The sequence below is a fragment of the Xiphophorus couchianus genome, chromosome 9 (genome assembly GCF_001444195.1).
Source record: "Xiphophorus couchianus chromosome 9, X_couchianus-1.0, whole genome shotgun sequence".
Lineage (NCBI taxonomy): Eukaryota > Metazoa > Chordata > Actinopteri > Cyprinodontiformes > Poeciliidae > Xiphophorus > Xiphophorus couchianus.
Window position 1 is genome coordinate 16,492,894 of NC_040236.1, and position 138,724 is coordinate 16,631,617.

Genomic DNA, 138,724 nt, shown 5'->3' on the forward strand with positions numbered 1-138,724 from the left:
TGCACATTACCTGCACATAAGTGGGAGCATCACAGTCAAGTTCTCTTGTAATGATTTACACCAGCAGATGCATCGGCAAAGATTGTGACTTATCGATTGGCTGGACTCATCACAAGAAAAAGAAAAATGATCATCAGGTGACTCAGAAATATAGAAATCCCTGTTATGACACTTTTACAATTCACCTTTTTACAGACAGGGGCAATGCATGAGTTGAGCCTTCATTTATTTCCCAAAAACAACAGTCATAGTTTGAAAGAACAGAGTACATAAATGTGTATCAGTGCATGGAAATCTAAGCATCTAAACCCTCAAAATGCTGTTGTTTGTAGTACTAAAACCAGCATGTGAATTATTCAACTGCATATTGGAGATTTTGTGTTTTCATGGGGAGGAAATCAAGGTGCAATCTCGTTCAAGACGGAAAATGTTCATTATGTTTTCATTTGATATCTTTGAGGCAACAAATTGTAATTAAGTAACTTCGGTGCATGTAAAACTCCCTCCTACGTTTGTATGTGTTAACTGCAGCCAGCTTACAGAGGTGGGGGTCTTTGAAGAGAAATTAACGCCTTATGCACCAACATCTCAATCTGCACAGCAAGAAGATGTGTCACCAGCAAGGTTGTCTTTACTGGCATCCGTGTGAGACTACATCACTGATCAAATTAGTCCGCTGAATATGATCTAATGACCCCATCACACGACACGGATAAGAGTGGCAAAATGTGCAGCAGCTTTATTCTTGAGTGCCTCTGTCATTTGGTTGTAAGAGGAAATGATGTCAGATTGCACTTTAACAGATAGATGCTGAACTTCTGCTTTACCAGAGCTATTTTTGGTGCAATGCTGGGAACATTGATTGGGTGAAAAAGATGATATAACGTGGTGCGTGCTCACGTACATGCGTGTATGTTTGTGTGTGTGCAGAGTTATTACACATATTGTGTTACCATGGTGTTGAAATGCGGTGGCCTAAATGGGTTTGTTGTGGTTAGCAGTTGCTGAAGAGAAAAAAAAAATAATCTACAGAGAACGTGCGAGCTTCATTTTGTCTTCTTGAGTTTAGTCGGAATAAGTTCAGATATGTTGTTTAGGCACACAAATTCAATTGAACTGTTGAATATTACAAGACTTGCGAAATAGTTATTATTTTAAGTATATCCTCTTTCAATTCTTGTTAACATTTTCAAGTCCTGCATTACATCAATTAAAACCTCATGGCACAATTGCTCAGGTTTGCCTTAGTTTCGTTTTGACTAAAAGGTAGCGGTGTCAGTATGACTAAAGTCTCATGTAATTTTTCTCTTTTATTTGTCGCTTCATCTGACAGATGGTTTGGTTCCATTTTCTCACCACTCCTAGTTAAAATGGTTAAAAGGGGAACATGATCTTCATTCATGCACACTGTCCTTTGAAAGTATCACATTTAAAGGTGAGGCAAAAAGAAATTATGAGGTGGTGGGAAAATATTTATATATATATATATATATATATATATATATATATATATATATTTACAAATAAAAATCTGAAAGGTGTGGCATCTATCTGGATTCAGCTAATACACCATAGAACCACCATTACTACAATTACAGCTGCAAGTCTAGCTGAAGCTCAGTCATGTACAAAGAGCATAGTGAACGTCAATTTTCAAATCTTGGTCAATCTACTGTTTTTATTTAAAAAATTATAACTCATTACCATCTGAATGCAAGAAAATAACAGAACTCAGTGCTTTAAACGGTGCATTCACACCAGCCCTGTTTCGTTCACTTTTCTCAGACTGTAGTACTTTTGAAAAGAAATGTGGTTTGCTTGGAGAGGTGTGAATGTGCAATCAACCTCTGGTCTGCCTAAAAACGTAGGTCTTGGTTTGGTTGGAGTAAACTCTGTTCGAATGCAGTATGTGAATACCAAGTGGATCGGAAACCGCTCCTAAAGCAGGACATGAACTGGGTAAAGACAACCAATACAACATAGTGTTTGAATCTATGTTGCCAATATTTATTTTCTATACTTTGACATCGACCCATGTCCATCCATCCATCCATTTTCTGTGCACCCTTGTCCCTAATGGGGTCGGGAGTGTTGCCGGTGTCTATCTCCAGCTACGTTCCGGGCGAGAGGCAGGGTACACCCTGGACAGGTCGCCAGTCTGTCGCAGGGCAACACAGAGACATACAGGACAAACAACCATTCACACACACACTTAGGGAGAATTTAGAGAAACCAATTGACCTGACAGTCATGTTTTTTGGAATGTGGGAGGAAGCCGGAGTACCCGGAGAGAACCCACGCATGCACAGGGAGAACCTACAAACTCCATGCAGAAAGATCCTGGCCGGGAATCGAACCCAGGACCTTCTTGCTGCAAGGCAACAGTGCTACCACTGTTGCCTTGCTACCAACTGCGCCACTGTGCAGCCCATCGACCCATGTCATTTCTTATAATTTCTATGTTTGTTTTTTTTTTTGTACTGTTGTATTATTTTAAACCTCTATCCCCTTTGAATTGTTTTAATCCTGGAAGTCAAAACAACAACAACAAAAAAAAGATACATGATTTGATATAAACTCTTGAATTGAAGCTCGTTGACCTGATCAAATCGTTTGTGGCCTCCAATGTATCCAAATCAAATCTGACCAGCTCTCATGCCTGCTGAATAAACGTTTTCCCACTACATCATGTGCCACTGCCATGTTGAACACAGTGTGTTTAAGGTATTCGTTTACTATGACTGTACTTTGAATGAACTTTTCTAACACATGAATAGGGTTTGATGTAAATTAGCTCTCAAACCTTTATTGTCTCTAAATGGCCTATCTGAAGGATTATCCTGCTGTTAGCTCCATCTTCCCATCAATGGATGAAGAGAGGCTTCCCCACAGTTTGATGCTCTCACTACCATTTTTTCACCATGGAGATGCTGAGTTCAGAGTATCCAACTACATGGTATCACTTAGCATGCAAACCAAGAGGTTCAGTTTTGGGCTTCACTACCCGGAGCATCTTCTTCCAGATATTTGCTGTGCCCCCCCTGCGTGGCTTGGGCCAAACTGAGAACAGGACTTGGTTCTGATTTTTCTGTCTGCAACAATCTTTGTCATGCACCTCTTCCATGAAAGCCATTTTTGCGTAAACGGAAAGCAAAACGTCTAATCTTTCACATTATAAAACCATCAAAACACACGAAACTATAATTATGAGTTGTTTTCTGGACTATTCATTTTGTGCTGTGACTAATACAGTTGAAACCTGTTTCATCACTTGCTGTTATTAGAAATAGAGTGAATATAAAAGTAAGAGTCCACCTCTACCAGTTACAGTAAATGTGACTGAATTAGTCAACAGTTTGCAACATTTAAACACATTTTGGGGTAACATTATTTTACGTTGTGTGCATTTATTAAGTATTTGCGAAATGTAGCAAGTTGTGTTGGAGCTCATTTGTGCCACCTCATCAAGCTGAATTAATTATACTATTTGAAAAGCAGAAGAAGGTTAAGTTAAATTGACTGTTTTGGAAGATGCTGCTTGATTAAGAGTTAAGTAGCTAGTTATATTTCCAAGCATGCCAATAGAAAGTTGAGTGGAAGGCAGAAAATAGGTGCACAGGCAGGAGAGAAAAATAACGCCCTGAAGAGGATTGTGAAACAAAATCCAAGAGTTTAGGGGAGAATCACAACTTCTGGACTGTAGATGCACTAAGTACGTTAATACCTCAAACACAAGGCTCTTGGGCTCTGTTAAGCCACTGCTTAAGCAGAGACAACTTTAGAAGTGTTAATAATGGTAGTCTAACCTACCAAAGACCAAAACATTAAAACAGCAAAGGCGCTCTCCACTAGGTATCCTTTCTCTTGGCTGAATGCTTAAGTCGTCAGCAGCTCAGAAAGCAGCAGGTTGTTGGCTCTTACCCTGACACTGCTGATAGCAACGTTGTTACTGGCCAGGCAAGCAGTCGGTCCTGCTGACTCAATTATAAACAAAGACTCAGAGCCAACTGGAGGACACGAGCCTACTTTAGGAACGTGCTTTGCAGCATAAATTTGTTTTAAAATGTGGTCATAAATTCAGGTATGCTAATGATGTAACTATTACATCATTAGCTGTAATAGTTTTGATTGTAAAATATAATTTATAAGCCACTAAGTCATGGGATGTCTTTAACAGACTTAAATTGGACCCGTTTATGTGCTGTAAAAAAGCAAACATGTCATCAAGTTGTTTTTTCCTACCTGTTTCTTAAAACTACAGTAGGTAACTTTTATAGAAACACAATCGATTTCTTAAAACTGTCACTTATGTTATGACAGTATAACATGAGAGAGATAATCTGTGACAAAATCGAGTTCTTCTGCATCCTCCCTCTGGTTCTTCTCAGAAATTCCACCACTCCCAGTCAAAACCACCCAACCAGAACTGTGGGGAAAGGCTTTCCACTGTCAATCATGCTCATGTTTACGCTGCTCAATGTGCTAGTGGCAGAGAAACAATTTATCATTACAGGAAAGCTGTTTTCCAGCATGCTAACTGGGCTGGGCATTCAGGGCAGGCTCTGTGCTGTAGCACAGAGAGAGATAATGGGAGGGTGTGAAAAGTGCATAAACGAGAGTGGTTGGCAGTGCTAAGAGCCTTCTCCTGGCTCTGACTGGTTCTTTCACCCTAAATGAAACACGTGGCAGCAGTTAAAGAACAGAATATCACTGAAACAGAAAATATTATGTGTAAAAGATTTAAGAAATACTGTAATAAATACAAAACATTTTACAGAAGTCTCACCTCTAATTAGATCTAATAATTTTTTTTTTTTGTCAATTGAATATTTTAGCATCTGCATTGTCTAGATGCTGTTTTACCAGCCCCACTGCTGCTCTCTGATGGCAATGACTCAGGGTAGATGCGCAAAAATCTGGCTCTGCACAGTATAGTAAATTATATCAACAGCTTCATTCTTAACGTTTATTTGTGTCACAGGGGGAAGTTTAAATGTTAAGCATGGACGTGATTGGGTGACGCACTTAATGTGATAGTTTCTTGATTAATTGACATTACTATCTATATTGTTTTTCCATTTGTAACAAATTTTCTTTCACAAAGTGATAAAGTCTGTTGTTTAAGAGCATTGAAAAAAAGTTTCACATTGTATCACTTTGCCTTTGTTGTAACTTATTTACTTTTGCCCATGTTTTATTAATAATTCACATTTATCAGTGAATCTGAAGCTCTGCATTGAAAATCTAATATTGTAGGGTTAGGAAATCATAAGAAGACTGTTTATTATTTGTAGGTACATCTGTAACACTCAAACACATATCTGCACCGCCATGGGAACTGATTATTTATTAAGCAAAGATATTTTTTGCGATGACTATGAACCACATTATAATCCTTATGTATTAAAGCGCATTTTACAATCATTATGATGTAAAAGTCGGTTTTTCCAAGAAACTGAGCTTTGTTTTTGTCAACTGTAAGTCGTGTTCATCAAAACTAACAGAATAAACCTTTGAAATGTGTCACGAAACTACTTTATGTATTAGCTGCACTTTATTAATAGAATAATTAAAATAAATTACACCAGGTGATATTTATTGAAATGAATGTGTTCATAAAGAAAATCAGCAGAATTTGGACAGTTAACAAACGACGAGTGCATGTATTTCAAAGTTTTATTAGTTTTACATCATTTATTTAAATCTTTACAGCACAAGATCATTAATGTTTGCATTTTAATACTTAAACATTCAAACACACTCTGGTAAAAGGGTTAAAAAAGAAGACTAAATGTGCCTACACAAGAAAACCAAAGTTGTCAGTCGTCACATTTTATTGTTTACAACCAAGAACACACCGCTGTCGTCAGTTTTGATCAACCGTTAGACAGCTAAGCTAACGCCACGTAGACAAGCTAACGCTGAAGCTATGTGGATAAATTTGGCCAGCTGATAGTTCCTTTAGATGGTTCACAGCTTATTTTATGCTGTGATGTGCAGTTATGTCTCAAACCACAACTATTTATAAAGACAGTTTTAAATCTAAAGCACGTACAGACTGCAAAGCTGAAGTAGTTAAAAATGCATGATGAGCATATCTTAACATTTACACACTTTCGGGAGGCATTATGTAGTGTGAATTGACTTTTTCGTGAATATTGTGAGTCAGGAGAACATATTGGATCACACACTGCTGGATATGTTGAATCAGACGCTGCTGTTCCACCAAGGCTGCTGTTCTGTTTGCTTTTAAATAATGTTGAGGTATCAGCTTAGAGAAATTGGGCCGTTTTTTTTTTTAGGAACACTTCAAATGACAGAAATTTTAAATAAACCAGGTGACAAGTAGGTGCAACAGAAGTGAAATACTCCCTTGGTTCTTGTCAGTCGGAGATGTATTGTCTTAGTGGAGAACCTTTGTCTTTCCTTGTGCTTGTTTTGTGACGTGGGACGGATCGGTACAGAACCCCTGGTACTTGCTGCTCCTCCTCTTCGTCAGAATTGGCTCTGGTGGGATAGGGCTTCGGGAGAGGAGCCCCAGGACAGGCAGAGTAGGGTGGCAGCAGATTTCGAGGAAGAACAAGAGGTGCTAGGACACCAGATCCACTTGTGCCAGATCCGTTTAAGTAAGAATAGCCCCTCATTGTGTGAAGGGCATATGCAGGAATTAAAAATGGGTAAGAAGACTGGTGGTTGGCCACAGAGGAAGAGTCTCTGGCGCTCCAGTAGGGATTCCCTTGCAGGGATTGGTTATAGGTGCTGGGTTGGATGCTGCTGTGGGAATGGTGCTGCAGTTGGTTGCTTTGGTGACCTGTGTATGCCGTGGACTGAGACAGGCCAAAATGTAGCTTGATGGCCATCAATTCAGCACTAAGCCTGGTGTTTTCTTCTTTCAGAGCCATGAAATGCGACTCTAGTGCATAGTCATTTAACTTCCTCTTCTCCCGTGACCGTTTGGCTGCCTCATTGTTCTTGCGACGCTTCTCCCAATAGAGGGCATCCTTCTTTTCCTCGGGTATGAATTCCCTCTTGCGACGAGGTCCTTTACGCACCAGATCACTTTCCACGTGGAAAACATTGCTGTCTTCACCTCTTTGGGAAGGAAAGGAAAGGGACTCCATGCTTAAATTAAAAGAAACACAAAGAAGCGACCTAAAATAAAAGAAAAAAAAGAAAACATTACTTGCAGAGATGCACAGATTTGTCTCAAAGAATCCTAGAGAACTACGTGCTAGAAATGTCAAAGTAAGCTGTCTAGTCAGTTTGTTCTCTGGGTAAGCCCCTACATCGGCCCTCCGCCCACAAACCGCACCCAATCTCCTGACAAAGTCTTTTCTGCAGAAAACAGTAACTTTACTTTTTAACTTATCAGACAAAATAGGAGCTGAAAACAATTTATCTAATCAATGACGGTCTTGTGTCAGAAAAAATACTTTTCAAAAGGTAGATATACTTAAAGAGTGATAAACACATAATATGGCAAATAAGGATATATACCTCAAATTTGAAATATTAATATGGCTGAATATGACAATGCTTTTGTGGTAAGTATCACATTTGTACTCACTGGCTTTTAATACAGTGAGAGATGAATTTGTCGAGTTTCTTTTATTTTAGTTTTTCTTTTATCTGTCTTATACTGTGTTTGTATTTTGTGTTAAGTTGGAGTTATTATTGCTCGTTGTTCTTAAATGTGCTATATCAATAAATTTAATTTTATATAGAAGGGAATATGGTATTACTTTCCCTGGCATTAATAACCGACAGGCATGTTTCAACACTGACCACCCGTGGCAGACAGAACTGTCTGACCAATATGATAACAATATTATCACGTTGTGATAATATTGCTGAAAGCTGTGATAATTCTCTACTCAGTGAAACACACATGTGTTCACACAATGGCACCAGGGCCAAATCATTCAGTATTTTGTTTATCATGCCACCTCCATGAGATTATCAACATTTAAGAAACTGTGCTTAGGAAGAATTTTACAAAAGAAATTCCTGATAAGTTTTGATAAGAACTTGATAAGAGATTATAAAATACCTTCAGTGCCCTCTTACATTTTAACTTTGTGCACTTTAGTGCAAATGCTCATGCAAGCGACCAGCTGCTTGAACAATAATCTATGTGCAGCAAAATTATTGAGTGTGAGAATGACCTCATTGCGTTTAGGTACTGAATTATCTACCTGAAGTTGGAGTTGTCAAAATATCTTAGATTTAGAACTACAGCACGATAAACTACAGATGCGATCATGTGAAAAAGTTCTTCAGCTTTGCTGAAATCAAGATTATAAATCAGATTCAAACTTCAGCATCTGCAGCAATATTTTCCCACAGCGTACACAACACAAATGTATATCTCTTACTGACTAGTCGCACAAATAAATACTAGAAAACAAAAAGATCAGTTCATTTGAATGCTGCAGTTAGTGGCGCGCCACCATGTTCATATTAAAAACCACCACTGTGACTCTTAATGTTATAACAGACATTGATAAAGAAAAAAATTATGATTTTTATAGACAAAACCTTAATAGTTCAAGAAAATAAATTCACAATAAAATTAGAAGTGTACTGCGGTTTATCTTCTAATTCAATTAATTCCACAGAATCTCAATCTATAAAAACCTTTAAAACTGTGCATGCTTATTCTTAAAGTAGAACAGAGCTGAAGTTTTTCAGCTCCTAACACCTACCACCACCACGGAGGTGCAGTCGCTGTACCTAAGCTCTGTCACTCAAAATCAACCTCTTCTGCTACCCTGACCCATTCTCACCTCCCACCTGTCTAGACCACTTGAAAAAATGTGACAGGAAACAGAAATTACTTCTTTCCTTACTTCTACTTTGCAAGTGTCAAAGGTTTATCGTAATTTGGGCTGCATCACTAGTGACCGACAGTAAAGTTGGAGTTATTCTAAAAAAGTAATTATGCATTTTAGGATTGTTGAAGCCAAGTCTTCAAACCTGAAACAAAACATTTGCGAGATGCAATGGTTGCATCACGTGGTGATATAATCATAAAAAGTTATATGGGATTAACATATTGTAAGATATGTTTATTACTCCACAGCATCAAGTGGTGAACAAAAGGGGCCTGACAACAGAGGTTTTAGGAGTCCTGTATGAAATCTTGGTTTGCTCAAATTTATGAATAATGGACACAAAGTAGGATTGCCAAACAAGATACATACAATCCAGTTTCAGACAAAGTTTTCAGTAGCCACAAAGCTTTTGAGGAATCCAGAAAACTGCATATGAAATAGTGTGATTGCTTATATTCATATGAACTGGGTTTGACCATAGGAGCAGACCCAGTTAAGATAATATCTAAGGTAAACCTGCACATTTTTTTGATTCTTACTTGATCTCTCTTTGTATTTCCATGGTCTTTCCCAAGGTTTTCTAGCCTGCTTTCTGCTTATCAATGGGATTTGAAAGGTTTCAGGTTGACCATAAGAAGAAAATATGACCAATTTCTGGCAAATTCTTGGTTATTAATATAAATTCAAGTATGGCGTTGAGGGAAACCTTGCGAGATGAGTAGACAAGTTAAAACCACAGCGTTCACACTCCTCTGCATGCGATCACTAACAAATTTCTCCATTCAACAGCATTACAGATGTACCTTTTAGCCTATGTGTTTTTCTCACACCTTTATACTTACAAAGTCATTTCAATCTAACATCATAGTCTCATTGTATGCTTGCAGCTAAATGTGACACCTCATGATGGAAGCTGTTACTCAGGATGTCACACATAAGTGCTTTCTTGGGAACAACGTATAGTAAAGTGCTACTTCAAATGGAAAGGTAGTGTTTATTTTCAAACTACGTCTTTATTAAAATTATCTTAGTTTTGTTTTCCTGGCAGTTTTGCTCACCTTCTTCTTGTGAATTTGCATGCAAGTGTAACACAGTGGCAGATGCATCAAAGCCAGAGTTTAAAAGAGGCCCAGTGAAGCACCCTGTGTGTGGTGGCGAGAAAACACATTGGGTTAAAAATATTCAAACCTATGCCCAGCAACACTGCATACCCTGCATATGTGAGATATACTGCACACCTGCATATGCACTACTGTGGGGCACTGACTGTTGTATATTTAAAAAGCAGCAACAGGAAAAGCGAGAACAATAATCACTCAGGGAGACACAGATGAAGAGAATATAAAAAAATGGGTTCCTGAGTGAAATCTCTCTTGAGGTCGAGCCTGCTCACCACCCCTGCTGCACCTGTTTCTTATTGACTAATTATAGCCAGCCTGCTTTTTAGTAAGGAACTTTCAAACTTCTTCTTTTGGTGTCTATCCGTTTTCACGCAATCTGCCATCTGTTGTTGTGTTGCTCTACGAGCTGCCAGTCATTGCTAAAATAACCTCTCATAGAAAAGCATTAGTCCTTCTGTTTGAAACGAGTCTTCACCTAATTACACCCTGTTTGTGTTTGTTTTAAACCGTCATCGGTAAAATTCAAGTGAATAAATTCTCACTTGTGGGAATTCATCCACGCAGCTCAACCTCAATCGTTTGTTCTCTTTGTTTATGACGATCGCCGACAACGGCTAATAACATTTATCCACAAATGTTGCATCTATGGATTATTTCCTTGGTTTGTAAAGTTTTCATATTTAAAATTTATTCAAGTCCCGAGTGGACAATAAATTTTTCAGCAAGTATGTGAATATTAAGACAAAGTTTAAAAAGTTAACAAGTAAAAAACAATCAACCATACCAAAAAGACATCAAATATAAATCAGTACATAATGGGAAGAGTGCAGCAATGTATATCATTGTCGACTGACAGTTGCTACAAAAACATCAATGATATATGAAACGGAAATCAACCAGCAGTCAGGTATGAGTCCTCTATCTACCTTGTCCTACATTAAATAGAAAAATTGCCGCAGGAACAAAGGAGTGCTTGTATATGTTGCTTTTCATGCAAAGAAGTCTGAGCCAGAGGCAGAAACTGGAAATCAGCATGTAAAGGGTGAGAGCTGTCAGCAAGACTGGCACTAGTTTTCCTGATGATCCATTAAACACTTCTGTAAATGTGCGCTGTTCAACTCCTAAGATATGTATTACTCTGCTAAGTGCATTTTTTGACCTAATACTAAGATCTCCAAATCAACAGAGGAGAGAAAATGTCGGCACAGATTCAATATATGATCTATAGAATAAGGTAAAAGGGGCCCGACACCGGAGCCTTGAGAAAACCTGTATGTAATCTTTGTTTTTCAGTTTCATTTTTCAGGCCTGTTTTTCAGTTTTCACAAAATATTCCAACAAACCAGTTCTTTTGTGTGTGTAAAAGCTTAATTCCACTTATTTTACATTCAGGGTTATCTTATACGTAGAACAAACAGCTTTCTATATAGTAACTTTTTTTTTTTTTCACAGCTCTTAAACGAATCAGAGTTTGTTGTTGTTATTAAAGGATGACTAATTCTTTTTAAAATCTATTTTACAAACTAATGATCTAATATGCTGACTGTAAATTCTTAATTTGTTTTCTGAGTCCTAAAACACTGCAGCTTTCTTGATATCAACCATGAAAAGTTTCAGACATGTGCCTGCACACTCAAAGTTCATAAACAGACACAAACAACCTTATAGAAACCCACATTCACTATCTCTATCTATTAAATGATGATGAAATGATGACTTAGTCGCTAAACGAAATTCTTCTCAAAAATCGCCAGACACGAAATTTGGAAAAATTAAACTGAATGACATACCTTACAAAGAGAAAGAATTAATTTAATAAAGTTTGATCTATTTTGTAGCAACACGTACAGCTTGTGCAAAGCAACCCAGATGAAGAGTATTGTGATTATGCCTATGGTGAAACCCAGGGAGAGTACCATCATGCCGTGGGATAAATATTCTGTAAAATTGGCAGGAAGGCTCGTTTATTTAAGTAGAAGCATCAAATACGGCAAACATAAAACGTTTGGCTTTAATTATGAAGATTCAAGTCACGTCAGTTTATTAACACTGGCTTAAAGTACAAGAAGAGTTTTGAAACTACTTTTAAAGGCATTTAGACACGAGGCCTTTCACTGATCCACGGGGAATGCGCTCCGTTTCATCGGACCACAAAAGCCAGCTTCCCCTGACGACGGCAAACGGGTAAAACGAACAACCTGTGGACCTGAGTAATCTACATAAAATAAATAGTTAATATATATCTCTTACTACAAACTGCTGTTTATCTTAGGAAGTCTAAGTTTGATTTGGTCCTGTAGTTTTTGGTAACATGTGGATCAGCAGTGTGGTTCTTCAGACGTGACCATCTTAAGTGCAGCAGGGACAATTCCAGAGACAAGCGAACAATTAACAATCTCTAATATCTCAGGTGCTAAGAAGTTAAATGTAACTTTTAAAAAACTTTTTTTTAACATTCAGACATAGCATTCAGTTTTAAAGTTGTGAAGAAACTTGAAACTGACTGTGCACAACTCTGATGGCGCAGCGCTCGCCCCCTCCCTGGTCTTTCTTTTTCCAGGCAGCTGTGGACGGCTATTTCCTGCTGGGTGGGTTTAGGCTCTCTTACAGTTACTGCTCTCCTAATCTTTATCTTCAGGAAGTATTTTATGACAGGGACTGTGGGTACAACGTAAGGGGAACACTGAATTTCAAAATATGTAGCATCCAAACAACTATGAAAAGATTTTGTATGAATGCAGCTGGGGTCAAACAATGGCGCGCACTGAATATGGAACTAAAACAATATCCAAACATCAACCAGTCTAAAAATAAATGCAAAGCTGTGTTACTCACATTGTGCAGGGAAGAAGGGAATTAACACAAATATGAGTTTTTTCCTTACTTTCTTTTGTGTTACTATTACCATTATTGGTAGCTTATTATCTTACTAAGACTATAATCATTATTTTTTTTCCTCTCTGCTTTTCTAAACTTTATTTATTGGTATATTTATTGACTCTAGCACGGTATATTAAACGAGCACATTACATGGTTTTAATTACTAATTTTTGATCAATATTGAGTCGATAGGTAATATATTTCATTAAATTGAGATAAGGGGTAGTATTAAATAAGTGTTTCTTTCCTCCTGGTTGTTTTCAAAAGGAAAAATAGTGGTAAACAAATTATGCTATTCTTGGTTATGTATGCACCTGTTTTCCCTGTCCTATTGATTCCTTGTTTTCTTGTTTTTAAAAACCTGATTGAAATAAACAAATGAAATTGATTTAATTTAACAAATTAGCACAAATACCTACTCCACGCATGCACACGCACACTCACACCCCTACACACACCCACACATGCCCACACCTGTCCATACTCAGGAATCCATGCAAATAATAAAAAAGGCTGAAGGTCATACGAACAGTTTCATATTTAACAAGTGCAACTTGTTTACTTCGATGCTAGATGCAAACCCTAAAACCAATCAAACAGTTACTATGCCATGTCTAGATATTCTTTATGTAGAGCAAAGCTACATGTAGTCAAGCAGATTTTTTATGAGGTATGCTCGATTATAGTGGCATGGCGTGAAAAGAAAGCTTGAGGTAATTTTTTGGTTGTTTCAGAAAAGGCGTAACTGCAAGTTGTGAAGCAGGTACAAAGTTCACTTTTGAATACATTCCATATTTTTATCAGTAAATAAACACAAAAGCTTGTTTTCACTTTGACATGTGTTTTTCATACACTGGAAAAAGCTAAATAAAATTCAAAAGCATTCTGAAACATTATAAAATAAAGAACACTTAAGGGGTTGAACACAAAATGTTTTATGTTTACCAATCAGGAAGACAGGGAGTAGGTTTAACATTGGCTAAATTCAGCTTTATTGTCACAAAATAGATAGGAAATTAAGACCACGCATGTGGATATCAGTAAAAGTACTTTATGAATCACTGACAAACTGTAGGAGTTGAGATTTCCCATATTGAAAACTTTTTTTTTTTTATCTATAATGCCATCACGTTGAGACGAGCCTTTCTGTAGGGTCTTACATAACGGATGTGCAACTCAAGCACAAAAATATATTAACACATGTGAATGTTGCAGCTTCCTGCTTATTGCAATGCTGTAAATGCCATCTTGTCTAAGCCACTGATTTTCACCTCTTTCTCTTCATTTTTACTGCATTCCAGAGTTGAACGTTTAGACTTCATAAGGAAGTGCATTTGAAAACGTCGAAAAATACTAATTTAATTTGGTGATCAGGAATCTGTATTTGTTTAATAAACAGTGTCACTTTTTTTTTTAAATTGACTGCTCTACATTCAGCAGCGAGTTAATTAATCAAGAAATAAATGCACTATCAACTACACTGATGCAGTAATTAATACGCTATCAACAGTCATTTGTTAACTCCTTAATGAATCATTTATTCACACGGTACTGTATAGTAAATTAAATTATTATGCATTGAGATTGTTTTATACTTTTTATCACCACATGAAACAATGTAAAGGAAATTTTGCAGTCTGCGATTATGTTTAGTTCAAATTCAAACGACTGTCACTGAATGCATCATAAAGATCCACTCTGTACCGTTAAAATTTCTTTTTTAATTATTAAATTCTTCTAAGCACTTTTCGAGAAAGTTCATAAAAAAACCCCCAAAAAACAGGTTAAATAATTCAGAACTAAAAAAACGTCTCTGTATTATTGTTTTATACAAACACGTTGCTTATGCGTAATCTTTTTTTAAAGCACAGAGACACTTCCTTTCTTGAAAGCCCTTGAATAATGAATAGTCACTTTTATGTAATACGTTATCATTAGAAAATCCATCTTATTTTGAAGATCCAATGTTATGAGTAACTTAACCCACTTAAAACCACTTTTGACTGAACACGAGAAAAGACATTTTCAATTCGCTGAGCTGACTTGGGTTTTCTCACCTTGTGTCAATGTAGTGAGATACAATCACCACAATTTAATGTTCACAAATACATAAAAACGTCTGATATTTAGTCACTAACACTTTAACCATTTCCTTCCCCAAATCTACGTCTTACATGAGCAGAACAGTGGCCTTACCTTCAGACTCCAAACTCCAGTGAACCCAAGCTGCTGGTGAACCCGTAGCAAAGTCGTGGTGTCGCTAAGCATAAAAGTGTAAGTTAGACCCCTAACTCTGCTGTGAGGCTGTATCAGGTGAAAATGCTCATGAGAACCTGAGGGGATATCGCAGCAACTTGCTTCTCACCTCTTTCTCTCTGCCTTTGTGTTGTTTTCCTGTATTTAAGTCTGACTGTCCACCTCTGTTGTCAATTGAAAGCGACTGATTCCCCCCTTGATCATAACCGTGTTGTGGTATCAGTGGCTTGCCAACACATGGGGTCTTCCCTCTGCAACACTGCTGCTGATTTTCAAATACATTTCATGTATTGTAAGATAAAACTGCATGAGTTCAATATTACGTTGCTCTTCAGATAAGCACATTGTCTCATCGCTCTGTGAACTGCAGCTGCGTTCATGTTAATTTAGTAGCTCTGTCGGACGACTTCACACTTCAGATTCTGACCTGACTCGTCTTTCTTTTAAAATAAAACCCTTTAGAGTTGTGTCAGATGCAGCATCAGAAGAGACAGTATGGGGAACAAACCACGGGACTGACTTACTGAAGCACAATGGGGAGGAGAACAAACTTAAGCGACGCTTTTTATAATAGTCTTAAATATCTTGTTAGCCTCAGATTCACAGAAAATACAGAAGTCGTAGGGAGTTATCAGCGAAGATGTCAAAGATGACAGTACGTGTTTGCAAGTTTGCTTCTGCTTTTGGCAGCACATTTTGCTTACTTTAGAGGCTCAGCTGTGACAAGAGGAAAACTCGCTGCTAAAGCTAGAGGTTTAACACTTTGAACATGCAGTGCTCATTCTCTCCTTATATCTATGTATAGATAGTATTGCAGGTTTCACATGAAATTCAACTTGCCAATAATGTGAACAACCATTTGACATGGAGAAGGTTCATTGTTTTGGTTGTTTCAGATTTAAGATTTAGGATGAAACGAAACGTGTAGACATGGAAGAACAACAATCTGTAAAATCTGTTCTCTTTTTCTCTTTCACGTAGACTGTGCACAGTGAAAATAATTAGGAAATAACTCAAACCAAAGAATAGCCATGATAGTGAATCTAAGTGAGGTATTAGAGTAGCTAAAAAAATAAATACTTTCATAAAACATATTCTTAAGTTTCAATTCTTTTGAAATTTATAGTTAGAGGATTGAAACTTTATGGCTTGTACATAGATGATATGTGAGAAAATTACATTTATCAGACAATATTTTTCTAATTTCAAATGGAACAAGCTGCTTCAAGAAGTTTAGGAATTTAACTCAGATTATTCAAAGTAGTTTGGTCTAGAAATGTAAAAACCATGGTACTGAAAACTCAAGTGGTTTAATCATTAGCTATGCAACACTTCCATAAAAGTAATATTATCACAGGACGACTAGTTTGTCACTATTTGTGTTGTAGCGCCCTCTGCTGGAACTTGCGTCGCTATTGGTTTTGGGCCTTCCTTTTCTTGTCATATTTAATTTAGAAACTAATGAAATGCTTTGATGTTGTGCAGTATTTTCAGAAAATTTATTATTTTTTTCCAAAAGAACAACAAAAAAGGATGTTAGCAAAACGTAATTTAAGGTCATTTTATTAAGTATGCTACAGTATAAGTATAACAAGTATGAAGTGTACTAGGAAAATCTACTAATTTAATAATTCTTCCCACTAAATTGAGACATTTTTAAGTGTATAAAAAATGTATACTTTAAGTTTACTGCTATGTTTTTTTTAATTTACCAAGTTAAACATTCAAGTACACTCGTCTTGTGTACTAGATTTATACTTGTGTTTCACAATGATTTGCATTCAGACACAATTAAAACAAAATGTGTTCTTATTGAAACATAAGCCCTTATGAAAGGGACCAGAACTCGATCAATTAAGTCAAGTCAAATGTTTCCCTGTTTCTGTGCATGTTTCAATTAAGATAACATTAAAATAATTAAATTATTACACATACTGTTTACTGTAAACCTTTAATCTCCAGCACATATGACCTTAAACATGTAAGTTTATAAGTGGATGCCTCAAAGCAAACCTAGCTTTGTGTTACATCATGGATCAAGACATTTTAAGTAATTTGTGGAAGAAATGATTAAAAAGTTGCAAATAGTGCAAATATAAACCTTAGTATTAAAGTACAAGGTAAGACTTAGACTTCTTTTCATGCTTTTAAGTAGCCAAGTATTCTTAAGTAAATAAAATATAATTTAAATATAACTTATAGTAAAATATAACTTCAAGTAGACAACCTCGTTTTTGGTATAAATTAAGCTTACTTGTATAAGTACACTTGAATAAACTACTTCTTGCCAATGCCATACGACAGTGATCCAAACACAAAATCCAAACTTAATCAAGAGGGAGGAGAGTTTGTTTCAAATTAGACTGATGTTCATATTAAAATTCAACATGATCATGTTAAAATTGGGAAGAAAAGACATTATTTCCTTTTTTTTTCTTTTCATTTTTGTTTTAATTTTGTTTTTGTTTTTTCCATTGTTGTCACTTTTTTTTCTCTCTCACTAGTTACTACAATATCTCAGTTTTTGATGGCTTAATTGCGTTTCCCTGCTTACATGAGGAAAGTTATTACTCAGGGGTGGAAGGTTTTATCGTTAAACTGCTGGGCTGAACGGTTGAGGGTTTGGTTTTCCAGTGAATCAAATCGTGCGGGGGAAACACGCTGTGGGGATGAAGGGGAACACCAACAAGCATCCAGTTTCGCTGGCGCAATATAGCGACGTTTGTTTTGTTTTCTCACCACAGGTAAAAGGGTAAATAAAATAAAATGAAATGTAAATAAATCAAATAACCCCTCTACAAGCAAATGAAGCGAGAATGTTTTTTTTTTTTGTTTTTTTTAATTCAACCAAAAAAGATCAGAATACCTCATATTTATTTTTTAATTAATGTTATAAATCGGTTGTGTGAAATTGATTAGCACCAGAACAGGAGCGCAACGGGTAACATAAATTGGTGAAACCTCAAAAAATCAGAGTTAATGTGTTTTATCTTAGAGAAACAGGCACACACTAAATCTTTAAATGTCCACCAAGTACAGTATCCCGTACAGGAATATGTGCACCGGAAACCGGAAAATATTCATGCCAGTTGTCTTTGTCACTTTTAAATCAGTTTTTTTGTCAAGTTCTAGCTGCAGGTGTCCACTCTTACTGCAGCATCCTGAGTGTTTCTCATTGCTCCGTGTTGAGTCGGCTCATGAATCCCTTCTGGAGGTGGTCCTCCACGCCGACGCTCTGGCCCTGTCTCCCGTGTATGTGAACGGGCCGGCCGGGGTAGACGCTGGGTCTCTGCAGGTATGAGGAGCGCCACATCGCCGGGTGATTGAGATGGGGTATTACCCAGTTCTGGTGCTGATATGGGACGGTGGGGGCATGGTGGAGTGGGTCGAAAGGGGGCAGAAGCGATGCAAAGAGTGGCTGGGGAGGAGCGTCGGTAGAAATGGAGATGTCGTTGCTGCTGGGGGAGACCTGTCGCTGGGCATCGACGTCCCTCTCTGCTGGCCTGCAGACCCCCGCAGCTCCTCCATGGGAGAGGACTCTGGCGCCTGGCAGAGGCAAGGGGCCTTGTGTGACAAAGTAATGATGACTTAGTGGGTTAAAAACGGGGCTAAAACAAGGAATCTTGCCCTCCAAGGAGTGCACTACTGTTTCTTGTTGCCTCAGACCAGAAACAGCAGCTGAGCTGCTGCCACCACTGCGCCAGAGTCCCGCCTGTAGAAAAGCAGGAGTGCGCGGAGATAAAGACAGAGTGGATGCCAGCACGGATGTAGAGGATGCTGCACAGGAAGGGACAGCTTTGCCTTGTTCCAAACTCAGGTTAGTGTGGTACTGCAGGTTGAGGACCTGAGCCCTCAGCTGGGCGTTCTCCTCACTCAGGGCCAGCAGCTGGCCCTCCATCAGCAGGTCATTGATCCTCCGCTTCTCCCGGGACCGCTTGGCCGCCTCGTTGTTCTTGCGCCTCTTATCCCAGTAGGTGGCATCTTTCTTATCGGCGGGGATCATCTCCCTCTTGCGGCGTCTGACGGGACTCAGGTGACTTCGACATGCTCGTAAACGCACCAGGCGTCGTGCCAGCAGCGAGGGCCGCGCCACGGGGACCAACCCCGGGTCCGAACCGGACTCCAGGAATCGGCTGCTCTCCACTGAGGAGGAGGAGGAGGAAGAAGAAGAAGAAGAAGAGGAGGAGGAGGATGGCTGACAGGAGTCAGCCGACTCAGGGCTCTTCGTGGTTGACATGGTGCTGATGGAGTTGAAGGAAAATAGTTATTCCCATGGATTGTAAACAACTGCACTTTCTAATAGAGGAATAAATGGTTCGTAGATTATAATAAGCATTTTCAAACATTTCTTCTAGAATTACAATTTAAACAAAAAAAAACGATTGAAAAACACAAACACACGTAATCATTTTTTAAAATTATCATCGTATATATATAGGTTAGGTTAGATTAAACTTTATTAATCCCATAGGGAATTGTGTTTGCATCTGGCTGTTCTATAAGACCCTCATAGTGTCCAGCTTGAGATATGTATTTTCAACTAGGACAGTGAACAATGCCAATGAATCTGATCATTTCCTTCGATTTATTTTTCAACAAAAGACAACAAATATATTTTTAAAAAAGACACCTAAAACAATATAATGGTCGTTTTTAAACATTCAGACAAAATCATTAAGAAACACACCTGAGTCTGAATATCTGACGATTTTCAGAGACACTGACCTGAACCAGAGGATGGCACCTGGAGGATGATTTGGACCGATCGAGTTTCAAAGAGTCTGCAATACTTTCGCACACGCACACACACAGAGAGCGTCATACACAGTATAGTCCACTTTGATAAGAAACGTAACTTTTTTAAAACAAGTTTATGGGTGCTGCGTGAAGGCTCCGGAGAGAGTTGCGCCTGTAACTCTTCAGACTCGAGCGCAGCTGCGAAACACTCCGCTACTGCTGCAGCCGCTGCTGCTGCTGCGCAATTCAGCCTCCCTGTGCGAGGCCAGCCAATCACGTCGTGTCACCACGCTGCCTGTGTGCGTACTTTGCTGTGGGAGCCGATCAGGGAGGTTTATGGCTGTGGCCACGATTAAAGCAACAAGTGATGCTGAAATGAGTCTGGACGGATCGTTGTCCTAGTTATTGTTCTTGTAAAGTTGTTGGCCACCGATGTTTTTTTTTTCTTTGTCTTTTTCTTCTTTTTTTTTGCCATTTACTCGGTGTGCGTTAAACATTTATGAAATAATGTGGTTAATGCAAGCTATAGTTCACTTGAAGGAAATCTTTAATGTTCTCATGCACTTTATAGTCATTCTTCATTGCTGGTAAACTGAAACTTAAGGTTTTTATTTTTTACATTTTATTTTAGATTGAATTCAGCGCCCAGCGCCCCTGCAAGGATAAGTATAGACGATGGATGGAGTTCAGAAAACAGAATGTAAAAAACAAAATCAAAATATTGTTGCTATGTTGCAATGACAGATGGACAAGTCCGTATAATTTCACTTTGAATTAAACTAAGACAAGCAGTAGCTTCTCTCATTGTGAAAACCTAAAACAATGTGCTGCATTTCTTGTTGTCGGTAACATCATCTGCAGCAGGGGTGCAGATGATGTAAACAAATAAAACAACAAGTAGCAAATAAAACTCATTTTCATTTTGGGCCAAATTCAAAAATGTGAATGTTCTTAAAGGACCGGTTGTGCCAGAATATATTGATAAAAGCAATTTGACTGTTAAATATCAATTAATAGCGGTTCCTCCAGGATTTTGTGATTGTTTTAGTTGGGTGTTTTTGCAATCAAACTCACAGATTTTGTGGTGCCAATTTAGAAATGTTTGTAAGGAATTTTTATGTTAAATGTGACTTTTTATTACTGGCCGTATCAATTCCAGACTATAGTCTTACTATCAAGTAAGACTGAGGCAGCAATCACTTAAACTCCATGTTTTTGACCAATTTTGAGGAAATTTGCAGTAAAGTTAGAAAAAATGTGGAGATTTGTTGATTTTATGTGAATTTTGCAGATTTGTGCAAAACTGAAAGAACTTATTGATGTAATTTGGAGTGTAGATGGGCCACATAAAAAGCTACAGTGGGCCAGATTTGGCCCCCGGACCTTGTGTTTGACACATGTGATCTACGGCATTTAAACATGCAGCCATTCTTAATACTGACCTTTGCAAAATTGTTGAGTTTGAACAGATTGACATCGTGGCACTATTCAACAACAACTCGTAAAGTTCTTTAGTAAATAGATCAACATAAAATAGAGCATACTTTATACAAGAAACAAAAGACATAGACTGTCTTTTTTACTATTTTTCCTCAAGGAGTTTTTATGAAACACTGACAAAGCCAGATACTGTTGTGAAGATTAAAACAGGGTTAGGTAATAAAACAAATCCCAAGCTTCAGATGGCTCATGGATCACTGTTTAATATGTTTAATGAAAAGTAATGCCAAGAATGACTTGCAGTTATAAAGGCAGTGAAAAGTTATTCTAACATCTGCCCTCATAGTGGGCCGAATGTAAGTGCATGCCACAATTTTTCGGTTTTTGTTTAGACATTTTTGAAAACCTTCCATCCATTTTTCTTAGACTTCACAGTTAGATATTGCTTTGTGTTTCTTAGCTCCAAATCTAATGTATTATAGACTGTGGGTGTCAAGTGGATGCTTTTCCATGCAACTTTCCATGGTTCCATGTCAATATGTGAAGCAGTTGTTAGTAAGCATCGTGTTTTCGGTAGTGTAGGAGTTTATCACTAAACTATATGCACACTGGCAGTGATAGTTAGCTTTGCAGCAGTATGTTCCGGTTCTGTACTGTCTGCATTGCCACAAGATGCCCACGAGATGATTCTCGACCCATTGGTTTCAAGGTATTTCATCTTCTGGTACAGGATCCATAACTTCATCACTTGCATCCCTCATAAGTTCTCATCATTTCTTGTGTAAAGTTACACTTTGCCAAAATAATAAGTTAAAGGACATGGCTGTTGTTTTTTTTCTCTTTTTTTTACGATTTAACGATTTTGACTGCTGTAAAAAATATTTAAACTGAGGCCGTCCATCACCTCTGGCATAAAAACACCCTTTCCCCTCCATGTGGCATAACTGCAGTAAACAATGCCACTGAAATTGAAAACCACAATGCATTGTCCCAGCTCCGTCTTGTGCAGTTTACACTGAATCTTGTGGTGTTAAGAGCGTGGGGGCTGTCCAGATCATGGGGGGAGGTGGTATAGGGTGTTGGAGATGGTTGGCTGGGGTGTTGTATCAGGTGTTTATAGAAAACTCCAGCAGATTTTTCAGTCTGACTCACTGTAACCACACAGGCCACATACAGCCTGGTTTCAACAGCTTGATTTCTTTTCTCTTTTGCTCAAAAAAGATATCCCTCAGATTTTTAAAGACACAGGCCCACAGCAGGCTTGATGAATTTTATATGTGATGAGTTTGTTCCCTCATAGAAGTGGAAAATTACAGAACAAGTGCTGAGAGTGTGTGACGACATTGCAGCAAGGCCAACACTGAGCGATGGAAATTTACCCCTGTTCTGTATGTAATGCTAGAGTGAACACAGAATAAAAAGTTATACTTTAACAATTATTCAGGAGTACTTTGCTGTGTTACTCAGTACTGAGCTGATCTATTTCAGGATGTTTAATTGACAATGTGAAAAAAAAGCTCAGAAATCTTTGTGGTGGTGGGTCTGCATGCAACACCCACATCCTGACTGCATGTTGCACTTGATTTCTTCATCTGGATTACTGATCACGAGCCATATATGTTTATATATATATATATATTTATAGACATACAGTGAATATATCACCAGTTATTTCCTACAGATTAATATACAATAGCTCGGTGTAAGCATAGAGACACTCGTACATCAAAAGTCTTTACACTAACTGAGGAATCTTTGGCAATATATATCCTGGTTTAATCAACGCTACTTATTTTTCATTGGTACGTTAAAGTTTGCAATTGCATGTAATGCTACTAATATGGTAAAATTACTCCATGATGGAGTAATTTGACGCAGTTAGAATTTCTAAGAGCCAATCAGTATCTAGAAAACTTGGAATAACGAAGAACTTCTCCAGCTCCTTTAAAGTCGACCTTTTGAGTCTATTGTGACTTTTTGCTGAAGCAGTCCAGCATTCTACTCAGATTCAAAATCTTGCTCATAGGTAGACCACATGTTTTTTTATTATTGACTTTCACCATTCCTTCCGTTTTGACTAATTTCCTGCCATTAAAACCATCCAAACCGTTTGTGGTTCCCCTTTGGTCCTGCTACACTGAAAAGATCAAACCTGTTGACGTGCTGTTGTGGGCCCCTCAAACGTCTGGGTAAACAAATGCCCAGAAACACAGAATGGGAACTTAAAGGCACTCTGCTTCACAACAGCATGAGAACCTGGTCCGCATTTGGCGAGACTTTTTCATGATTCTGTTGCTAAAGATCCCTCTCCAAACTAAACCTTTATTGGATTCACTGCTTCAGTATTTAAGCATTAATTCTAAAGAAAGAAATAAAAATCTAAAGTCTAAGACAAAGCCAAGTGTTCTCCGTCATAAAAACCAAATTCTCTGCATGCTGCTGACTTCACCATCCACTGGATGTCAACGGATGTTGAGTTAAAACATCAAGCTTACGTTAAGTAGAACAACTGCAACGGTAATTTGAAATATGAAAAATTAGAATACAATTAACCAATATTTGATCTTCAGATGTGGAAGAATTATAGTTGTTTTACTTTATAGTCTGGGTGTGTGTTGAGCCATACATTCCCTTAGTTCTCAGGGTTCTTGGGATTCTCTAAAATAATAGTTTCTAAGGAGACAATATTTACAACATATTTCTGAATACTATCACTGTGCCGTTACCAACTGACCCTGATCTGTGTTTGGACTGCTTTCATCCTGCTGAGAGCGTAAAAATATTGGCTTCATTCAGTTATTTGTCTTCAACCATTAGTGTAGATACCATTCCAGACATCCATTTCATGGCATTTTTTATTTAATTATACTCATGACTTTGATTTGACCGTTATGTGTGGCATAAGGTTAAAAACAAGAAATGATTTTTAGTTTTGTCATGTTATGCAGATTGAATTGAGTTTTTCTTTTGAGCAAGAATGGTGGGTTTAAGTCACTCACATCTCGATAGCTCGATCAAGCTTGTTTGTAGGATCGTCTGACCTTTCTCAGTGGTTTTTCTTTGGTAACTTGTCACAGTTAAGACATGTCTTATGTCATCAGTTAACCTAGATCTGTCTAGGCTGCTTGACACGTCAAGCAGCCAGTCCATTTATCTGTTCATTAATATTCATATATTGGCTCTCTTAACATGTTTTGAACAATTTTTTTGTTTGTTTACAAGGATTGTTCAATTTTATCCTACTTTTGCCTACCAATCACTAAACAGCGCCTTCTGTACGCTCCAGGAAAACAATTGTTCTTAAAATGTTTTAAAGGAAAAAAAACTAACAAATGAAAGAAAATCCTGGAAAATTAAAATAAAAAGTTGTTTTAGTTAGAAAAAGTAAAAACAACTTGCACATTTTCTAATTGTCCAAACACTTTTGAATTTAGTTTTTTTTATTTTAATTTTCCTTTTTTTAAACACAAACTAATTTGTGTGTTTTTTTTTGCTTGCATTGTTTCCTGCCATAAGTTTTGAACAGTCCAGTCAGACTCAGGATTTGGTATGAGCAGGTTCACCTAGGCTACAGTAGAAATGATTAGAACAAAAGATGCAGAAAAGAAATCTGGAATTGGTCCGTTTTTAGAATTTTATATATGAAGCAAGATATGTTAGTGCCAGCAGGTAGACAACCCTCTTCAGCGTGGATGTTACTAGAAGCAAAAGCCATCCTCAGGGGCTTTTGAGGAAGACTCAAAATCTTTTTTCCCAAAATGTCTCCATTGAAAACCTGCAAAGTAGATGTTTCTGACTTCCTTCTACCCATTCACGAATCCCAAGTGGAGAAGGCAACATCCCACACAGCTGTGAGTTTTCAATAAAGCTGGAAGTGGAAGGCTGTGGGAAAAAAATGTTTACGCTGTTCTTATTTCATCTGATGTTGTTGTTGTTATTTAAAACATTTTTTACAAAAATCATGATAGATCAAAGTTTTGGAAAGATTGATGATCGGAAAACATCCATTCTAAATCTATTGTTTTCAAAATATCTTAGTTAATCATATTCCTCTCATTTTCATATAGATTCCACACTTAGTCATAAACCTACAGCAGAGCCTCGAAACTGATTTCTTAATTCTAACCTGTTGATGTTCACCCACAAATTTCATTTAAAAAAACTCTACCCGCAGGTGACTCATCAGTGGCGGTTAGTCAGATCACCTTGTTCCTGTAAACTTTGATGTTATGTTACCCCCACTCCGCACACATAAAAACTCCCACCATACCTATGATCTACTTTGTGCAAACGGCTCTCTGCTTTCATTTGTTTCATCTTAACCTACATGACATACATGACTGCGTTAGCTATGTCAGTGCAGCTTTTGTCCCTGACCCCGTTGAAGAAGGTCATTCGAGTGATTGTTGAGGTTGACGTCTGCTGGAATGATTCTTTTTCCTTAACTTACAGCTGAGCTGCTAACCACTTTTTACAGGAAGCTCAGCCTCAGAGTAGGTGGAGGATGTTGCTTCTTTGCTCGCAACTGCAGTGAAAGTTTTGAATGGTGTGACATGACAAGCTAACAGTAGCAATATATGCAAACTCTGAGAAACTGAAGTATTATGTAGCTTCCCACAGGCACTTCTCACTCTCACCATATTGAAGAAATAGCAATTCTGAATGTGCACCCTGAAGATCTGAACTGTGCCGCTGTAGCAAGTGTGTAAATATTTTTATATTTCACCCCAAATCCATCCTCATTATCAATGTATATTTGCTTTTCTTGGTTTTTGCACAGTGGAACAGTTGGTAGCACTGTTGCCTTGCAGCAAGAAGGTCCAGGGTTCGATCCAGGGTCTTTCTGCTTGGAGTTTGCATGTTCTGCCTGTGCATGTGTGGGTTCTCTCTGGGTACTCCGGCTTCCTCCCACAGTCCAAAAACATGATTGTTAGGTTAATTGGTCTCTCTAAATTCTCCCTAAGTGTGAGTGTGTGCATGGTTGTGTGTCCTGTCTATTTCTGTGTTGCCCTGCGACAAACTGGCGACCTGTCCAGGGTGACCCCGCCTCTCGCCCGGAACGTAGCTGGAGATAGACACCAGCAACCCTCCCAATCAAACTAGGGACAAGGGTGTACAGAAAATGGATGGATGGATGGTTTTCAAATTGTATTTTATTTTGGTGGAGAAGCTTTTATTTTCTTGTTTCCTGTTTCCGCGTCATATCCTGTGTTGTGTTTGTGCTGCCCTCCTCAGTTTACTCCAAACAGCGCTGGGGAGAGGTAAGTGTAACTGTTTTATATTTAATTCCCACATTAGTGACATTTATTGAGTTTACCTTGCCAACATGGTTATTTTTGTTCTTTTGATTGGTTAAGGTGTGTGTGGGAGAGCCAGAGCCCAAGAGCTGCTGTGCTGAAAATATTCTTGTTTTAAACAGAATAAATCTGCCCTACTGCTGCAATAAACCCCAGGGTCCTCGTCTGCTGGTTCCTTTTGCTCATTACACACAACGCAGAGTGCATACAACAGATGAGTCAGATAAGGGCGGCTGCAGTGGTGCCGTGACCCGGATCCACACTGCTTCGGACAAGTTCGTCGTGGTTCGTGAAGAGCGGGTCAAGCTGGTCACCTCAGGTTGCTTGTTACATTAACACATCTATACAGACTGAATAGTATGACAGAGTTGAAACTGAAATAGCATTTTGCTCCAGCATCAAAAAAATAAATATTTTATATATTTGTTTTTATGTAAAGAGCTGTTAAAAAAAACTGAAAATGACTTATGTTAAAAATAAGGCAGAGGATAAATGTTTGTTGAGTGGTGTCAACTTCTCTGTGGGGAGAGGGAGAATGATTGAGGCTTTGCCTTTTACCCCAGTTCGAAACACTAATGATGCAGGCTCTCCAGCCTTTTGTTCTACAGCTGAGAATGTATCTTCTAGTATTGTGCATGATGGCCGTCATAGATGGCCATGGAGTGTCTGTCTATCCTGGAAAGGTTGAAATCATTACAAATATGACAAAGGCTGACCTAATGGAGGATGATGGATGCACGCCTTCAGTCAAGAGAATAAAGTCTTGGTATGGTATTTTATTACCAACATTTCACTCCGAGCTGTTCATCTGTGGCCAAGCCACTGTTTGCTCTAACTGCTGGATAGAAGAGGAAGGGTAAAACCAAAACAACAACAAATGCATGTTCTTACAGAAAACAGACCATCTGACTGGACAGAGGAATGCAAAACAGTCGTTTTGAGTCTTAAAGAAAAGCTGTTGAATTGTGTTGTTCTTGCACACCTAGATTTCTCACAGCCTCTGATTTTGTCTATTAATGCTTCACTGGACAGACATGGAGCTGTCTTGTCTCAAGTACCAGCAGGAGAAGAGAAGGCTTGCCCCATCGCATTTGCCAGCAAGACGCTGAGTAACTCTCAAAAGAAATACCTGACTCACAGGCTTGAATTTTTATACTTTGAAATGGAGTATATGTGAGGAGTTCAGTCATTGGTTAAGAGGTCAAACATTCACAGTGTGGACCAATAACAATCCACTCACCTACATCATGACAAAGCCAAAACTTGATGCTTGTGAGCAGCGTTGGGTTGTGAAGCTTCTCTTCCCTTCTCTTTTGATCTGAAACACATACCTGGGTCTAAGAACACAGTGGCTGACACACTCAGTAGGGAACTATTTGCAACAACTGTCAGTCATAGGATCATTACTGAGGGCTACTCTCATCTCCTTATTGAAGCTGATAGTATTAGCCAAGGTGGGGTCCAAGATGCTTTTCACCTAAAGGTCCAAAGCCAAAAAGTGAAGAAACCATCTTGTGTCGGTCTAGAACCCCATTGTAGTTTGCAACCTTACCAGTGTGACGCAGTCAAGGCTCTTCTGGAGATGCATGACCAGTAGGATTTGGTTACTGAGACTTGTGCAGTAGCACTAATTCAGTCTGTCCAAGATTTGGGCATACCAGGGCAAGATTTGCTCCCTATGTTCACTTTGGATGAATTGCAACATGCCCAAAAGCTTGACCCTGATGTTTCCAAAATCTTGCCATTCATTATCCGAGAGAGGCGTTCATCCAGACGTGAAAGAGCAGGACTCCGTATAGGAGCTATGGTGATCTTTAAACAGTGGGAGAGGCTCAAGATTTAAAATGGGATCCTCTATAGAGTCAGTCGAGATCCCCTCAGCAAACAGAAAAGACATCAGTTTGTTCTTCCTGATAACCTCAAGGACAGAGCCTTGCAAGGCATTCATGACATGGCTGGACATGAAGGGCAGCCACGGACACTTCACCTGGCAAGACAGATTTTTTTGGCCAAAGATGGATACTGATGTGAAGGAGTATATCAAGTGTTGCCAGAGGTGCATTCTTGTCAAAACACCAGAACCTTGTGCTCGAGCCCCTCTTAAAAGCATAAGAACCTTTGCCCCAATGGAGTTGGTGTGTTTAGACTTCTGGAGCACGGAAGATAACAAGCAAAACTCAGTGGACGTGCTTGCCCTGACTGACCATTTCACAAAGCTAGCCCATGCATTTCCATGCACCAATCAAACAGCAAAGCAGGTTGCTAAAAAGTTGTGGGACCGCGTATTTTGTGTGTATGGATTTCCTGAACGGATCCATTTGGATCAGGGAGCAAACTTTGAAAGTGAGCTTATTGCTGAATTGCTTCGACTGGCGGGAGTATCAAAGTCTCACACCACTGCGTACCATCCCATGGCACAGAATTGTGAATTGTATGGTATAAATGGCATCATATTGATCTGAGAAGGGCAGAGGCCTGATCAACCGTATGTTCCTTCGAAACCTGTTTTGTAGGTGGCTCTCAAGCTGAGTGCTATTCTTGGTTATGGCAACCCTGTGCTAAATTTTTGTCAAATTTGTCAGTTTTCATGTATTGGGATTGTAAAATTTAAACTGACTTGGATTTTGGTGAAATATAGGAGGGGTGGATGTAGCAAGTGTGTAAAAATGTTTATATTTCACCCCTAGTCCATTCTCATTGTCAATGTATATTTGTTTTTCTTGGTTTTCAAATTGCATTTTATTTTGGTGAAGCTTTTATTTTCTTGTTTCCTGTTTCCGCATCATATCGCGTGTGTTCGCGCTGTCCTCAGTTCGCGCCAAGCTGCGCTGGGGACAGGTAAGTGTACGGAGCTGTCTTCTGTTTATGTATTAAAATATTCAAAATGTCCTAAAAAGTATGTTTGCTAAACTCACAAGTTGTTATATATTGTCCTCTAACTGTTTTATGTTTAGTGCAGCACTGTATTGGGTATTTAATTCCCACGTTAGTAACATTTATTGAGTTTACCGTGCCAACATGGTTATTTTTGTTCTTTTGATTGGTTAAGGTGTGCGTGGGAAAGCCAGAGCCCAAGAACTGCTGTGCTGAAAATATTCTTGTTTTAAACAGGTATGTGAGTTGCTTCAAAATGTTATCTGGATGTTAGATTAAGGTATTTAATATATTTTCATATTATAATGGAAAATTCTTTTTGTTATTAATTTAATTTGAACTATAAAACTTGTAACTAATGGGCAGATTGTTTTTGTTTGGGTTTTATTTGAATTGTTTTGACATTTTACTTTATTATTTATGAATCTCTGAGAGAATTTTGGTTGGTTTTAACACATTCCTGTATGAGTTTGCGCTGGGGAGAGGTGTGTGTGGGAGAGCCAGAGCCCAAGAACTGCTGTGCTGAAAATATTCTTGTTTTAAACAGAATAAACCTGCCCTACTGCTGCAATACACCCCAGGGTCCTCGTCTGCTGGTTCCTTTTGCCCATTACACACAACACAGAGTGCATACAACAGATGAGTCAGATGAGGGCGGCTACACTACCTTGCATACAAACATCAGCTGTGTTTGTATTTGTCACAGATCTGAGCCATCTTGGTCCACTTTTGAGAATTCACTACTAAGAACAGCATTTACTGGTCAAATCATCTTCCCGTTTAGAAAAATGAGTAAGATTTCCTGTTTTTGTGATGTTTAGTAATATTTGGTCACCAGGCCATTTTCATACTCAGAAGGAAAACTGGAACAAACGAACATGTTGAAAAGCTGTCAAAATGTTTCCTAAAAAATGACCTACTATGATTAAACAATGACAAAATAAATGTACTTGCGGATGACACATTGGCTGACTTAATTTTAGAAGTAATTATGGTCTATTATGGTATATTAAGACAAGCAGCATCCTGGTTGCTTGTCTTAATATACAAGCAAGAGGAAAATGTAATCTTGAAGTCACATCATCTTTAACAGGCTATTTTCATTAGAAAAGGGAAGTTAAATTTTACATCTCCTCCTCTTGTTTCTCACTTTAAGCTACTGTGACAGCAGAACTGTGAATCATAACTAGATACAACTAAAACAGTTTGAATTGTGTCTGAACGTGTGAAATGACATCCTTACTAATTCGTCAGTTCTAAGAATTTGAAACGTGTTGATGTAAATAAGACGTGGCTTCTGCTTTTGCAAAACAAAGTTTCTGTTCACAGCATTGACTGGTTTCAATGACCTCAGACAGTGTTTCATACTCTTTAGCAGTTTAAAAGCTATAAGGTGTAAGTGGTTTTTAATTTAGCGCTTTACCTGGTAAGCCGTCTTACTGTACGATGGGTTCGTACTTAATACTCCAGACTATTCCTACTTTCAATTTAACAGAAGTATTGCCCACTCCAGCTGCATGACCACAGTTCAGCTTTATTAAGTTGTCAATATATGAAACCAAGACTTTTTCAGGTTCAGACCAAGACAAAAGGCTCTACCACTTGATACATTCAAACTACACATTTGATAATGATTACAGAAACTCTCCTTAGAGAGCAAAACAACCTGAAGAAACTCAGTGCAGTCAACTCATTAATTTGCAGACAAAAGAGCACCTATATAGAGAATGTACTAATCAAATATCTCTTGACTCATATGTAGAGGGCCTTCCAAAGTGCTGATCCCTCTTTAGCTTTTTCTCATGTTACAACCTCCAACTTTAACGTATTTATAGGTATATTTTGAGCAACAAAAACAAAGTAATTTATGATCGTAAAGTGGAAAAAAAAGAAAAATGGGTGGCCATTTGCCTTTTTATTAAGGAGTACCTTTCATCTGGCCACGCTACGGTACAGGCTTGATTAGTCTGTTGCTGCAGAGATGGTTGTCCTTCTGGAAACTTTTCCTCCCACCACAGAGGAACGCTGGAGCTCTGACACATAAAATCCAATCAAATTAATTTTCTACATTTGGACTTAATTTCAGCTATAGAAACATCTGACGGACGATCGGTGAAAATAGATCAATTTTGGACTTCATGGTAAAGGCTGCGAATACTTTCATAAATGTGATTTCTGGGTTGTCCACTTTGATTACATTTACAAAACACTCAAAAAGTGTTTTTTCATCTTCATAATGATGTATTTGGACGTAGAATTAATAATTAAATGCAATTTGGAAAATGGCTGTAGCATAAAATGTGGAAAGAGTGAATGTTCAGTAAAAGTGAATAAACAACATGAATACCAGATGATAAAATACTAGAGAAGTAATTTAACCATGTACTTCACAAATCTGGCTCTTAAGAAATGCTAAAGGAGTATAATTTGGGAGGACACAAACCTCAGGAAGAAGGTGAATTGATCAGTGGAAATAAATCTGACTTAAATGCAAGGTTGTAAGAGTGATGGAAAAGCAACATTGCAAATCACCCTGAAAATACCATCTGCTCTGTAAAGTGTTAGGGTGGCAGCGTACCTTGGGATTGCTTTTTCCTCATTAGGCACAAATGAAATGGTCAGAGATGATAGGAGTCTTGATTGAGCTCAAGGGAATGACATAACATTACAGGTTTCAAAAGAGCTTAGACTGAAATGAAGGTTCACCATCTAGCTGACTTACACCTGGGTATAGGGTGTCGATCTGAAGGCAGTACAAGGACCAGATTTCTTAATCTGCAAGATTTTATCAAGTTTTCCTTTTTGTTGTTCCTTCACCTAAAATACCTCCCTAAAAAACATGAGTTGGCACATTTTGTGGCAAACTTCTGACCCATGTGAAACTCTCAGGAGGCAACAATGAAAGCTTAACAAGTTGGACACAATGTTTCAGAGTGACTCTAAGTCCGAGGTGTTTAACTCTGGCTGGTGTTTCACTGTGAGAAAGACTGGTGAGCAGTACGGCTACCTTGGAGAGAATTGTCGGAATAGAAATTAATAATTGGACTTTACTGTTTAGAGGTTAAGGGAAGAAAGAGCCGAGTCCAGGAAGTGTCGATTGGTGTGGTGAGCTGAATCCTGGAGCCATGTCACCGAGGAAGGTTCTGGTGAAGGACCAGAGAGCAGCCAGGTAAGAGTTTGGAGGTTCCAGGAAAAAATAAGACCTGCCACTTGCTGCTGCTCCTGAAGCAAAGTTGTCCAGAGCGTTATTGCATGAATAGATCAGAAGAGAAGTCTCACATTCTGGGCAAAAGCAAGAAAAGATATCTTAGAGAGTACTTTGTTACTGTTCAGAAGTGGGACACTGCATTAAGTTGATACTTAAATGCTGGATTAACATTTTAAGCTGCTCAAATTGCCAAACCAGCGTTTAATTTTCAGCTGATTGGGTTTGATGGGTAGCAGGAGTGTGTGGGAGCACAATGCTCAAGGCCCAGACTCTGGGGAACTTGCAGGTCAGTGGGAAAAAAAACACCACAAAGGCACAACAAACCCAGATCCCTGATAAATTAAAGTTTGTTAATATTGTGACAAAAAGGACAAAAAATATTTTTAAAAAATCCACTGGTACAATTATATTTACAAAGCAGTTTATGTACCATAGGTGGTGCTCTTGACCTTTCTTAAGATTATAAAACAAGGAACATTTGAATTTGAATATCAAACTCCATACTCTGTACACAACCAGTTCTTTGGTAAATGGTAAATATAGCCAGAGTGGAAAGTATAGTCTGTGGTGGACCTTCTTCCAAATAGTGTGCAAAGAAATAATGGGTTCCTGGGAAGTGATCCACAGTAGAAACAGCGTTGTTAGGAGTATTGAGGTGAGAGGTTGTGGGGAAAGTTTAACTGGAAACTCACTATCATCTCAATTGTCTTGAGCGGGTTAAGCGCCAGCCGGTCCTAACCACACCAATGAACCAGCAGAAGCTTCTACTGCCTGTGTGGAGACTCGTCATCATTCTGAATCAGACTATTAGCAGTGGAATCATATGCAAATTTCAAGAGTTTCAGAGACAGTGTAGTCATTTGTTGTCATTTCATGGTGTGTTTCCAGAATGATTAATGCCTTACATCAGAAAATTTTAATTAGTCCATGCTTTTTAAAAAAAATAAAATAAAATTATAATAAACAGTAATGTTTCACTGTGCTCAAGAATCCAATTAGAGCAAAGGACATTGTCATTTTAAAGGAAGATCTAGCAAAATGATCTTTGACCCACGAACACTGCAGCTTTCTGCACACGAGTTTTGTTTTTGTCTTGGTTTTACATCATATAGTCGTGTCTTACTCATTATCTTTTCAGATCTTTGTCATAAGAAAGCTGTTTATCATGTTGTTGGGGACTTCTGGACATGAGGCTAAGTGGGGGTCTGTTCTTGTGCATGTGAATAGGGTTTTTTTTTCTGTCAGAGTACCTTAATGGTGACAAACAGCTCTTTAAAAAAATGTTCACGTCCTTAATATTTGTCAAATTCAAAATAAACACTGCCTTGAAGCCCTTCATAAATAAAAAGACAACAATAATATGTTTGAATCAAAATCTTTCATGAATATGTTAATAAATTGTCATTCACAGAGCAGTGTTGAGATAAGGCTGCCATGATACCAGACCTTTAACACTTTTATGAATTGCAGCTAAGGTCTTTTTTTTTTTTTCTCTCCACCCCATTTTTTTCCTTGCAAGTTTCCTTGAAAGTTCATACAATATATACAGTATATACTGTATATATATGCAATTTATATTAAGTCATTTTTAGCAGTCTATTTCTATTATATTATAATTTGATGTTAGTTATGAAACATTACATTTACATTTGGTTCATTATATTTTTGATTGGTAAAAAGTTATCTATCAAAGAAAACCCCTCTCACTTCATCAAGTCATTCAGTGGCTAAACACACATAGACAGTGGATAGTCTATTGTATGGTGTTAACTCTGCAGCTGTCTCTCATACTGAACATGCATGTGGTGGCAGTGGAGAAAAGAACACCCTTCTTTTTCCAGCATTTTTACCCCTTATTTACAAAAATAGCTCAAGCTCATACGTTGAAAAGTTACTGCTTGGTTCAGATCTGAAGTACTGCCATGAAAATCTGCCATTTATTGGGTCATTACAGCCCCTTAATACGTTTTGGTTTATACAATACTATTGCAGCTGTAGTTGTATGCTACAGCTGCAATAGTAGCAGTAGGTTAAAAATTTAACCTATTTCTAAATCTCAAGTCCTTTGAAGCCTCTATCGGGTTTTCTTCCAGAATCTACTTCGTATTTAGCTCTAACCATCTTTCCATCATGGCCAGTTTACCCTGTTGAAGAAAAGCAACTGCAAAGCTTGAAGCTGCCACCTCTATGTCTTTCCATTGGCATGTTGTGATTAGACTGATGCGCCATTTCGCTTTTCGATGTGAGTTGTTCAAACTTACGATATTGTTTTACAAGCTAGTCCTGCTTTAAACCTCTCCAAAATGCTGCACCTGATGGGTCTGGTGTGTTCCTTGATCTTCTTGATGCTGTTTGTTCACTGCCAATCCTCTGAGGATCTAATCTATTTATGCTGAGAATAAATTGCACAAAGTCAAACTCTGTTTGTCAGTTAGATGGGTGCGCTAGATTTTATGTAGTGCAAATAAATAAAATCTCCAAATTAATGAAAGCAATAATTTTATTTGTTAAAAATCTTGATGTTTTGAATTATTTTGCTTCACACACACCACTTAGCACTGATCTATTTAGATGAAGTACCAGCAAAATCCAATGAGGCTTATGGCTGTAAAGTGGCAAAATATAAAAAAATTCAAGGTTCACAAGGGCTTTAGTAAAGAAATGCATGCATTATAGATTAATGACTGATGTCCTGCTGTGTATTGCAATGAATAAGCTATTGTAACCTATGCAGACAGCAGGTATTACTTTAAATAGGCACATTTCTGGTAAGACTACAAGATTTCAGTTTACTGCAGCCCATGCCCTTGACATCCTGGAGAAAAAGAGTCCGCCTCCCAGTCCCACCTGCCACCACAGTTCTCACTATATAATTTGCACCTTGTCCATTGGTTGTGGGGTTCGACTGCCATGTTGGGCAACGGTTAAACTGTGGGGGGAAAATGTTTGGCCTATCGACTGTCATTTGTTTGCGTAGGCCTGAGAGCACCAGTACCACACCACTAGCACGTTACCCTAACCACTCTGCTGCACAACCCAACTGTAAAAATAGATAGGAAAAGATCGCCCTAGATATGCACGCACATTCACGTGCAGACACATATAAGACGTAAGATGAGCACACGTTCAGGTGTTGGTGTGTGGCCTTTGTGGGGGGCAACCTCACTCAGGGAAAAGAAATGAGACAAAGAGATATGAAACCACAAATAGTACATTTAACTGTCATTTAGTGAGCATCAATCCAGCAAACTTCTTTTTTGTTCAGCGTTGCGACTGTTTACATACTGACCCTCTTTGACCTCTCCTTCAATAGTGAAGCTGCAGTTATTGCTCACCTCCACCAGGTGGCATTAGATTCTTGAAGAAGTCAAAATGCTCATTTCCCCCACAGTATCTGACAGGCCTGCTTTATTTTATAAAATAAATTCAGCTTGCTAAATGTGAAATATTGCATATTTGAAAGCTACTACAACACAAAAAAATAGGTTAAAATGTTGTATTTTCCCAATTGTATAGTTTTTTGTAAAAGTATAAAGTGACAAAGGATCAAGAGAAGCCTTTCCCATTGAAACCACACTGTTTATGTCATGATCTGTGTTTTTCCTTGTTTATTTAGAGTTTTCTGTGTCGTTAAGTCTCTTCGTTGTCCTGTCCTCCCCTTGATTGTTCCCAGGTGTGTCTCGTCTCTGTGATTACCCTCCCGTGTATTTAACTCCACCTGTGTTCCTTGTTCGTCGTCGGGTCCTCGTCAATGTCTAGCCTTGTTGTCGTCAATGTTAGCTTCTGTGTCGTCAGTGTTTCCATGTGCCTGCTGCTCGTTGTTTGGATTAAGTTTTCTCATTAAATCTTCATATTCATCATACCTGGGTCCGCTGCATCTGCCTCACCACCCTTCACCACACCGCTTCCTGACAGTAGGACCCGACCAGACCGAACGGTGAGGCACGCTATTTTTACTTTTCATCATGGACCCAGTGGAGTTAAAGGAGCTGACGGAAACGATCAGCGAGTATGAGGAGGCTATGGCCAAGCCGTACGCTGCCGGCCGACGCCTCGGTTTCGCCATCCGCTTGGGACTGTTGCTGGACTACTGGGTTCCTCGTTTTCCGCACCCGGGGTTGGTGGAGTTGCAGAGGGAGGCAGAGTGGGAGCGTAAGGCGGCCCTAGCCGTCATGGCTGGCGAACCTCTGCCTCCCAAGCCGCACAGTTTCTCCGCCAGCCCAGATCCCGCTCCAGTTCCGGGACCAGCAACTCCAGCCAGCGTTCCAGCCGGCGCCCCCGAGGCCGTTTCAGCCGGCGCACTCCAGGCCGAATCAGCCGGCGTTCCGGTCGGCGCACCCCCGGCCGAATCAGCCGGCGCACCAGCCGGCGCACCCGAGGCCGAATCAGCCGGCGCACCAGCCGGCGCACCCGAGGCCGAATCAGCCGGCGCACCAGCCGGCGCACCCGAGGCCGAATAAGCCGGCGCACCAGCCGGCGCACCCGAGGCCGAATCAGCCGGCGCACCAGCCGGCGCACCCGAGGCCGAATCAGCCGGCGTTCCTGCCGGCGCACCCGAGGCCGAATCAGCCGGCGTTCCTGCCGGCGCACCCGAGGCCGAATCAGCCGGCGTTCCTGCCGGCGCACCCGAGGCCCAGACCCCCTGCGTTCCACCCGAGACCCAGACCCCCTGCGTTCCACCCGAGACCCCCTGCGTTCCACCCGAGACCCCCTGCGTTCCGACCGAGACTCCCAGCGTTCCGACCGAGACTCCCAGCGTTCCGACCGAGACTCCCAGCGTTCCGACCGAGACTCCCAGCGTTCCTACCGAGACTCCCTGCGTTCCGACTCAGACTCCCAGCGTTCCACCCGAGACCCTGACCTCCAGCGTTCCACCCGAGACCCTGACCTCCAGCGTTCCACCCGAGACCCTGACCTCCAGCGTTCCACCCGAGACCCTGACCTCCAGCGTTCCACCCGAGACTCTGACCTCCAGCGTTCCACCCGAGACTCTGACCTCCTGTGTTCCTCCAGAGACCCTGACCCTCTGCGTTCCCTCCGAGACCCTGACCCTCTGCGTTCCCTCCGAGACCCTGACCCCCGAGACCTTGACTCCCGAGACCCCGAGGACCAAGACCCCCTGCGTTCCTCACAAGACTCCCAGTGTTCCGACTCAGACCCCCGGCGTTCCCACCGAGACCCCCTGTGCTCCACCAGAGACCCTGCCTCGGGGGGCTCATCATCGCCACCTCCCGGGCCGCGGACAGCCGCTGGACCGCCTCCTGGGGTCCCGCCTCTGTGGTTCCCGCCTTCAGCGCCGCGGACGGCCGCCGGACCGCCTCCGTGGTTTCCGCCTCCAGCGCCGCGGACGGCCGCCGGACCGCCTCCGTGGTTCCCGCCTCCAGCGCCGCGGACGGCCGCCGGACCGCCTCCGTGGTTCCCGCCTCCAGCGCCGCGGACGACCGCCGGACCGCCTCCGTGGTTCCCGCCTCCAGCGCCGCGGACGGCCGCCGGACCGCCTCCGTGGTTCCCGCCTCCAGCGCCGCGGACGGCCGCCGGACCGCCTCCGTGGTTCCCGCCTCCAGCGCCGCGGACGACCGCCGGACCGCCTCCGTAGTTCCCGCTGCCACGGACGACCGCCGGACCGCCTCTGTGGTTCCCGCCTCCAGCGCCGCGGACGGCCGCCGGACCGCCTCTGTGGTTCCCGCCTCCAGCGCCGCGGACGGCCGCCGGACCGCCTCCGTGGTTCCCGCCTCCAGCGCCGCGGACGGCCGCCGGACCGCCTCCGTGGTTCCCGCCTCCAGCGCTGCGGACGGCCGCCGGACCGCCTCCGTGGTTCCCGCCTCCAGCGCTGCGGACGGCCGCCGGACCGCCTCCGTGGTTCCCGCCTCCAGCGCTGCGGACGGCCGCCGGACCGCCTCCGTGGTTCCCGCCTCCAGCGCTGCGGACGGCCGCCAGACCACCTCCGTGGTTCCCGCCGCCGCGGACGACCGCCGGACCACCTCCGTGGTTCCCGCCTCCTTTGCCTCCGCCCACCCTGTGGGTAGTTTTTTGTTGTTTTTGGACTCTTGGCCCTTCTTGTTTTTCCGCCCACGATGGTGGGTTGTTTTTTTTTTTTTTTTTTTTTTGTTGGTTTGGACTCTGGCCCGCCGTCCGGCACCCCTCCGCCCACCCTTGCTGGGTTTTTTGGTTGTTTTTTTTTTCTTGGGCGTCTGGTAGCCGCCCTTGAGGGGGGGGTACTGTCATGATCTGTGTTTTTCCTTGTTTATTTAGAGTTTTCTGTGTCGTTAAGTCTCTTCGTTGTCCTGTCCTCCCCTTGATTGTTCCCAGGTGTGTCTCGTCTCTGTGATTACCCTCCCGTGTATTTAACTCCACCTGTGTTCCTTGTTCGTCGTCGGGTCCTCGTCAATGTCTAGCCTTGTTGTCGTCAATGTTAGCTTCTGTGTCGTCAGTGTTTCCATGTGCCTGCTGCTCGTTGTTTGGATTAAGTTTTCTCATTAAATCTTCATATTCATCATACCTGGGTCCGCTGCATCTGCCTCACCACCCTTCACCACACCGCTTCCTGACAGTTTACAGTTTAGAAACTGGGCAATAAACTATGATTAACCAAGGTTTATGTTTAAATGTCATTTTTATAGTTTATACTAATTTTGATGAGAGCCTAGGAGAGAATAATACTAATAAAGTAAAACAAAGGTTGCTGTAAATCTATGAAAACAAATACTTACAATAAGGGTTTGCCTGATCACAAAGCCTTCAGCGTTCACACACTGTAAACCACTGTAAACCAATCCTCCCAGTGATTGTGCTGTACAAAAGCACCATTATCACAGTGCCGGAAAGACTCTCTAAGATTTTTTAGAGATTTAGGTCAGTTTGCTCACCGTGCCTTTTAAAAATGTGATTCCCTCAAACATGAAAGTCATTTCCAGTCAATTTTACTTATCTCTTTCAGTAGGTGATAACTGTAAAAGTTTAATTAAACTAAACAGCACTCTGAAAGGTTTATAGACATGATGCTCCTCCTCCTTTAGTCTTCCTTTCCTCAGGTGAATTGAAAGTACATTGTGTAATCCTGAAGTGTGCACCTGGAAGGACACAACAAAGGTGCGGTGAACATGATGCTGAGAGAAGTGAATAGAAAATGATTTGTATTATGCAAATGGAGATTCAGGATTCTTATGAAAACAATCGTGTTAATTTTTCTCCGTGGTTACTAGAGCGCAGTGAATCACAGTTCAGCCATGTCGTCATGCTGCCAGAGAGTAACAAGGAATTTAGCAAACAGTCCAGGTAAAGGCTTATAATTCTTTGACTCTTGTAGGTTTTTTGACATTATCTGTCTTGTGAAACAAAGTTACAAAATAACAGATGTAAAAATGGATTCTGGTAGTAATTCTACATTTTTCATGTAAATAATTCACAAACTGTGTGCTAACTAACTTCGCTCTAGTTTGCAGGTTATATTTTAATGCCTGAATCTGAGCTGCTCATGTCTCACACTTCTTTCAAAATTTTAAAGGTCAGTTTGACTGAGAAGGCTGCTGCATTCCTCTGACTTCCTGCACAAAGGAGGCAAGCACAGGTTAGTGTTTAGTTCTCCATAGTAACATTTTGTTTTTGTTTTTGCAGTAGTCATTTAGAGTGCTACAGTGACTGCTGGAAGGGGAATCAGTAGCATCAATCTTCTTCTTAATATGTTGTAGTATAAGTAATAATATTATTAAACACATGCAATGAGGCACAAAACTGCAAAAGCTTCTCAGATCATCCCATTAATCAGTTTTCTACTTAACCAGAACACAGTAAAGGTCAGACTCTGCAGAGCAGGATGTCCAAAGAAGATGTCGAATCTGGTATGTGTAGTTTGATATTGAATCCTCATTTTTTCATTTTACACTAACCTTTGATTGTTTCTTTTTTCTATTATATTTATTATAATATAATCAGAACAGAGTAAAGTGAAGCATTGTGCATTTGCCATGAAACGTCAGTGTGAGTTTATCCAGAGTACTTGAATTGTTTACTTATGAGGGATCATCTTTCCGCAGCATATATTTGCACATCAGCCGTTCCTTTATGAAAACAAAGTCTGCGTTCCTTTGAGACCTTTATTGCGCGTGTGTTTTAAAAGTTTCTTGAAACATATCTTCATGAAAATGATTATACAAAACTATTTGCATGCATTATCAATATATAATACATGCTTATAAACATCAAGCTTTAAGGGGCTGTTTGGAAAAAAGGTTTCTAAGTAGAAAAAAAACTCCATCCATCAGGCCTCACATGGGAGGTGAAGGCAAACAGCCGTCACTATCACAAACACAAACAGAGGAAATCTTTCCTGTGCTTCACCTGGGGACGATACTCGGTAAGTCTCAGCGTCCACAAAGCCACGAGAAATGTTGTCCCACGTCTTCTGAATCAAGTTCCTTGCTGTCTAACCCCATGTTGCTCTTCCTTGTTGTTGCCAGGACAATGTGGTGCGCAGCCACAAGTACTCCCTCCTGACTTTCCTCCCCCTGACGCTATTTGAGCAGTTCCAGCGAGCTGCTAATATCTACTTCCTCCTCATGGTGGTGTTGCAGGTCAGATGAAAACCTCTGCTGTCCCCTCTCTCTCCATTTTGAATCTAAATGAAGCATTCTGCTGTAAGCTGGGCTTCGGACTTGAATAGATGTTAATATATATATGTATTACAGAGTCCTTCACAAAAGTGCCTTAACGCCTTCAAGTTGTCCACGCTTTGTCATGTTACAATTACAAACCTTATAGTATTTTGATTTTACATTTTGTGAGATCACCATAAAATAGTTCATAACTGTGATGTAATACATGGATTTTAAATTGTTTAATGAAAAATAATCTTATAGTCTATGAATCAACTCTAGCTCTCCAAACAATAATTAGAGCAGTGTATTTTTTTTTTACTTTACATAATGTTTTCCATAATGTCTATAAGGTTCTGTTTTGGTGTCTTTGACACGCAGGTTTCACAGGTCTTTGGGTTCTTTTGAGATTCGGAAACCAAATATTGTTACACTTTCACTTAGAAGTAACTGATTTTTTCCTCCATAGAATCAAAGCAAAATACATTAAGGTTAGAGTTAGTAAAATCACAAATTATGGTAACGCTAAAGTGGAGTCAATGCTTTTGTAATTCTCTACATGCAGCATCTGTAATGTGTTTTGCCTAATAAGGAGGGTAAATATTTGCTTTTTACTATTTGTTTTGTGTGTTCTAATAGTTACAACAGCATTGTATGTATGTATGTAGTTTTTTTTTTTTTTTACTTTTTTAAATCTCTGCTCTACGGCTGTTTCCAGTGTGTCCCTGCCATCTCCTCCATACCTTGGTACATCACCATCATCCCACTCTTGGTTGTGCTCTCTGTGAGAGGATTCAAAGATTTAGCCGGTGACCTGGTGAGATGACCAATCTCATACAAGCTGATTGTTTCTGGTGAAATGAAAAAAAGAAACGAATGCTAGGGGCAGAGAAAAACACGTTACAGTATTCACGACCAGCCTCATGCATTTAGCCTCTTGATACTCAAGCTTGTGTGTCCTCCCTTTTCTCTCCTTCATTGTCCTCACTGACTCCTTGTCCTCTCCTCATTGACAAAAGCAGTCATCCTCATGGCATTAATTTTCTTTCCTATCATTAAAGCTTTTTCTTTTAAATGCACGAGTAATGTTTTGCATGGAGAATTCTCTAGTTAAGTGCATCACTGAGTTACGGTCGTTAACAGCTCTGGGTGAAATGCTTGCTTGACCCCTCTTTATTGACTAATCATTTAGTGGAGAGTGTAAATCTCCCAGCTGGTGTCACTGTAGAGCCTCGTAATGGCATCTCTCCTTTCTCCTTCCTCCTGTTCAGCCTTTCATGGCCGCCCACATTCCCTCTCACTTGCTCCTTGTCCGTCACTCTGAACTCCTGTACTTGCCACCAGTGTCCAGCTCGGCTCTAATGCTCTTTTCCAATCTTCCCACCTGCCGGTGTATGTGTCTCCACCACGGTGCAGGCAAGGCGACGCTGTGACTCGGAGATTAACTCCCGACCCTGTGACGTACTCTTCTCCCAGAGGTGAGGACAAAGGCAGTGGGTTATTCTCGCAGGAGTCAGTGCAGCATCGCGGTTGAAACAGTCCACTAATGAATCTCTAATGAAGTGTAAATGAGTGAATCCCTAAATGGTTCCTTCATGAATCAAAGAGGGGCAAAAACGCAAAGCAACTTCCGAGAAAATCAAAGGGCCGTGACAAACATGTTCTCCTGCAGTGAAGATTTTGCCTTCACTCCCGTTAGGCAAACAAACAAAATTCAAATTAATTTTAGGCCTTTAAGGATGAATCTGAACCCTTCATTTTTGACGAGAAATGATAATGAACAATAATTGTGACCAAAAGAGAAACCAGGAACCTGCTCCAGAATGAACTTTTTCAAGCACAACTGAAATACATTTTGTATAAATTAATTGTTCAAAGCAGAATATGTACATAGCATTCAAGACCTTGATGAGTGTGTGTAACCAGAATGTATCTTTGCTGCAGGCTGTGTCTGACACGGTCAGATTTTAAGCATTGTGTCTTCTTCTTTTGAGAGAATTTAAACAGTAAGATTAATTATGTGTCCAAGTGTGATCTAAAACTTTGGTTGAATGCAACATAAACAGAAACTTTATTTGTTGTTTATACATTTGCACCCCATAGGGTAATGCTACATGAATAAACAATCCAAAATAATAATAATAATAATAATAATAATAATAATAATAAATCCCTTTAAGAATTATAAACTTAATGTTCTTAGAATTAAAAGTAGAAAGTTTTGATGAGCTTAATAAATATTTATTTGGCTAATTCCTATTTTAATATGCAGCATAGTTTTGTAATTACACACAAAAAAATGTTTGTACATCCATCCACCACACATCCATCAAATTACACACATGTGCGCAAAAGACAAATGTATATAAAATTTAACTTTTAAAATATATAATCTAATGCATGTATACATAGTTAAATACAGAATGTATTTTATTTTATTTTTCTTACAGTTTTATGACAGCACAGTGGAAAGATCTGTGTGTTGGAGATGTGTTGAGGATCCGCAGAGACCAAATCATGCCTGTGAGTCAATGAATTAATAAAAAATAACTGAAATATAATACATCCTTTATTCAAAAAGCATTTCATTTGCTTTTGAAGATAGAATAACAAAAAGCAAGCAAGTGTGGTAATTTTATGCAACTGCATTTTAAGTTGTGTCCAGAGTTTTCTGCTACCAAACACTCCTATTTGCTTTAAAAAATATGTACATTTCTATCTTTCCTCCCAGGCTGATCTTCTTCTGCTTTCCAGTTCTGAGCCTCATAGCTTGTGTTATGTGGAGACTGCTGATATTGATGGGTAACAAAACGTAGAAAACCAATAAATCTGTTTGCTAAAGCTGCTGAGTGACTGTGAAAAATGTTCTGACTTTCAACTTTTCAAACCACAAACTAAAATGTTTACAGTTAAAGTATGTTTTTTTCGAGTAAACAAAATAACAGCTTTTTACGTGATACTCGGTACACATAAATCTAGACTACCCTGTCAAAAATGAAAAGTATAACATAAATGTTTGCAAGTGAGAAACAAGCGAGAGAATAGTAGATAGAACTTCCACATTTTGGGACTCCCACTAATGATGTTTGAAAGTGTTTAAATAAATACACTTTATTTAAACAGTGTATTTAAATAAAGTTTAAATTAGTCTAAATAAAATTAGATTTTATTGGAAAAGTATAATCTCGCTGAAAATTTGCTGCAGTTTTCGAAACGAGTTTTGGAGATTTATTTTACTCGCCTTACAAGCCTCTTCACTTTCAGTGATGCAAAAGTCCAGCTTCCCCTATTTTAGCTCAGAAGGTTGAAGCTTACAGATTTAACAAATAAATCCCCTACATTGTTTAAAAGATTGCATGATTTTATTTTTAAATAACTATCTTTTTCTTCTTTAAGTGAGACCAACCTTAAATACCGGCAGGCGCTGGGTGCAACACATAATGAGCTGACCTCTCACCCTTCAGAGGAGGCCCTTGGAGCCTTCAATGGTAAATAAATGTCCTCTCTTCTAACTAGCTGTTGTTCTCTTTTGAAAGAAGAGTGCAATTTAATCGGTGAACTTTTAATTCTATAGGTGTTGTGCTCTGCGAGGAACCCAACAATCGCCTGTACACTTTCAGAGGTCAGCTACAATGGCAAGGAGAGTGCTTCCTCCTGGAAAACGAACATATCCTCCTGAGGGGAACTGTCCTACGCAACACAGACTTTGCCTACGGCCTGACGATATACACCGGTAGAGTTCAGTATTAAGTCTAAAAGAACAGATACAGTGTTGGTAAAGGTGCGCATTCACTCACCTTGGAATGAATGTCATATTAAATGTGGGTCTTTAAAGACACACTTGAGCCTCTCCTTTCTTTTCAAGGTGAAGTGATGGTCACACAAACACCTTCGATGATTTTTAAAAGTGGAACAGGGTGCACCAATTTGACTTTGCTGCAATATGTAACTTTATCCAAAATATGTTTTTTTTCATATTTGTTAAAACCGTCATGATGTCGTGACAGTATGATATAAGACAGGTAATCTGTGAAAGGATCAAGCTCCCCAACTTCCTCCCAGAGCTATTATTGCCTTCTGAAGAAATGCACTGCCCTCCATCAAAAACAACCAATCAAAGCTGGGAGGGGGGGTTCAGTGCTGTCATTCAATTCTGCTTAAGGTGCTAATGACAGAGAAGCCACTTGGACTTTCCAGGAAAACAGTTTATCTGCCATTATCTGTAGCTGTGCTAACTAGCCTTAGCATTTGTGCCAGGCTATGTTGTATTGAACCAGTTGTAGTTTAGCAAAAAGCAAGGGAGAGGGGTTGAGCATGAGCCTGACTGACAGCGCTAAGACCCTCCTCCTGACTCTGATTGGTCATTTCTGACTGAGTAGCGTATTTCTGCAGTTAGTACTGGGAGCTCAAGGAGAAGGCAGATAAGCTACATTTTTTATTTATTTATTTATTTTTACAGATTATCTGCCTCATACTTTAACAAAAATGTAAAACACATTTTTTTAAATAAACCTTAAATGCTGCAGCTTTAAAGACTTAGATTTATTAATATAATAATTAATATTATAATATTAATATTTATGAAACAGACTTCAGCTGTTGTCAAACTGATCAGTTTCTTTCAGACTAACTTGTACTGTGGTTTTATACTTACTTCAGTGAATAATTGTATTACATAGAACAGAGTATGCTTCCAATTATGACACTAAATGCTTAACTCTTGCAGCTTTGTCTTTAAAATATGAAATTCTAAAGTCTGGGAGATTACACTCTCCCCCTGTCCTCTAAGTGACTATTGATCAGGTATTGCTTGGCCAGGCAGAGCTGTTGCATGACGCCAATCCATTGCAGTTAAAGGGATCAGTCACATTGCTTTAAAAGATGGCCATTATACCAGCAAGCAAAAACTGCCTATTGGTGTACCCTAAGTTTAGCCTGATCAGAAATCTAACATCGTGTTATATTAGTTACAAGTGTTCTGGCCTTGAACGGTCGTATCAGTTTTTCAAATGAAATCCAGTGTCTTTAAACACTTTAGTTGAGTCTGAGAGAACATCTCTGGAAAGCATAATGCTATACCTTATTGATCTGTGTGAGATAACCTCTCTCTTCACTCGACCTTCGCATTGGGGTCACACGTCCCCGGAGGACTAAAGGGATTCAGCATGTTGCTCAAGGGTACATCAGCAGAGTCTTGCTTTGCAAGGTCTTGAACTCTAACCCTGCGACTGCAGAGTGGTCTTCTGAATCGTGTTGTAAAGGTAGCAGATGACGGTTGCGGTTTTGTTTTGTTTGTTTTTTTCCACGCAAAGGCACAGACACAAAAATCCTGAGAAACTGCGGGAAACTGAGAGTAAAAAGAACTCAACTGGAGGAAGTTTTCAACAAAGTGGTAATTGGGGTGAGTTCATGAAGGACAGCGGGAAGACAAGCAAGAAGCAACTTGTGGAGTTCTTATAAATGTTGTTTGTCTTTGTTCTGGTTCATTAGATTGTCCTGTCGGTTCTGCTGGCTGCTGTGCTCCTTGCCATCGGTGCAGGCGTGTCTTCATATCAGGCCATGACCAAAACATCGTTCCTGTCTGCTCTGGTGATTGATGGCAAACCAGCTTACAATGGATTCCTCGTCTACTGGAGTTACATCATCCTTCTCAGCCCGGCCATGCCCATTGCGCTCTACATCACGTTAGTAACATTTGGATCACTGGAATATTTAGTAGAACGCCAGTTTTGCAAGCATCAATGTATAGAGAAGAATAATGATAAGATGTCAATACAGTTGAAATAAGAAAAGTGTAGTTTCTAATATATTTTCCTGGGTTAAACAAAGTCTACTAAGGAAGAGAATTGGGGCCATTGGAAAGAAAAATCTGACTCTACTTTCAGAATTGTGACTTTCATCTCTAAACTTTAATCTTTAAATTTGAATGTCCTGAGATCAAAAGTAAAAATTCTGAGAAGAGAGTCAGTCACCCAAATCCTAAAACATTGTAAAAAAGAAAAAATCTATAAAAACTGTCCATGGTTTGAAAGATTGTCTTCTCAATCTAAAAGATTTACTTCATAAATTGTTAAAGCTTTTCTACGTGTGCTTTGGTAACTTTCACTCTGGCCTCTGTGTTTTTCTTTCTGTAGTGAAGCTCTTCTAGATATTTCTCTCTTGGTGGCCATTATGGTTACAATGTGACAAACAGTGATCAGAAATGACTTGGAGATGTTTTGGATGGTTTCTTTGACTCTTTTTCTAACTACCTTTACTTGCATATCCTAAGGTACACATAACAATCCCAATCTACCTGCCAGTTTGTTTGTTTTCCTTAAGTAGACTGGTTGGCAAAGAAAAAAGCTTGAAGGCAGCTCATGGTTTGAACCATGACTATGATGAATTGATTAATAATCTCCTTAGTGGTACCAACAAATCAAATCTATTATTTCTTTTAGGTATTTTATTTGTCTTTTTTTATCTAGGCTTAAAGGTTTTATAAATAAATATTTGCTTCGAACCAAAACGCTTTTCCAGAGAGTTGTTTGACCAACAAATTTGCCCCTGTGACTTACATGTTTCTGTTTATTTTTTTATGATTTCTTTGGCTTTAGAAGTCTTTGTTTATTAGAAACTTTATAGGCAAAAGAACAGAGCGTAAGCCACACCTGGAACTATATCTTCCCTGAGCCACATGGCGCCAACATAAACACTTTCTAATGAGTTTATTTACTCTGTATGTGTGTCTTCAGGTTTGAGTTGATACACACAATTCACAGCAAGTTTATTGGCTGGGATTTGGAGATGTATTGGCAACAGACAGACAAACCTGCAGAAGCCAGGAATACCTCACTGAGTGAGGAGCTCGGCCAAGTAGGTTACCTGCTGAGTGACAAAACTGGCACGTTAACCCAGAATCGCCTGCTCCTCAGACAATGCTGCATCGCCGGAGAAGTCTACGGTAAATATGACGAGCTTTCTGGTATTGGTTCACAGGTTGCAGATTACTCTGTATTATGTGTCAATATCAATTTTTTTATTTTATGTTTCAGTTTAGGGCTCTCAGCATTGTGACATGTCTAGATCAAAAAGATGTTTCAAAAACGTTCCTGCTAGACTGGTTTATATTTTGAAATGTACAAAGACAGTCAGGTTTTGGGTTAGTAATCACCAAGTGAAATAAAAAAAAAATTAAAATTGAAGACAGTTTCAGATTTTGTGTAAGGAAGTTTTAAAATGAGCCGTTTTCCCAGAGACTTTAATGAGCAACTCTGGATAGATACAACATTTATGTAAACACACTTTCAATTTTCCTAAAGAGACAACGAGTGAGAGATGTAACATGTTTCAATGCAAAGCATCTCCTAACCATTTAACAGTGACTTTAACCATATATGTATGGCCAATTACTTGTTAGAGTCTTATAAGCTAGTATGTGTGTTTATCTATCAGTTCTTGGCTGAGACATTAATCTATTTTCTTTTTTATCTCTCTTTTTAACCAGCATTTTAAAAAGAATATTACTTAACAAGATTTTTAATGTGCTGTTTAATAGTCAAGTAAACAGAAAATGTTTTCCACTCCAACAGGTGACGCTTCAGTCAGTGCAGAGGATGTAAAGGTACAGTACACACTAAGATACAGTTTCAGTCTCCATTTGACTAAAACATTGGTTGGGCAGGAAAAATAAAAAGCAAGCTTTGCATTTGCCTCTACATGAGCTAGTAAAGAAAATTCAGGTTTCGTAAGTCCAATATTTAAACTGAGGATCAAGCAGAGGTGTCCAACTTCAATCCTTGAGGGCTGATGTCCCACAACTTTTAGATGTCTCCCTGGTCCAACACACCTAAATCGAATGGCTGAGTTTCAGCAAAGTACTGCTGAGTCCTTCTAACGATTAAGCTATTTGATTCAGGTGTGTTGAAGCAGAAACACAAGTGAATGTAGGAGGAGCAGTGGAGTTTGACTCTCCTGATCTATAGAGATTATCCAGAGAGGAGCTCTCAAAGGTCCCTCTCTCTGCAGTTTTTAGAGTTGTCCTGCTCTCTGATTAGAGCAAAATTGAAATGTTTAGACTGAAAGGATGTGGCTGAGCAACGTGGATTACACACCTGCAGTTACATCAGATTTGTCAGGAGGAATGAACCAAACATTCAGGAAAGTACTGGGAGACGCTTGTGAAAGGATACAAATAACAAAGATCTAAGTCATGCATTTTACAAGGCAATTTTACCAAATACTAAGAAAAAATATGTACAATTCTGACTTTAAACTAAGAGTTTAAAAAAAAATACAGAAATGATCTTTCTCATTATTCTGGAATTATCAAGTAGAAATGATCTTGTTGGTCTGAACTGAAAAGGTTTAATCTGATTCAGTGTCGATGACAAATATGTCCTTTTATACAGTGTAAATAAATAACTTCAAAGATTTAATCCACTTGATTACAAGGTATTCTGTAACATCTACACAGTTCTTTTACTTGCTCATTTTCCCAATTTTGTTTCTCAGCCCATGGATCTGAGCTGGAACCCGTTCTCCAGTGGTGGCCTGCGCATGTTCTCTCCCACACTAGTGGAGACGCTCAGAGGACAGCGGTGTCCAGTCACCACACAGTTCCTGTCTGCGCTGGCTCTGTGTCACACCGTCATGGCAGAGTGGAAGGAAGGTGAGCTTTCTTGCTTGTGCTGATTCATTTCTACATCTATCAATTCTCATTCTCAGGTAGACATAAAAACCATGCTGTTAGTCATCAGACTTGAAGCAACACCTGTCTTCCTGTGGGTTCTTTAGAAACTATGTGACTTTAGTGATTCATGACTTTTACTTCCTGTCACTTCTCAGTTACTTCCTAGATATCATGACACGTCTTGTGTAATGCAGAACTGATGGCTTGAAGCAAAACGTTTATGGGCTCATTTTGATTGGAGTTTGCGTGTTCTTCATTTGTATGTATGGATTTGCTTCCAGGTACTCCAGTGTCCAGTCCAAAAACAGGACTTTTTGGTGAATTGATCTGTTTAAATTGCCCTTAAGTTATGTGTACCTGGTGGCTTGTCATGTGTCTCTGTGCTGTCCTGTGACGGACTGTCCAGGGTGAACTCTGCCGTTCCCCTGAGACCCAGCAAGGATAAGCAGGTTTAGACGATGAATGGATAGATAGATGTATTGAGTCCTCACACTTTCAATAATGAATTTTAAAAGGTTTATGTGGTAAGTGGAAAAATTCCAATAATCTGTACTATGAAATCATTCCCAGATTTTTTTTTGCAGAGACCGATGCTTATAGATTTACTTTGTGTGTTGGCCATATTTTCCCAGGATCCCTGGTTTACCAGGCTGCATCACCAGATGAAGAAACTCTTGTTGGGGCTGCCAGGGAGCTTGGCTGGGTGTTTCTTTCCAGAACAAGAGATTTTGTTGTTGTTTCAGAGCTGGGTGCCACTCGCCAGTATCAGCTGCTGGCATTGTTGGACTTTACCAGCAAAAGGAGGCGGATGTCTGTCCTAGGTAGGAGCAGAATTTTTTTTTTTTTTGAGATTCTGAATCTAATAAAATACAAATTTTGCCTAAGTAAAAACATGCTTTATTTCTTTTTTTATTTTTATTTTCTGTAGTACGTGACCCACAGGGTGGGTTGAAACTTTACTGTAAAGGAGCAGATGTAGTAATACTGGAGAGACTTCAGAAGAACTGTCCACATAAGGAAAGCAATGAAATAGCATTAGAGGTGAAGCAGTTTAATTTTGTTATTAATTTGACCCGTTCTTGTCTTGAGTCAATCCTTGAAGTGAGCTACTTTCCATTTTATTGCACAAGAACCACAAACACTATTGGGTCTTATTAGGACTTCAAGAGACAAATAAAGCAGTTTATAGTTGTGAGGTTAAATGGCAATTAATATGAAATGAAATGAAAAATATGATGCAAGCTTCTCTGTATTTAAATCTATCGAAATGTCTCTGAGTCTGCTAAAGAAGAGCTTCCTCACAGCATGATGCTGTCACTACCATGTTTCACAGTGGAAAAGGCAACAAAGATCTGTTTCCACATTAACCAGCTGCTTTTTGCTTGGCCTGCAGCAGTTTATGAGACGACCTGTCCCTGTTTGCTGCTCATGAATCCATCATAACTAGTTGTGGTTAAACCTTTGACCTGAGCATAAGGAGAGCTCCCCTGAGCTAATATAACCTCCATACCATGTAGGAGCTGCACTTAACACAGGAAACCTCTTTTGCTGCATCACAGATACCATTTTGAAAGTAGGCCATTGAGTTCAATCATGGGCTTAGATCATCAGAGTACCTTCACCTACACGTTTGCCGTCTCCCATACACGACTTGTGGTGAACTGCAAATAAGACTTCTTATGGCTTTCTTTCAAACGCAGCTTTCTTTCTTCAATTCTCCCATGACATATCAGTTTTTCAAAGTTGCCTGATGTCTAAGCCCATTTAAAATTCTCCATGACTTTCTCCCTGCCTGTGAACTCCTAGTTCCTCACAACGCTGCTTGTTCACTAATGCTTTCTAACATCTGAGGCATTCACAGAAGAGCTAGATTTGTACTGAGATTAAACAATATGTATTAGCTTTCTTTTTAAAAAAAAAACTTAATCAGATTCCTTCTACTTCACTGTTATACGGGTCTCAATGTTCTATCACATACGTTTCCAGTAATAAAAAAAAAATATTAAAAAGTAATCAAGTTGATGGGTGAAGTGTTACATTATGTTGAATACTTCAACAGGTATAAACTCTTTGGTAAGGTTCTGTACAGAGTAAAGACTGACAAAATATTAGTATTTAGTGACGAGTCAGATTTTTTTCTGCCTGTATTTCTTTTTCGTCACGTCGGCTCTTGCCTGAAATGTTTCTTCACAACTGAAGTGCAGCCTGTTGTAAAACCTTATTAACTCATCTTCTGTCAGCTGTTTGCTGAGGCCTGTCTGAGGACGCTGTGTGTTGCGGTTCGATCTGTTCCTGAGGCATTGTGGGAGCAGTGGAGTAGGACTCTGGCCCTGTCTGCTGCCATGGCGACCTGTGAGCGTGACACCCTGCTGGAGAAGCTGTATGATGAGATGGAGAGAGATCTGCTGGTGCTGCTTTGTCTCTTTCCATTTGAAAGCATGTTATTGATCTAACTAGCAATGATAGCTTGACTTTTTATTATTATAAGCAATTTCTGCAATGTTTTTCAAGAAAGAAACTTTGTCTTGTAGCATTTAAACTATTATTTTGAAATCCACCGTAAATAATATCTAAAATTGCTTAAACATAACCAATGTTGTAGCTTCTGGGGGTGACGGCAATTGAGGACCGGCTCCAGGAGGGAGTTCCTGAGACAATCGCTCTTCTTCAAGAGGCTGGGATTAGAGTATGGGTGCTGACTGGAGACAAAAAAGGTATTGGGGAAAATTCATGAATGAAGAAAAAGAGAAATAATAGTTGATCATGCTTTTTTTTTTTCTGCTCTTCTACTGCTTGTGCCTTTAGAAACTGCAGTGAACATTGGGTACTCTTGCAAGCTACTCCACCCTGAAAGCAGATTACTGGAGTGGCAGGAACTCAGGTCTGCGTTCATACACGAAATATAAAATAAAAGCAAATAGCCCAGGAACACTCACACGCACATGTTCTTGATATCCCATTGATCATTGCTTGTTTTGCTCACGCAGGGAGATTCTCCAGTCTGCAGACCCACAGGTCAGCTTCTTCAAAGCCAAGCAGACAGAGCTGTGGGCTACACACAAGGAGATGGCAAGAGCAAAAACTTCTGTGGTCCTCACCGGACCTGAACTGGTAAACTGCAGCCTACACAGTAAATAAAAAACATATAATATTTTCATAGATCAGGTTTTTTTTCTGTGATTCTCTATTGAAAATGTGCATTGTTTTAGATATGTGGGGTTTAAAGGCATGCAGAATTCGATACACGTAGTTTACTTTGTACTTATTTCAAAGGGAATTTGGAAATGTTCAAAATCCAACACAAGTCTATAATTTTGCACTTGCCAGAACTTGTACTCATTTCACACACAACCAAAATGAACAACAATGTTAAGGTCTTCCTTGATCTAACCATTGTAATTAAAGAAAAACCATTGGATAAAAAATGTGATATCCGGAACACAATATCGAAAACTGTCAAGAAAAGTCAAGAAAAAAATACATCAAGCACATTGTGGAATCAGCTGGTGAGTGGGTCAAACTTGTGGTCAGGAGTGGTTATCCTGCAATCTGAAGGTTGCTGGTTTGATTCCAGCTTCTTCCTCTTGCATGCATCTTATAAAAAGAATCTAATATTTGCAAGTTGCCAAATATGTCGACACATAAAAATGTCCCTTTCTCACTATTTGTAGTTAAAACTTTAATGAAACACTAATCTAAAACACATTTGCAAGTTTGTGGTGAACTCAGAAAACCTTTTTATCCCCTGATTGCTGTTCTCCACCAGCCTGAGCAGCCCCACCTCTTTCCCACAGCAGCTCTGCTGGAATTTGATATTCAAAAAGCATTTTTATTGGCTGCAACATTGGTGACTTTTCCTGAATACAAAATGAGACATTGTCCAACCTTTGCTTTTACTACCGAACGTACCTATAAAAACCTTTTTTAGTGCTTTAGCCAAGTTTTTATGTCAAAGTCAGTTTCTAAGCTGCTTGATTGTGTCTGTCCCCAGGCAGAGTTTGAGGAGAGACCAGAGTGGGGGGCCTCCTTCATGAGCCTGGCGGAGCAGTGTCAGTCAGTGCTGTGCTGCAGAGTGACGCCTGCTCAGAAAGCTGAGATCGTGGAGTTGGTCAGGAAGCACACTGCCTCGATCACCATGTCCATTGGTGATGGAGCCAATGATGTTAACATGATCAAGAGTAAGTCTTTATCAGCAGTAGCAGATAGTTGTTAATGGGGGTAAAAACTGCACTCATTTTGCTGTGTTCATTTTACTATGTTTTCCACATCGTTCCATCAACACCAGCGGCTCACATTGGAGTGGGGCTGGCTGGCAGGGAGGGAGGTCAGGCCGTCCACAACGCAGACTTTGCCGTGTCCCAGTTTAGATTTTTGCAAAGACTGCTGCTGGTCCACGGTCGCTGGTCCTATCGCCGCATCTCCCTCTTCCTGTGCTACTTTCTGTTTAAGACCTGTGGTTTTGCTCTTGTGCACATTTGGTTTGGGATCCTTAATGGCTTCAGTGCTCAGGTTTGGAACACACTCACAAAGCCGTATGACATTATGCCTCATGATGGAGAGACCAACCATAATTTCCCCACAGTCTCTGTACGAGACATGGTTCATCGCTCTCTACACTGTCTTCTACACGGCAACGCCGGTGATGTGCATGGCTTTTTTTGAACAGGTCATTCAGATAATTTTTTTTCTAACCATACAATAGGATAAATATGAAAATAATTACAGCGAATGCTGTATATTTTTGTTTAATAGGACGTGAGTGCAGAGAGCAGCCTGAAATTGCCTGAACTATACAAGAGTGGACAGAAGAAGGAGCTCTCCAGCCCTAGAAAGCTGATCACATATCTCCTGTATGCTGTCTACATGTCACTTGTTCTCTTTTTCATCCCATGTGGAGTTTTCTACAACACGGACTATGATTACCAGACCATGGCGGTCACTGTCTCGATGGCTGCAACCTTCGCTGTTACAATTGAGGTCAGGATTGCTTTTTGTTAAAAGTAACGGGGACCTTCTTACACTTTGCTTTGTTGCAACCACATGTTATTTTATTTTAAATGCTATTCTTTCCGTGAAGTAAAGAATAAATTTTAAGCAGATAGAATAGCATCGAAAGATTTAATTTTAGAAAAGAAAAAAAAACTGAAAAGTGCAACAGCATAGCCAGTTTCCTTCAAATGTTACAATTGCTAAATAAAGTTCTACAGCATTCAGTTAAATCTTCTGTACCAGAATCACACACAAGTCAGGGAAGAGCTTCCTCTCCGCTTTGTCTTTTTTTTTTTTTTTTTTTTTTAGCAAAAAACTGTACTGATAACTTGCTGTTTGTTTATTGATGGAGCGCAGACAGATCCAACACTTGCACATTTTCTGGCAGATTTTGTCTGACAAAATATTTTATCCTGTTATTCATTGTTTGTGCATTCTCTAAATACTTATACAACTAAACCCCCTGTCTGTTAATGTCTGGAGTAATGTTTTTCCGAATTTGAATATCCCACAATAAAAATACAATTTAAAAAAATTGTTACATCTTTTTTTCACAGGAAGCGTCTTTTTACTCTTGCCCTACACATAAATCCAGACTCATTCTTCTTTGTTTCTTTCTTCTTGTCAGATTGTGATACTGACCAAATACTGGACAAAGTTCAACATTGCAGCTCTGTGCGTCTCGGTGGTTATGTTCTTCATCTGTAGCAGAATCACACACAGCACCCGCCTTTTTCAGAGCTCGCCCGCCGACTATTTCTTCCTTGGTATTTTTTATTTTCTTTCTTTTTTTCAGTTTTCAGATTATTCTCATTACTAATTCAGTGTTTAATTATGCCTGGTGCTACCCTTAAGGTGCATCCAGAGAACAATCACATACAATGCAAAGAATAAGCTAACAAACAAAAATGCTGTTTTTCTGTAATTATTTTGATGTTTGTGGATAAATTGGCTGATTTGTTGGTATTCCAGTGGCCAGTTTTGACTGCTGTGCTTGATTTCCCCCAGGTGTGTCTGAAAAGGCCTTCATTGATCCAATGGTCTGGCTCACAGCTTTGCTCACAGCTTGGGCTGCTGTTCTGCCCTCAGTTACGTCTCACGCCTTCAGTGTCATTCTCAGCGTGCACAACAAACACAAGGTGGGACATCTTTGGGCATTTGTGAGAATATACAGCGGACCTTTCAATAGAAGATCAACAGAAATGTATCATTTTGCAAATTCTGATTTTTATGTTCGGGCTTGTAGTTTGTTGTTCAATGTAATTTCTATATTAAAAGTAAAAAAATGTGTGAAAAAGTATAAAATAAAGACATTCATCAGAGAACACAAATATTGCTAGAAGATAATCATGTTAGAAATGGAAAAGTAGTTGTAAATCAATCTGTGGATAATTTGGCTCAGATTTTAAGAACAGATGGTTTGTACTGTGGCTAATTATTGTGGGAAATCATGAAGGAACAACATTTGGAGAGACTGGTTGTTGATTTATTGATAAAGCAACGGATGTCAGCAGACATTTTGTTCTGAGTTGATACAAAAAAACGTCAAAACTTCAGTAAGATACGTTTTCTTACCTGAGAAATTGTGCTCACAAACACCCACGGTCTCTTGATGCTCCTGCTGCTTACTCACTACTGTTCAAATGATCTTGTAAGCTGTGGCAAGAAGTGTGTATTCTTCCTTCACCTTCAGGCTCTTCCTTCCCTTGGCGTTATGTTTCCAACTTGACTTCAAGGAAAAAGTATTTCGAACAACAACACTACTGTCTTTGTGAACGAGGAGAAAATCTGCCTCCTTCACCTGTTTTATTTTTTTTTGAATCTCACACACTTTTCCTGATTTGGGGAAAGTAAAAGTTGCTAGTCTGCTTTTGAGGGTGTTGGTTTAAAAAAAAATCCAGGATTTGTTCTTCTATGTATACATGCAGATACACAACTCATCCCCTCCTCCAGTGGAGCTCAGGTCAAGGTTCGCAAGAGGGTCATCTCTCCGTCGGTCATCGTACGCCATCTCTCAGGGTGCCGGACCTGGACGCCTCATTAATTCAACGACTAGCATCCAGAGAGCAGAGGTGTTAAAGGAAGAGAAAGTATCTACAAGTAAAAAGCTATGAGATATTTGAGGTCAAAGTCTAAGCAATGCTTCTGCATGGTGGTGTGCCAAAGTGCTTTCAGTCATTCTATTTCTGAGTCAGAGTAGATCCAATGTGAGATAAGAAGTTGAATGCGGTGCCCCACAGAGGGCCTGGGAACTTTGTATCTGTTACAGAAGATCTGATGCAGGCTTTGCAGGTGAACAGATATGGAACGCTGAATAACGTTTCAGTCAGGTGATTTATAATTGATTAGTGGTCAGTCCAGTCTGCATTCACTCTACTGAAGCATGAATGATTCGTTGCAGAGCTGTGGATAATAAGTCTTTTAGTAGAGTGCTGGTCATTCCTGTGCCATTTTGTATCTTTAAAGTTTTTTTTTTTCATATTTCATATTTGACCTTTTCTGCAACAAAATGGAGCTGTCGATCGCCAGACCTCATTTACTGACCATGCATCAATTCGTACCTGCTGGGGTTGACAACTGATGGTTGAAAGTTGCTGGACTTCATTTATTCTGGTTTGATTAGAAGTTATAATCTGCCATAAGTTAGCAGAGTGAACTGACCTGGTCATGGATCAGAACCAAAATTAGATGGGAATAGAATCCAATACATCTTCAGTTAGTAATACAAGATTAAATAAAATCCTGTACTCTATTTTTATTACAGTTTATCTCTATCATTTATTTTATCTTTATAATTTATTTATTTATAATACTTAACTACAGCAAAAAAATTGATGGGCTATGATTAAAGAATATAGAGATAAAATGGCTTGTTTGCATGTACAAAATGGGAATGGATTAAATTGGGTGTATAGAAAAGAAATCAAAGTAGAAATTGGCAAAAAGGTGAAGTGACCGGGAGCCATTGCTGTAGCTCCTTGTTTGTTTGTGTTATAAAGATCAATTTAAAGTCAGATTAGCTAGCATGATGCCATTGTTTCTGCATGAGTAGTTAGTAATAGTTCCAAAGTTTATTGGAAAACATTAATATTAATTGTCTTTCATATACAACTAAATCTCTGTATTTTAAAAGGGAGTGTGGCATTTTGGTATAATTCATTTGGCCCTGTTTTACTAATAAAACTATTATAGAAAATATATTTACTTGTCTTTCAATCAATCCACGCACAAGAAATCAACAACCCCACTTTGTTTTACAATTGTTTTATTTGTTAATTTATTTCAAAACACGCAATTTACCCATATTATCCTTTTAAGATTTTTTATTTTTCTGTAACAGTTATTACTCAGGTTTTTTACCTTCTCAAGAGTCTCAGCTAGAGTGAAACTAAAAGTCCTCCACAGGCTCTCCGGCTTCTGCAGTGGGAGGAGGATGGGAGAGAGGCTTTCTGGTCAGACGTGAGTGGGTTGCTTCCCCGTCTTTCTACACGAGTGGATGTGATGTGTGTTTGTGTCTGTGTTAGACCAGGCTATGGGTGTCTTCATGTGTGCGTTTAAGTGCAAGATGTGGAATGTCCCACATGGCCGGGTAAATCACAAGACCCGTAGAGCAGCCCAGAAAGATGAGTATTGTCTTCCAGGTTTGGCAGCCAGATTGTCACACCTTTGATTTTATCTTTGGTTTCAGAAAATGAATGAAAAAGAAAACACTCTCAAAGGGGCAGGTTCACCCTCTGCAGCATGTGCCTGTGTCTGTTTGTATATCTGTAAATCTGTCCAAGTGCAGTACAAGCCACCGTCTCTCCAGACGACTTTGTAAACTCGAGTAGGAACAATGTTAAGTGTCTTTGCATTGATTGTGGCCCTTCCTTGGCACTGGGGCCAAAGACAGTCAAACATTGTGGGACAGTGGAGCCATGATGAGTGGAAGGGAGAGGGGGTGGGGAAGGAGGAGGGTCAACTTGCAAACATCAGCATGGGCACCATTTTGGCATCAGTGGCAGTTTGGGGCTTTTGTAGTGGAAATACGGGGTGCTGCAGTGCCGCTTCATCCCTGGCCGCTCAGGGCTAAAACTAGCTGAGTGACTGGTGCTGCTTCACCCTCGTTCAGCTCATGAGACGGGCGGGATGAACAGAGGTGAAGGGTCAAACTGTGAATGCTAAAATGTAGAGTAGGGGGTGGCCGGGGTTTGAGGGTTATACACTCTGACCCAGCAGCAACGATTAAGATTGGGGAGGGTCAGGTGTTTGCATAGTTCTCTGTGCAAAAGCCACCAACCGGAGCCATTTTTATTTCCTCGCGGCTGGCTACATCATCATTAGATCAGTGGGAGTCGGGCGGTGGGTGATGGGAAGCATGGTCTTTGCACCGCAGCTCTCTGTTTTTTGTACTCCTCCATAGAGGCAGGAGATGAGGCAGAGCAAAGAGCGAGAGAGGGTGAAAAAGTGAGAGTTCTGTCAAGAATGGTGTGAAAGATGACTATATCTGAGTGAGTCGGGGGGCCGGGACGAGAGGGGGCAGTCGTTTGGCAGTCGCACACTGCAGTTCGCCACGATCCAGAGAGCCTCTTCTCCCGTGATTTTTGCTCTTCTATCCTCCCCTTCCTCCTTCCCACTGGCCTGCCCTCTCTCTACCTTTTTTCTTGTTTTGAAACTGATTGTCTTCTACCATCACAAAGACACTTGGTTCTGATTGATTAACAGGTAACAGAAGAGGGAGAGCACAGTGTGACTGGGGGTGTCTCTACATCGGCCCCGCCAGGGCAACCCGTCGGGTCCAGTCGCGAGGCGTCGCCCCACGCGACATGCTGTTTGACAGCAAACGCGGGAAACACTCCAGGCCGGACGCCGGGTTGCCACGTGGTTCCGCTGTTGGTTGGTCAGTCAATCGGCAAGAAATGGTTTGAGAGTTTTGCATGACAAATATTGCAACCCATAGCAATGGAACGTAAAATAGAAAAAAACACTGTCTTCCACAAAGGTACAAATGAACACATATACACAGATTGAAGAAAAAGCATGTAGACAAACATACAGGCATATTAAAGGCCGCTCGGATCGGCGTGTGTCCCTCTGATTAACTCCAAGTAAACAGCCAGTCTTTGGAAAAGCAGGACACACATTCCGAGACCCGAGTGTGGACCACGAGCTGAGGAATGAAGATTGAATGCTATTGATTAGGGAGGAGACAAGTTTGACCTCCCCCAGCACACACTGCCCCCTACTGTCTGGATTTATATACATCAAAGAAACATTGGGGGGAAAGGGGGGGAAGGGTTGCAACAACACATGCACACAACCAGTGAATCCAACAGTGACGGAAACTCTAAAAACAACAACCCCTCCAACGCCTAAAACCCAAATATTTCCCCACCCTTTTTTTTTTTTCTGGCATTTATTTTGATAACCAAAATATCCCCCACCCCATCTCCGCCCACTCCAAAGTCTTCCTATCCTCTTCCTCTCCCCACAAAATCACAGGTCATTCCTGTTGGTTTCTATACAGTTATACAATATCCATGCACAAAAGAAAAGAAAAGAAAAAGTGCACCTTCTTCTCAACAGGAGGCGCTGGTCTTTAATTATCTAAGAACATCAGGAGCACTTGAACACACCCAGGAACCTTAAAAAGTAACGGTTTTATCTTTTTTTTCTTTTTTTTTTGTATTTATTTTTTCCTCAGAGAAAAGACAACTAAAAGGCAGAAGAAAGCTAACAATGAATGTAAGGTTATTCCTCCTTTGGTTTAGCATCAAATTTTTGGTTTATAATTCAGTTCAAATGTCTGTTTTATTTCTTTGAATGTAGCTGTCTGGGAGAGAACTTGATACTACAGTGACTTGCAAAAGTATTCACACCTCCTGAACTTCAACTTCAATGCATTTAATCTGGATTTTATTTGATAAAATGTACCAAACAACTGAGCACTGTCCTGAGCCGTATGCAACAAAATTTCGTTCTGTATACACCCTGTGCACGCAAAATGACAATAAAGTCAGTCTAAGTCTAAGAAGTGGAATTTGCAACACAACAATACTGACAAGTGTCATGTGCTAATGCATTCTGCCCCCTTTACTTGAAATAAATTAATTGCAACACAATTAGGTCTCCTAAATATAGAGTCCACCTGTTTTGCGTATGAAACCAGCCATTCTTTGAAGGCCTCAGGAATTTTCTAGAGAACATCAATCAACAAACAGGTAGATGAACCAGGTTTAGAGTACAAGAAATTTTCAATCCAAATTCTGAAAATGGAAAGAGTGTGGTACCACTGCAGACCTCCTAAGACGTGACCTTCTATCTTGGCTGAGTAGGAAGGCAAAAAGCATTTATAAAACAAGCTGGTAACTGAACATTCTGGCAAACACTCGGTATTGTACACAGGGCAGAAAACGAATTCTGTTTTCCTTCAACAGGAACAGGAAAGCTGGTCAAAGTTGAAGGGGAAAATGGATGAAGGAAGAAAAAACGGGTGTAAATCCTAAAGGACAGGACAGCAAAGGACTTGAGACTGCATGGTGCAGAACAACAAATTGAAATGCATAACAAAAGCTACAGTGGAATACTTTAGGTCAAACAATAATCATTTAGCCAAATTTGCCGAGATGTGATTGCTTTTCATTGACATTCTTATCCAAATTGACTGAACTTGAGCTATTTCGCAAAGAATCATGGGCAAAAATTATTCTTACTGGGGGCGTGCCGTGGTGGCGTAGCGGTTAGCGAGACCCGTATTTGGAGGCCTTGAGTCCTCGACGCAGCCGTCGCGGGTTCGACTCCCGGACCCGACGACATTTGCCGCATGTCTTCCCCCCTCTCCTTCCCCGTTTCCTGTCAGTCTACTGTCATATAAGGGACACTAGAGCCCACAAAAGACCCCTGGAGGGGTAAAAAAATAAAAAGTATTCACTCAGAGGTATTGAGTTCATATGTCACACGTTTCAGATTATTTGCTACAAAGACCCACTTCCACCAAATAAAAATCATTAAAGTTGTTTGTGTAACATCACAAAACATGAAAATGCTAAAGGTGCATGAATACACTTGCAAGCCACTGTAAGGCTCTCACTCTTCTCTCTATCCTGGCCTTCGCTTTTGTCTTTTCTTTTACTCAGCTAGTCCTCCACAGAAACATTCACAATGTCTTTTCCTTTTATGAAAACAGTAAGTACATGCCGTAGCAAAAAACAAACCGAGAGAACGTACGAGAAAAATAAGCAAACGGATAAAAGGAATTTTTTAACAGTATAAAGCTTCAAGTCACAAGTTCGAAAACTAACTATCATAAGTATCATAGTTTCATAATCATCGTTATCATTAGCATTATTATTTTCAGCTTTAAATTACATAAAGTTTACATGAAAGGTTTTTGAGGTATTTCAGAATTAATTGTCAAACACATGCCTACCGAGTCTTGGCACTAGCCAGGGGGAAGTGTTGTCTGGACGGACAAGGTGGAGGGAGGAAAGAGTTATGAGTCTTCCACACTTTTCCAGTGCAGCCTCTGTGCTTGCACGCAGTGGACTGTTGGTTGCTTGAAATAAATGCAGATGGTCCGAGTGCTTAAACCCAGCAGCCTTTTTTTAGGCCCCCTCTTTCTCTGTTACACAAAAATATCTCTGATGCGAGAGGGCTAAAAACGGCAGAGAGCGTAAGCAAGTCGGGCAGAAGATCGTGGACAAAATTATGAAAGACTGGCAAGCTGAGAGATGATTAACAACACAGCAACAAAGACTGAAAGATTGAGGAGTAACAAATAGGTTTGTTTCAAATAAATGGTGTAGAGAAAATGTTTTATAGACTTACTACGTGATAAAGTGCTTGTATTCTAGTGTATCAAGATGGAAAGTCAATATGAGAGAAAATGCTGACACAGCCCCCACTCTGTGTCCCTCTCTTTGCAAAACCCCCCGCCCCCCTCGCCTCTGTCCATCCAATTATGGGTGCATTGTCTGTGTGAGTGGATGTTTGTGAGAGAGCGTGCATGCATCTGCGTGACTGGATGTGTTTTATGTGCGCGAGTGTGTGTGACCAGTGCAGTCCCACCCGTGGTTGAAGGGAAAAGGCACTCAACTCTGTCTGCAAGGCGACCACCTCCTCCTAAGTGGCACGATGCAGTCTGACTGCACTGTTAGAAACAAATGTAATGTGTGTCTTTAATACTTGTCGGTGTGTGGCGTTTTTTTTTGTTTTTGTTTTGTCTTGTTTTTTGTGGGACAAAAACATCAGGAGGGGTTTTGGTTGATTAAAAATTGTTTTGGGCTGTGTCCCCCTAGGCAGTTTGCGACTGGTAGGCTGCAGTATCTTTGGTATTAGTGGCGGTTTCACAAACCACTCAGCTTAGTGAGGTAGCCACACTGGTTCTCACTACAAACAAATGTCATTTTGTCAGCCTCATAACTATAGAGCTGAGTCTATCTATCTATCTATGGTTACTGAATTGTACTAGTCGATTTTAGCTCATCTTCCTTTGGCGAAGTTGACTCGCTGCTTACAGCAGCATGGTGTTTAGTCAGTGCCCCCTCCATCAACTCCTCTATAGTGACCATTTGTTATCTAATCTGCACCGCTAATCTGACTACATTGTTGGAAATGCTACAGTTGCATCTTAAGACCACACAGATGACTATTAACCCGCCCCACCCGTCCCCCTCCAACAGAGCGAACCGAGTCAGCCAGGACGTTCGGAGGTCACGGTTTGTCCCCCCCTGTGTTCTTGAGGTTCATCTAGAGAGTAGCACAGTTCTGACATGAAATGCCAGAAGAGAGAAAGCGTCCATCTTTTCTTCTTCTCTGCAGCTTCCCCCTTTTCTTGCCTCTTCTTCCTGCAAATGTCTCCTTTAAGTCTGCAAAAAAAATAAATCCTTCAGCAGACCAAGTCCTTGTGTCCCCCTTTTTCTCCTTTTAAAAAGTCCTTCCTTTTTTGTTTTTTTTGTTTTTTGATTTATCAACAAGGTGCCTTACGTATGCACAACAGAGCACAATAGTAACAAGAAATAGAAACTTTGTGTCTATGGTACTAATTAAATACCCGCATCAATATAGAGAGGAAGAGAGAAAGGGCAAGGGCCAATGGGATTAGATTAGAGGGACAAAAAAGGAGGTAGAGAACCAAAGATTGAGTGAGAAATTTGTCCAGTTTTGTGTTGGTGACGTTTTTTGTTTTTTTTTCCTGCTTTATTGATTTGAGGTTTGGGTTTTGCCGTACAATCAGATTATTTTTTTCCCCATTTGTTTTTACTAGAAAAAGTTTATCTCAATTCAGTTAAAAGCTGATTGTTTGTTGCTATGGCACACACTGCCCTTCATCATCAGTGAGGTGCACTGTAGTGTGTTGACCTTAGTACCGTATTCTCACATTAAGGCAGTAAGCATTGGCACTGTTTTGTCATTGTGAGTGCGTTGGTTTGCTTTGGGTTAGCTACTGATTCATAACCATAAGGTTTACATTAAATTATCAGTTTCAGAGATCTTTTTTTTTCTTTTTTTTTTTGCAAACAGATAAAATGAATGCAAAATATAAAGCCTCCGAACTAAAAGAATCAAAATTTTAACCTCCAATGAGTCTGTCTCGCCTTTCGGTTTCCCCCTGATGCACTTCTCTCTCCTCCTTTTTCAGTAGTAGTTTTTTTTCTCATTTATTAGTTCCTGCCTACATACACTAATTCCCTGCCTTTGCTAAATCCCTGCATGTTTTTTTATTTTTCCAGTGTTTGGCTCAACCATCCCTCCCCCCTTCCTCCAGCTCCACCAGTGCTGGTTGGATGAGGAACAACAATAGGATAATGGTTAGCTATTGATCCACCTTCAAAGAGCTGCGAGGGCCTGAATGTGTTGTGCCGTGACTTCTCCTCAGCATCTAGTGGCTCTTCCTTTTCTTCCCTCTCCTCTGGTCTGTATTCTCCCACCTAGCCCCCCACCCCACAACCTTTTTTTTTTTTATTTTTCACTCTGCTGAGTACGGGTCTCTACTGTCAACAGCAGGGGGCACTGTTGTTCTGCCAGTGCAGACAGGACTAGGATGGAGTGGTGTGCTGTTGGTTTGCTGCCTGCTGCTCTGGAGGCCTTTGTGTGTCGTCTTCTGTGTGCTCCTCTGCTTTTTTTTTTTCTTCCTTTTTTTTTCTTTTAATATGCAGCTGTAATGTAGTTTGGCTGGATGCCCGAGCGTGTTGTTGTCATCGTTCGGTTCCCAGTTATTGATTCGCGCTCCCAGCAGAACAAAGAGCATGTCCAGACATCGTGCCGGCCTCTCATTTTGGTCAGGGAAACTCAGACTCTATACGCTCAGGCTCGGAGTAACAATGACATCTCTCCCTGCAGGCCCTTTGACATCTGTGCAAAAATATAACCTGGGCCTGGAAGAGGTGAGGATCTCCTGCTGAGCGTCTTGAGTTTCACCTTCAGGAGGCAGAAAGGGGAGGTGGGGGTCAAGGAGCCACTTTCTCCGTCTGCATCGATTCATTTTTCAATTCATTAGTTTGCTGTATGATCAGCCTGAGCTGCTCTCTGAAATGGCTGGCCATCAGGGAATACCTTTGGCTGAGGAATGAAGGAGACTACGGGGGGGGGGTATAAAAAGGGTGGAGGTGGAGGCAGAGAATTGGAAAGCCTTGTTGTTTATTTTGTTTTGTTTTTTTCCCACAGGCTGCACTGCTTTCTTTACGACGGCCTTCTCTCCGTCTCACCGCGTGTGAATGTGCAGGATGGGGCACTGATAATAAGGCTATGTGCTGTTGTCTCGTCAGATTTATTGCCGTTCGTTCGCCCTTGTTGCTTCCACAGAGAGGGCGTGAAAAAGGAGGCAGACACAAAGGAGGTGAGTTGAAGGAGGAGGCTGGCAAAATGTAGAAACCGTCCAAGAAAATGATCAAATCTTTGGTGTCTCTTTGCTTTGTCAGATGTAAAAATTTCTCAAAAGCAAAAGAAAAAAGAGAAAAAAAAAAGACTAAATCAATGATTGTCCTTGTGTGAGTAGAGCAGAGTGAACCTGACTTCACACCTCACCTCTTAAGATTCTGCTTCTTCCAGGTGAGAGCTTGAGATTTTGACTGACAAGAATGATGATTGCATGGCACGAAGGGTTTTTTTTTTTTTTTTTTTTTTCTTCTCCCAGGCAGTCCAGGGTCAGGTTGGGTCATCAGAGACAGGTTTCACAGCCACCTCCTTGTGACGCCTGCTGCTTCAACCTGGTTCCCCAACCCTCTTTGAAGGCCTCCTATTCCTCCTCCTTCTCCTCTCAGGCCTTGGAGAAGGTGGTGGAGGTCCCCGGCTGCCCGGGGCTGGCGCCGTGGTCGTCGTGCCAGCGGTCCACGCAGCGGCGGCGTGCGTTCATGAAGAAGTTGCTGACGGTGCTGAGCTCCAGGCCGAGCTGCTGGGAGATGGTGATCTGCATTTCCTTGGACGGGCGTTTGTTCTCCTTGAAGATGGCGATGAGCGTGCGACGCTGCAGGTCCGTGAAGACTAGACGCTGTTTCTTGGGCGCTGTGTTGCGGTCCTTGTGTTGCTCCTGTTCTTTGCGCTTGCAGGCTTGGTTTGGGTGGCAGCGGTGGGAGGGATGGCGATGAGAGCGGGAAAGCAGAGGAGGGAAAGAAAAGAAACAAACAGAAAAAAAACAAGGTAAATACACAGCAGTGATTGTTTTCACAACGACAAAACAAAAAGAGAATTGGTGGAGGTGAATAAAAGTAACCGCCTTGCAAATGTATTTATGTATTTAATTGAACTTTTTCCACATTTTGTCATATTTCCACCACAAACATCACAGTGCTTACTGATATTTCATGGGAATTACCAACACAAAGGCATGTGTGATTTTAAAGTGGAGGAAAAATTATATGTGGTTGTCTATTTTTTTTTTCTTTTGACAGTTAAATGAAAGGTGTGGTGAACATTTGTATCCAGCCAATTTTAGTCCAGTTGCATCTGTAATTTTGTTTTTACCACCAGAGCTTGCAACTAAATTTTACAGATAGAAATGTTTTCCTTTTGCTCTTTGCACAACAGCTCGACGTCAGTCAAACCGGATGGAGAGCGGGAGGGAATGTCATCTATTAGGAATTCTCTGTTCGATTCAGATCTCGACTTTGACTAGGTCATTCTCGCACATTAATATGTTTCATTAAAATCATTCTGTTGTAGCTGTGGCTGCATGTTCAGCGTCATTATTCTGCTGACAGACGAACCTCTGCCCTACACTCAAATCTTTTCGTTTTCCTTTTCCTATCAGCTCAGTTCCGCTCCTCTATCCCTCCTGAAAAGACGCATCCTCACAGCATGATGCTGCCACCACCATATTTCATGGTGAGAATTAGCTTTCCCACAGAGCTATTGTTTTGCAAGCTGGCCAAAAAGTTGCTTCCCCTATGTGGCGTGTGACAAACTTTGAATGGGACTTCTTCAGAGTTTCTTTTAACAATGATGTTATTTCTGCTTCTTTCTCACAGAGGCCATATTTATTTATGTCTTAACAGTCGTGCTGTCAGCAGAGTCTCAAATCTGCGCAGAAATTTCAGAGGCTTCTTGACTTCTTCTCTAATCCATTCTGGCATTTTATGAGGACAGCAATGCCCAAGTAAGTTTGCTTCATGCTACACCTCACATTCAGATAAGGGATAGAATAGCCTTCTGTGAGATGATTTAAGCTCGGAGGGTTGTTTTATAACATGCATGTGCTTTAATCTTCCTCACAACTCCATTCCTAACCCCGTCTACTGTTTTTGTTGATCTTTGTGGTGCTGTTTGTTCACTAATTTTCTCTTTCTAAAGAGTTATTCATACTGAGAACAAACCGGCTCTAGGTGACATTTGACCGCATCAAAGTAAAGGGGGAATAAATGCAAATGCATGATGAACTTTTCAGATTTTGATTTGTGAAACGGGCATGTTTTCCAGATGCTTTGCAAATATGTACAAGTTTGTGGTCGTGTGTCATATAACATTCCAAAACAAGTTGAAGTCTTTGGTTGCCAGGAGACACAACGAGAAAAGGTGCAAGTGGCATAAATACTATTGCAAGGGACTGTATTAACTACTACTTAGACACATAAAAACTAGCCTATGCACCAGCAGCGGTGCCACAGCTCTATCTCTATTGCCATATTAAAGTTGATTTAAAGCTAATCCATGCGTCCTGCCCAGTGGGAATATTCCTTCCATCCTGCGGAGTGCAGACAGGGAGCCAGCCTGCGGTGAGAGAAGGACTGGGTGGGGAGGGCAAGGCAGCGGGACTGGCTGTTGCCTACTAGCTGGAGACACTGCTGTTTGATTCAATATTAATGCAGTTTGAGTCGCAATGGGGGACTGAGTGACTGATGCACAAAAGTAAGCATTTTGTGTGTCGGGGGTGTGTGTGTGCGTGTGTGTGTAAATGAGAGATAGAGGAGACGGGGAAAGAATAGAGACAAGAAAATGAAAGATGAACGAGTGAGACAAAGTGTGTGTATTCGTGTGTGTGTGTGTAAGAACCAAAGAGGAGACTCGAGAAGGGGAAGGAGGGGCGTTCATGTGAAGGAGAAAGCAAGATATTGACCGACTTGCTGTAGGAATTGGAGGGGGGGGGGTTCTGTAGGGACTGAGGTCAGATCCCCCCCAGCAGGTCTACAGTCTGTTACTTCAAACAGAGCCCACTGGAGCCCACTCTATAGAGCTCTGAGAGGGTATTTATAAACCCTCCTAGCCCCCCCCCCCCCCCCCCCCCCCCCCCCCCCCCACCCCCACCCCATCTCCTCTCTTTCCCCAAACACAAACACTTGAGAGGTGCTTGCACTGGCTGCTATGAGCCCCCTTCCCGTACACAGACCAATTTTCAAAAGAAAAACTGTGCACTCCTACATTTGGGAGGGGGTCCAACGGGGTGAAGGGGATGTGTGTAGCGAACACAGAAATTAATAGTTAATAGAGTGCTGTATGTGGGTAAGTGTGTTGTAACTCGGTGTACTTGAAGGAGACGTGTGGAAAGCAGCAGACAGGTGGAAAGTAAAAGCTAGGAATGGTGTAGGAGGATGTGTGTGTGTGTGTGGATGGTTAAAGCTCCACCTCTGCAGCCACATGTTCCCCCGCTGACCAAGGATCGAATCCTCCCAGAACGGACTGCGCGTCCCACTCAACTTCCCCGCCGTCTCAATTAAAAGAGAGCAAATCGGAGAGAGTAAGATGGCGTCCCAGCGGGGCCTCCACCTGCCGCCGTCCGTATTGTCTCATACTTTCATACCTCCTTCAGTAAATGTCTCACTCTCTCACTGTGGGTACGTGCGTCTGGATGCATTTAGTGATGGATTTTTTTTTTTCTTCTTCTCTCCTATGCGCTTCTGCTGTGTGTGCGTGTGTGTGTGTGCGTGTGTGTGTGCGTGCGTGTGTGTGTGTGTGTGTGTGTGTTTTAAGGGTGGCTGTGATTATGCTGAAGTGGCTGGAGCCAACCAGTGGCTCTGTGTGTCTAATTACAGTGGAACAGAACCCATTGATCAGCCATTGCAGTCCAATCTGTTTACTACAGATGTCTAACCTGCACACTTTCACATCCATCATCTTCATATTTCAAATCAACGCCGGTGCTAATGTGCCGCACTCGGATTAGTCCAAAAGCATTGCTTGTGTCTATACATTCGACATATCATCACATATAGTGCTTTGATTTATTAAAGTTTCAAGAGCAAAAAGGAAAAAGAAAAAAAATTACAGGACAAGAAAATGGATTTACAATTGGAGCAATTTCACATTTCTTTGGATAAAAGTTGGATTTTATATTTTCTGATATATCATTTTTAGGGCTGCACAACATTATGGCATTCTTTATACTATGATGAATATATTGGTTGCGATTAATTAGAGTCTCTTCCTTTTTGCAGCATCTTGAAGCTATATTAGGTGTTGAAATCAAGAAATGTCAAAGTCATTGTGGCTGACTGCACATTTTATCAATGTGCAAAAAATGAATGCATCACTATTTGAAATATGACCTAACAAAACTTGTATTGAGGCAGTCCTTTGACATGGGAATATTGAGAACAGTGATGTGATTGCGATTAAGCATTTTGGGCTTTTCCAGTCTTGATGCAGGATTAGTTTTGTTTTTATTTTCTAACCAGCATGATTTTAACATGTTTGACTCATATTTTCTTTGACATTTAGATGCAAACACAGGCGAAATTCAATACCACCACTAATACCAGGAAACAAATACTACAGGGCAGCTTGTGTGATAGATTTTCTTTGGTCATCAATATGGCAATAATCTATAGCTGCACTGCCAAGAAGCATTTATTTATTCATACATATATACTGTATATATATATATATATATATATATATATATATATATATATATATATATGCTTTTTTTTATGAAGTCAAGATATTACTTTTACTAGGTTAAAAAGCGAAAACATTACACCTATTTTCCTGATCTATCTTTCCTGTGTCATTTTTGTTCTTGCAAAGAAAAAAAAACATTGATGGAGCAAACTCAAACCAGATCTGAGGATTTTTTTCTTTCTTGCACATTTTGGTGTAGGATCACACAGATCAGGGAGAAGTTGCAGCTTGACACCCATCAGAGAAAAGGCGGTCTGTCTGGATCAAACTTTGAATGGAAGGGGATTTGTCTCCCAGCTGGGCGGCGAGCCTGAACAAACGTCACAGCCCAGCTGGGTCTGTTTGAAGTCCAGAAAGGAACTGTCATGTGTGACATGTCTATTCATCCTACAGATCTCTACATCTCTGGCAACACTATTAAAATGGATAAGCTACTTTTATTGGAAAAACATGAAGTTTTATACATTCACTTCTCCGTTTCATTTGTTAATGCTTGCATCAAAAATGTGTGCTGTGTTACTGAGATTTCCAAAATTGACAATTAATTCTGCTCCTCTGACAGCTCTCTTTGTTTTGATACAGCCCAGTTGTGAATAAAATGCAATATGGTGCTTCCTTGAGACGTTTTTCACAGGGATTGTTTTCTGAAAAAGCTGCACTTTTATCAGTTTTGGCAGTTCTTAGTTACATTCAAAACATTACTCTAATGCAGTTATTAATGAATATCAGATGTTATTTTATTCTCACTATTCTTCTGTTTCACTTACTCCAAGTAATCAATTCAATTGTACTTTTACTCCTTTAGACTTCCTTGTCAATTTGATAAACATCCAAAATGTTTGTTTTTGTTTTGTTTTTTTCACTCAGCCCAGACAAGTGAGAAAAAATAAATTTGAGATTTTTAAAATACCTTTAAAATGAGACACAAACATTGTCCTGATATTCTGATTTATTGGTTTTGCAATGAACTTTCATTTATTGCCTGCTTGTGATGAGCCTATATACTGTTATTTTGTGTAGTCTGATTTTTTTTTTTCTTGAAAGACGATACCACTAAAACCTGGGGAAATTACCTAGATTCAACCAGGAGTTCATTGTATTCTCTTGTGGCCAAAAGAGGTATTACAAAAACAAAAACTGAACCTTTCAGAAATTATTTCCACACCTGCTTTTCAAGGCTGAAGAGGAGGAGATTTATTTATTAATATAGAGTCAAAAATAGAGTGGCTATTGCACATGTATTTTCTTGTCTTTTAGGGGCAGAATCAAAACAAAACTAAAATATGTAATCTGTTTATGACCTCTGAGATCTGGTGATTAAATGCGTTTTCACTCTTAGAACATAGAGGTTTTTTTCCCTATTTGCCTTTCAGGACTTCCGTAGCAGAAAGTAAAAGCCACATGCACCTGTGGTTACAAATAGGATTTCTTTCCAAATGCGTATATAGGCTTGCTTCAGGTTTAAGTGTCTATGGGAGACAATCAAATGACAGATCAGGAGCCTTTTTTTGCTAGATTGTTGCAGGATTTATTTTTCTTTAGCACCTTAAAAAAAGGAAGCCAGCATATGAACACGCTCACAATAAATGCACCTATTTTCTCCAGGAAGTCAGCGGGAGTAATGACTGTCTTTAAATGTCTCCTCCACACAATCAGCTGTAAACAGTCCCATCTCCTTCACCGGATAGTCACGTCCCTCATCCCTTCATCGACCGGCCCGCTTGGCGCCGGTTGGCTCGGCAGGGGGCGCTCTCGTCGTGGCCCGGCTGCACTGGGGGCGCCATATAGTGCGCTTTGCCTTTGCTACAGGCGCTGGATTTAGTAATCAATATCGATCGATCGGTGAGGAAGGGAGCCCTGATTACTGAACCAAGCTCGGCGTAGAAAAGATGGAGGGGAGGGAGTGTGGGGGGGCCAAGGGGGGTTGGGGGAAATCGATCATTGCAGCTTTTAGAGCTACAGTAGGCACCGAGCAGAGAGACCGACATAAACTCATGCACAAAGCAGCCCGGACAAGAGCAAAAATCCTGGTTTGGTGTTTTCTGAGGTGCACATCCTGCTGATCGGAGAGGGCTGTGATTTCTATAACTCGCTGTATAGATCTGTGAATGCAGCAGCTCAGTATGAATGGATAACACACGCTTAAGAAGCGGAGATTGATTAGCAGCTATTGTTTGTCCTGGCCGTTTTTTACCAGTTTTTTCCCCCCACATTTATCGTAGTTTGCATATATATATATATATATATATATATATATATATATATGGAGATTCTTCAGTGAATGATTTATCCCCCTTTTTTCTTTCACTGATGACATTAATATTCTTCGCCTCGCGACAAACCAAGCGAGGTTAAGAGAGAGGCCCTGGGTGTTCAATATCGATCGATATATTCGTGAATAATTTGTGTGTGAAATTCAGTTCCTCCAATTAATTATACCTCGGAGAGGGGGGCGGAGGTGGAGGAGGGGAGATTCGGAAAAGATATGAGGCGTAAAATAAATTAATATTTCGCGAAACACACGCTCAGATTTTTGGGGGGGCGGGAGGAAGCCGTGCGATGATCCGGCTTATTTGCTGCTTGAATCAGAAAGGAGGAGTAAATAATCATCACCTGTTCCGGCTGTGATGCTAAATATTCACAGCTGGCTGCAGATGTGAGTCCATCTGCAGCATTAATCATCTATTGATCATCGCTGCCCTTCCTGCTCATAATGAGAAAGTCAAACCGCCTAATATTGCGCCCATAGTGGTTTTCGTGAAACGAGCATAGCCTGCACACTTGCATGCAAAATTCGCCCTCATTTTTCCACCTCCGTCCTAAAAATCCTGTCCCAGAACCCCGAAGCGGCGGGGATCCACAAGGGTTTCTGATTGAATTAATTTACCAGCAACGTGTTTACTGGTTCCAGTTCAGCGCGTCCGTGCTCACACCACTGCATCTCTTATATTCTAGGACTGCAGCTTTGCTATTTAGCCCCCCTCCTTTTTCTTTTTTTTTTTTATTAACTTCCCCACTGTTTAACATGGACTGCTGCCCTGAAGATTCATGGCAGCGTTCAGTCTATATTTCCACACGGCCATCTTCTCTCCTCCTCCCACAGAAAGTTGTTGCGTTTGGCATTTGGTTGCAGGACAGTGCCAAGCCCTGTTTGTGTCTTTCACCAGTGGCCAGATCACTTCCAGCTCAATAGTCCTTAATGTAATGGGTGAGAATTAGTGTTAATATACTGATGAAGCGGGACAATTTGTTTGTTTGCCTTTCCCAGCGACTCAGCTGCGAGGCATTTCTTCCCAAGCACTTCAATAACACTTCAACCTGAACTCAGAGAAAAACTTAGCTTCACTTCCAAACCTTTCATTCCTGCAGTAGGCGCCTCTTTCTTTATAGATGAGCTGGGAAAAAAATACATATTAATAATAATACAAAATAGATCGTGCATTGTTTGAGCTGTGGGCAATACAGTGTTATTTAGCGCGTCAAAAAAAATCGTAGTGTGTTATTAGAAACGCGGGGGTGATTCAAGAAAGTGTTAGGAAAATTCAATAATGAGTTGAGACTGCTGCCTGTGATGATCATGCTCTTATGAGGCTCTAGATAATTAAATGCACTCAGCCATTTAAGCACCTGATGACTGAGAGGAGCTGACGGAAATTTTAACCTGCATAATATATATATAATAATATATATAATATATATATATATATATATATATATATATATATATATATATATGTATTGTTTTGGTCACTTTAATATCTGGCCACTTTAATATCTTTAATATCACTTTAATATTTTTTGGCCACTTTAATATCTGCGTGTGTTTGTACATGAGCCGATCCGTTGTTGGGATTACACTCTTAACTGTGATGATCATCATTGCTCTGAAGTCAAATTGCTTTGACCAGTTATGCGTGGTAATTCTAATATTCAAGGCGCTTTAATTTTCCAAAGCAGGAGTGAAAAACTTCTATTCCTTCTTTATTTAGATGAATTTCTATATCGTCAATAGTAGGCATTATTTATTTATTTATTATTTTATTTTGTGGATTTTCTTTTATTATTTTGTTTCCGATAATATTGATAATTTAGTCTCGTGTTCATATGATCTTCATTTTTACAAATGGGAATACGCTTAGAATTGAATTGCTTCTCAGTATCCTTAAAAATTGTAATTGCGGTGACTACAGCGTTTTTGTTTAGTTTTTTCCATATTTGTTTCATTAAAATACTGAGAGAAAACTAGACAAATGACGAGCCTTGTGTATTTTAACCATCAACAGCTTTACAGTCTCGCGGGATTATATGACAGGCTATGCAGAGGTCGTTAAGGTTGAAGTTTGCCCCCCTTTTTATAATTAGCTCCACGTTGGTCTTTTTTTTTTTTTGTGTGTGTCATTCGTATTATTATTATCATTATTTTTTATTAAATTTGTAGTAATTAAATTGCATTTTGCGCTATGCATTTTTGGACGTTACGTCTCCAAATTTCAGCGATTGTTCGAGGTGTCGCCTCCTCCTGCAGCCTCCTGTTTTGTCGCAGGAGAATCTTCCCGCTGATTCGCAGTCAAATGACGCCGCTCGCCTGTCCTCCGGGAATGCAGGAGCAGATTTTTTTTAATATGCAGGAATTTTTGAAATCCAATTCATTCCAACGCCTCCTGCCATGTGCAGATACAGTCAACAGAGATATATATGAGAGCCGAGAATTATTGGCTTGATTTGATTGTGTTAATATCCAGGCTGCTTCTGCAAAACAAAGCAAATGGAAATATGTGGACTTGCGAGTTGGCGTTGCGTTTTAATAAACTGCAGATGCTGTTTTAACTCTTTCTTTTTTTTTAAAGTTTAGAAAAAAAAAATTTTCTAATTAAAATAGACGACTAGATCTGTTCCATGTCTAATTTATGGGATAGAATATAGTTAATATTCAGCAGTTTATGATGATTCTTTTCTTAATTTTGCTGATAAAAATAGACATCTATTTCATAATAATAATAATAATAATAATAATAATAATAATAAAAGAAGTAAAAAAAACATTTTATAAAGAATTAATGACACAAAAAAGGTGTAATTATATTTGATTATTATTGCCTCAAAAACATATGCAGCATTAAAAACTACCAGGGTTTGGGTTATGCACACACACACACACACACACACACACACACACACACGTCTTTCTGTTTTCTCCCAAATTTTTCCCGAGAACAATTGTTAGCGATTTCTTTTTTTCACCAGACAAGAGCAGCCAAAATTATTAATCTCTGAATAACCCGCAGCCAGTTTGTTATTTGTAATAACATGTAACACACATGCTTTATGGGCTCACATCGATTCATTCATCAATTGATTTCGCAGCCGTTTTGCTCCTTTGTTGATCATTGTGGGGTTGCCCAACCGGAGTTTCGGGTTGCATCTGTGGGTACGATTAGCTGTGTGTGTGTGTGTGTGGGAGGGGGGGCAAGAGGGTGGATGGGTGGGTGTGTTTTGTGGTTTTGATGCGATCGAAGCTGCAGACAGACCTATACTGTCTCCATACAAACCATCTGTAGGCTTTAATATTTTTAGAGAAAATTTGTTGTTTTCAGGCTTTGAATTTAATTAAAACTTCATTTTTGCTTAATTTGATATTTCTCCACAGATATAATTGTCCTCCGTTCAACTGGTGCCTCTAAGGTCAGAGCGTTACCACTTTACAGTACAAAAAGATTTGCTTTCAATATTTTTGTTTAAGTCTGTGTAGAGGACAGAATATGCGTAGTTGTATTCTCATTTATGCTTTTTTTATCTAAATTATAATATGCAAGAGCGTTTGGAGAAAAACAAAAACACACACGCAATTATTCCAATTCAATGCAATTTTTGCACCCAACATGACATTAAGTTACTTTTTTGTTTTGTAGAAAACTTATCAACTGGATTCCTGCCTCTGTTCTCCGTGTAATTGCACGGACAATGTCCTTGCCTTGTGTTCTTTACCCTGCGCATTAAACAAGCCATTATCGGCCCTTTAATACGCGATCACCTGTCAGAGCTTCAGATAAGCTCCGGGTGTGCGGAATCAGTGCAGCTTCAGCGGCGCTACACGCTGATTTAACACATTTTTGGGGATGGCGTGGTGGTGGTGGTGGGGCTACTCTCCCGACTCGCCAGTTTAAATAAATAAAATAAATAAAAAAATTTAATAAAAGCCGTGGTTGAGAAGCTGAGTTCTCCCTCGGCGTGTGAGCAGGAACCTCTGACATTTCACTTTCATATCACAGTTGATTTCTGTCCGGGCAAACAAAGATGGAGTTTTGACTTTTGTCGAGAGTGTAATCCTTGACAGTGATGAGGACAGATATCCGTGCAGAAAAGCAAACGTTTTATTTAATTTCATTTTATTTATTTATTTATTTTGGAGAGAGAGGTGCCCCCCCCCCCCCCCCCCCCCCCCGGTGTTACATAATGACGGACTAAACTCAATCAGCGCATTGCTGATGTGGACTGATCAGCATTTTAATTGCACAACAGCCGCCTGCTGGTTGACACCGCTACTTGAACTGACTCTTATGTAAACTGCCACAGATTGTCAAGGGTCAAAAGCTCACAGTCTGATTAGTCCCCCCCCCCCCCCCCCCCACACACACACACACACTTCACCGTTACACAAACACAGAGCCACGCGGTGGAGGTTTTTGGTGTGGGGAAAGGCTCACACCTCAGGGTGGTATAGATCTGGAGGCACAGAAAACAAAACAAAAAAGAAGTTATTTGCTCAGTTCTGGAAGCATCTGAAATAAGTTCTCAGATAGTAATTCAAATGTCCAGTTGATAGGAATATATAGATTTAGGTTGCCTTCTGAATTAGATCTGTGCTAATCAGTTTCTTTTTGGTTCCAATCATGACAAATTTCAATCCTTTTTGTTTCAAATGATGAGGAAACAGTTTTAAATCCAACCGAAAATTAAATGAATACAATAATGTCCCCAATTCATATACCTAAGCATACCCAACCTTGTCTTATGTATAATAAACTAAAAAAAAAAAAAAAAAGGTGAATCAAATTACAAGCTGTTGCCATTTGTAGGCTGAAATGGTGGGAGTTTTATTGTGCATTTAAAAAAAAAACATGAAGGAAAAAACAAAAATTAATGTGGTTTGTATTTGACCTGCAAATCACTGATCAGAGTTGGTGAAGTGATTATTGGCTAATTCACAGTTCTTGTTTGATTAATTGCTTCATCACTAATCTGAATCATTGTTTCCCATTCAGCCCTCTAGTTTTATCTGGACTACATTAAAATAGACTCCAACACTGAAATGAGAATCTTCAAATCATAGATTAAGTTTGATCGATCGATCTTTATCTAGAAATTATTAATTTTTTATTTAAAATGTGGCTACAGTTGTAATGTAAAAAGACTGTCAGATGAATTAGTTTCATCAAGGAAGATTTTCATAATATATGGTGTCATTATAATTTAATGCAGCTAATTTAATCATTTCTCTTCCCTGTGAAGTCTCATTTCATGTTTATAGTAGCTGCAAATAATTCCCAAAATGTTCTTTGACTTTCAAATCAGTTTGCACTGATTTGAAAATCAGTGCAAACCCAAGAATAGACCTAATGAGTAAGTTGGGGGTATAAACTTACCTCCAAACACACCTATTGCTATTTCTTCAACATGTAATGTGAAGTGATTAATCCAAGGGGTCAAACAGAACACGTTTGTGTTACTGAATGATAAAACTAGAGGTGATAAATGCACAAAACAACACATTAGTGAGGCTGTAGAGTTTTATGATGTCTTTTGACTATGTCACCCAATCAAGATTCTCATATAGTTCCATACAATATCAACTGGCTGTACTTATAAGTTGTAAGAAGTTGTTTGCTTGTTTGGCAAAATGGGTTTAGTCGAGGATGTAGTCGGCGTTCACCCACCTGGTTGGATGTGGGGAGTCGCAGAGGGAAGGGCTGGTTCAGGCCGGCAGCCCTGCAAGAACCGCCACTGTTTGTACCACATTCTGAAATCTTTTGTTTTTTCTTTTGCGCAGCGTTTCCGCTTCAAAACACACACCTACAAGTTGAAGTAATTTGATTTATTCTTGATTGTCTCAGGTTTGGGAGGCTTTTGTGTATGTTTGTGCGCGCGCGGTGCCATTAACCCTTTATGCCGGGCCGCGTGCATTGCGTTGACTCTGCCAGCAATTTGATTTAAAGGTCATTCTCTCCTATCGATCCGCTTCGGCGAGGGGGCGACGGAGCAGCGTAGGGATTGATCATCTAAAATAGAAGAGACGGGATCCGAGACTGTACAGAGTCCAGACCTCTGCAGCATTTATAATTGCTAACCACGTATCCTCGTGTGAATTGGAACCACGCGCGCGTGTGTGTGTGTGTGTTCGCGCGCGCGCACTGAAGGGGAAATGGGCTGAGATATGGAAGACAATATCCAATATCTATGCTCCAGTCAGGCTTTTTCTGTTTTCTATTTAAATTCCATTATTTTATTTATTTATTATTTTTTAATAAGTGTGGTCAGAGCATGTGTGTGTGCGTGCGTGTGCAGGACGGATCGGTGTGTGTTGGATGTGCGATAAGTGAAAAGAAGTTAAACGAGTGTGAACCATAAGTCGCCTCGTGCTGCTAATCCCAGTCTATAGCAGAAATCCAGGGGCGCCGTTAGACCTCTCAGATTTGACAGTTTCTGGCCAGAGATGGTGCGCGAGCTGCGTGAGAGTTTTATTCGTGAAATCTGTTTTGAAAGGTGAGCTGTTAATGGGAGGAAAGGTGTTGCACGGTGGGGATGGAGGGAAGGGGAGGGGGGGGGGAGCTACGCGCATTATGGCCCAGCTCCAGAGATGGGAAGAAGAGGCAGAGGAATGGAAATCGATACAGATTCAGGGCCTTAACAATGTGGCGCATATATATATATATATATATATATATATATATATATATATATATACACGCACTCTACAACCCGATCACATACATACATACATACAGGAGGGAAGAAACGAAGAGGCGACAGGCAGCAGCACATGGTTGTGCTATAAAAACTGGGGATTTGCGCTGTTTTTTTGCAGGAGTGCGTTAACAAAACACATTTGCAGGACATCCGCTTCACATGGCTCTGTATATGGTTCATTTCAACACTGGGTTGTTGTTCATTTGTATTTAAAACATAGCGAATTATTTGAAATATGCCATCCGGGCTCTCCGTGGTGGGTTGCAGATTTAATGATGCTGGACATGAAGTGTCATTTCATCTGGAATGAGCCGGGGATTTAAACCAAAATAGCCCCGAGGTATAACCTGCACGAAAATGGCTGTTGCTCTCCCACCAGGGGATTGCAAAGGCGATGCTTGTTACATGTGTGTCTCGGTACTTACAGCACGTTGGTGTGCTTAACGAACAAGGAGGCTCTGAAACCACAGATGCACTGTTTACGCCCCTATGCCCCCCCCCCCCCCCCCCACCCCCCCACCCCCCCCTCATGCATCAATTATTAAAGTTCCCCCAATCGATCATTTCACAGACCGACATCAAGCCGTTTTCTTTATGAAGAAAATCTAGATTCGGATGATTCTGCATTAAAACACTTGCTAACTTCATGTTCGACTTAATGCACTTTTAAAAATAAATAAATAAATGACCAACAAGTATTTTCAGCCAGTTGCGTTTGGGATATTTTTGAAAGTGTTGCAAAATATAGACGACCTTGCAGGCGGGCTCTTAGAAGAGACTGGAGACGTGATTTAAATGGAAACCCCGGTGGGCTCAGTGCTGGACAGGAAAGCAGGATGCAGTGTGGTGTGATTGACGCGATTGAGGATTGTAATATTGATCGATGGGTGGAAGCTGTTGGATGAAATAATGGTGTTTATGGGGTCTACCAGAATACTATTAAGGAGATACTGGTAAAACTCCAGCGAAGCACCTTGAACTGTCCTCAGGAGAGGTGCAAAGATGATTTTAGAACCACGGACAGCACCTACATTGAACAACAGCGTTTGCAGAGAGGTCAAAATAGCGCCACGAGTCAACTTGAAAACTCCCCCCAGTGATTACTTAAATGATGAACTGATTAATCAAAATCTGGAAACTGATTCATACATAAAAATGAAAAAGAAAATACACTGATATTACCACGTATTTAACACTTTGGTGATTGCTGCAGCACACCATGATTTGCATTTCAGCACCACTGACAGCGCTGGCTGCATTTAACGCTCCTCAAGCTGCAGCTGTATACGGAGATCTAAAAGTGCCACAATTTAACAAAAAAGCAATCACCACATGTTCACTTAAACTTACAAACAAATTGGAAATAAATGCACAAATAAAACTTTCAAAAATGCTTTCAATGTAAAGTTGTTGGGTATTTGTTATTGTATCTTGTTGCAGCACTTCATAAGTTCATTTGATGTGCTGCCTTACCCATCAAAATCTGTGTGTGGCTAGCACTGCTTTGATGTAGAAAATGTATTGGCTAATCAGAAAATGATCCATAAATTTGTTAAACACTGGAAAAAAATTACACGTCTTTAAGATATAATTCAGAATTTGAATGTGCAACTGATAACTTATTGTTGTTCTTCAAAAACAAAAGGCAATAATGCATTTATTTAACTTCTTTATTGTACTTTGTCACTTTTGGATATCAGTTTCACACTAAGACACATGTTTGTTTTATTTGCAGAGCGTTTCATTGTAAAAGTTTCATTTGAAAGCTTGGAACAAAATGGAGGTGGAAATCATCTCAAATTATGACCACCTGCCTAAAACGAGAGCATAGTATCTGCTTGATTTATTGCAAAAATTGCAAGAAAGAGTTCAGGTGGAGGAGCTGAGTAAAGTATTAGTATTATGCCTGGATTAAGCCTGTGCAAACTGCTTGTAGTCCATTGAAGCATGAATAGAGGCCTCCCCACCCCTTATTTTCCTCCATGTTTTTCCTCTGTGTCCTGAGGGTCTTGACCTGCACACCCTAGCACGTGCTGCAGCCATTCAGATGGAAATTAACCTATGCTGCTCCTTTTTTTTTCCACCCAGCCCTTTCTATTATCCCCAGGAAGAGTCAACTCGACATGCCACAACATATACTCCCTTCAAATATTGAAATCTGCTGCCCATAAAGATGGATATGGCATTAGAGCATGCATGTTGTGTTTTATGTGTGTATCTGACACAGGATGGAGGTAAACAAATTGCCAAGATGTCCCAACAAGTGAACTACACTGAGACAACCTGATTAAAACAAAGAAAAAAAAGGTGTGCCTTTAAAAAAAAAAAAAGAAGAAGAAAAATAAAACAGCTGTCCCCTCTCCCACAACCTTTTCCAGCTCCCACCTCCCTCCTCCTCTCTCTGCTCCAGGGGAGAGACCAATGGGTGAGAGTGCTGAGGCGGGATAATTGATAGATGCACTGGCTATCTTTATCGATCAGGGCTGTATTGACCTGACCAAATACATTGAGATGGAGTGTGTAATTCAACACAGATGCAAAGACGAATTGTTTTCATCGTTAATGCGATCTTTAAACGCCTCCCAAACCTCACCTTTTCCTGTGTCTCTCTCTCTCCTACACGTACAGCTTTGCAAATAAGCTGTTTGTTTTTAAAACTGTTTATACTCCAATGCTCTGAGTATTATGGAAACAGTCACACCGTTGGTATCTTTTCTAAAACTGCGAGGCACGTCTCTCCCCTCACTGATTCAATGTGAAGGACGCGAGATAAGCCCCCCAAACAGTGCCCATATCTCTGTTCTGTTTTCCTTTCAGGAGTGGATTGTCATTTGAGTGTGTGTGCGCAGACACTGGCATTTTCACATTAGCTAAGCAGGGCAGCTGTATTGATTTGTGTGACTGTGATGAATTTGGAATAGTAATTTGAATTTATTGATTGATGTGGCTGAGCGAGTATGGCCCAGCCTCACTTTCAGCAACACAACCCCGCCTCCCCCTTCCAATCCCCACTAACTCCCACTCCCAGCCCACATGTGCTCTGAGGATAATTGTGATTTTAAATGCAGTAAGTAAAATGTAGCTCCTGACATTTGCATATGAGTCATTTGTCATTTCGCCCAACTGGGGTTTCCCTGAGCTCTGCTGTGGTGGCAGGGTGATGCACAATAGGGTGTACGCTTAAAACGAGCAGCAGATCAGGAGGGAAGTTTGAGGGGAGATAATTGATTACAAGCATGGCCAGCGGATCACATTAAGCTTAAAGAGAAGGCCACATGTATGGAGGGTCAGATGTGCCACAATTCAGCACAAAAATATTCCATAATAAATAACCCATTAAATAGTACATTTGTTGAAATTGGAAGCAAAGGCATATATGCCACATTTTGATATGTGCTAAATTACAATATACTTAAAAAAAAAAAACATCAGTATTAATTATTTCAAAGACTCCTTTTGTAGCAGATCATACACTTTTTCTGAACTGTTGGCCTTACCCATTCAGTCGATGGGCAAGATTAACATTTGTCTAATTAAAATGATTGACCAAAAGTAGATTTGTTGGGCAGGTTAACCAGTCAATTGTTTCAATCTGTTGACAAGCAGCAGAAATTATTTAATTTACTTCTTAGAAGACACAGGGACATCTCCTGAAAGTTCTGCAAGGGGCAGGTAGATGGAATTGGAGAGGGGGGGACACCAAAACCAAATGCCATAAAAGCTTTCAAAAATTTCAGGAGTATTTTTTAGGTATGTTGCTATTGGCAACTCATAAAATGTGGGCACAATAAAATAAAACACTTTAGCCTGTTTAGTATTTTTCCAAGTACAGTTTTTGTGTTTATGTCTTCAAGTACTTCAAAAACAAAGGAATGAATATGCTAGTGTATAATTTCTCACCTGCTACAAAAGAATTTAAAAGAGCACTGAAATTCCTAATTTCTTAAACATCTTGTTCAGGTATAATTTGAGTTTGAAGTCAGGCATTTACTTAATCTTGGGGGGGAGGAGAGGTAGCATACCCAATGGCACACCTGGGTATATTGCAGCATAGGTGTTGTGAAGCAAACAAATGCACATTTAAATATTCATTGAATTTATGCCACACCTAACAGGGTACTTATTTATTTAACTACATCGTGGCACATCTGGCCTCCCATATAGTTTGAGCAAACAAAAGCAGGTGAAAATATTGCTCTTACGCCTTTAAGAAGGCCTCAGTCCAACCACATTGAAATATGCAGTAGGTGTGCACTTGCACAGCTCTGTTGCTTCCGCTGAACCGGAGGTTTTATCCTGATGCCGCCAGTGGAAGATATAAAACCCCACAGCCCAATTAGCTTTAACAGCAGTGGCACTTAAAGAGACAATTGTGGAGTGTTTAAATCTTTATTTACCAGAACCCCCACTAAATACGCAAAGGAACAATTTACATGCCATTAAGCGCTTTTCAATGGGGCATTGACTGGAACTAAAATATGCCACTATATCCGCTTAATTGAACTGTTCGCTGAAATACGGCGGAGAAGCGCTGATTGACGTTTGGAGGCGCAGCTCGTCTAAACAGGGGTCTTTACACAAACATCGATGAGAAGGGGGGGACCTTTCACTCACATCTCCGTGGCTTTTTCGTTTTTCATTTATGTCCCGTTAATCAGGTGTTAACGGGGGGTTTAAAGCGAGGGCGGGGATGTGTGGGTTTCAAATCACAGTCTTAATGTGATAATCTTTGCGCAATAAAAATCGAAACGACTGATCAACGAGTGAAATCAAAACGGCGAGGCATTCGTTTGAGCTAGTAACGAGGCTACATTGCTTCACAAAAAAGAAACAGCGGAAATACATATATATATATATATATATATATATATTTGGCTGCAGAGTGACCACGCAGGCCTTTAAATCAAATTTGGAGAGTTGATGTCCCAAAAGTGCGCAGGGCCAAAGAAAGACGCATCTGTTTGTGTCTCTGCCTTTCAGATCCGAATCGATCCTTTATCAGTGCGCTACACTGAAAGGGGACGCCTGGACCTGAAATATTGATCTATAAGAGGTCATGCTCCCTCTGGCTCTGCCCAGGCCTCAGACTGCACCCTTGTTTGACGGCTGCTAAATTATTTGATCACGTTTATTTTAGTTTATTAAAGCTTTTTTAGCAGTCATAAATCTGTATCTCAAGTTAAAATTGACATTGTTTGACCCTTTTTTTCTGGGTGGAGGTTACTTATTTGAATATGTAGAAAGGAAAGAAGGAAAAAGTCACAGGCGAGTTGAATATGTCCCAGTCTGTATCCGTGCGTAAAAGTGCTGCATGTGCGCCAAACCAAGCTGGTCTGCAGACTGCGGTCGCACAAGATCCGATTCTTTTGTTTATCACCAAGCGTGTGTTTATACAGTCGTGGATTGTGGCATCAATCAAAATATAGATCCCCCCCCTCCCGCACCCCCACAACATTTAACACCCCAACTGTCATGATGAAGTTTTACTCGATACGATCGACTAATAACTTCAAGTAATGTCTGTTTGAGCAGCTATTGGCAGTCTCGCCACATTGACTACAGATTGATCCCTCCACATCACTCAGGTTGGGAGCTGTCTCCTCACTCACCTGCAAGCCTGAGCGCTGACATCCGCTGGAACTCGGGCTCCTGCAGCCACTTCCACATCCTCCTGAACGTCTCCCGGCCGGATTTGAGTTTACTCCACGGTTTAGGGTTCCGCAGCAGGTCGGACAGAGTTCCCTGGGACCGACACAAGATCCTCTGTGCGAAGATGGCCTGCGGAATGCTGTAGCGCTTGAGCTCCGCCGTTATCCGCTGCGCCACTTCCTTGGTGTTTATCTCCTCCACCTGTCCCGACCCGGCCCCCTGGCCTCCACCCACCACCGTCTGCCTGTCCCGGTCCGACAACATGGATCCGTTTGCCTGAGAGTGCGGATGGCTGTGATGATGGATGCCGTTCAAGGATGTCATGAGCCCGGCTCCGTGGCCCCCGAGACCTCGGGCCAGGTGATCCTCGCCCCGTGACAGCATTGCTGCGTGGGACTCGAACCCCCCCGATGAAAGCATCTTGTCATTAGACAGGTGAGCTCCAGGACCGTAGGCGCTCAGGGTCTGCTGCGAGCCGTGCAAGGACCCGAGACCGTTGGAGAGCGGGGACAGGGGCTGTCCCATACCGGACATGTCTTTGGGGTAGTGGCCGTAGAGGTTACTCATAGAGGCGAGACTGCGGTCGTCCCTCATCAGGGTAAAGCTGCCGCTGACGTTCCCAGCCGCGAGCCGCTGGTGCGCCGGGTGATGGTGAGCATGCGGGTGAGGGTGGTGAAATTTCTCTGATACGGTGGATATAGGGGGCAGGTGCTGCAGCGGCGTCAGCGTGGTGTAGGTGCTGCTCAGGCTCATCCCGGAGTCGCAGGACATGGTCATGGCCGGGTGCAGGGGTCCGGACAGAGCGTGGTCCGTGCGGTAGTCCCCGGCTCCCTCCAGTATGGAGGCCATGCTGGACACCATGGCTGACCGCCCGTGCGACACCAAGTTCCGATGCGACGCCGACGACTGGCGCGCGTGCGGGCCGTTCATTAAGTCGCCTGTCTGATGAGAGTGAGACACGCCGTGCAGATTTCCGATGTTCTCCATTGTAAGCTCCATCGCTGAAAGGATCTTTATTTCCACCTCCCCTCTCGCCGCTCTCTCCCTCTCCCCGCTGTCGCTCTGTCTCACACTCCTTTCCCAATAAATTTTCAACGATTTCAAAGCCACGCCATTGATTGCAGCTCCTTTCTCTGCGGTCAATCCAGCATGGTTTTAAAAGATCGCCACACACACACACACAAAAAGAAAACCCCGCGCCGCCAAAAAGCCTCGGCTCGGTGTGTGGAGTGTGTCTGCGCCTGCCCCGGATTACTCTTACTCTTCAGCACCTTCTACTATACCCAAAGCGCTGCTCTGCTCGGCTCGGCTGTGTGTATATCGACGCGCCCCTCTCGCTCCTGTTAAGTCGAAACCGAGTCTGTGCGCATGTGCGCGCCCCCGCGGGCCGTGCATCCTCGCTCTCGTCGCTCTCCGTCTGGGGGCGAATCTGACGTCACGGACCCCCCCCCCCCCCCCCCCCCCCCCCACCTCCCAAGTCTTCTCCCGCTCCCCCCAAGCCAGTATCATCCGTTTTGTTGCTCATGTTGCAAACTGAACCACGAATTCCCGAGAAAAGATTGCATTAGGCTTGTCAGATAAAAACACAAAAGTGCAATCTTTTGCAGAGTATGCAACATTTACACCCAGGTGGATAAGAAGGTCTCGCTCCTTGTTTTCTGTGATAAAAGGCGCCAGAAACTCATGTGATTGCTCTGTTGAAGGTTAAATATTAATTGATGATTCACAAAAAGCCACAAGTGTGATGATAAAATGGGCTCAAGCTGTTTGTTAATTCAACTTATCACCTTAGATTCTGATATTTGATCGTTTATCCCAGCGATCTCTTCCGCAAATGTAGCCTACATCTTTCCATTTAGCGCATGAGCATAACTTTTCCCTTCCAAGTTATTTTCTTTCCTCCGGCGAAAATTACTGCATAAAATCTACAGAGCTTTATTTCATCATAGCCTCTAGGCTTTGACTCCTTTTCTGCATCTCATGTGTGTTGGGACTGGCTGAGACCACCAAAATCAAACTGTGCTCGCAACAAACTTCTCACGCCCTTATTGCAAACTTCTTGCATGAAACCCGCCGCTCGCTCATGTCAATCCAGTTCAGCCATCCATCAGTGTCAGAGTGCGTATGGATCAGGAGCTGCGTCGATATAGGTTGGTGCGGTGCCTATTGCAGGAGCCCCGGGTATATGGGTGCAATACAGCATCTCGCACGTCCAAGATCGAGGGATTGGATTTGGTTGTGTGTTTCGTCTTGGAGTGGAAAGTAAGAGTGTAAACTTCATGGAGGTGGTCAAAGAGTTTAGAGAACTAGCTAGAGTTGTATTTATTTATTTGGTTTTTTTTTTTTTTCCATTCAATATTGCTTTTGCTTCCAGTTGATTTAAATTCAAGGCAGTAGTACCACCAACATTCCTATGATTTATTTTATTCTCATCAAATCCAACAAATCTGAAGTTTGCTTTAAAGACCTCAGAAAAGGATTAAAGGCTATAACCATATAAGATCCAAAGGATTATTTTGATTTTTTTTTTAAAACTCCAAAATGACCACAATTAAACCAAAAGCAAAATCATATGCAACCATCGGCTTTTTTTTGTACAATTTACTAAAGTTATTATTTTCTTATAGGCCAACCACTTATTAGTTAATTATTTATTTATTTGTTTATTTATTTATTCGTGTGTCATTTCTTAGCTGTCAAGGCGAACAGTAGAGTGGGTCTGGTTGCCTTAGAGTGTTGGAGCAGATTTGCTCTACACAAAAAAGGGAAGAGGAAATGACACAACCGCCACTGCAAAACTGACTGTGTGAAACCAAAGCCTCAAGAGAAAAGAATCAGGTTCAGGTAACAGGTCAAAATAAAGAGACAAAAAAAATGGGGGTGGGGTGACAGTATAATGCAGTCATGATGATGATGACGATAAACCCAACAGCAAACACTTGATACAAAAATATGCAATTAAATGTGCACTGTTTGTGTTTATGGAGTTGAACTATAAATATCAAATAAATCATTTACTGTGTCAGCTTGTGAACATATTAATTTACAAAAGACTAGAATCTGATGTTTATTGGCTATTACAATCCATGAGTCAGGAATTAATGCCGTGTATGCCAATAACGGATTTTGCCAGTCGCATGGTAACAGTAAAAACATCATATGAAAAGTCTGGATTTATACAAACTGATGTGATTGCGGCAGTATTGAACAATACGATGACCATCACATAATTTCTAGTACTGTGCAGCCCATTTCACATGTTACCAGTGAGTGGAACCACAAATGTGTGGTTAGGAGGTGTGGCGGAGGTCTGACCTGGGAAGGAACAGCCACACTATGGTTAGACAGACGTGAAGGCATAATATGTAGATATGTGTGTTTTTAATATGAATTTACAAAAGGAAGTAGTCGCAACAGTCATGCATTTTTGTCTATTTCTTCTTTGTTTATTTGTTCATGCATATAGTTCTCTTTGTCCATAGCACACACATTTTGAATGTTCATCATTCTCTCCGGTATGTTGCCACTCCACAATTGGCACCAGGTTGGACTGGGCTTTGAGCAGATTTTGATTTGTGGGCCCATTAATTTAAAACAACACTTACAAACTTCATTATATGGCTGTAAATTAGTCTTGGAAACAAGTTTATTCCTTACAATGAATGACTTAGTCTGTCAGGTGTGTGCCTGATGTGCCACTTTTGAATAGAGACTCATTAAAGTCAGGAAGAAGGTGCAACGTTCAAATAGTTGTGCAAACAAGAAATCACAGCTCATATTTATGCTTAACTTTATATTAATTTGCAGAGTAAGGCTGAACTATTAAACTTGGCACTGACAAAAGTAGAATAAATTATAAAAATGGCTGGATTAAATTCTGACTGTTAGATGACTCAAACTATGAAAACGTTTTTCTCTGTTAGTACATGTTATATTCTAAAAATAATTTTTAAAAAAGAGGTTCAAATTAGATTTAAAAGTATGTGATATTTGGTAAATATAGCTAAACTTTGACGGTTTGAGATGAAATGTTTTGTGAGATGTCGAGCAGCATCTTATTGGTGGCCGACGCATTGAGCCAAATCTGTCGTCAAATGTGAAACAAAATAAAACTTCTGAAACTATTTTATGGCCACTTGTACAGTCGACGTGACACCCCAACTTTATAAGTAGTCCCCTCCCGTGAGACCGCTTCTTTGAAATATTTTCTGGATGCGTCCCAGTTGCTCTGCAAACTCAAAACACGTTGGCAATTACACCGGTGTTATGTAAAATGAACCCATTAGGATTTCGACCTGAAGCTGGGTTAAAAAGAACTACCCAAACAATCCAGGAAGTGCATCACTTATCATCTGCAAATTATATAAAACAATCCTGATCAGTGTTTACCCGCTGTTAGGTCACGGCCATCCATAACCTCACTGATGAATTATGATGTCGCTGGCCTTGGCACGCAGCTCCTCTCCCACTGTGGATGACACTAAAACTGTTCGCAGTGTTCGCTGATTGCCAACCGGGGAAAAGGTGCCTCTCTGGTTGTGGCATCGGGAGAACAGCAGAGTCCGCCTGGGTTAATGTCCCCGTATTGATCCCGGCAACCACCGCTATCGAAAATGAATTACCGAAGCCCGAGCAGCAGCGAATCCGTCATCTGTGCTCAGCCAGCCGGCCACAGCACCGTATTGGTCGCGGTGGTGATGGATGTTAACTTTCACTGCCGCCTCTTTCCTCCTAATTCATCGGACTTACAATCCCCAAAACGACATGCTGGAAAGTTTCGGACTTTCGCCGAAAACACGGACACTTCCTGTGCCACCCACGCCACCTGTGCGTCTTTCTGTAATTTCTGTCTTATTTGAGGAATCATGTCTCACACACACACACACACACACACACACACACACACACACACACACACACACACACACGGGGACATTGTACGATCAGGGTCAAAAGGGCAAGGGGAACTGATCAGGATCCCGCGTCAATTTTAAATCAATCACTGTTGATTCCACCTGCGTTCTTGATCGAATCTTTTAAAACGAAAATTAAATTTAAATGCAACCTCCCCCCCCACCCCCTCCAGCCCCCATCAAACACACACACACACACACACACGTTTCCTTAAACTTTATATGCATAGGCCTAGAGCTCAGTTTTAATTTGTATTTTAATGCGCTGCTTTCAGAACCAAAAGAGCATATCCTATGGCAAATACAATATAAAATATTAACTTTGTCAATATCGCCGTTGTGAGTGGGGCGATGCTGCACAGAATGGTGATTAATTTCATATTAATAAATGCGAACGAGCACCATTTTGGCATCGACTTTGCAGTAATTGCGCAGCAGACTGTGTGCGCGCTTTAGCGGCCCTGTTTATAACTCCAGGTTCTGTCTCAAAAGTTAGAATAGATTTTTCTGGAAGTACATAGACGATTAACAACAAATTAATCCCTTCAAATAAGAAGATTCAAAACTCTTTTATTATTTTTTGTTTTCGCTTTTTCTCAAAGCAGTGTCGATCAGGTAATCAATGCGGCACCGATAGCTCTGCTCGAGGGTTTTCTGATGGCTCGATTGTGCCAAAAATATCTACTGCGCAGAAATTCCTCCATATATTTTAATTGTAATTCTTGCAGGAATTTTTAGAATAGGTTTAACTAGGAATGTGACAATTAATTATTTTTCAAATAGAAACAAGTGTCTTCCCAACTAAATCATAATAACAATTATAATATAAATAACAATCTACGGTACTATATATATATATGTGTGTGTGTGTGGCATGCTGCGTGAGTGCAGCATTTTGTCTAATGCAAGTTGTGCACTTATTTTTTCATCCATTGTTTATATCATTCGTTCTCTCTGATTGTCCTAGTAATTCAGAAACTATTTGTCCAAAAAACCCGAAAAGACAGTTAGTGGAGTCAAAATGTGGTTGGAAAGTCGTCGAGATGAATTCTCTGTGTTTGGGCCAAAATTGGCCCAAAAAGGGACATTTTCAAAGCTAAGTAGATGAAAGAAATGTGAAACGGGTCTTTGATGTCCGATGATTGTAGATTTAGTCCCTGAATCAATTTTTTTTTTCTTTAAAACTTTTTTCTTAAAGTTCAATAATTTAATATCTCCACACTGTATCTGAGTGAGTGTGTCCTCCGTTGGACGAGCTCCCCCCGCTAAGCTTGTCTATTTTCCCAGGAATCACTCGATAGAGACAGACTAATCTTTTCATGACTTCTTGAATGACTCCGCGGCTGATGCATCACGCCTAATGTATTCTAAAGTATATTTACTTGAATCTGGCTATTGGCAAAAGTTAAGTAGCAGTGTTTAGTAATGTCGCATTGATCAGGCCTCTGAGCAAGTCAGCGGGACGGGGGAAGCTGCTGCTCTCATCCCCAATCCACACACACTACAGCGTGGCCCTTCTGGAGATAAAACTCGCATCATCTGCCTTGTTTGCCCGTGGCTTTGCTCTAAGTAAGCGGGGGCTGGAGAGTTTTGTATGACTTAATGTGTAACATCTCGCCATAAAGTCGAGCTCCAGTTTATTCTACACATGTAGGAACTATTTATGCAGCTACACTCGCTGTTTTTTTTTTTTTTTTATTGTAAAACATTCCTTACCACATGCAGACTATAAACAACTATATATTTCTTTCAATATTCGCTTAGACCTTTAACTTGCCTAAGATTTTCTCCAAACTTTCAATAGCCCACGGGCCAAATCAATGTCACCCCGCATTTTGAATGTACCGTGTTTGTCCTGTTAAATCTTTAAACGGCAGCCTACTGTTAAACAGTTTGTTTCGCAGCCAGGCCTCTGCGGCCACATATAAAAGAGCTTACATGTTGAATGGAGGGAATGGAAGAGAAAGGAGGGGGGGAAAGAGAGGAATCAGTTGCACATTGAATCGCTGTGTTTGTAAAGCGTTTGGCTGCAGTTTGTTAAGGAATTAGTGTGTTGCCATAGATTACTATTTAGGTGCATTTGCATTTGAAAGCGCCCCAGCAATATAGAGGACCGTGGTGATCAATAGCCCTGGTGCCGTATCGATCCATCCGCAGTCTGATCGATCGGCAGGAAGAATTGGACGCGCATTTCCACCCCTCTGCTCTCTGGGTTTCGGTCAAAAATGAAAAGGAACTTGTTCGGAAATAGACGCCCATGCACTATAAAAATGGATTGATAAATGTTAGTCATTTAAATTAGTTAAATTATAATTAAGAACACAGTTTGTAAGAGTACTGTTAAATAATTGTTCAAAGCTGACCTCATTATCTATTTTATTTTGATAACCAATCCTACATAAACATTTTTGATTAGTATTTAATAGTGTTGGTGCAGCCACAGTTATGTTGTCAAATATATTTAAATGGACTGTATCATGAAATAGCCTATACATACTAACAAAGTACAAAGGGCTACGTTTCTCGAAAAACCCCTTATGATTGAATTACACAATTCATTTTGCAAGTTTGAAAACTTTTAACCAATCAAAATGTATTTAACACAACTTTTCAAATATAAATGCAATATATTAGCCACTAAAGTGTTGCCTAGTAAACAATCAAAATACACTGTCCTAATTGGCTATTGTCCAGCAGGCAAATGAGCAGCTGAACTATTTACACTGATTCAAGATAAGTTAGCAAATTAAGATGTTAGAGGACCACAATGCTTGTTTGTCTGATCAGAGTCCATATATTAATAAGAAATCTTTGAAAACAGTTGAAAGGCAATACACCTGCTAATAAAAAAATACTTACAAAGGCATGACAACTAAAATGTTTGTGTCAAAATAGCTTATCAACAAGATATTGAGCTATCTTATAGCAGCAAAATACCCCAAAATGGTTGCTGATATCACCAAGAACTCAATTGAGTTGATGATGACATGTACTTAGCTTTATTTATAGCAATAGCTTTACTTTATTGGTCTGTTAGAATAATAATTGTATCTCTGCAGTGTGTTATACTGAAGAAGCTTAAATTCTTTAGAAATATTGTGTTTTTTCTAAAGTTGACAAGCTGTTTCAACTCAAATGGGCTGACAATGATGTGACTCTTGCTTTCTTACCGTATCAAGTAATGGTTGCTGTATTTTTAGTTGACTCAACGTACATTCATGTGAAAACGAAAGTACACATTCCAGGTTCTACATTTTTATTTCCTAAATTTGATCCTAAGTAGACACCAATACGTCATGTCATCATTTACAAAACAAAGACAGTTTAAATGGAAAGTTTGTGGAAAAACTAGTTTTCCACTAGTTTGTGGAAAACTAAATAAAATTCCATTGAAAAAGCAAAAGTATGGGTGAACTATGTTTTCAACATAATTTCAAATATTCTCATCAGACGTCGGAATCACTTTTTGTTGTAGTAGCTGTAATCTGATTAGATTGATTAGTTATCTGTTCATTGATGAATATGATAGTGATTATAATTTTGGGTGTTATATCTTGCTTAGATAATTAAAACAGGCATCAAAGTATTTGTACCTGAGGACCCCGAGATTTGATCCTCAGGGGCCGCAAGGCTTCTGATGCTTTGGTTATGAATTCATATGTCATTCAGTTAAGAGCTGTCACAAGAGTTGAGGAAGTTTCTGGGAGCATGAGTTTAAGTTCGCAGTTAGACTTAGATAGTTTAGCAACACTGATGCTATAGTTAAACATGCATGCAAGATTATTTCCTCAGGCGTGTAGGAGTTGTTGCCAAAGAATGACACATCTGAGGTATACGGTTGTCAGGGAAACGGTTTACATGCCACCTTAGTAGAGCAGATTTAGTTTTAAATTGGCACTATTTCACTAATGTTTTCTGCGGTAGTTACAAAGAGAAATCTTGCTTTTATTTCTTTGACTATTTAAAGGAGATTGCTAATTTTAAGTCAAACTTGCTAGCAAGTTAATTTTCTTAATCCTTTGGAAGTCATTGCCAGTGAGTGGAACACCTTAGCTGTGGTTTTCAAGGGAAAAGACTAATGTTAAAATAAGGATAAATTGTGTTTCCTTTTAACATGGCAGAACAAACTCGATGAGTGCAATGATCTTGATAATTAGGCAAAATATAGCTCTGAACATTTTAAAGATGGGTAGGAATTTATCTATGTTATCAAACTTCTTTTCACTGCTCAAAGCTGTTATTTGACTCAGTAAAACTTCTCAGGATCATGAGAATTGTCAATAGTAAGATTCTGACAAGATCCTCATATTAGCTCCAATGTCAGACATGTACAGGTTGCCCTCCTCTGGCTCCCTGTGCAACACAGAACACAAGTTAAAGTCCTGATTTGGACTTTTAATCTTCTGCCTGGTGACACACCATTATCTCTGATCTTTTCTGCCTGTATGTGCACCACCAGAACTCTGAGGTCGACTCTGTCCCTAAGTCAATGCTAAAAACTAAGGCCGCCAGAACATTTGCGTTTATGTTGCCATGGAAATCTTTGTCCTTTCTTGTATTTGTTTTGTGTTCCAGAAACAGCTGAGGAGCGATTTCTTCACGTTGGCATTTTGAAAACGGGTAAGCATTGTATCTTATCTGATTTTGCCTGAGTGTATTTCAAATTTCCTTTGCTTTAATTTCATGTCATTTTTAGCTGACATATTTTACTGTTTCACTGAAATGCTGTTGTGATTTTTATCTTGAAAGGTTTTGTTAAAATTCAATTGCTGTGTGACTTAAGCTTGAAAATGTTCTACTCAGAAATATTGATTATAATCCATACAGTTAAACCGATACAAATTTGAACAGTAATTCTATTAATTCAATTTTAACAATTGTTTTTTATCAGTGTACACACAGCAGGCCTCTGTGCATGGATTGGCACTGGGAAGAAATAGGACAACAGGTGCAACCTAGGAAGGCCTCTCTCTCACAGCCACAAAGACTAATCAATAATCCTTATAAGTGATGAAATACTTTTGTATATTTTTTAATTATAATAAATTTAAACTAAAACAAATATTCACGTGAATTTTTAAATTAAAAGCATACAATATGAATGTGTTTCCAGATAAAATAAAATAAAATTGGACTAGGATAGTTAGAGCTTTTATTTTGTAAATTCCGTAAGCAATTCCCCTGAGAATTATCCTTCAAAAACCTATCCGGGTTCAATTATCCGTCATTTGACCAAATTGGAAAAAGACAAATGCGCTCAAACAATCGCCGCCCGTCCGTCCCTGTCTTGTAATTTATCGGATAGGAAAACGCAACTGGAAACAATAACGCCGTGAAAAATGCCTACATATATTTTGTCATAAAGGTCGCGGAGGCCCTGCGGATTTATTTTGAATGTGACAAGCTGTTAGCGTCCGAACCATCACTCAGGTGCGCCTCATGTGATGTCACTGCGATCAATACAGCTACTAATCACAAACACGATCAATACGCCATCGATCTGATCGGAGATGGATTACACAAAATGTTATATGCCCGGATTAACTTCTTTGTCTTTTGGGGGCACTTTCGGTTGCTTTTTTATTTTCCTTTTTTTATTTATTTATTTTTTTTTATTTTACTGTGAGGCCATGAAGAAGCGCTGCTGAAGCGGTCGGTGCCTGGTTTAATGCATTAGGATAAGATCAAGCCTATTAAAGTGTTGCTATGCAGCGGAATTCTAACATTTTTTCTGCAGACACGTCTTTTGAAGAGCAAATATATAAATGTATGAACAAAATAAGCAAGTGCCCAAATTGTATTGTTTTGAAATTACAACCATTACAAACACAATTAAATATCTCTAAACTCTTTTACTTATCCATATATTTAATAAGTCTACAAATAGAAAAAAAATAGTCTGTGATTAAGTGTGTTTATAGGTGTGTAAAAGTAGGTGTTATCTTTATGCTTCTGGTGGTTTCATGTCATTTTAAATTTCAGCAGCTTCAATATTTCTTCTGTTAATCAATACATCTGTTCAATTAATCAGATAATAAACTGTCTTCAGACGAATGGATGAAACTTTCCTGACTTATTTCTGGACAGATTCAGAATAGAAAGGCAGAACTTCGCTGTCACTATTTTAAAAAAGCAGCTAAGTACCGGTCGGCACAGCAGACATGTGGTATTGACAGGGTATAAAAGCAACAAAGAGGAATAAAATAGAACAAAATTAGATAAAGAAAAATATATGTAATTTAGTTGTCTATATTGTTCCTGGATTGCATTTTGGATATTTTTTTATTTACATTTCTTTTACAAAGAAATTCAGTCTGTATTAGATTGACGGCATGTAGTCAAGCTTTAAAGGTTATAGAACTGGTTTCAGTAGCTCGGTAAGTGGTGTGCAATAACAGTATATTTTCAAAAAGAGCTATAGTGCAGGCAAAATAACTCCCATATTCCAAACATGCGTACAAGTCAAGATAGTGTGCTGTTTTTTTTGTTTTTTTTATCTATACCTCACATGTAAATGGTTATTTTTACACCGTCTAGGTCTGTCTGTGCAAAGCCTGTGAGGCCTGAAATGCACACATTTATTGTATTTCACAGGCTGCTGATTAAAATGAGCATAGATTATGAAATGATTATGTGTGTGTATTATCTCCCGAGCTAGTTAAGAGCATCGCTCATTGTTCTCCTTCCACTGCCTGCCTGCTTTTTAAACCACACAGCTTTTTTCTTGGCTCTTAAGTACTCCTAACGCTGGATTTATTAGGCTTAAAGGGTTGCAGACACATCTTCCTCAAAGGGGATCAGACATTAAGCATAGATCAAAAGGATAAGGTCTTAAAAACAGAACAATACCTTTTTGCACAACATTTTTGCTGCTATTCCCTCATGCATGTTAATGCGGGGATTGTGCATCAGACCGCTTTAAGTTTCAAATTAATTTCAGGCACTCATGCACTGCAAGAATTCTCTTGCAACAGACCTAAGGGGGTTATTGAACTCGCCATTTTGTTGCTCACAAAACACGACGAAGAAGTTATCTTAAGAATTCCAGGTAACAGTTTCAAATATGATGATTGCAAACAAAAACATGCTGGAAGTGTTTTCTTTCTTCTTTTTTTTTGGAGACAGTAAAGCGGAGGCGTAGAGCTACATTTTAAAATGCACGCTCACTCTGCTGTGCTTTTGTGGTTTTCACAGACAGGGCTCACTGTATGAAACAGTGACACAGCTTGAGGGAAGATGATGGGCTGCTTGGCTGCATCAGTAACATTCAGATGCGCACACACAAACAAAAAACACACAAGTGATGACCTACTACTATACTAGTCATCCTGGCTCAGGCATCAAACACTTTTTCCTCCCCTATTTTGCTACAGCTGCAGCACTTTCTTTGCGAGCTAGAATTTTTCCTTCTAGTATCATTTTACCGTCTTGTGATTTGTTCCTTACATTCATCAGAGGACTTGACAAGCCTCTCTGTTGCAAACTATAAGTGTCAGTGCATCACAACTGTGGAACTACGACTGACTCCTGCTCCTCACCCCCCCCAATCTGAGTCCACCTACCCATGCGTGCCCCCGACACTCCCCCAATGCCTCTCTTCAACCAACCCCTCCCCTGGTGAAACTCCCACCCTCCACACCCCATAGAGCACCCGTTGCTAAGCGACAGAGGGAGAGAGATGGATTGAGGAGACATAGTCAATCAATTCTACAGAGAGAGGGTGAGAAAGAAATGGAGGAGGATGGGGGGGTAAAGAAAGAGGGAGAAACAGAAGAGAAAGAGAGGAGAGGAGGACAGAATGCAGAGTGATTGTAGTCGTATTAAGGCTCCAGTTGAGGCTAAAGATGCTCCTTCCAAACATCTATCTTTGTTAACTGTATCGTGCCTCTGAAAATAAATCCATCTCTGCAGCTGTCCACCCTTCCATCTTTGTCCAAGTGCTTTCCTTTAATACTTTTATCACCACAAATTACAGTCTGCACAAGCAGCCTGTGTTTAATATTCCCTCACTCAAAAGAGAGTTAATTGTATATTGCAAACGCTCTTTCTCCCCGGGCTTCCTCTCTTTCTCCATTAGTCACTGCTGCACACACTCTCACACATGCACACACACCCCTACACACAAACATGCAGATGCCCAGCAATACCACATGCCCCTCCATGTCTATGTGTGTGTGTGAAGCTGGGTGTTGAGCGCATCGACTGAGTATCGATCCCACCACTCACCTCCCTGCAGTCAGCTCTTGTCCTACATAGCATGCCCTGTCTGATTTCTCCCTTAATGGCTTTTATCCAGCTCCAATCTTTATTTAAACTGAAAAGTAGGAATTAGCACCCACTTCTATCCTGGTCTCTCTTACCCTTTTCTTTTCAGTATCGTCCCGGAGTTTGAATCGGTGAGTATCGGTCCATTGACCCCTTCTTTCCCCCAGCTACAAATGCCTTCCCCACAAGGAAATGTGCTGGACAGCATTTTATTTCCATTTCTCCTGGGTTCCCACTGTTCCTTATATACCTCATATATAGATACAGTGCAGCATGCAGTGCAGTAACTTATGTTTTCTTCTCGTATTGATAAACCCACCCTATGCTTTGTTGTTTCACTGTGAGTTTGGTCTTTAAACTAAAAATGTCACCATGGAAATTACAAAAGATGACCGCTGCGGCCTTAAGTCGGATGTTTTCGAGTTACTTTTTATTGAAAAGTAACTTCAATAACTTCATAGTATAAAACATGTTTTCATGTCACCATAATAGTATTCTTCTTTTCCAAATAATTTTAAGTTTATGCAATGGATTTACAAAAGGAAACGTCTGAGCTGCGACAGCTTTTGTAGGACTTACACAAGACAAAAAATCCAACTAAACTTTGAAAAAATGAATTAAAAACAACAACAATAAAAGATAAACATACAGGTAAAATCGGTGCATTAGAACAAGACGCAAAAAATAATTAAAGAAAAGTGTTAACCGACATATGCCGCATAAATTGATATAATTCGTAGCTCTTAACCTGTTGTGATATTGCAGGTGGTCTGCTCCTCTTGAAAGTACACAGAAAAGAAGATAGCCCCAGCGATTCACAAATTACGAGCACAGTAGCAGTTTGCAGCTGATAATGAAGTAGTCTACAACTGCAGTAATGCGGGTATTTCTCCGGATTGTTGTTGTGAATAAAGAACGGATTTACTGGTCCTGACGCCTCACCTCTGGTCACGAGATATAGATCATGCCTGAAAGCATGCATGATATCTCTGGATCAATTCTCTCTTTCAGGCATCAAAACATTTACACACATTCATACACTGAACCGCAAGTAGGTTTGCAACTTGGAGTTAAGGTCATGCCTAAGGAAGAAAACTGAACAAACAATGTTCTCATCGCCAGAAAACAAACTCTTCTCACAAAGTTAAGCCAGCAGAGCAGAAGTAGCTAATTGTGTTCGTCAACAATTTCTCTTACTTTGTTTGCAAGCAGCTTGAATGAGAAGAAGAGAAGTATTGTAGTAGGTGCATAAGTTGGTTTGCACATCTACCTCCATGCTTAAACTCTGATTTGAAGTTGTTTTCTTGACATGCTATATTTGCCAAAGCATGTCCTCTATTCTGGTACTAAATCTTTCAGTTTTAGACTCGTCTGTCCAAAATGCATTACTCCAAAAGTTTTGATCTTTGTCTATGGTCTCTCCAAAGCTTTCTTCTCTCTGCAGTCTTTTCCTGATTGTACCATCAGACACTTTGATAACAGGAGTTATTAATCCTGTGATGACATTTTAAGGTTTTTGGAGACTTCTTTTAACAACTTGCAGTCTGCTTTTATGAACTTAAACTTGAACAGCCAGACCTGGGCGTGTTGGCAGGGGTTTTCAATATCCTTAAAAGTGTGGACATTTGTTTTCCACACATAGATGATTTCAGATATGTTTCAAACTTATTTCAGTCCGCATAAAATGCTACAGTCTTCTTTCTGAAGGCTTCAGACAGCTCTTAAGGTTTTACCATGTCACTCACTCTCCCTTCATCCATCAGAACAACACCAAACTAATTGTCTGAGGATTAAACAGGGTAAATCTGTCAAAATTCTGAGTGACGACTTTATCTGCATCTGCACCCAATCTGTGTGTGATTTTAGCAATATTACAAGTGAATAAGTGTTGTGTTGTTCTAATTTGTTCCTCTCTGGAAGCTAAATTTTTTTTAATAACAAAAAATCTCTAAGGTCCTTTGCTCAGTTTTTATTGTTTAATTGTATTACCGGAATTTTTCAATAATGTCAAAATTCATATTGACTTTCTATATAGTCACATACTGTATGTTAGAGAAACACCCAAGCTTTTATAGGGTGTTATAAGTTTTCTACATGTTGGTAAAACAAACTCAATTACAAAGAAAAATAGAACAAGAACAACTTGCCTGTGGTAAAAAGCAAAGCGCTCTCACAGCTGTGAACTGAAGCCTCTCAGCTTTCAGCCACTGAAAACGCTCCACAGCTCTCTACCGATTAACTTGTTTTCTTTAGCATAAAAAATGTATCCTCAGTAAACCTCAGTGTATAATCAAGCTAACCATAACTTCATTTTTTTTATGTCAGCTATTTATATTACGTGAGTTTTACTTTAATGCAGCAGTTTGCCTCTTTTGCCAAGCACAGGCAGACCCAGGGAGGAGCAGGCCCTACCGAGGTTAAACTGCAGAGTATAAACCTCTGCTCCAGAAGGATTTAGGAGTGAGGGAGAAGTCACTCTTCAGTTGTTCCCCAAACCAAGTTTTAGGGGAAAATCTGGTAAACTTCTGCACACATGCAGCTCCTACTTTACGCACACATTTGTTTCTGTATCCGTTGTCATCAGTCATGAGTGGGTTTATCAGCTGAGTGGAGTTAGTTAAAAGGCTTGCATCCTCACATCATGCACTGTCATGGCAACGGGGCAGACATCCTGGCCCTGGAATGAGCTGTGTTTATTCTGCACACACAACTTTTCATATTGATGGACTTTCCTTATTGTGATCAGCCAGCCACAGCCCGGGGAGGAACCCTATGCGTGCCGTCACCCCCTTTTCGATTTGATTTGATTTGTTGCTTATAGAGCAAAGTGACGGGAGACACTCTTATCTTGGCTGAGCAGAAACAAGCCATACCAAATAAGACACATCGGGCTATCTGTGCTGGCACACACAATAGGGATTAATTGATCTTCTAATACCACAGATAAATCAATCCCTTCCTTCCCCCCAGTGAGCTCTCCGGCCAATTGGACTCCCCGCCTTTTGATCCACGCGCCACATTCAGCCAATGGCAGGAGCCCAGAGCTTGACTGACAGCGATACCGGAGAGAGCCCGAAAAGAAGGTAAGGGAGAAGGAGTCCATCAGAAAGACATTGGCAACAGGAGTGAGAGTGTGGGTAAGCAATCCGCAGAGAGCACGAACATGCACAGAGGTGGAGCAAAGCAGAAAGCAGGTAGAGCATCGCTGTGATTGCTGAGCGATTTAAAGAGAAAGAGCTTATTCTCAGGTGTGCCAAACCAACAAAACCGTCACTTAACTGGAAACAAAAGCAAATATTAAACTGAGAGGATTTTTTTCTTGATGTTAGCAATCACATATCCTCATAAAACAAAAATCCTCTCTGTAGCTGTTCTCCTGCAGGCTACTTCAAGCTCTATCACTGGCCGAGACATCAGCCATTTTCTCCCATCTTATCTCTACCTTCGTTTGATCCATCTCCATTAGACCCCTCCCCGCCCTCCACCTCCCTTGCACAGCCCAGCACCACCATCGTTCTCAGCCCTCTCGCTTCTTTTTGTTTCTCTCCCACCCTATCTTTGTCTTACCAGAACCTTGGCATTTCTGTCATTCCCACAAACACCGTTTTCCTCATGCAGCTCATATAATAACGGGCTAAAAATATGCCTTCTGTGTGTTTTTTTTTCCCTTTCCAGTATTGATTTTGCCCATAGCATTGTCTATGGAGAGCAAGAGAGGAGAGAGACAGAAGGCGGGGGAGAGAAATGAAGTAGAAACAACTGGGAAAAGAATTGCTTTCTACGTATGTGGTAATGCTCTCACCTTTCCTATTTTACTTTAAGTGGGAAGCTATCCCCTTCTTTACCTCAGTGCAGTACCTTTCAATTAATAGGTAACTGCGGTCAGTGTGGTCCTCTCTAACACATCTTTACCTCTCAGCATCTCAGAGCAGCAAGACGTTTACACACTGTAGGCATTTAATAATAACCTGCTGAAATTAGAGAAACCCTACCATTGCAAATATGCTCCAGATCAGCTTTTCAAGGAAAATGGTTGGCTCTTTTGGCACTGGTGTGTAATGGGAATGGAGAGAGTTGATCAATAGGCTATTGATCGCAGCCGGCCAGAGTCTGGGGAATTGAGAGTGAGAATAGAGGAGAGTCAGGGTGGGGGGTTGGCTCCAGGTTGAATTTTTAAAAACGCTCTATTTCAGAGATGACAAATAGTCTATTTGAAAAAGGAGAGACAAAGACAGAGGGAGGGAGGAATCGTCGTGAAGACTTAGAGAACGGGTCTCTGCTTGCGGTTTCTCTCCAAGCGGAGAACAGAGACCTCCCCGTTTCCCAGAAGTTACAGTATTTTGGGCGAGAGATGCTGAACTACAAAAGACAAAGGGAGCAGGGACTTCTCAGGCTACAGCAGCAGCTTGTACTCTGGCTGGAAGAAAAGAGGAGGAGGAGGAGGGAGGAACGAGGTTGTTAAAAAATCCTTATGGTCTCTTGTAGGAAAAAAAAGAGGTTTAAAACAAGGCTGAAGAGGAATAGAATAATTCATTTTGTGAACAGCAAATTTAGTTTGCATAAATCTATATTTTGGGAGCAGGATTGTTTTATCTTGTGTTTACAGCAAATGAATGTTCATGATGAAACCTTCCAAGTTGAGCTATTTCCACAGAATAAAACGTTCATGCTCTTTTCTGTAATTACGGAGCCAACAGCATGAAAGAAGACATTTGGGTTGTACCGCCGTTGAAGCAAAATACATAAACAAAAGCGCAAGCTATGCAACCTCGATGCATTTCCCCACACCTTCTACCAGACAACAACCTGCATAAAGACTTTGGTGCATCCTGTTTCATTTTTGGAGGTTGATTGTGTACTAAACTTGATAAAGGGCCGAACATTAAAACAGCACAATAATAAATGTTGTCTCTTTGAACCATATTGGTTTCATGTAACCGAATGAAGTTGAAAGACAGTAGTAATCACAGAGATTGGGTATGCTTTAAAAGTCTGACAACAAACCAAAAGTTATTCATTGATTCCTGCAGAACTTTAGTGGCCCCGCAAAACAATTTCTATTTCTTCTTGTGATGGAGACCAGGGACTCCATCCCTATTGAGTATTGATATTTATTTACAGAACAAGAACTTTTAGTTTCATTTCTTTATTTCAGTTTGTTTGTATTGGGTTAATTGGGTTTTACTTTTCTGGTGTGTCTCCTTAGAAGGGTGGAGCATACCATGTGAATTAAGAAGGGTAATGCTCTGAAAGTTATATTAAGTTTGATTTAATTTCTTGATTTACTTTAGGATTAGTTTGTTTCTAACTTGCATGCATGTAAATATTTATTTGTACCATTTATTTTGTGTTGGGTTTGCAAATTATTTATGCTTGTTTGCCACCCCTTCACCTGGTGTGGGTGGAAGTGGCCCAGGGATGAAGCCGGCTGCTGTGCTTCGCAGTCAGAAATGGGTGTCGGTGTACTGGTGACCTGCAGCACCAAAAAAGCTATTTCCACCATATCTTGTTGCCTTGCCTCTCCTCCTTTCAACACAGTGCCGCCATCGGAAAGTGACACTTCTATTGGTACCTTTGGAAATTGATAATTACACAAAACTGGGAAGTAGAAGAAAAAAAGTTCCACATTTTTATACCAATAAATCTGAGAAGTTTTTTGTGTAATTGTGATATTTCTTTAGTTAGTCTTTTACTAAAACTCCATATAACCAGTTGTTTTAGAAGTAATCTGACTTGAGGAGCAACCCCACCTGTGTTATTTAAATTTTGATATGCTCTCTTAAGGCTACAGAGGTTTGTTAGAGAACATTAGTGGACACCATGAAGTTCAAGGAACATAGCAGACAGGTCAGGGAAGTAGAGTTAGGGTGTAAAACAACGCTCCATATCAAACGTTTAACTTTTTACAGAGAAGCTTATAGTCCATTATTTAAACATGTAAAGGGTATGACACAAATGTAAACCCACCAGAACATAGCCAGGCAAAATCACCAATCAGAAGAAAACCTACGGTAACTCTGGTGGAGATGTAGTGATCCAGAGTTCAGGTAGAAGAAATTGTGCAAAATCTGACTTTTGTAAAAAGCTGACAACAGAAATTTATTGTTGATAGAAAACCGTAGGATGTCTCATTGGTAGATTTCCACAAACTATGTAGGAAACACAGCAAACATGATGAAAACAAGCCCTGAGTTTTTTGGTCTTCAGGCGTAACATGCTTGGTAGAAAAATACCACTGCACATTATTTTAAACACACCATGTCCACAACGAAATATGGTGATGGCACTATCATGCCGTGGGGTTGCTTTTATTCCACCAGGGCAAGTAAGGTCGTCAGATCTGATAGAAAGACAAATGACACAAAACTTAGTCCAATCATGGAAGTAAGTTGTTTTGAGAGTACAAATGTAGGGACACTGACTCAGGGGGACTAAATAAAAAAAATCTGATTCAGAAAAAAATTAAGGCACATATAATTCTGCTTTCTCTTTACAACTGTACTTTGTGTCAATCTATAATATGAAATCCTAGGAAAACATTTGTGTTTATAATTTCAATTGCTATGAATTGTCTTGCAGGCACTGTATAAGTCTGTGTGACACACATACAGTATATAGAGGTCGGTTAACATGCATCAATTTTAAATGCTGCTCAACTCTGCAGGCTAAACTCCAAGCAGTTAGAGCACCAGTCTGTAAACACCCCAGAGAGGAACCTATATCTCAGTAAAAATTCAGTTGTAAATAATGTATTGAATGCAAACTTCAGGTCCACAGGGAGATATGGATAGGCTCATTACTCTTTTAGTTCTCTGGCCTTTTACGTAGTCCACCCAGCTCTCAACAATCGACTCCAGATGCACCCTCTATCTGTTTTGATTTAAAGCTGCTTTTACCTGAGGATATTGTTATGGATATAGGTATTGTTTTTTTGTATTTCCTACACATCGCCGTGAGGTTTGAAGGCCGTTAAACTTGTGCATCCACCCACATGCTCTTGGGCCCGACGCACGTGCACATGGGAGTGTGTGCTCCGTCTGTGTGCTGGTAGTGAAGGTGAATATGTGTCCGCCTGGATCTGTGTGTCCTGTCCGGGGTGCATTGATCTCGAAGCAGGATGTCAAACATTTTAGCGCCGATCCCGTCCTTGTTATTGCCTCACACAGCTGGGTTGTTAATGCATTAAAAATCGTTTGTCCCCAGCTTTCCAAACTCATCTCACCCTACTGCCCTAAGCAACACAAGAATACCCCTCAGTTGTCGCATATGCAACGCTGCTGCCCCCCTCCCTCCCTCCACCGGTTGTCCACATCCCTCCATCTTCTGTCTCAATCAATCTTTATGACACCCGGTTGCATCTCGCTAATGTTTCCGGACTTGACCGTATCCCCGTTCAAAAATTCTTAATTAAGCCCATTCTGTATGTTTACTGTTGAGCAAATTGCAATCTGACAGGGATAATAAAACATTGGCGAGAGAAGGGGGCAAGAGTAGCATGTGCTACGACCCTTACCTCTTTCACCTGCCCCTATCTCCAGCCCTGCTTATCTCCCTCCATCCCCACCTCCTCATATCTCCTCTATTTTCTACTTCACAGGTTTTCAGGAGGAAAGGGAGGGGACGACAGAGAGATACAGTCTTTTGGCACCAGCTGCTGAGAGTCTTCTTTCCACCGCTGTCAGAGTGGCTGTTTATTTTAAAATGCTCCCGTGCTGCTACGTTGATACGTCTTGGCAACCCCGCTCAACCTACTCGCTTCTCAACTCTGATAATTAAGATTCATGAACCTGCCTCCATGTCAACTCTTACAGATGTGAGTCATATATCTGCGTTCACATCAGCATCTTTCTTCATTTAGATATTGACTCGTATAGTGCTCTCACATTCTGCGATCTATAGCCCTGTGCAGAGTGTATTATATCTCTATTTCTGCACGGTTTTGTCTGGTCACTTGAGAGCAGCCGTTTGCTCCATGCTTCAGAGTGATGGGGACGAGGGGAGCATCAACAAGGATTGCGTTAGCCGCATGGCTTAACAGCAACTGCTAAAGAGCTCCAAAAACTATGACGGAGGCTTTAATTACTTTAACTATACCAGCAGGGATGCCAGTAAATCAGAGACGCACTGATTTGTACAAACAGAAAAAAGCTATTCAAACCAATCTGGCTATTTTGAATCATGACTGAGACTTGACTGTGATTAACCACATTGTTTAATCAGTTTCATTAGTCAAATTCAAGTCTTAAAATAATAATGATATTAATTAACAAGATCACCTAAATAGACCCTGCCTGACAACATGAAGTAGGCTAAATGCAATCAAAAAGCAGCACCTCGTGTCCAAATGTGTAGAAAATCAACAACAAGTGAGAAACAAACATCTACCAGCCTGGACAGCCATTTCTAAGTCTTAGGAACTCCATTGAATTACAGAGTGAGCTTTTGTCCACAAACGGAGAAATCATACACTATTCTCTATTCATCCACTATTAAGCTACTTGGACATTTTCGGCTGCAAAGATTAAAATTAAAGCCCTCTTCCTGTTATGCTCATACAGATGATAGATGTGCTTTTCCGGTTCCTCACTCATTATGTTGTAATTTACAGCATCATTTTGAAAATCTTAACTTTTTAGACTTGACAACAAAGATTTTAAATGTAGATTTAAAGCATTTTCCTAATGAAAATAAAAATGTTCTGATTTAGAGTGAGGAGGAGAGAAACCCCCAAACCTTATTTAGTGCTGAATATAGTGAGACTGGGCAATATGGGCAATAGTGATTAATGGGTATTGACTACGTTATTACAAACGCAAAATAAAAGTGCTTTTTTTATTTTAATCTCTTTCTTTTATTTTTGTTTAGCATAAATGCCTATTTGTATTTCTAATAGGATAAATATTACACTTTATCAATTTCTAAATTGAAATATGGCAGTAGCCTACAACAATGTGTTTGCAAGCCAAAATTAAATATTTAAAGATTAAAAGACAAAGCTTCAAATTTTAAAAAATAATATACTGATGCAGTTATATACCTGGCATGTATTTATTTAAACAATCGTACATTAAAGGGTTAAAGCTTGACTTTGAGATAACTCTTAGATTTCAAACGACTTGGAGTTAAGACTTGACTTGGAAAAAATTACCTTGCGAGCACCTCTGTCAGAAAATGGCTACAAGATAACAGACACACAACTAAACTCATTTATATCTACAATCAGAGGAACAATTAAACAGTTTTCAGCAACTGGAATACGACAATAACCAATTTTTATCTCATCTTTACATACAGCAAAGATCAACAAAATCTCCCAGGCTTATTGTTAAAGAACCAAAACCTGCCATCCCATCGTCTCCATAGCGACGATTTGTTTTAGGGGTTTTGCTCACATCTTACCAGGGGCCCCATTTATTACATAGGGTGCTGTTTATATAAATTACGTTTATGCTGACTGACATAATCAGGTTTGGGAGCCCCATGTGTTGCAATTCAGGTGACTAAATCAGTAAAGACATTGATCTTTGTTACAAAGAGATACCAAAACAAATCTAACAACTTTATGCATCTGTAGTAAAAAGCAGTGGTGGGCCGTCAGGGCCTGCAAGGCCTTCTCTGCTGGCCTAAAAATATCTGAATCACAGACTGATGTTAATTATATTTTGTCCATGAATATGTATTAAATAAATCCAAATGGTCTGTCTGCTTCCTTTCATTGCTAGTCCCCTGGCTGCGCTGCTTCCAGACGTGTATTTTCATATTTAAGCATTTAACCAATCACATTTCAGCCACTATTTGTTGCCAGGGTCAAAGAAATCTGCCTGGAGGCCTTCACAATCAGTTCCGCGGGCCCTGTAGCATAAAATAAATGTCGATCAAACTGTTGCTTCAACCAATCAGATTTTGAGTTGGCGACACCAAGGCCCTCTAGCAGGCGTAACGTCAGCGTATTCACACGCTCTGATTGGATAGTCAAAGAGTGTACTAGCCACAGCTAGCAAACTGCATCTGTAGCAAGCAGCACAAGCAAAGATATTGTTGTGTTGATTTAATAGCTGGTTTGTCAATCCGCAATGGGTGAAGGAGGAGAAGAAATGGATTTGGTTGGAGATTTACTGTCAAAGCCATTTTCAAGACGGACTTTTCAAGAAAAGCTGGACATTGTTAAGCAAGGTCGGGCAACTCCGAAGCTAGCAAGCCTGTCACAACCGGGAAAAGGATTTGTCCGCCACTTTCAGTCTACTAACTAAAACTTATGCCAGAAATACGACAGTTCAGGCTCGACTTCCAGCATTAGCTTCGATGGCGATAGAAAAGGACTTCTTCATGGAACTGAAACGCACGGATAATCTGCACAACAGAGTAATTGAATTCTTCTTGAGGAAAGAAAGGAGGATGGATTTTGTGTACAAATAATCAGGATTTTTGGTGAGTAAAATGTTGCTATATTCCTAAATAATATTGCAATTTTATCAGGTTATTTTTGATGGGTTTTTTTTATGTGTGTCGCAGCTGTAGAAGTTTTATAGCCATAAAATAGTTATTGAGGGTTGGATTGATTCAGACGGAGCACTACTGAAGGCCAAGGTGTGAAATGCACGGCCCGCCACTGGTAAAAAGAGTCCAGACGATGAGATGCTCTGTTTGTCTTCCAGCACCGCCAACAAATGACACCATCTGAAGAAATATGGAAGGAAAATAGGAAAATAATTGTAATATATGAACCAATTGGAAAAGCTTTATATTTCCAGATAACCCCTGCCAGCATTGTCAGCTTGAAACGCTCAAGACTATTGTGCAGTAAAGTAGTAAGTATGCTTCTCATAGAAGAACATGAACAAAAAAACGTCTGCATATTCTCCAATAAATATTTAATATATTGTTTTCTTGTTTTTATTTAAAATATACTGAATTCACTGCACACTAGTTAATTTACATTTTATATAATATTTCTGAAAATTGTGTTGAAGTAGTGAACTCAAAAACACTAGAGACATCACTGTTTTATCAGAACATTATTTAACTGCATTGAAATCCACTGTAGGTCTCACATGCAGTCTCAGACATAAAACAGCTCAAATAAACCTGGAAGAGCTCTCGCTCAGCTGCAAACCACAGACTGGAGGTTTTTAAAAGGGCATTGCGTGGAGTACAACAACACGTTGTGGAAACTGGGTCAGTTGTATCCAAAGCACAACATCAGGCAGACCAAAAGCGACCACACGCTCAGAAGATCAATACATCAAGCTTTGTTTACTGAGAGACAGAGATGCAGCTTCATCACAGATACAGAAATTCCCTGAAAAAAGAATGCAATCAGAGATTCCATGGCTGAAGGAAGGTTGTGAATCAGCTACATAGCATCTCTGAGACATTCACAAGGAGAAGCAACGGTGTCAAAAATGTGAGGCCGTAGACATGTTGACAACATGTCTCCTTTTCAGAAAAGGAGGACAGTGATTGGAGTGTGATTCAAAGCCTGAGTCTGAGATATTTTCTTGTCCTTTTAATCAGACTAAATATACAATCTTGTTATTATGACAATAAAAATAAACTTAAACACAAACAGAAGCTAAATAAGAACTGCTTGAAGTTCAAAACACCAGAATGGCTGAGCTAACATCTTATTTTAATCCTACTTATGCATACTCTGGTAACTCAACATACGTGAAGAAAAAAGAAGGTAGGAATGAATAAATTGTGATTCTGAAAGAATGTTTCTGATTTTGAACAATAATGCCTTTTGTTTGATAGACTAATATGAAGTAAAACATGGGTTTGATGAAGAAGATGATACTTTTTAATGGATTTTTTAAAATAAAATCTAGAAAATGTGGAGTACATTAATATTCAAACCCTTTTAATCTGTTATCCCTAAATGAAATCCAGTATAATTAAATTTAAAAAAAGAATGTACATGTGTGTGATTTATTATTTGAATATTTGGATGTTCAGGAAAAGCTTCAGAGGTTTATGTAACTGAACATTAATGACAAAAAATATACTGGAAAGCCAGTCAGAACATTTTAACAGGAACAGGAACCAAGAGGTCCACTGCAACTCTGGAGGAGATGCAGAGATCCACAGCTCTGGTGGAAGAATTTACTGACTGGTCAACCATTAGATGCATTCCACAAACTGGGGAGATTTTCTTTACCAGGGACTAGAAAGCAGATCAGAGTTGATGGAAAGATGAATGGAGCTAAACGCAGGGAAGGAAACCAGAAACCCTGGTGTAAACAACTGGAGACTGGGATAGCCTCACTTTCCAACAGAAAAGCAATCCTTACCAGAGGAGACTGATCTACAATATCAGTCTTGGATCACAGCAAATACATGTAAAAGAATAGACAGACCAGGTCCAATTGAGAAACTGTGGTAAGACGTCAAAATTGATGTTAATAGATCCGTATATCACATTTTGGAGTTTGTCAAAAAGACGCAGCCAAAGGGGCAATATGACTGGTGCTGGAAACAAATGCGTCACATTCTTCTGAATTTCAAAAACCGTGTAGCATTGTCATTTCGCTTAAGAATTACACACTTGTCTTAGTCTAACATAAAATCTCATTAACATGACTGTATGTTTTTAAAATGGAAGAATGTAAACAAAAATTTAAGGGATGTGGATATATATGTAATTCTTTTGTGAATAGTAACCTGAATTGGTTGTATTTGTCACTTTATTTTGAATTAATTTTCCTGGTAAAATTCTAAGTAATAGTCCTATAAACCTTTCTTTACACTTATAATAAAAACAACTGAAAAGTCCAGTTTTTCTTTACTTAATGTACTGCAGGGACATCTATGCTTGGTTCATGGGTAAATACTTTTAAAAAAACTCCGATGGAGCACCTGACTGACAGGTGCAAAGCCCTGTGGGATGGTGCTGTTGTGTCTTACACTTGGCTGAACATATACAGCACATCAGAGGTGCAACAAATCCATTGCTGACTGCCAGAACCTTTCAGAGGGCTCCTGTGCCTGTGAACAACACATCTTCAGGTTTTTCCACACCTCAAACCTGATGCGTCTGACACACCGACACGCACGGATGAAATGTAGCCTCGCAAACCAGCGTATGTGACTTGTGGCAAAGAGAGTGGCAAAGTGTGTCTCTGAAATTAGTCCAGGTGTGTGTGTGTGTGTGTGTGTATGGTTCGGTGTGGAGCAATTGTGTCTCTATAGCGTCTTTAGAGCGGTTAATCAGAGTAGGGGTTGAGGAGAGTGCCACAGTGAAGAGTCCTTGAGCCCTCTCTCCTGTGTTGACACCTCTTAACCTCAGTCTATCATCTCTCACATTCACACACTCCACTTCTATTGACACTCGCTTCCCTGCAGCTCTCCAAAGACCCGGGGAGAATCCACTACAGTGATTGTCTGTGCAAAGGGAGAGCCTGGGAGCTTGCAGAGACCAGGGGGATTATATAATGCGCAGACATACAGAACAATAAGCGATCGGATTTAGGAGTTGTTTGGCTTCTATAATCGGCATTTCTCAGTGGACAAGCAAGGAAATCTTTCAGAGAGCATGATAGCTTCAACCTGCTTGTATTAGTTTCTAAATGGATTTCTCCTTCTGTGTTTCCGTCTCAGCAGGACGCTCGTGGAATCTGTGTCCACTACTGTCACTGGCCAATGTAAGTGGGGTCAGGAGCTGGAGGTCAACTGTGAAGAGGTCAAAGGTGGCCAAGCAGTGGGTCTTGTTAAAATACCTTTTAGCTTCCTTCAGGGATATTATGTAATGGGTCTGGGAATAGGTGGGGCTGCATGTTGGCTTTATAGTGGTGGAAGTTGGGTGATATATGCCTTCTGCTTCAAGCTGGACACATATTCACTGCCCTTCTTTTAAAAAAAAGAAAAAATTTCAATACAGCGGAAGCACTGACAGGTCAGCAGAGGTCAAGCATAAAAATCTGTGTTTATGTATGTTTTGTTTTGAATGGTCCATCTTTGAGGAAGAACCCCTAATGGCTGTCTAGCAGCATTTAGCAGAGATAAACTGATCAGGATTTTTATTGACTAATCTGGAACATTCTGGTATTTTTTAATCACCAACTTATTTTTGTTTTGTAATTAAACAGTTGTCAGCAACAGAGATTGACCAGAAGAGAAAAATGTGCTGCAGTTTCTTGTTGAAAGTATAGAATGTAAAGGAAAATGAGTGTCATAAAGAACCAGAGGCAGTGCAGAGATTTTAATAATGACGATGAAAGCAGGAATAGAACAGAAAATGGCGTTGGTGTGAGAGTGGCAGAAAAATCCAGCATGGAATAGTGAAAAACCAGGATCTTAAAAACTGAAACAGGGGTGGTAAATGACAAAAGAACCAGCTGAGCTAATCACAAGACTCAAAAGGATCAACACACTAAAAGAAAAGCTTGAGACTAACATAAGAAAACAAACTAAAATGATTATATGAAGGAACAATAACAATAGACTAAATAACCAAACAAAGAAATGAACTGATGTGGAAAAACCTTAATGACTATCATAAACAACTGAATATGGCAGTATTATTTCTAACAATAATAAACCCAGATGTAATTAGATATGAAGACAAAAGAAAATCAAAACACAAACACCCGTGGATCATGACAATGAACGGATTACAAGATTAACCCCTTTTATGCCTCAAAAGCATACAGCAAGTATTGATCACTCCAAAAAATTTTCCTTTTAAAAATATTCCTATTGGTGCTTAAGACTTACAATTCTCACCTCATGTTTGCAACAGCTCAATAAATCCACACACACAAAGACAAATTAAGCCCATAAATTAAGTCATGGAATATCAAAGAAAATAAGTACTGAACACATGAATAAAAGAAGCTGGACAAAGGCATAGATTATTATTCCTTGTGTCCTTCCTCTTTATTGCTAGTTACTTCATTTCTGAATTATATTGTTTTGATTTGTTTGTATATGTGGATTACTTGGCATGTTACCAATAACTGGTGCTAAACTTTGTGTCAATATTTCTCAGTATGTTTGCAAAGTTGACCTGATTTTTACTAAGCTTAAAAGAGGGAAGTGCATTAAGAATTCTGTTTGTTGGTACGTTTACAGACCAAAAAAAGTGGAAGTTCTCAGTTTAGATGCACTTAAAGAACAGGAGAAAAAGACAAAGAATTAAAAGGCATTGGGGGCATTACTACTAATTTAAGGATTTACTTTGTGCCACAAATTAAAAACTTTTACGTTTTTACAGAGTTTTTTTCTACGTATGAGGGTTATGTCAAAAGCTCACACCTAAGAGGTCGGCAAAAAACTAGGTTGTGCTGATCAATATATTCAAGACATTTGAATTTCAATACAACAAGAACGCCTTCTTCAATCTTAATTTTTAATAAGGTGATAATAAGTGTATTAATTTTCATAACTCCTGTTCAATATCATCAGAATATGAGCGATGGTGGCCCATTTTTGCAGGCCGAATATGCATCTCTCTCCTCTGTGTTTCCATTGATCAGTTCTTTGCTGTTTCTCGACCTCCCTCTCTCTCGCTTTGTCCTCCAGTCTCTGCCTCCTTACTCACCCTCGCCACCTTGCAGTGTAAAATTCATCCTTATTCTCTGCTTTAGCAGCCTAACCGTGCGCACTACCTTTTATCAGTCCAGAACTGTTAAATTAATAAATTGATATTGACGAGCTATCAGCCGCGGGGATAAATTATTTGGGAGCGGGAGGCTTGGGTCACATGACTTTTAGTACCTACGATTCTGTAATTATTCCCCTCGAGAAGATCTGTAGAGTGGTGCAACGCCGCAGAAATAAACCAACACAGACGCTCACACATGCATGCATGCACACCGTCATATAAAGACCTGTAAATATCTTTACATCTGGGGGTCGGTGGGTTGCAAGGGCCATGGGAATACTGAAGATTATTACTGTTATCATAACCACCATGATACAGGGTGCTAGCCTGCTGCTAATTGGATTTTAGCATAATGGTTTAGACAAAACTGAGGTGAGAAACCAAAAGCTCACACACAATGTGCGGCTGAATGCAAATTGTACAATATTGAGCCTTATGTTGCCAGGAGCACAAAGCAGCCTACCTGCAGATGTGCAGAGTAAACCAGCAGGATGAAACTCCTGCAGCTGATAGTCCTGCTTTCTGTAACAAATGCAAACGAGATTTTGCAAATACAGGAGGCGAGCCCTGCAGAGGAGAGCGGCAGCAAGCGCGTCAGAAGGCCAATCACGGAAGTGCTCTTGCTGCCCTCCGGCCATCGCTGACCTCTTGACCCTGGCCGTGGCCTAAATGTCAGAGGTTACCAATCAGGGTCACTGGGGATCACCCAAGGACCCTGGCCGTGGATGCATCGCCATGGCAACACTGAGCCGGCCATAAAAGGTGAGTTGGGGGGTGTTATGCGTTCTATATGCTAAAATCATGCGAAAACACACACGTGTGAAGTTCAGTACGTTTTTTTTGTTTGTTTGTTTGTTTTTCTGGTCAACAGAGAGTCAAGCTGCCCTCAAACAGCTTCATGAAAGCCGGCAGAGAGCTGGGAGGGTTCCAGTAAAGCCTGGCACGAACAGTGAGAAAACTAACTTGTTCTCTTTTCGAGCTGGGAGCGGGCAGTTTGGGTTGATAAAACTCAAAGGTTTTAATAACAGTAATTGTTCTATTGCTACTCAGTCCCATTTTTTCAAACAGATGTGTTTTATGACTTTCAATCCAGCAAAATGTGATTGTTTGCTTTGTCCTAATGTTGAACTGATGAATGAAGAGCTTTAATCAGACAGGCATCAAAGAGGCGCATGGTAACTCTGGAGGACCAGCAGAAATCCACGGCTCAGGTGGGAGGATCCGAGGTTTACGGTCACCATGTGACAAAATATAAAGAGTCACGGAGTGAAAACACAGTGTTACATGTTTGTCAAACTGGTTTTTATGCCTTTTGAGCAGATCTTCCCAACACATGTTAAACTATAACGGACTGATTTCGTGTGTAAATGTTTTTAAGGTGGAAATTGTAAGAAAAAAATAGCCTAAGGGGGTTATAGATCCCTGGACCTGTGTTATCTGATATTCACATGTCTGCTTTATGGATCCATTTCAAGTTAAGATCCAATGTGAGTGCGGATCTCACTGGAATAAAGATCTATTTGTGATTTTTTTTTCTTTTTTTTATGAATGAAAACCGGGATAAATATATACATTGACAGAAAATGTGTAACCTAAGATAAGTGCGAGATTAATTATTCGCAGCTACACACTGCCATTAGCTGTTAGTGAACTGAAATTGTGATCGAGGGGTCCAGTAAATAAATACTACTGCTATTAAAATGATGCAATCGTACTGAAAAGCCGCTGCCAAGAAACATTTGCTTGCACCTTGCGTCATCTAGTGGCGGGTCGCACCTCTTCCTCCTCCTCCTCCTCTTTCTCCTCCGCCTCCTGCTCCTCGGGTGTTACAGCTCGGCTCTTTGGCGCTGTGGAAGACGGGGGATGAAGAAGGAAGAAAAAAAAAAAAACCCAGCTAGTCTGCTTTTGTCTCCGGGGAGCTGCGGGTCGATGCCTCGTCCCACCATATGTCTGATCGCAGCTGCCAATCAACAGGTCAACGCGACCCCGGGGAGGCACGCACTGGTGGGGAGGAAAGGAGGGGGTGAGATCAAACAGTGGACCTCAGGGATGACAGATGCAGATGAAAAAAAGAAAAGGCAATAAAACATTGCTTCAAAGATGGCAACGGTGCACTGGGAGGCAAATTATTGTTAACAGTAATCTGCAGAACAGCGCCTCGCATTCTGATCGATTCACTATTATGGGGCCTTTGAAGCCGAGGTAACGCCGGGCTTTTGTTCGTAGTGGGACACAAGCAGAAAATGGGCTCTGGTTTGGGTTCAGCCGCAGCGCTTCTTTAAGCCTTAAATGCTGCTTACTTCTATGCAATCATGTTTTTCTAATAGTGCAGCAATTTGGGCTCCGCCAGGCTTCGGAGGCTTTTCAGAGTTATTCAGCTGCAGGAACAAACTTCTGAGGCTAATCATGAAGTGAATGGAGGTTTGCAAATGCTGTTCCACGTATTCCTGATTGTTATTAATAAGTAAGTGGCTTGGTTTGTTTTTAAAATTAGCTAGCATCCGAACAAAAACATTTTTGTTCTAAATTAGTGGCATAATGTCACATTCTTATACATTTTACCTAAACTATTCCATGAGGCTCTAACTGTTGTTTAAGTGTTTCTCTTCTCTAACAAGGTTTTTCTTTATGTCCATCCATATTTCCATCATCACTGACCAGCTTCCCTGCCCCTACTGAAGACAGGCATCCCACAGCATGAGGCTGCCATCACCATGTTTCACCAAGTGGATGTCATGTGCAGGTGCAATGTTACTTTACATAGTGTTTCCATGTAGGTCAAAAGGTTTGATTTTGGTCTGACACTGGGTGACAAAAATAACTTCTTACAAATATGTGGTGTGTAATTTTTTGTTTTCCTATACCAAACAGCACCTCTAGTGTTTTTTCCTGGCCCCTCTTCTATATTAGCTAATTTTGTGGCATGCACAGCTACTAGTTCTGTGAATTGATTCTCCCGCCTGAGCTGTAGATCTCTGCTGCTCCTCCCTGCAGTCTAAAGTTATGCATTTTTGGTTAATTATCCACTCTGAATTGTTTGAATTTGAATGTGTTTGCTTTGTTCTGTCCTGTACATGTTCATAGCCTCATGGAGATGCCGTACAAAAAGAGCTTTGGACGCTATTAGCCACTAAAACTATTTAAATTTTCATCAGACATGTCAGTGTGGAAATATATCGATCAGTAAAAGTGACTAAATTAGCGAATCCTACTTTAACTTGGGTAAATACTAAACAATAAGATTAGGATTTAGATATTACAGTTAGTAAATGTTTTTTTTATCTGTTACATTTGAATAATCCAGAAGTGTTGATTCATTTATATACAATTGAAATATATGCAAGCTGTTATTGGTTAGGTTTCAACAAATAGTTTTATCTGTCAGTCAGTCTGCAAGGATTAAATAAATTCATGGATGAATATTATGTTCTTTCTTTGAAATAATTTAAACGCCTTGAATTTCTAATTACAAGCACACCCCTGATTTCAAGCTGAAAATCACCTTTACTGAAGTGAAGCTAACCTTTCAAGCAGCTCCCCTCAATCTATCACCACGTATAGATTTATCCTGAATGATCTGTTGTATGTTGGTCAAATCACCGAGTTACACATGAGTTAAGGGGAATCAGCTTTGGAATGCTGCTGTAAACAGAGTGTATTAAAACACGGCCTTAATGTTTCCTCGCCGTCTCAGCAGGGCTGATCTTCTTAGCTCACTCTCTGCTAATCAGCAAGAAAAAAAAATAAAATCTTTGGGCTTTAATCTACGGCCCCCAGCACGCCACCACCCATCTCATTAGATTAACAAAATAACATGCACATATGCATGCACACACAGAGACACACAGCTCAATCTGACCTCAATCGGATTCGGAGTAATAATGTGGTTAATTATAATTTAGTGTGACTATCAACTGTGCAAACACTTTTTGCAGGAGAAAACAGTTTAAAATTTTTATGAATATCTCACACAATGCTTCACTTAGCAGTATGTTTGCCTATGCAGAAAACAGCAGTGTGTGTTGAACATTATATGCGTGTGGGGGTGTGTGTGTAAGTGTGTGTGTGCATAGCAAACATATGCAACCAAATTAAAGCCGCAAAGCTGGTGAATTGAAGAGGATTTCATGCAGACTTGTTCATGGGAATTAAGCAAATTAGTTCTCCAATTAGCTGCTGACATTGAATAGGAAGATTTGGAGAACAAAAATTAATTAGATGGATTTGTCATTTTCTAATGAACATCGCCAGAAACTAAGTGTGGTGAGTAACACCTGCTCTCCCAGCTCCTGATCCCTCTGACATATTGTTTGTCTGTTCAGAATCTAATTTAATGTCAAATACTGCTGTATTCAAATATTCAATATTTTGCAAATAGGAAGCCCAAGTGAGCAGAGAACAAACAAACTTTAGAAAAGTCAATGTATGATCTAATCCTCCTAGGCTGAAGAACTGTGGATGTAAATGCCAACCTTTGCAAGTCAGAAAGGAATTTCACTATTGACGTGAGCAGAGCAGGTAAAAATGAACTTGATACTTATTTCCGTGGCAGTATTTTGGCATAATCTCAGAATTCAGCTGAAATCTGGATTTTTAAAAGACAGGTCAATAATAAGCACTGCTTATTTTGGTGAATATTTGCTTTTAGTGTGGCTTCTTCTTTAAAGTCAAAAATTTTGTCTATCTATGGAAGTTACTTATTCTTATCATTTAAAGCAGTTTTTTAATTTCCATTTTATCACTGTCAGAAAAAGGCATCCCTGTAACACTTAAGATAAACCAAATTATCCAGATTAATTTTCATCTACGTTTTAACATCTTACAGAATAATTTCTCATTTCAAGTAAAAATTTGATATATGCCACCTTCTATTTCTTATTTTTTTATAATCTAGGAAAGTTCTTTCCCAGTTTTTATACATCCCATTATAAAATGTATATGCCATAATGACATTTTCTTTGTTGTTTCTTTTTTTTGCCTCCTATTAAACGAAAAAATGAGATATAAGATATGCTGTCCTTGGATTTTTCTCCAGTAAATGCTTCTTCCCTCTTCCTGCTTCCTTCCCTTTTCTCTGCTTCCTACATCCAAGACCACCCATTGTCCCCCTACCCTCCTTATTTTAGAGCTCCGGCTATGGATTACACAGTGTGATAAGCTTCCTAGTTCTTGAAACTATTTGGGATTGCTGGGATTATCTGGCCTCATTTCCTCAGGAGTCGTCTTTGGAAAGCCCGATTTTAGTCTCTTAGGGCTCAGGATGTTACATCCCGACAGCTTTGACTAACTAGCATGTAGCAACGGGTGGTGTTCTATTAGGAGGCTCACTTTTAGCAAAATCTACACACACACACACACACACACCCTCACACACACTCAGTGTGGTCCATATGTCTTTTTGGAAACTATGTTCATGATGTACATCATTGGCTTGTTTATGCTAGCTTTGCCTATCACATAAAAAAGCTGGATTCCAAATAAAACCGTAAATAAAAACACACACAATGGGAAATTTGACATCATTTAATGAAGTTATAGCACAACTTTCTAATACTAGAATACAAGTAAGTGAAATGCAGAAAATATAGAAAATTTTTCATTTAACTACTCATATTTTTAAAATTAAGGATATAATGTAAACCAGAATCATCTAATGACATAAACAACATAAAATCAAATTCTAGAGTTTTCCCTTTTACCACATAGTAAGAACACAACATCAAAAACTGCAAATACAGAAGGAGTCAAACCCTTTCAGGGTACAGACGGATTGAGACCCAGGTGGAGACCCACTTGCGGGTGCATGCTGGACCATGGCCAGTAGAGCCTGGGAGCCAAACAGGACAGAGGAAGTGTCGGGACCTGAGGGCAGCACCAACAGGTCGTTCTGTGAGGGAGGGTAAGAGTGGCGGCAGGGTAGTAGGGGGACGTTAGGGAGGAAAGACGAATCTGAGCTGCCACCCTGCGCACCCTTCTCCGTGCCCTCCGGCAATGGTAGTCGCCTTTTGAAAAATCTTGGTAGTTTGCAGGGTGAATCGCCCAGAAGTGGCCTTTGCCATTGTCGCTTCGACCTGCTTTGATGAAGCAATCATTGAGGGACAAGTTGTGGCGCACGCTGTTTCTCCAGTTTTTATCCTGTTGGAATATGTAGAGTGGAAAAAAATGTGATTAGAACAAAATTTGCTTGAAAGCAAGCAAGAGTAAAGCAATGGCTGTTCGCAACAGGAAAATAACTAACGAGGCCGTTAAGTACCAGTGATCCACTTTAGTCCTGCTGCTGGCAAGCAGGCGCCATTGTGTGTCGAGAGCCTGTATGATCGCAGTAACACACAACACCCCAAGTTACCTTTTTAGCACGTTGACTAGCGATCAACTTTAATCCATTGGATTGCATCCAAGCTGCTGTCGCACCTGGTGAAGGCAGTGACAGTTTGCGACCTAGCAACAGGATTACTTTATTTGCGAATTTGCCAACAAGAAGCTCATCTACTGTCCCTGTGAGCACCTAATTGCTTAACCACACAGACAGATTATCTGAGCCAACTAGGTCGCTTTGCTTAAGAAAATGGTTCTTAGACCATGTTTTAGTGACTGAACTGAACAAGCAGTAATTTGAAAAATATTCATTCTTGTTTTTTTTATTTGGGACTCACTTGAAATGCATTTGTCTCAACATATCAAAGAGAGACATTTTCAGAGTACTCAGTTTACTTCACGTTAACACCCAAGTTTGACTTCTTGCCTTCACAACTACACTACCTTATTGGAGTTTTATAAACACACAGTTTTTTCTTTAACATAAGCATAACAACAGATCAACATGAATGTACCTTACTCTTGAAGTAAGGATAGTGGTCCATGATCCACTGGTAGATGTCACACAACAGCAATTTCTTTTCCTCAGACGCCAGAATTGCCTTTGAAATGAGCGCAATGTACGACTGGTTTGGTTTGTCTGAAGATTTGTCAGAACTACAGCTTGTGGTAGTCATTTCCTCCTTTCCCTCCTCATGTTGTTCTTTGTTCCACTCCTCTTCGCTGGTTTTACTTTTTCCAGTGTCTAGGTCTGGATCCTGTGGGAGCGTCCCCTGTACATTGCGACGAATCTCCACCTCTTTTCGTTCAGGATTCTGGTCATTTAGCATATTGTTCTCCGTCTGCTCCGTCGCGCTACTTGCCGTCACTTCTCCTTTCGAACCTTTGACTCCGCTATTGAACAGAAGGTAGTCAATAGTGAAGCTCAGTCCAAGCCTGTCTCTGCTTCCGTTGTGGCTGTTCCTGCTCTCCATCGTCAGTTCCAAGTTGGGTTCTTCTAAACTCATCGTAAATGTTTTAATGGTTTCACGCTAAACGTACAGTAGATTTTTAAGACATGAATGAAAAATGAGTCTTTAAAAAGATCTTCTCATAGTTGTTATTTGAGATTCAAAGCCACTTTTAAAAAAGAACCCCTCATAAAGCGATTGCCTCTGTGCCAACTGATTCTTTCTCCAAAGTCTTACGGTTGACAAGATCACGGATAAAGATGAGCCTTTCAACTGTTGTGAACCTCGATGCGTTAATACCTGACACAATCGCCACCCGTGGAAATGACGTCAGCAGCTTTGTTAGCCGAAGAAAACTATTAACGTTTGTGTTTCACACAATAAACTGCAGCTAAAAACTTCTCTACAGCTTTAAATTTTCCAAAGTCAAAAAAGAGTTCTCCCATTTGTGAAGTGAAGTTGTGTCTCTGTTTATATAACTGTGACTTTATCCCTCACAGAAAGGGGCAAAGAAGGCACAGGGGAGGTCCAGGTAGGGGGTCTCAAATGAGGAGGATTATTATTATTAATCTAAGCAAATCTTTGTAATTACGAGAGATTAAACACTCAAGATTTAGCTGGACATGGAATGCAAAAAAATGGCTACCAAAAGCTTTTAGCTTGTTTTTAACAAGATGTTGTCCAAAGAATTGTTTCAACAACCACAGGGCAACAGTTAATAGGCAAAGCTCAGTGCTTTTGAGTTTAGGCATTTCATTTTACTTGAGAGAGCACATAGTGTTGCAATATATGAGAGAGTGGTATAAGATGATGGACTATTTTCTGTTATTGATGTGAACTATGTTCTAATTTTTAGCAGAAAGAATTTTAATAAACAGAACATTTTGTTTATATTATATTTTTAATTTGAACATAATTATGACGACTATACTGTTAAATATAATTAAAACTACAGTTCTCTGGAAAATTAATTATTCTATATATTTTTGTATAATACTTCACGATCACGATATCTTACTAGATTTTAAGCTTTGAGAAAAGCACTTTTTCATTACTGTCTTCCATTAATAATTTTTGTTTTTCAGCTTTTTCAACTCCAATTAACCTTTAAAATATGTTTATTGCTATCCATTGCTATCCAAGAAATGAATGCACAAAGAATTCCACCTTGATTGTTTAGTGATAAATACTTAATAAAAGTGAGAAACTTGTGCATGTTTGTCAGGATGCTGCAACCTCTTCACATGGATTACTTGTTTGTTTTAACCTTTGCAGTTCTAATTGACTTATTTTATTAATATCATCTTTAAAATCCATTATTAGGGCCAAAAAATTGTTATAATGTTGAGTTGTAAATTACAGTTCTCAGTTAAAAACTTATTTCAGACTATTTAAACCCCAAGAAAAGTGGAGATCATGCATTTGTTTTACAAATTAATTAACATTTGTTGTTGTTTCATATTTGATATTCTAATTTTACTGATTCTACAATAGACAGATTTATTTAAACATATCTTTGCATAAACAGATAGTATTGATCAAATTAAGTGTAGATGTCTGCTTTGTTCTATGTGACCAACAAACAAGATAATTCAAATCGGACTCACTTTAAATCATGGACCATGTTGCCCTCTTCTGTTTATAAAATGGAACAAGATGTACAATATGAATCACTGATTTAAATACTTCTGTACTATCACAAGCCAGATAAATTTGTTTTGATGTGAATGTTCCACCAATTGGACAAATATAGATGTAGTGAGACGTTAACACACATTGACTGTTTTAACGTCAATAATTTGTGGCTTTTCAGTGTTTACTTGGAACTATTCTTTTTGCAGGGTTGAATTATCTTTAAAAAAGAGAATTTGATTTGTAAAAACAAGAATTAGATGCACAGTTTGTTTTATTTTGTTGCTATTTTGAGTCATAGGCATGCACACAGGCTCAAATAAATATACCCCAACATTGCTCATATTCTATTACACATCATCTATACTGTTATTGTTGCAAATAGTAAGCTTCTGGCATAAATCTGGCTGTACTCTTTCTGAGAGAATTAGAATGGGTCATTATAATTGGTTGGTTTTCTTGCATAAAACTTTTTTTGACCCTATGATATTGACCTTGTATGTATTAGAGAAAAATGAAAGCCTCCAGCTCAGTTGAATCATTGACAGATCTAAGTTAATGTGAAATTAATGTCTATATTTAGCAGGGTGGCCTGGTGTTTTCTTTTATAAGCATAGCATTTTGAATTGGTTGAATGTAATTCAGCACTACAATAATTTACAAGGCCGTTTACAGGACAGTCTGCTCAGGTTCACATCAAATTATAACAAATTCAGTATAAGTTATTACATCCAGTATATTTTACTCCAGCGAAGGTTAGAAAGTGGCAGTCAAATGAGAAAAAAAAAATTAATGCTACATTCTCAGTCTTCTGAAAGTTTTTGCTTTTCTAAACCTCTGATAAGAACTGCAAACTGTCTACTGTTGCCACATGCAAGCACAGAAGTAGGAAGTACTGTAAGTCAATATGTAATGTTGTTGACTCGGCTTCGTTACAAATGCAACTGACAATTTGGCATTACTCAATGAATAAGTACTGTTAGACAAAAAAATTGCATTTTATTTTGTCTTAGAAAAATTAAGTTACATTAAGTTGACTTAACTAAAGATTTTAAGATTTTATTAAGTTAATTGAACTTAAGATTTTATGTTTTAATTAGTTGATTTAGCTTAAGATTTTACGTTTAATTACATTGATTTAATTTAAGATTTTATGGTTTTATGACGGTAGTTAAAAAGTCACATAGACTCATTTTAAAGTGTTTTAACAAATGTTGAGCAAGTTTTGTCAAAATGGAATTCACTTCTAAAATAATAAAATCAATTCTGAAGTGTTTATTTTTTACTATATATGCATTGTTTTACAAATGTAATACTCTCACTCTATTACAAGTTAAGTTCGTCTTAAGAAACAACTAACTTTTCTGAACAAAATTTTGTTCAAGTGGAAATTACAAAAAACATTCGTATTTTCCTTTTTTTGACAAATGTTTAGTAAGCGCTTATTAGATGTTCAGACACTGTAGAGAAAATGCACTGAACAAGCTATAGCAACTTAAAGATTCCACCTAAATATAGCACTAAATATGGAATTAAAAGACAGTTGACAAACTTTCAAAACGAGAATGCGCGCAATCAAACAGTGTAACTAAATAAAACTAAAAAGTATTGAAGTACTTACTGTGGGAAGATGAGAATTCAGATGAAAGAAAAGATGGCAATAAAATGTTCTGAAAATTTTTGGAGAGTGTACCATCTGACCATGATGTGTTCTGTTAATCACAGCTGCAACTTGTTTTCTTAATTAGAGAGAATGGATTATTTCCAGTTTGTCTTTCTCTTTTTAAGTTGAAGTTCTAATACATTTTAATAGGTTAAGTGAGATAATGTATACAGTTAACTTGATTACATCAGTCCAGCTAACTAGACCCCTAATTGTTTTTTATAGTATAGATCAAATATATTACATTACGATCACTCACTTCATAACATCATATGATGCAGTTTCACAGATTGATTTTCCACGAGGCAGATCTTTGGAAATATGAAGAGCTACTGGAAAATCAGGACTGGATTAAATCAGGATTATGTACACTTATTTTTTTATATAAGTGTACATTTCCAAACATACACTTGTAAGCAAATGTTTGAACTCTTTGCTGCAATAGTTGTATTTATGCTTTGAATTGAATTTAATTGTTTTGTACAGTAATGCATTTTCGTTTTGTTTAATTAGTCGTTTTTGTGTAATTGTGACCATGCCTCACACAAAGCTTCACCTTCACTTCTCATGACTGGTTACAAAACCCGAAACGGATTTTTTTGCTCGGACGGGATTTCAAAGGACCATGCTACCCCATCCCCTTTGACAGCCTGTGCTCTACTTTCAGCTTGAATTTTAACAATACCAGAGACATGGGTTCGAAATATCTCAACATTATAAAACTGTAACATATTATATTGACACCTATTTTGAAGCCCATTAAAATTCATTGATACTGAGGCCTAATGTAGAAAAAGAGACCTGCCTCTGAGTATTTTTAAAAAGGTGTACCATATCTTTAAAAGACGGTAATCCCGCCTATTTTAAGTATCGCTCTTTTGTTACGCATTCTGATTGGTCAAAACGTCACCTCTGTCAAAAAGGTTTGGCTTTTTATTGGTGGAAGACTTGTCGTCATTTGTGACTCTCGCGGTACTGCAACGCGAAGATGGCGGCCGAACTGGTGGAAGCGATGGTAGGTAAAGCTTGGTGGCTTTCGCTTGATGGGGAAACGGACGCGGGAATATGAGCTGAAAGTCACATCGGCTGTGGATTAACCTGGGCTCGTTTGTCGATATTTTAAATATAGACATTTCTACGAATTTGGCATATTTAAATCACGACGAAAAGAACTAGCCTGTGGGGCTAACAAAGCTAGCCTGCTAGGTTATGTTAACCAGGCAAGTGCTTGGTTTAGTTAGCATCATGCTGGGTCTGAGGGACGACACCGATATTGAATGAGACCACATATGAAAGATGTACACATTTCACCTAACTTCATTTGTAATACAAATAGTTTAGGTATTTATTTATTAGTTAGCTTCTTTGTTTTTAGAGCCGACCATCTGCTAAAATGATTGAATGCTGACAGGCTAGTCTCTAGAGAGGCAAGCCTCCTGATTGCTACCTTATTGATGCTGAGCACTTTGTTTTCTAAACAAAAAGAACAGAATTGTGCAATTTTCAATCTAGACATAAAGCATCCGTCCACTTGTATCCAAGAGAACACCGGCAGACAAAGTAGCAGCATGTCAGCTCGAAAACAATGTTTCAATCGCTCTAGATGCTAATTTGAACAGACGTCCTCTTTTAGGCTGCTTGTTTTTGTCTAGTGTGCCCTGTTCTCTGCTGAAATGTCCCTCTTATTATGAGACCAGCAGACGAGTTATTTACATGTGAGTGAACATGACCTCATATGTTTATGAACTAATGGGAACATTTTTTGTAGCATTGAATGTCAAAACAAAACACTTATAAATTGAAAATCATACACAACTTATGCTTCTGATCTTGAACCACCAACAGGTTCAATTTGAAACGTTTAACAAGTTATATTTAAATGTTTCGACTTTTTAATAATCAAAAATGACAATTAATTTGTAATACACCTTTTATTAATTTTCCTTTATGTAGAATGTCTTATATTGATCAGTAAAACATGTAGACACATGTTATGTGTCATAAAACACACAAGGATTAGGCTTGCATTGTTTTTCATTAAAATCATAATTAAAATGTAATACTGACAGAAAAAATATATATGTCCATAATTCTATGGAAATTGTACATTTATTCAGGCTAATATTATTCAGAATATGCCAAGATATATTTTGCTACGTACATAGTTAATGACAAATTAATTGGTTGAGCAAAAAAAAGAAGAATCTTCAGGTAAATCTGGCCATGTTGGTTGGTCCAAACTTAAACAGTAAGCCTTGGCTGTTTTGCTAATTGGAACAATAAAAATAAAAAAGTTAACAAACTTTGGATAGATTCATATTGTCAATGTTGAGAAGCCTGCACAGCCAAAAGCATAATCGCCAATCGATTGATCGGGGCGAAAAGAAGCTGCACACTTGCTTATAGAACTCCCACCTGAACATCCACTCATTGTTTATACCAGCTTGTTCTGGGAGTGTCGCATGGGGGCTGGTGCCTATCCCCAGCAGTCGTTGGGGGAGTGGCAGAGACATAGACCCATCCACGCACACACTCGTATCTAATGGCCATTAGAGTAAACAATAAGCCTAACAGTCATGTTTTTGGGCTATGGGAGAATGCTGGAGTACCCGGAGAGAACCCATGCTTACCTGGGGAGAACATTCAAACTCCATTGAGGAAGACCCCAAGTTGTGGGTTTGAGCCAGGATCTTCTCACTGCAACAAGATTAAACAGTGCTACCAACTGTACTACCATGAAAACCCTGAACGATATTCTTGAAAAACACTTGCCAGAGCTGAACAATACATTTTATCCTTTTTTATTGAGAAATGGCATTTCTCAATATAAATGGCATTTATCAATCAATATATATACAGATATACTCAATAGATAAATGTTTTTCTTTTCACCTTTACTGTTAGTGCCATATGCACCTTTTGTGAAATTTCATTCTGCTAGTTAAACAAAAAAAAACTTGAAAATTCCCCCAGTTGCAAATTGTACGATAGGTTTTTTTAGTTCATCTTATAAACCAGAAATTGTGAGAAGTATTTTGACATTTCAACAAAGTAATCCTACCTGGGCTCAGGAAAAACTACTGCCACTCAACAGGATCAGCCACTTCAAACTGTAAAGTGTAAGAAGGAAGCTCTGCACAGAAACGCCAAGTTTTCAGTATACATTTTTATGTTAAACCACTTTGGCTGTTGTCACAAAAGTCAGTGTGTAGAATGCATTGATGTGATATAGTGATGTATATATATTCAGTTTTTAAATGAACATTTATAATCAAAGTGATGGTAGTGCTCTCTACAACAATGTGGTTATGCAGATCTAGTTTTGAGATGTTCCATCTGCCTGGTTAGAACTTGGTGTTCAAAGTGTAAGATGTTTTATTGTGTTAATTAATTTTTCAGTTTACAGGCTTTAAATTTTCTCCCAGAAGAGTTTCTTACGGTTTTATTTTGTCCGCCCTTCAGAACATGGTGAAAAGTTTCCGGGTCTCAGACCTACAGACGTTGCTGGCCTCAATGGGTCGCAGCAAAAGTGGTCTAAAACAGGACCTGGTGGGGCGTGCGCTGAGGCTAGTGCAGACCGAGTACAGTCCAGAACTCTTGAAGAACGTCCGGCAGCTTTACGAGTCGCGTTTCCCCAAATCAGCCGCTTGGCTCCCGGCACGACGTCCAGAGGGCGTCCCGGTGGCGTATTCATCGCTCAGCTCCTCCCCGTCGTTGACCTCACAGGGCACAGACTACCTCAACGGGATCTCCAAACCGCTCCATACTCCTGCAACCGAGGTCAGGCTGGTCCCTCTGCCCTTCTACCAAACCTTAGAGACGCTTCTGCCGCCAACAGAGCTAGGTAAGTGCAAACCAAGTACATATACTAAGGTTTTACTTTTTTCTTTTTGTTGACTTGTGCCTACTTTTGTCCCTGTAGTTGCCCACAACAGTGAAAAATTACAGGACAGTCATCGCGTCTTCGAATTAACACCAAGCCAAGCAGACCAGATCCGGAATGCAAGGTAATAACTCAGGAGTTTTGTTTTTTCTAAACTGCTTGTTTTTATGACGCCAAAGTATATATTTAATTTAAACCGTCTATCCAGTGAGCTTCGTGCTGGGATCCGATCAGTCCAAGTGGTTCTTAGGTGAGTTTCAAAATGCTTATCCAGGTTGTCTAGAATCCATTTTTTATTTGTTAGATGCATCGTTTTTGTTCAGTCCTTTTAAAACCCTGATCATCACAGATGATCATTCATGCTGCTGTGCTTCCTCTCTCATGCAGAATCTGTTATTCAGACCCTATTGTTGTTCAGGAGGACCAGTATCCCCCCAACATTGCTGTCAAAGTCAACCAGTCCTATTGCCATGTTCCGGTAGGTTGATTCACTCTGATATTTGCTGATGTTTCAAGAAAGCAAGTTAACATTTTACTGTTATTTACAGGCAAATTATTAGATTTAAATATTACGACAGGACAGGTTTGACTCCAGCCTGGGCTAGGGTCGCTCAAATGAGGAGAAAACCATGATCACAGTTAGATGGTCGATATTAAAATAACTAATACTTAAGATTTTTCACAGAGTTTGGAAATACAGTGCATTTATTCAAATTAAATATCTTTTTTATTGCTTTTTTCCCCTAACATTCTGTCTGTATATTCAATTTTTACCTTCATAACTGTCTATTTTTAATGTCAGAGCTTCAATAAGGTCTCAAACAGTTTTTCACATATTTTCTTTAATACTCAGATGCTGCATATGTGTTGGCAGCACACATGATGAAGATCTGCTGCATTACCCTGTTATAAAGCCATTCTATTGGATGAACTATTGGTAGCTCTAAGACCCTTGGACCAAGTTGTTGTTTTGAAGAAACCAGTTTCAGATTATTTCAGTTTTAGGGACATAAAGCGATGGACATGCTATGCAATAATCTTCAGTTAGGCTGTGGTTAAATGAGTTGCAGCTGCCTTTCTATCAACTTGGACCAGGTTGTCCATTCTAAACTGGAACCAGCAAGGCCTTTTCTGACACAAAACAGCTCCTAACTGCATATTTTTTCTTTGTTCTGATCATTTTTCTCTAAACTAGAGAGATGGTTGTGTGAGAGAAAACCAGTCTATCAATTGGGGGCTGCACTATATGTAGAATTGAAATATTCATTGCATTTATAAGTTTTGGATCATATTTGGGAAGGGTGTAATTTTTCAAGTGTCGTGGATTTAGACGCCATGCAGAGTCGAAATCCATGCAGATTTAGATTCCGCCTGGCGATAATATATTTGCTTGTTAACTCTCAGCTGCTGTTGATTCCAATATCAGATGTATATTTTAAATGACTGAGACTTTAGAGTTCAAAAATTGTGTTTAAATCATATTTGATTATTGTCATATGACCAATAGTATCTCAAAGCCATGTGCCTTGATCGATATTTATTGAAATCCTCTGAACAGCCCGTCTGGCACTAACAACTGTGTGACATTCAAATTGTTTTGAATCCCACTTCTTCCCCGTTCTGATGCCATCTAATTGGCTGATTCACTAAACTGTCCTGAAGAGATTGAATAAGTGTTAATAATAAAGTGACCTGTTGTAGATTAAAATGCTTTCTTAAGAGGGATTTAAACGTCATTAAAACTTCAAAAATATTCATTTTATGATATGGTTATAATCCGTTTAAGATTTCTTGTGTTTAATTAAGATTCAACACAATTAAAAAGGATCTCAATAGAAATCTCAAGGATTTCTATTGAGATCCTTTGTTTTGTTTGAACTGAATCTAAACATGTTACTTTCCTCTGTGGGTGTGTGTGTGTGTGTGTGTGTGTGTGTGTGTGCGTGTGTGTGTGTGTGTGTGTGTGTGTGATTGCAGGGATATTACCCCTCCAATAAGCCTGGAGTTGAGCCTCGGCGTCCTTGTCGTCCAATAAACATCACTCCCTGGTTGCATCTCTCCAGCGTCAAAAACGGAGTCACCATTACCTGGGGGAACTTTGGCAAGGTCAGGCTCAGATGCTGCAATACTTAGTTGCATGTCGGAGCAGCAGGAGAGCAAATCTAAGAGAATCCACCAAGGCATGCTGGGACTCGTAGGTTTTTAAGTGTTTCATAGGTTAAAGTGAGCCTGGTTTCATAAAACTCTTCAGATGTGTGGATGAGAACTACTGCAGAGGCTGAAACGGAATAATATGAAAAAAAAGAATTTGTATTTGAAAAAAAAATAATAATTATGTGTTGATAATTGGTTAAAAGCTTAAATAGAATTTTAGAGAGGGGGGAAAAAAATCCAAATCAGTCTTTGGGTTTTACAGTCTTCTGTGAAATCTTTTTTGGTGTACTTTGTATTACTTTCTTAAGTTTATGCTGGTATCAAAGTATCTTTTGAAGAACCTGGAAAATGTGACTACCTTTCACGCTTTAGTTAAACAAAATGGCAACAACTTCATCTAATCTATAACTTTCAAATCCATTTCCCCTCTTAAGTGGAATAAATAGTGAAACTGCTCCATTAACTTCAGACTGCCTTGTTTTGTTTAAAAGCCGCCGACCATTTTGTTTTGGTCCTAAACCTTTGATTGCACAACCCGCTCAGTAAGCCTGAGTACAGAGTTTTGTTTTCCCAGAAGAGGAGCTTCTGAGCAGTTTCTACAGATTATACTGCAGGCTTTTGGTGTTTGTTTTTCTGCACTAGTGGAATGTGCTAGTTGGATTCTTTTTTTACTTTTTTTTTTTTTTTTTTTTTTTTTTTTTTTTTTACAATTTCCCTAATATTATGATTTAGAATCATATGCACAAGAATATGGAAAAGTAAAAACATGCTTCCAAAAATAAAACTCCTCTTGTCTCAATCTGTGTAGTTGTTGATTAAATCTTGACAGCTCAGGTTGTAAATCTGTCTTTCCAGCGTTACTCTGTGGCGGTGTACTTAGTGAGGGTCTTCACAGCAGCAGACCTCTTCAACCGGCTGAAGCTCTGCTCAGTTGAGAGTGCGGAACGCTGTCGTGAACGCAGTAAGTCAAGAAAAAATAACTGTGATCATCATCATCACCTCGGTTTTTTTTTTTTTTTTAAATACCCTCTCACCCCCCTTGCTGCATTTCAAATATATTTCTACTATTTACCACCAGTCCAAGATAAGCTTCGCTTTGATCCAGAGAGTGAAATTGCAACCACAGGCCTCAGAGTTTCTTTAATCTGTCCAGTAAGTACAACAACAAAATAAAATCTCACGTGTTTTGAGAGTTTTAGATTTCAAAAGGTTGTTTAATTTGCAACACCTCCTCTCTCCCCCCCCCCCATCATCTTCTCGTTCCAGCTGGTGAAGATGCGGCTCGGTGTGCCATGCCGACTTTTAACCTGCGCCCATCTTCAGTGTTTCGACGCGGTTTTCTTCCTGCAGATGAATGAGAAGAAGCCCACATGGACTTGCCCCGTGTGCGACAAACCTGCTCCATTTGAACTGCTTACAATCGATGGGTAGGAGACTTTCCTCTCTAGCCTAATCTTTTTCTCTGTCAATGTACCAACATTTAGACCTCTCTGTGTTAAATTCACTCTGTTGTTGTTATTTTAGACCCCTCTGTGTTAAATTCACTCTGTTGTTATTAAAATCTGCAGTTTCACTTATTTCCTGTTTACACCAACTGAACAGGAGTGTTCAGTTTTCCTGCGTCAGAAAATTACAGTAGATTTAAAGATTTATTGAAATCTTGTCAGGCTCACTGCGTGTGATTTCTTATAAGTTTAGATCACCTAAACCAGGGATTTGTAACCAGAGAGTCTTATGCCACTTAATTTAGGCAGTTAATTTCGAACAGAAATAAAATAGAAATTAAATGCTTTGATCAAGAATGCAATTCCTTTATGGTTCTATGCAACAAAATGACTTACTACAAGGATTTTCTTTCCACTTCTTCTCTGCAAACTGTGCACTTTGCTTTTTAAGGAGGTTATTTTTCCTCAGTCGCCATAAATAAATAAAAGTATGTTATTAGACTCCTTAATCTCTTGTACAACACTTTTTTCTTTGTTCTTTAAAAATGGAACAAAAAATTAAATTAATTAATTGCATAGTTTAACAAAGTTCTATATTGCATATATTTCGTAAAGTTTAATAGCAAGCCTCCATCATTGTATTGCCCTTAGATCTTAATACAACCTCTGACAACAATTATTTGTAATGATAAGTTCAAACAACTAGGGCAGTAAATGTCTCCGTCTGTGTTGTAGTCAGGGAGACAGCGAAAAGAAGGAGCACAATAGTTTAATCCCTGGTTGTGCAGGCCTCAATAGATATGGTGGATATTATCATCCATCCCGTTACTGTTGGAATAAGACTGAACTGTTATGGCTTGACTGGCGTACCAGAATCATCTTAGGTTTTAAAGATGTCAAGATTTACTACATTTGTACCAGTGCACAGACTCGCAGGGTCTCTCTTTTGGAGAAACTCTTGGATGCCAAGCGTTTCAAAGACCTGCTATTCTTACCAGTAACTGCGTTGTTAAATTCTGCTTTCTATGTCTCTTTGGATAAAATTATCTGAGGAGGGCGTGCCGTGGTGGAGTAGGGGTTAGCGCGACCCACATTTGGAGGCCTCAAGTCCTCGACGCGGCTGTCACGGGTTCGACTCCCGGACCCCGGTGACGTTTACCGCATGTCTTCCCCCCTCTCCCTCCCCCTTTCCTGTCAGCCTACTTCATGAAAAGGGACTCTAGAGCCCACAAAAAGACCCCCTGGAGGGGTTATAAAAAAAATAAATAAATAAAAAAACATTATCTGAGGAATCTATGAACAAACATTTTAGCTTGTGAATGATTCCTTTTAGGATTCTTGTTTAGCTGCCAATTCTGCTGGTGGGCTGTGTTGTTGTTTTTCCTCATTTTTAACGACTTTATTTTGGAAAGAAAAACATTTGTAGGTATGGTGGAAAAAGTAACATCCTGGTTGCAAGAATTAGCTAATATTGTACGAAGAAATTATTTGGCGTGTTGGGATGAATGCAGAGGAGATCAGTTGGCACTACAGTCATATCAATCCAGCAGTAGTGTTTCCAAATTCTTCCAAAATTTTAAATGTCAAGGTGTCAATTTAATGTAAGATGATAGAAAAGAATAAGCACAGTTTGAAGTCCTCTACAGTTTTTGGGCGTGTAATGTCCTGCAGGGTCCCGACTCCAAACTCTGTGGCATTCCTTTAATTTCTCAAAGACTGAAGGCATTGTGCTACATGTTGGCTGTGAGGTGTATTTGGATTCTTTAGAAGAAAGCTAGTGTGGAAAGTCCCTAACTTTTAACTTCTCTATAAAAAAATTGTTCAACCTCAGGTCTGACAGTTTTCACTGTTGAAATTTCCCATCAGCGGATAAATTGATTGGATTTATTGTAGCTTGTTTTTATGGTAGGATGGTTAGATTTTTAAATGCTTGCTGAATATACAGAGGCAGAAGATTTGAACCTTGGTGCCTTGATGTGAGTTGGAGGTTTTTTTTTCTGTTTCGTACGTTGTGTGTTTTCTTTTCTTTTTTCTGCTATATGCGGTCCCTCAAACCTGCGGCGTCTGTTTTAGGTTATTATCCGAGATTCTCAAAGAGACGAGTGAAGACATTGAGGAGATCGAGTACCTAACAGACGGTTCCTGGCGACCAATCAGAGATGAGAAGGAAAAGGACAGGGAAAGGGAACGAAGCAACACACCAGAGTACCCTGTTGTTGATATATGTACGTAACTTTGTATTGATTTATAATATAAAATCTCAACAAAATGAATTGAAGTCTGTTTTCTTTTTTGTTTTGTATAACATGGGGATTTTTTCTTCAGGCATTCCTGAAGCAAACGGACATTCGCCGGCCCACAGCAGCACCAGTCTGTCGGGTCGGTCCGGAAGCGGTTCCGTGGGGACGTCCGCAGCCGCGGGGGGACCTGCGGCGGCGCCGGGCGGAGGAGTGGTGGTAGATCTGACTCTGGACTCCTCCTCTGAGGAGGAAGGGGGCGGGGCCGGGGGGGACAGCGACGACACAGAGGACAGCAATGACAGCCCCGCCCCCAAAAGGGGGCGGTACAACTACGACAAGGACCTGGTCACCGCATACTGACCCTGCAGCTCTGTCCCTCCTCACAGACTGACACGCGGAGACAGAGAGGCGGGCAAGGCGGCGGGCGGGGCTTAAAATGTGAGGACAGGCACACGGTAACCCTCTAGATGCACCGACGCTCTCATCTCCCGAGCATCAGAGCCTTTTTAGCAGCTCTAGTTCGATATCAGACGAAGCAAACACGCACTCAAACTTGTTCTGTCAGTGACTCTTCAGCTTGCAGTGAGCAGGAGTCCCGTTTGTTCTGCACATCTGTGGAAGCAACTCCATTTGCCCTGGCTCCACCCTGCAGTGAGTATCCGTACCTTCCAGCCTCTACTACAGACACCGACTGGACCGAGCACCCCACCTCCACCTCCATCTGTTTTCCCTCTCTCTTTTCAGACTCCTCCCTTCTCACAATCTCTTTGTATAGACTCCAAATTACTGGCTCTTTTAGCCATGGGCGTTCAATGTTTGCATCTGGTTTTTGTCACATTGCTTAGGAACTGGCAATTTGAAAACAGAGGCTGCTCTGTAGCTTTTTGGATGAAAAACAAACAAAATAAGGCATGAAATGTTTGAAGAACAAGGCAACAATCTTTTGAGAACCCTGGGAATCTTTTGACAGCTTGATTTAAAGCTTGAGCTCTCACTCTCAGCAATTCATCCATTTTGGATACGTCTTCAGCTTTCAATTTTTATTGTCCTAAAGAGAACCTACCTCAGTCATTTAACACTTAGAAGATTGGCCCGGAAGTTGGTTTGAAAGAAGTGGGTGAATGAGAATTTCTGAATCCAATTTTACACTGGAGTTTTTTTTTTTTTTTCTTGCCTTATTCTTTTTTTTTTTTTTCCATTTCCCTTGTTTCATGCAGTTGTGTTCCCTCTGCAGCAACAAAGAAACCCAGTTGAAAAGTAGTAGGTGTGTGGATTACCAGCTTCTGAACGAAGCAAAGACTTAACACCTCTCTGCAAAAATAAACGGCTACTATTAGGCTTTTGTTGAAATAAGTTATTACACGGGCAGGCTATACATCAAAATTACTGTACTGGTACTGGCCCAAAGCAGAAATGGTTGCTGGCTGGAGCTGGTTATGGAGTTTTGGTGCCTTTTTTTAAGTGTTGGAAATTTGATTTCAGCATTTGAAGGTTATCTGAGGATGTCACGAAGTGAGGTTTCAGTTTCGTGCGTTTATTTTTTGGTTGATTCATACTGAAGGTTTTGAATCAAACAAATGACCAGAACAGGCTGTTGAAGTGCTGATGCCATTTTGGGGTTGGAATTATTTATTTGTTTATATGTTTTTATTATTTTTTATTTTGCAGTTGTTCCTGGTTAGTTGCACAACATCTAGCTTCAGCTGTTACTTGCAATGGCATCTCCACTTGCATGGGATTTTGCTGTTTGCAACTAAATGCCTTCAAGGTTGGTGGCTCTACTTCTTTAGGTATAGAAGACTAGCTGGATCAAAGATTCAAGGCTTTCAGTGCATTTGTTGCTGCATAAAATCCTCACCTACCTGACCAGGTAAGAAAGGGTCCTTTTTGAAACTGACAGCGGCTTTCTACTGCGCCAACTCTCTCTCTTTCTCTCTTTCTGTGTCTCTCACTCTCAGGCTCTTAGCATTCTAGATGAGGTTTTATCTATTAGCTGGAGTAAAATCAGATCTTATTTGCTGCATTCTCAAGACTCTAATATATCCTCTGCACCTGCACTAGTGTAAATATTTGATGTCTGCCTCCCAGATAAAGATGCTCAGTCTACAAATGCAGGCTTCAGATATATTTCATGTATAAAGATGTTGCTAGAGATCTGCGTTCATGTAACGTGTTCAGATGTTTTTCTTCGTTTGAAAGGCTCTTTGGTGTGGCAAGTATTAAACAGGGTCTTTTGAACCAGTTCTCACATACTATCACTTTAGTAATCCAGTGAAGGAGGCTTCAGCAGCTGCAGTCCTGCTTCACTGTGTCTGTTTGGTTCAGCTAGGTCCAGTTCTGCAGGGTGTGCTTTCCACGTTTCTGTTTTAACAGATTGGTTTTATTTTCCCTCGCTCAGGTTCACAGTGATTTACACAATGATTCGGGGTGTGTCTGGTGAACGGAATTACTTTAGATGGTCTCGTCTTCCATGTTTCCCTCTGTACCTTAACAGCATATGACATGGATATGAAGGGGGAATCGTTTTGTGAGCCACCAAAAACCAATGCCTGCAAAACTGAACAGGATAAATCCATAAAGGTCACTTTGAGGCAAAATGGAGAAATCTTAAAACCGGTCTTTAACTTAGAAGCTGTCAGTAATTTATGCACACATACATTTTTTTTTTATTGTTGCTGTGAGGGGATCTCTGACTTCTTGTGGGCTTCTGGTCAAAGATGAGGTGGTGCGGGTTGCTACTGTGGAACTGAGCCACTGAGTGTTTGCATTTAGTTTGAAAGCTAGAAACAACTAAGGCTCTTTTTTGTTTTTTGTTTTTTTTCTTTGTAGTGACATCTATTCTTTTAAAAATTCATATGGTAGCAGAGGCTTACAATCCATGATGTAAATGTTTTTTTTATTTTATATATATGTTCCTATTAAGACAATAAAACTAAATAATATTTTATTAAGCCTTGATTTGCCTTCAGTTCTTCTAGGCAAGTAGACAATAAGAAGCTGAGTGCAGCACCACTGGACTCTTAATGCCACTGAGAACTGAGAGGACTGATTACGGTGGGTTTTGTTTTTCTCTGTACCAAATGCACAGATGTGGGGACACGTTTGTTGCCTGTCGAGGATGAAACTGTAAAATTGGAAACGATCGTATTCTAACAGCTGTTATTGATGTGTGGAATTAATTAAAATCAGTTCTTAAAAAAAAGTGTCTGGTTTTCATTGTGAGATGTGCATGAGTGTATTTTTGATATCCATAACTAATGAGCGTTCAGTTCCTCCATACCTTTGTTCCTCTGTGCTCTTTGGTCTTTATAACCTCTGAGAACAGCTGCATTTATAGTGAAAATAATGTACATACCTGAGGTATTTTTTTATGTGTTTTTTTATTCTAAAGGTTAGGCGGTTATTTGGGATTTTGCTTTGTATTTAATTTCTTGCAAAATCAAGAACAAATTCTTGAAACGCTTTCCAGATGTTTGTAAATGTTGAAAACCATTTTCCAACCCCATCATTGCGCCTCTGACAAGATAAATCTTTATTGTCATTGTCACAAGAACAACGAAATTTAAAAAGTGCCATCAAAGGTCCAAAGGAGTTTATATAGTCAGCAGTAATGTACTAACTTGTCCTTTCTTCTATGTTAGGCTCCATTATAACGCTATATTGTGTACGTAACCTTATATGCAATAGGCTTTTTAATAAGAAAAAAAATGCTTTGCAAGACAGCCTGAATGTATTTATTAGATTAGTCTGAAAGGGAAAGGTGTTCAACATTACATCTTTTGGCATTTATACTTTCCAGAAGACCAATGTTTAAAAAAAAATAAACACCTAAATTTTTAGTTTTACATTTAACATTGTCAATTAAGTTTCAATGTAAATACTTAATTTCCTGTTGTTGCCACGGGGTGGCAGTAGTGTGCCTTAACTGTTCCAACTAAGTGATGGGAATTCCGGCTCCTTTCCGCAATCCGACTACTTTGTGTCATGCCACTAACGAGCCATCGTTAGGTGCTTTTTTTCAGACTGTCCTACGTGATGTTGAAAATTACTGTTTGTGCCTCGGATTCAGTAAAACTTTTAGATTAGAACATTTGACCAAAATCGCGTTTGTCCAAAAGAACAACTTGCTTGTTAAAATAGCTATCAAAATATCTAGCTGGGACCTTGGTTCCTCTACCAGTGGCTCATCCAGAAAGGCCACAGTGGAACACAGAACAACATCTAAAGAGCTGCAGGCCTCACTTTCCTCCATTAAGGTGAGGTTCACAATTCAACAGTAAGAGACTCCATGGGGGAGATCCCAGACCAAAACCACTGCTAACCATCAAGAACACCAAGGCCCGTCTCATGGTTCCTAAACGCACACAAAAACATATTTGGTGATCCTTCTTCAGTGGACAGATGAGACCAAAGCAAAACTATTTGTCTGCATCTGTTTTATGACTAGTAGTATTTAAAGAACATTATAACCTCTGTGGCTGTTTCACTGGATAAGGCCTTGGGTGACTTGAAGCCTTGAATTCTGTTATCTGGCAGAAAATGCTAAAGGAAATGATTGCACAAACATCAACGTCTGACCTTAAACTCAAGCCCATTTGTGTTATGCAGCAGGGCAGTGATCCAATAGCCATTTAAATGGCAGGAAAAACACACACAAAAAAGAAAATGTTTTGGAGAGCCTGTGGGTGTACCTTAAACATAATGCTTGAAACCCCTCCTCTACAAAGAGAAGTGGGCCAAGAATTCATCCATGGTGTTGTGAAAGCTCATGTCCAGTCATTGTACATGGTTGATGGAAGTTGTTGCCACAAAGAGCGCCATAACCAGTTACTAGGTTTAAGGG

The 138,724-nt window shown here is 40.0% G+C and overlaps 6 protein-coding genes and 2 long non-coding RNA genes across 8 annotated transcripts; 4 read left to right on the forward strand and 4 right to left on the reverse strand.

Moving 5' to 3' along the window:
* Positions 1 to 6,264: 6,264 nt before the first annotated feature.
* Positions 6,265 to 15,298, reverse strand: nfil3-4 (nuclear factor, interleukin 3 regulated, member 4). Its single transcript, XM_028026974.1, has 2 exons — positions 15,032 to 15,298; positions 6,265 to 7,152 (listed from the first exon to the last, which is right to left on the reverse strand). Exon 2 carries the CDS (start codon positions 7,119 to 7,121, stop codon positions 6,384 to 6,386), a length of 738 nt encoding a protein of 245 aa, XP_027882775.1. The 5' UTR covers positions 7,122 to 7,152; positions 15,032 to 15,298; the 3' UTR covers positions 6,265 to 6,383.
* A 2,906-nt stretch (positions 15,299 to 18,204) lies between these two features.
* On the reverse strand, positions 18,205 to 20,139 carry LOC114150572 (uncharacterized). Its single transcript, XM_028027057.1, has 2 exons — positions 19,817 to 20,139; positions 18,205 to 19,332 (listed from the first exon to the last, which is right to left on the reverse strand). Exon 2 carries the CDS (start codon positions 19,326 to 19,328, stop codon positions 18,264 to 18,266), a length of 1,065 nt encoding a protein of 354 aa, XP_027882858.1. The 5' UTR covers positions 19,329 to 19,332; positions 19,817 to 20,139; the 3' UTR covers positions 18,205 to 18,263.
* Positions 20,140 to 29,325: 9,186 nt separating this feature from the next.
* On the forward strand, positions 29,326 to 36,143 carry LOC114151375 (uncharacterized). The gene is made up of 3 exons (XR_003596927.1): positions 29,326 to 29,495; positions 29,806 to 29,808; positions 36,133 to 36,143. It is a non-coding gene; the product is annotated as an uncharacterized LOC114151375 (long non-coding RNA).
* A 3,579-nt stretch (positions 36,144 to 39,722) lies between these two features.
* On the forward strand, positions 39,723 to 57,577 carry atp8b3 (ATPase phospholipid transporting 8B3). The gene is made up of 29 exons (XM_028028841.1): positions 39,723 to 39,922; positions 40,152 to 40,214; positions 40,429 to 40,485; positions 40,909 to 41,000; positions 41,104 to 41,217; positions 41,957 to 42,055; positions 42,655 to 42,716; positions 43,689 to 43,761; positions 43,970 to 44,040; positions 44,635 to 44,726; positions 44,813 to 44,971; positions 46,551 to 46,639; positions 46,729 to 46,922; positions 47,973 to 48,181; positions 48,810 to 48,841; positions 49,732 to 49,888; positions 50,542 to 50,730; positions 50,838 to 50,950; positions 52,150 to 52,317; positions 52,512 to 52,623; positions 52,715 to 52,790; positions 52,897 to 53,020; positions 53,901 to 54,087; positions 54,195 to 54,418; positions 54,492 to 54,575; positions 54,662 to 54,886; positions 55,527 to 55,665; positions 55,907 to 56,037; positions 56,827 to 57,577. The coding sequence occupies exons 3-29, from the start codon at positions 40,461 to 40,463 to the stop codon at positions 57,010 to 57,012; spliced, it is 3,426 nt and encodes a 1,141-aa protein (XP_027884642.1). The 5' UTR covers positions 39,723 to 39,922; positions 40,152 to 40,214; positions 40,429 to 40,460; the 3' UTR covers positions 57,013 to 57,577.
* Positions 57,578 to 63,710: 6,133 nt separating this feature from the next.
* Positions 63,711 to 86,174, reverse strand: onecut3a (one cut homeobox 3a). The gene is made up of 2 exons (XM_028028843.1): positions 84,781 to 86,174; positions 63,711 to 66,424 (listed from the first exon to the last, which is right to left on the reverse strand). Exons 1-2 carry the CDS (start codon positions 85,817 to 85,819, stop codon positions 66,135 to 66,137), a joined length of 1,329 nt encoding a protein of 442 aa, XP_027884644.1. The 5' UTR covers positions 85,820 to 86,174; the 3' UTR covers positions 63,711 to 66,134.
* Positions 86,175 to 94,293: 8,119 nt separating this feature from the next.
* Positions 94,294 to 106,207, forward strand: LOC114151403 (uncharacterized). The gene is made up of 4 exons (XR_003596934.1): positions 94,294 to 94,353; positions 100,969 to 101,081; positions 101,674 to 101,787; positions 105,596 to 106,207. It is a non-coding gene; the product is annotated as an uncharacterized LOC114151403 (long non-coding RNA).
* Positions 106,208 to 119,295: 13,088 nt separating this feature from the next.
* On the reverse strand, positions 119,296 to 120,921 carry foxq2 (forkhead box Q2). The gene is made up of 2 exons (XM_028028847.1): positions 120,430 to 120,921; positions 119,296 to 119,734 (listed from the first exon to the last, which is right to left on the reverse strand). The coding sequence occupies exons 1-2, from the start codon at positions 120,919 to 120,921 to the stop codon at positions 119,354 to 119,356; spliced, it is 873 nt and encodes a 290-aa protein (XP_027884648.1). The 3' UTR covers positions 119,296 to 119,353.
* A 4,169-nt stretch (positions 120,922 to 125,090) lies between these two features.
* Positions 125,091 to 137,083, forward strand: pias4a (protein inhibitor of activated STAT, 4a). Its single transcript, XM_028028029.1, has 11 exons — positions 125,091 to 125,174; positions 127,622 to 128,003; positions 128,082 to 128,166; positions 128,251 to 128,292; positions 128,430 to 128,520; positions 130,020 to 130,148; positions 131,052 to 131,157; positions 131,275 to 131,348; positions 131,463 to 131,623; positions 133,715 to 133,866; positions 133,967 to 137,083. Exons 1-11 carry the CDS (start codon positions 125,148 to 125,150, stop codon positions 134,239 to 134,241), a joined length of 1,524 nt encoding a protein of 507 aa, XP_027883830.1. The 5' UTR covers positions 125,091 to 125,147; the 3' UTR covers positions 134,242 to 137,083.
* The last annotated feature ends 1,641 nt before the right edge of the window (positions 137,084 to 138,724 follow it).

Coding starts and splice junctions, on each gene's coding strand:
- nfil3-4 (XM_028026974.1), bottom strand. CDS start 7,121: ATGGAGTCCCTTTCCTTTCCTTCCCAAAGAGGTGAAGACAGCAATGTT.
- LOC114150572 (XM_028027057.1), bottom strand. CDS start 19,328: ATGTCAACCACGAAGAGCCCTGAGTCGGCTGACTCCTGTCAGCCATCC.
- atp8b3 (XM_028028841.1), top strand. CDS start 40,461: ATGTCCAAAGAAGATGTCGAATCTG. Junction 44,972..46,550: donor CGGCCTGACGATATACACCG/GTAGAGTTCAGT, acceptor TTCCACGCAAAG/GCACAGACACAAAAATCCTG. Junction 56,038..56,826: donor GCGTGCACAACAAACACAAG/GTGGGACATCTT, acceptor GTATACATGCAG/ATACACAACTCATCCCCTCC.
- onecut3a (XM_028028843.1), bottom strand. CDS start 85,819: ATGGAGCTTACAATGGAGAACATCGGAAATCTGCACGGCGTGTCTCAC. Junction 66,425..84,780: donor GTCAGCGCTCAGGCTTGCAG/GTGAGTGAGGAG, acceptor ACCCAAACCAAG/CCTGCAAGCGCAAAGAACAG.
- foxq2 (XM_028028847.1), bottom strand. CDS start 120,921: ATGAGTTTAGAAGAACCCAACTTGGAACTGACGATGGAGAGCAGGAAC. Junction 119,735..120,429: donor ATCCTTACTTCAAGAGTAAG/GTACATTCATGT, acceptor ATATTCCAACAG/GATAAAAACTGGAGAAACAG.
- pias4a (XM_028028029.1), top strand. CDS start 125,148: ATGGCGGCCGAACTGGTGGAAGCGATG. Junction 125,175..127,621: donor CCGAACTGGTGGAAGCGATG/GTAGGTAAAGCT, acceptor TCCGCCCTTCAG/AACATGGTGAAAAGTTTCCG. Junction 128,521..130,019: donor AGTCCTATTGCCATGTTCCG/GTAGGTTGATTC, acceptor GTGTGATTGCAG/GGATATTACCCCTCCAATAA.